General features: G+C 45.4%; 4 protein-coding genes and 1 long non-coding RNA gene across 13 annotated transcripts; 1 reads left to right on the forward strand and 4 right to left on the reverse strand.

The window, feature by feature from the left end:
- Positions 1-18,394: 18,394 nt before the first annotated feature.
- On the reverse strand, positions 18,395-68,930 carry scml4 (Scm polycomb group protein like 4). Of its 7 annotated transcripts, XM_064340419.1 has the most exons (11): positions 68,820-68,930; positions 68,219-68,715; positions 63,773-63,893; positions 59,533-59,773; positions 43,164-43,393; positions 40,313-40,442; positions 33,291-33,491; positions 31,697-31,879; positions 22,435-22,653; positions 21,868-22,013; positions 18,395-21,523 (listed from the first exon to the last, which is right to left on the reverse strand). In XM_064340419.1, exons 4-11 carry the CDS (start codon positions 59,735-59,737, stop codon positions 21,398-21,400), a joined length of 1,440 nt encoding a protein of 479 aa, XP_064196489.1. In that variant the 5' UTR covers positions 59,738-59,773; positions 63,773-63,893; positions 68,219-68,715; positions 68,820-68,930; the 3' UTR covers positions 18,395-21,397. The 7 variants fall into 7 exon arrangements, with proteins under 7 accessions (XP_064196489.1, XP_064196490.1, XP_064196491.1 ...); XM_064340420.1 differs by lacking the exon at positions 63,773-63,893; XM_064340421.1 differs by lacking the exon at positions 63,773-63,893 and having other exon boundaries at positions 68,167-68,715.
- On the forward strand, positions 67,713-69,025 carry LOC135257574 (uncharacterized). Its single transcript, XR_010330675.1, has 2 exons — positions 67,713-67,923; positions 68,841-69,025. It is a non-coding gene; the product is annotated as an uncharacterized LOC135257574 (long non-coding RNA).
- A 3,382-nt stretch (positions 69,026-72,407) lies between these two features.
- Positions 72,408-96,519, reverse strand: sec63 (SEC63 homolog, protein translocation regulator). Of its 2 annotated transcripts, none has more exons than XM_064340418.1 (21): positions 96,253-96,519; positions 91,691-91,790; positions 88,636-88,750; positions 88,188-88,300; positions 88,028-88,089; positions 87,558-87,616; positions 87,132-87,182; positions 86,150-86,258; positions 85,303-85,397; positions 85,058-85,190; positions 84,801-84,893; positions 84,121-84,266; positions 81,102-81,249; positions 80,295-80,377; positions 79,547-79,609; positions 78,308-78,490; positions 77,382-77,546; positions 76,846-76,947; positions 76,141-76,239; positions 74,781-74,885; positions 72,408-74,525 (listed from the first exon to the last, which is right to left on the reverse strand). In XM_064340418.1, the coding sequence occupies exons 1-21, from the start codon at positions 96,374-96,376 to the stop codon at positions 74,388-74,390; spliced, it is 2,286 nt and encodes a 761-aa protein (XP_064196488.1). In that variant the 5' UTR covers positions 96,377-96,519; the 3' UTR covers positions 72,408-74,387. The 2 variants fall into 2 exon arrangements, with proteins under 2 accessions (XP_064196488.1, XP_064196487.1); XM_064340417.1 differs by having other exon boundaries at positions 77,382-77,549; positions 96,253-96,518.
- A 1,477-nt stretch (positions 96,520-97,996) lies between these two features.
- si:ch73-257c13.2 (putative nuclease HARBI1) lies at positions 97,997-105,200 on the reverse strand. Of its 2 annotated transcripts, none has more exons than XM_064340429.1 (3): positions 105,072-105,200; positions 99,206-99,302; positions 97,997-98,992 (listed from the first exon to the last, which is right to left on the reverse strand). In XM_064340429.1, exons 1-3 carry the CDS (start codon positions 105,113-105,115, stop codon positions 98,060-98,062), a joined length of 1,074 nt encoding a protein of 357 aa, XP_064196499.1. In that variant the 5' UTR covers positions 105,116-105,200; the 3' UTR covers positions 97,997-98,059. The 2 variants fall into 2 exon arrangements, with proteins under 2 accessions (XP_064196499.1, XP_064196497.1); XM_064340427.1 differs by lacking the exon at positions 105,072-105,200 and adding an exon at positions 99,682-99,840.
- A 240-nt stretch (positions 105,201-105,440) lies between these two features.
- On the reverse strand, positions 105,441-111,602 carry ostm1 (osteoclastogenesis associated transmembrane protein 1). The gene is made up of 6 exons (XM_064340430.1): positions 111,137-111,602; positions 110,401-110,515; positions 109,959-110,056; positions 109,503-109,616; positions 108,173-108,338; positions 105,441-107,547 (listed from the first exon to the last, which is right to left on the reverse strand). Exons 1-6 carry the CDS (start codon positions 111,518-111,520, stop codon positions 107,492-107,494), a joined length of 933 nt encoding a protein of 310 aa, XP_064196500.1. The 5' UTR covers positions 111,521-111,602; the 3' UTR covers positions 105,441-107,491.
- Positions 111,603-132,838: the final 21,236 nt, after the last annotated feature.

The raw sequence follows: 132,838 nt of genomic DNA on the forward strand, positions 1-132,838 counted from the left end.
TCATTTTTACAAATCTATTGACAGTTGGCAGTTGGCAGTTGGCAGTTGACAGTTGACGGCAGAAATGCACGGAACCTTCCGGAATCAGAATGCAGACTCAGAGGGAATATGAAGTGTCTGTTCCTTGTGGGGCATGTTTTGTTGAAGAATCGGGGGCAGGCCAGTCCAGCTGGGACCAGCCAGGCCTTGCAGGCAGGGGGAAGGGGATTTGGGGAGGCCATGGCCCAGACCCAGCTGCCCCTGCTCCCCCCGCCATGGAGCAGGTGGGGAGGTGATCTTAGCGGGACAGGCCCGTTTGGCCCGAGAAGACCCGTCCCGCTGACCTTGTGTAAAAGCCTGAGGAGAATAAAAGATATGGGACCTGAACGAGCTCGGGACGTGCAGAGAGACTGAGCATGTGCGTAAACTGAGCGGGACGTGGCTGGTTTTCAATTAGGGCAGGGCCTTGTAAAACCTGCGATAATGCACTTTTCATTATTATTTGTGAACGTATGGATCGGTTTGTAGGCAGTTGTGTGGATTAAGCCTGTTTGTAAGACAACCGCTGCATATTAATTAGCCATGATTTAGAGCCTGCCTGTTGACAAGTAATTACCCCAGTGCAATTAAATCTTGTTAAGAGGTCCTGAGGATCAGGGCTATTCCCTCACGATAAGTAACATCAGTTTGCCAATTCATCACTGATTGATGAATATTCCCAGCCTTATCAACGTGCCCCAGAAAAACCTGTGGCGTTCTCGAACCGAACCACGTCCCCATAAACTCCACAAACGACCGGAAACCTCCGCAGTTTCCCATCTCAGATAAGCGCACGTTCATTTATCGCACACGCCGAGACTTTTATGATTCAGGCGTCTGAAAAGGCTTTAGAAACTTATCGCCGTGTGTAAATCCTTAAGGGCTCGAGTGGAGTTATCTGTCTGTGCAGTTTGTTTGGTTGCAGGACAAAGATGTGGGCCCGTTTAGACTGAAGACATTTTTTGTCAGTAGTTTTGGAGACTAGCCGCCCCCCTTCCCCCCCGTCCCATCCACACCCCCGCCCTCTGATGAATGGTACACCCCCCCTGAACCCCCACCCATCCACACCCCCCCCCCCCCAAAAAACATCCCCAGATGCTTATTTCTCTTTCCCATTCCCCCCAAAAGACCAGTGACCATCTGAAGGCCAGAGGGGGTGTACTGCGTGCCAATCTGCCACGGCCTGCTATATCCAAAGCCCTGGCAACCGATAAAACAGTAGCCTGAAGTGCAGTTCGCAACCAAATCAGCTGGATTAGTGCTTTGGCTTTCACAGACAGAAGGAAACATTCGCTCTCTTTTGATGAAGTTTAGAGAGCTTTCGTTTTTGTTTTTTTTTTTGGTGTGTTTTTATAATATGCACGATTCCCAGAACTTGAATAAATAACACACTTACCAAGGCAAAGTCATTGCAGGAAACACTGTCCGTGTGTGAGTCGAGAGCCTATCAGTGCACAGCACTCTGACTTAATGTCGTTTTTCCAAAAAAAACACATTTTTTAAAAATCCCTGTTATGTAAGGCAAGAAATGTAAACCAAACACAGCGCTCGAGCACCACAGCAATCATGTGGAGTGCCCTTGATAAAATACCATTCGCACTCTCTGAACAATCCAATCAACAGCCAGCTTGGGTTTTACAAAAAAATAACATTTTCATCAATACTGAAAATGCGCTCACACATATACACACACGCGCACACGCACGCACACACACACACACACACACACACGCACAAGCCTGGGGACATTTCTTTTTTAAATCTCTGTGTGTCCAGTGTTGATCCACACCGCAGCCCTCTCCCCTCTGCCCTAAATCCCCCACCCGCCATTTTGAGGCCTTGTGTTGGTAGTTTACTGATAGGGATTCTGCAGGTGATAAGAAGCAGCACAGACCTTTTAGTAATTCAGAGAGCCTCCCCCTACCCCAACCCAACCCAAACCAAACCACCCCAACTGTCTGACCATAGCGTTGCCACGGCAACCTCTTCGTGATTTATGTAGTTTTGTAAAAAGCTTCACATTAGGCTGCATGTGAATAAGAGATAAGAGACATACTTTTATTGAACCCCGTGGGGTAATTTGTCCTCTGCATTTGACCCATCCTTAGTTACCTAGGAGCACTGGGAAGCTGCCTCTCTTGTGCTGCGCCCGGGGACCAACTCCAGTTCTGTGGCCAGTGTCTTGGTCAAGGGCACCTGCAGGAGCACACCTAACATGCATGTCTTTGAGTGTGGGAGGAAACCGGAGTACCCGGAGGAAACCCACGTGAACACGGGGAGAACATGCAAGCTCCACGCAGAGAGGATCCGGTCGGACCCGGATTCGAACCCGGAACCTCCTTCTTGCGAGGCGACAGTGCTAACCACTATGCCACCGTGCCCGCCTGTGCCCAAGAAGGTTGGATTATGTGTAAATGCACCAAGGAAAACATATCTTCTTATAAATCTGATTAGGTATAACAAGCCCCGGAGGTGAAAGGAACAGTAGCAGAATATATTCACCTGGACTTGCTTTCATTGGAAGTGCAAGCACCACATTACTTTCAGAAGGCTTCTCATTTCATTTTCAAACTGGTTACACAATTTCTCAACTCGCTGTTTTTTGTCACTTCACTACACAAATTTTACATTTCAGTGATCGATGTGTGAAATGTGAATGTTTGCTGAGCCCTTGGGCAAGTTAAAGCATGGTTTTCTGAAAACTGATTAGTCGCGTAAGTCTGTCACATTGGATTTTGCATGAGTACTTGGCATTTGTCTCGTTCCAAACTTACCTTGTAAGTAAAGAAAAATTGGAATGGTGCCCCTCCCCCCATGTTTTATTTATTTATTTAATTATTTTTTGGTTTCTGCATATTAGATATAAATTTAATATGAGCTGGCAGGCATGTAAGATCACAATGTGCTTAAAGTTGCACCGAATTTGGTTGGTTTGAACTCAACAATGTGCAGCAACGGCAACAACTAAAGGGACCAGCACGAGCCAATCAAATGGTACACTCTTAGCTGGACTGCTTCATCCTCATCCAATAGAAAATGGTTATTATATCACAACGAAACGGTCCCAAAGCGCAGAATAAAGTGCCTCATCCTTGTCAGGCCTTCCTCCTGCAAGCATTTATTTACCGTTTCAGCAGGACTGGAAAACCAACGAGTCATTGCTCGCTTCATGACGACGATGCTGTCGTTGAATGCGATTCTGCACGATCAGCACTGACGGCTCTTCTCTGGAAGTTCACACACACACACACACACACACACAGACGGGGCTGTAGTTTTTTCCTTCGAGTCACCGGGGAACTGGAAAAGCGGCCCTTTTTCCCCCAAAGCAGGCCTTCTCCAGAGTACGAGGCACACCGCTTCCTCACGCTACTCATGCATAAGCAAATATTCTTAGTGTTTGCAGGGGGAAACAAGCTTCGACATTTTCGAAACAAGAGTCAGAGGGAATACAAATGCAAAATTAAAACAAAAAAAAAAACATCTTTGCGCGTTACGAACTCGTTCCCTGTGCGGTGGTGGTACACGTGTATTCATCGAAGGCGTGACCGGAGAGGAGAAAACACAATTTAGCGAAAAGGAACGAGAGGAGCATTCGAGCGTTTTCTGAGAGCTGAGAATTATTCCATTAGAGGAATCGACTTGAGCGGTGTTTATAAACACTGTGCGGCCGCAAAGTGGGAAATTGTTGGGAGTGGAGGTAGGGTGGGTGGCGGGTGGCGGGGGGTGGGGGAATGGGAAGGGGGAGGGGGGGTCGCTGCGTGATTTGGGGATTCACGCTGGCAGACGCGGGCGCAGCGGCGAAGGAACGAGGAAACGACACCTCGACGGTCTCCGAAATTCAATATCGCTCGCGAGAAAAAAAAAAGAAAAGATTTGAGATTCCATTATCATTTCACCCATGGCTGGGTTCCTGTGGGACAATCAAGGCTATCAGGGTTTAACACAAGGAGCGTAAACAGACAGGACAGGGGTATCCAGACCCACAATGCCGCGCGGGTGTAAAAGAACGCGCGGCGGAGTGAATCAGTAAATCGTTCGCACCCGGACGGAGGCGCGGGAGCGCTTTATTGACACGTTGAGAGAGAAATGAGACTGCTCCGCGCTCAGCCTAATGCATGTGTAATACACATCCCAGCATGCAACTGGAGACGCGCATAAGCGCACGGTATGAATCCGCAGTCCGTCCACGTGGACTGTGTGACAGGCACCTACGCAGGGAGAGGTGTGTTTATGGCTAATGTGATATTTGTGTTCACGTGGCTTTCAAATTATTTCTTGGAAAGAAGTCATCGCTCTGCGTAGATTTTCTAAATAATGCCAGTGTCATATGGCATTGGCTTGTGAGTGTGTGTGTGTGCGTATGTATGTGTGTGTGTGTGTGGCCAATAGCCAAGCGACATTAAATGGTTAAAACAGCGTTCTAATTTTCAGATTTAGCTCTGCTGTATTTACCCAGGGGCGAGGGCTCTCTGAGCTGGCCCGTTCATAACGATGTCATTTTCATTTTCATTTCCCGAAATCAGGCACTCCAGTCACGGAGGGGCGCGGACGTCGGGCAGCGAGCGCCGCGGTCTAACAATAGACGCCGTGGAATAAATGGCAAAAATTGTAGTCTTCTTTGCGCTCGATAATTAAAGGTCTGTGAGGGTGGGTATGTACCAATCTCCCGAAATGCAGGGGAGTCATTTTGACATTGGGGGGGGGTTTTGTAATTGGAGTCGGGGTGACGAGCCCCTTTTGTCAGTGTTTTTGTGGCCCGAGGGCCTCTGCGAATGTTAATTAAGACGCAGATATAGCGTGACGTTATTCTGTCGATAACCTTGGGTGCGCTGTCAATCTAATCACAGCAAGGCGGAGCTGGCCTCTGCACCCCCCTGTGTCAGTTTGGGGGGGCGGGGGGGCAAGGCAGGGGACTGAGGAAAGGTGGCATGGTGGGGGAGGGGAAGGGGCGGTGGACTGGGGATGGGGGGGGCGGTGTGGTGGACTGGGGATGGGGAGGAGGGGGGGGGGGGTGTGGTGGACTGGGGATGGGGGGGGGGGCGGTGTGGTGACTGTGGATGGGGGGGTGGGTGCGGTGCGGTGGACTGGGGATGGGGAGGGTGGGTGCGGTGGACTGGGGATGGGGGGGGGGCGTGTGGTGGACTGGGGATGGGGAGGAGGGGGGTGGGGGTGTGGTGGACTGGGGATGAGGGGGGGGTGTGGTGGACTGGGGATGGGGAGGAGGGGGGGGTGGGATCACTGTGACACAGGATCTGCAGTCTGGGGCGTCGTGGTGAAGCGGGATACAGGCCTGACTGAGAGATCACGGGGAAATCTGACGCGGAAACATTACAGCCTGACAAAAGTCGCACTTTTAAGCTGTCAAAGCACATTTCACGAGCCGTTAGGCGGGACTTCAGAAGGGCCGCGTATCGCTTTCAGGTAACCGCTCGCCGCTGAAATATTAAACACGGGGTTCTGCTCTTTGTAATCTGTGCGGTTCCCAGCCAGCAGTTATCTGTGGACTGTTGTGTGCTGAGTGGCACTGTGGATTCGCTAAAAAAAAAAAGCAGACACAATAGCGCGGGTATGCCATAAAGAGACTCTGCTTCACAAGTTTTTTTTTGTTTTTTTTTCCCCCCCAGAACTCACTAGAGGTACTTCACTTTGATGCTGGCAGTCACTGCATTTGCATTGTGATGTGAGGACACAGGGCTCTCCAGCCTGGGTCCTGGAAGACCACGGGGCATGTTGGTTTCCGTTGTTACTCAAACATTTAATTGTGCATTTGGGGACACAGCTGACTCACCTCACCCGGTTTCTTGGGTCTGGACCAGCTGGTGTGTGAACATAAAAACCAGCAGACCATGTGACCTCTGCAGGACCAGGGTTGCTTAGTGCTGATGCGGACCCTTTTCTTTATTGTGATGTCACAATATAATCAGTAATGACAGATGCATCTGTCACCTGCGGTGTTTCCCTACACCAATGAGGAAGAGTTTGCAGGGCAGTCTTGTGGCTGTCTGCTGTTTCACTGCAGTCAGTGTGCAAACAATGAAGCGAAAGACCAGTGAAAATCATATCTGAGCTGCTTCACCTTGTAAAACCCTCCGCAAAGTTTTGGAAAAGTAACAATGTTGTATCACTAGCAGCTTTCCAGCACAAAAAAACAATGTCCTTGAGAGGTTTCAGAAAGGTATTACTATAAACTATAACTATAATAAATATGGAGGCAAGAAGCCTTATTTGTCAATCATGCGATCACATTCACAAGGAAAGACCAATTTATTTTGGTTCCATTGTGACTGTGAACTTACCCAAGGATCATACATTTAAAATGTCTGCTGACCTTGAGCCCAGAAAAGCAGCTCCGTGTGAGATTTAGCATTTTGACAGTCAGTAGCAGAAGCAGACGAGAGAAGCTACAACAGATACGGCACGCTGTCTGCCCCCGAAAGCTGACACTGCTTACTTAGCCAGCGTCACGGAATTGTAAAGAAGAGACAGAAGTCATTAGGGACACATTTACATTAGCGTCACCGGCTGTGTCCTTAATGGAAAGATCCCTCAGATAATCAGAAAACTAGCAAAAAAAAAAAAAAACACATCCATAACGCTGCCATGAATTTCTAAGTGCATATATGAAACGAAGGAAATATTTTTTACGACGTGACACATAAAAGGCTGCTCTGCTGAGCAGGAATCGATGCGGCTAAATCTGAGATTGGCCCCAGCTGAGGGGGGGAAATGAAGCGTAAAAGCGGACGCTGTAATTGGACGGGCTGACGACCGTCTCCGTCGCCATCGGGGGCAAGACCAGACACTGACCGCTCCTGAAAAAAAAATAAAAACAAAAAACCATTCCATTCTGTCATTCAATGGCATACATCTGAAGTTCCTCTACCCACACAGTGACGTGTCCAGTGTTAATTCTACTCTAACAGGGTACAGCACAAGATACTAAGCAGAGACCAGATGTACTCCGTTAGAGTTGAATTAACACTGTTCATTTTACCGTGCACCTGCGCATTCGCGTCCTTTCTGTATAGGGACACCCACTTCATTTGGGAATTTATTTCCTTAACATTATGAGATGTGAGACCAGCCTATGTGCCTGGTTTCTGACAACAAACCTTTTCTGTGATAGTTTGATAAAAATGTGGCCCCAAATCATTACGCTGGAAGCCGTGCTCCTGGCCTGTGCGCTAAACCCGCTAACCTCTTCGCCCTCCGTTACGCCTGCCCTCTGTTTTCACTCCTCCCGTCTTCCTTCGATATTCCTCCGCTGCCACCATCCCTCGCTCATTATTCTCAAGCACAATTGGGAGTCGTAGTATTGGCCTCGGTAGTCATTCTACAGCCATCAATCAGCGAATAACAGTTCATTTGGGCCCCAGGACTCCAAGGGAGGGACAGCTGTCCCCAGTGGAGTTCACCTGCAGAAACTGGAGAAGAAGAAAACACAATTTTCGTCTCGTTTTGTACAGCCCCTGAGAAGGAGGCATTAGTGTGCGCTGCCTCTTTTTGCGTAACTAACGTCCCCTGTCTGCTGAGATCAGAGAGCAGGATCGCAGGTGTGACGGAGAAGCGTAGCGGCGTGCTGGGCGCGGAGAACGATCCGTACGGCGGCGTATTTTCCGACGTATTTTCAGACGTCTCCGGCCCGCAGTTCTGTTAGCAGCCGTAACATAAATTACGTCCACTGAAGGGAATGTTAATTAGTTCTGTTCAGCCGCCGAGGACGTTAAGCGGGAAGGCCTGGCAAGCCGCCATCTTGGCTCCTTTCGCGGCTCGTAAACGCTAACCTTTATACATTTATTAACGTTATCACCCGGTGATCAATATGTGGTCAGAGTTCTGCGGGCACCACGGTGGGGTGGGGTGGGGTGGGGTGGTTGGGGGGGGGGATCTCGCACCGTCCAGCGGCGACTCTGATCTAACATTCTCAAGACAAAAAAAAAGATAACGTCGGCGCAGGTTTTCGAGGGGGGGTCTGGGGGATCACGTGTGCGTCCGTGCGGGCAAACGAAACCCCTAACCTCAAGCTGTTCCTCTGCTCTTTTCCAAACACGAGCAAGCAACTCCACATTACTGCAGTCATGCAAAAAAACACAACACGCAGTAAATGCATCTAACACCTACACAGAGGTGATAGTGAGTTATATATGAGTCCAAGATAGATCAAACGTACTCAGACTGGAGGAAAATGCACCCTGAGAGCTGATGTTAGCACTTTACTGAGTATAGCACATACGGTACATGCACACCTCGTGGTGTACGCTCATGACACATCAGATCCCACATCAGCCGAGACGGAGGAACAACGCGAGATATATTAAGTATAGCCAAGTCAGGCACACACCTAGATTTATCACCAGCTTTGGAGAATCCCTTCAGGGCTAAGGAGGCTTTCAGACGTGCAGCGTGGTTATGTATTAACGGAGGGAGCGATCCCGCAGGGTTAAAAGGCACTGATAAATCGATCGGGCGTTGAGCCGTGCCAAAACCATTGATGGGGTTAGGTAAACAATCATATTTCATTTACACGTGAGACGGCCGGGGGGGGAGGAGGAGGAGGAGGAGGAGGCGACGAAGAGTAATTAGAGACGCCAGGGCTCCTCGGATACGACCCAACGCTGATGCTTGTTATTATTATTATTATTATTATTATTATTATTATTAATGGTATTATTATTATTATTATTATTATTATTAATGGTATTATTGTGATTATTATTATTGTTATTATTAATTATATTATTATTATTATTATTATTATTATTATTATTATAAATAATAATAATAATCATAATAATAATAGCAATGATAACATCATTAGTAATAATAATAATAATAATAATAATAATAATGATATTAGTATTGTTATTATTATTATTATTATTATTATTTTATATATTTACCCAAAAAAAACTGCTGAATCCTCAACCTTTTCATCTTCTTCTCTCTTCCTCCAGAATTCCCCCGAAGCAGTGGAAATAATTCCAGCCTCGTTAAAAATGCAAATGCACTGCAGCATGCAGCAATCCCTCTCACCGACCTCTTTAATATTCCGTCAGTATGTTCTGATGCCCGCCGGGACAGTGCACAGGATTTTGTCGGTTGGTATTTTTCATCTTCTTCTTCATCGTTACATATCCGTAAGGAAATTAAGACAAACAGTGCGGGGTTATGGCGACAAATACGATATTGTTTATTATAATGTTTTGTATTGTAAATGTAAAATCATGATATTTATTTATTATAATGGTGCATATTGCAATGTAAAATCGTTTGTGTTATGCCTGTGGTGTCAAATTTCATTTCACCGCATTTTACAGACTCCACACTCAGCCTTTTTGTTCAGATTGGAAAGAGTAAGCTTGACATACCGCCTTTTGCCCTCTCCTGTTAGCTGTCAAATCAAAGGGGTTTTTTCCCGATAAAATGAAAAGACTGGAACTCGCGACTACACCAACGCAAAGACAGAGAGGTGAAACTCTAGCAGGCCGGTAGAGCCAGCATGAGAGACCTCGAGTCTGAGCCGTAGCATTAGCCAGCTATGACAGCGCTTCCACGGCAACAGGACACGGCCGTTTTCACACCACGCGGTTGGGTGGCGCCGGCTATGTAAGGACGTGAGTATGGCCTTGTTCACCAGGTCGAGGTGCTTCTGCCGTCTGTCTGACTGCCGGAGTGAGAAGAGTGGAACTCAACGGCTCGTCTCTTCTGGTCAACGTAGCCAGCTGTAAGTGGAACTGGAAAATATGTTCCAGCTTCTTGCATTCGACTAAAGCAAAAAAAAAAAACCAATCATGTGCTATAGGAAGGTTATCCAGCTTATTACTCATCTTGGCTGAGCGAATTTAACTAAAACGATCTTCTCATTTTCAGCGGCTAATTATGAAGCCAATATCCACCGCGTTCCTTACTCTTGGCTTCATTTCCATATACGGTACTAAATGCTAATGTCTGCGTGCACCCGTTTAGAGATTCATTCTTGGGTTATTTTCAGGCAAATGTACAGCTTATTGCAGACATTCTGTTCTGGCCTCGTAGCGGGATAAAATTAGGATGTAATCGGCAGTCTATAATCCAAACCCTGCTTGTTAATTGTCGTACTAAGGCCATTTGCACAGCCCTCAGAATTGGCCTGGGCACTGTATTCAAATTTATATATTCCATTTTAACGTCCAGAGAGCCCAAACAGGAAGCATTAGCACCTAAGAAAGTGGGGAACAAAAATTGAAAAAAGAAAAGATATTGGCCATGTTTGAAAACACAGGCTGGCAGTTTTAGCATATAGTTAAAGGGGACTGGGCTCGTAACCAAAAAAGACCAGAGTTTGATTCCAAGATGGACACTCTGGTCGAGCCTTGGAGCTCTTAATATAATCTGCTTCAGTAAACATCCAGCAACACAAATGGCTAATTTGTGAAATGCAGGAAGTGCAAGCCACCAAGGACTGCGGTGTCTGCCAGGCAGAATGAACGATACATTATTAGCCTGGCTTTGCATCCGAGGAGCCAGACACCACGTGTCTGGGAGATTGCAGGTTTGAGCCCCCTGTGAGGCACAGCATTTATTCCTCAACAGTCTTAACAGCTCTGGAGCCTGCCTTGTTGTGTACAGCATAAAAGCTATGCCTGTAATTTTTTGGTATTATTCTGGCCACACTGAATTGTGATTTAACTATTTTCACAAAAATCTCAATAGTTCAAATACGATGCCATGAAATTAGCCATTTTTCTGAGGCACAAGAAAAAACTAATCGTTAACCACTAACCACTGCAGGTTTTTTTATTTTTAAGACATTTTTTATTTGCAGTAAATTCTTGTAAATCTACTCCTCAATGCTTCACATTTTCAAATATAGTGTAAAGTGATTCTACATTGTATCAACTTTATAGAAACATTTCCACAATATTTTATGCGTGTTTTCACATCGGCATGGTTTGTTTGTGCGGGGAACCTTGTAAATGCAGCTTGCAGCTATATTTTTATGCATTTTTAAGCATTGGCATGACAGTCTAGAAAAAAAAAACTGTGGACAATATATCCTTACAGTATAAAGCACAAGGCAGATTACCATTTTTTTCCGCACTGGTGCATGCTGGGAACTATGCTAATTTCAGTATGCAATTCCTCGAGTGTCCTCAAGGTGACTTCTCACTTGGAACATGCATAATGCAGATTGTCACAGGTCTTGCTGTGTGTATTTAATGAATGGCCAAGTCGTGCAGTGTGGGTTTGATTAGTATTCTGAAGTACAGCTGCAATTTTTTCTTTCGTAGCCCCGTGAAGGGTTGCTGGAGCGACTGTCAACAAGGGGCTTCAAACTCCGTTCTTAACACCTCAGGTTTAAACCTCATTAAGGCTCTGATCTAATCATGCAATAAATCTATTTTCTGTGAATGCCGTCCCATTAATTTGTGTGGATCTGCAGTATTATTTTTATTGCCTGCATTCGGGCACAAGGCTGAAATCGGGGACACCCCTGAACACCACGTCCTACGTAATACGTGCCAAACGGATAGAATTAGTTCCGACGTGCTGAAATTAGTCTTCAAAGACGGTGAGAATTTTCTCAAAATTGACACAGACAAAAACCCTTTTAAAAAAAAAAAAAAAGCTGATGCATTGTGGCATGAATCACGAACGAGGCCTGCCGCCAAAAACGTAATTCGTTTGTACGAGCCCTTCGACGGCTCCGGGTCAGAAAGCCAGGGAAGTGGAACCGGGCTCTGGGCCCCCAGCTCCGACTGCTCGTACGGGCAGTCGGAGAGAGAAAAAAAAAATCCCGAAAAGTGAAAGATGAAGATTTAATGGAGGGTGCTGGCGTGGAAGAGACAAGGCGATAAAGATATGCACGGCGCTGCTTCGCAAGGAGAGGGGAGGGTAAAAAAAAAAAAAAACCGCTCTGAGATAGTTCCGGTACTTTCCATCGCTGCGTACTGTGCTCTGACAGAAACCCCCCCGCCCCCCCCCCCCTCTCCTTCTCCCTTGACCTTCTGCTGAGGTACTTGCTCTAGCCTGGTAGCAGCTTTTCTGTAAACTGTAAACGCAGCCAACCGTTGAGAGAGCCGAGATTGCGAAATCACACTCTCCATCCCCGCATATGTAAAAACACAGCATTTCAATTAACTTCCAGATATTACTTCTCTCAGCAGACATCAGTGGATAGAGCCACCATCTTGCTGTGATATGTGGAACGGACCTTCAGAGTACAATTTTCTCTGGATTCTCACGGACCTCTACAGACCCCAGGCTTAAGCAGACCTATATATGATATGGATATTCTGAAAATGTATTCAGTGAAATTTAACCATTATCAAGTCATCGGCTCAAAAAGAGGAATCTGCCACAGCCAATCAACTTCAGAGACCTTACGTCTTTTTAATGAATAAACCACAATAAAAGGTTTCATAAAACAGAGAAAGACCGTGTACCACTCTGAATTTGATCATATCCTATATTTAAGTCCCATTTAACGACAAAGACGTGCCCCTTCTGATATCCTCTTTGGCCGACACCCCTTGAAGGGCATCTACAGTATGTGGAAATATCCATGGAGGTAATGACATCCAACATCCAACAGAAGTAAATTATTTTTATGAATGAAATTCCTTAATATACACATAGTTCTGCATGCCAGTCTATATTGACTCTCCAGCGACAGTAGTCGGGATACTCAGGATATGGGGGATCGGGCAATAGCAAACTTAAAACTGAATCGATTGATCAATTAATCAATTAACCCAAGGCAATTAGTTGTGAGCTAATTGATGTCAAAGATGAAAAAAATGACCCCATCCTTATAACCAGTAAAACAAATGTTTGACAAACTTGTGTTTTGCATTGGCTTTAAACCCACAGGCTAATTTATTTTCTTTGCCAGGGTCAGTGTGGGCGGCTGAAGGTGGGTGGTGGTGGAGTTTCACCTATACAGTATGTCCAGGGAGTTCACTGGAAATGTCAAGGCAAACTTTTTCTTCAAGAGGTGAACATATTTTAAAGTGGCTTTTTTTTCCCTCTGTTGAATTTGTTCTTAAAATTTTTTAAAAACCCAGTCACTCACAGGAGGTACAACTGTAATCACAAAGACCTAAATGTCAATCTAAACTTTAAACTTGTTCAAAGCCAATAAATACAAAAGGCACTTCATGTGACGTGGGTGAAAATGTAGTCTGACCAATCGAACTACTGAACCACGGCCATTTTAAGAACCAGGGTTTTTTTTTTCTCATTTTCTTTGTAGTTGCAGGGGCACTTCATAGTCTTAGAAAAAATTAAACGTTATGCATATGAAAAGCTATTTAAATGCAATTTTTCATGCTACTGGGCACATCTGAAAAATATCTTCCTAAAGGAAGAAAAACATTGCCCAAAGAGGGATTTAGGGATTCCTCGGGGAAGGTCGGACACATTTTCCCGTTTCGTGCGCTGCCTGTGGAGTTTGATAAGCTTCTCCTTGAGCTGTATCGGCAGTCTTTTGTTCCCCAGTAAATCAGTCCACATAACTCTCAAGTAAAATTAAACATCAGAGAAAACAAATGCAGCCGTGAATACCACAAGAAAAAAAGAAAAAAAACCTGTGAGTTGGATTTGTAAAGGCAAAATGAGGAGTCATTTCATTTTTACAGTCTTACTTTGTTTTCATGGCTTTTTTTTTTGCTGACTACCTTTTGCCTAAGTAACAGCACCAGGTCTGGCCCAGCAGTCTGTGTAGCACAACAAGCGGTTTTAGTTCTTTCACAAGGAACTGAACTAAACACTCTATCTGGGTATGGAGGTGATGTCATCTTACGTACCGGCTGCTCGTTTGGCTAGCTCGCGTTCCAGAGCTTTGCGACACATCTCACCTTGGGTGGGGGGGTGGGGGGGTAGCGGGGGACAATTAATAAAGCAGAGGACAGTTAATCTGCTTCTGTCATCGTTGCTTGGGATGGATAAGCAATGTCCGAAATGCTGTCCACTCACATCTCTCACTTGACCAGCTAGTTCATTCAAAAACTCCGGAAGCTTCTCTCTGAAACGCTGGTTACGGAGCTTCTGGCTGGCTCGTCCTGTTCGGGGACTGGGTTTCGGTGTAGTGCCCCGCCCCATGGCCTGCCACCAAATCCTGACCACAGCAGTGCCAACGGTAGCTCCACGGTACAGTGCCTGATTGGCCGTACTGTCACCCGGAGACTGAGGCCCCATTCCATGCCTCAAGAGCAATCTGATTGGTCGACCGGTTGGCTGGATTCTCCCTCTGAGAACTGGGCATAAATTGTCATTTTGCCTGCACTCTTATCCAGAGCAACTTACACAGATTACTATTCCATTCATATAGATGGATATTTGACTGAAGCCATTCAGATTAAGTGCCTTGCTAAAAGGTACAACTGCAGCAACCTGGCAGGGAATTGAACTCACAACCATTGAGTTAGCAGCCAAATCCCAGAACCCAGAAACTTTGTCCCTTACAAACAGCATTACTACACTTACCTACACCTGTTTAAGTCTTTCATCCCAGTATGCGTATGGTTGTGAGTCATGGGTATTGCAGTCCAAGCCATTTAAAAAAGGCCTTGGAGTCCTGCATAATGGATACTGTTCCACGATCAGCACTATCAACTCCAAACCAAACTATTCAGAACAAAATGAGGATTCTGATCTCAGATCGGCTTGTAATGGCATAATTCATATAAACCTTGGGCTAAAAACCTTTTTCGGATGACTGTCAAATTCGCTCTCAAAAGAAGAAAATTTAAATTACTTCAAAGCAGCTTACCTCCATGACATTTTTTCAAAGAACTTTTTAAGTCCTTGATTGTTAATTTATTTATTTTAAAATGGTTGATTTTTGACAGTTTCTTCAGGGTGGGAACCAAGCATACATTAGGCTTCCATAGCTGCCTCCCTCGGTCTAAGCACACTCATATCCAGCGGCGCAGCGTGACATCCGGGGCGGTTGGACCATCGGGGTTAGACACATTGTGGGCGGTGCGAGGAAATCTATAATGAGCGCTCAATCAAAAGGCGGCTTCGCTTATCTTTGTGTATCCAGGGCCGTTTCTCGGCGCTAGCCCCGGGACAGCTCCCGGTGAATTCGCTTTTCGTGCTCGAGATCTGTAATGTCCTCTTCCAGAGTTCTGTTACACCCAACGGTTTTTATTATTATTCCTTTCCATTGCCTGAAGACAAACATCTGCGCGGCACAGTTCTGCTTTTATGTTCTTTTAAGCCAACATCGTCGGTAACAAAGTGAACAACCATTTGTACAGCAGAGCTACCTGACCTGACGATCAAAATGCTAAATTTAGCCGAGGAAGAAGTCAGGGGCACCCATACCCCCTATTCTTTTGTACAAGCAGAGTATGTTGAGCGTGACACATAGTGAAGAAGTGGGATGTTTTTTTTTTGTGTGTGAAATTTCTATTAATATTGCAACCCCTGCCAGTTCCCTTTACTCCAAAGGAGACTGCTGACGTCTCGCAGACTTTTTAAATTTTATTATTTATTTACTGTACGTTATTTTGATTCGAGATGAAACCCTCCCTCTGTGCGCTTTCATTTTGCCTTTACAGCTATATATTGGCTTTACAGTTATACTCTACTGCTTAAAAGCGTGGAGGAAAAGTTAACAGTGCCTGATTTGCATTCAAAGAGTGTTTTGTTCTTTCTTTTACTTGCCGCGCCTGTCTCGAGATGTAATTACGCTTTTTATTTAAATGAATCACCTTGAGTGTGAAAACAAGCTGCGCTAAACTGCCACATAATTTCTCACAAAAACATAAGTAAGTACAGATATGAGAGATCATTCACTTTGTGAATTTGGGTGAGGCATTTAAAAAAAAAATGTATTTATTGGTATGAAAACTGTGAGCAGGACTGGAGATCCATGGTCCAGGGTTGAGTACAAATGAAAACACAGACAATTAATACCCTCGACTGCAAGCTTCCCTTTCTGTCATTCACAACAGGAAATGAATACATTCTGAAATATTGCGAAAGCATACCAGTGCAAAACGATTTGAATGTGAGCGTTGCATTCAAAATAGCAAAAATAAATAAATAAATTGCTGTGAAATGCAATGTTTTCAATCTCGAGTAAGGCCTCGATCACGAGCCTCTTTGGTTAAATTATACATGAATACGAGTCTGCACGGTGCCATTCTTCATGCGATGACGTACCCTGCAGTACTTCTCTGGTTTGTGAATATTGAATATTGTTGTTGTACGTATCATTCAGTACACGAGCACCATCTATTGGCGGATTATCCACATTGCATACAAAATTAACGGGCATGAGAAAAAAATGCGTATTTTTCTCAAATCACATTAAGGACACGTAAGTTAACCTTCATATGTACATTTTTCCAAGAAACCCTTTATGTAATGTTTATTTATTGTTATAGGGGTTTAACACTTAAAACATAATACCCACAGTGGTTACAATAATGAGCAGGTTCTTATTGTGTTTTAAAAAAAAAACACTTCAAAGTCGTTTTATTATGCCTTATTTACATAACATGTATTTGCTAATACACTGAATTGTTTAACTCCGAGGTATGTTTTGGAACATAGATTTTTTTCTTTATTTTCAGGGCTGACTTCTGTTTTTTATGTCAGAAATGAAAATGGCTTTTTATTTTCTTATTACAGTGAAGCCGTACTTATGGGTCCATGCAGGCTATAATAAATAAAGTTTATGCACTAGCAATTCTAGTATGTAGTAAAATCAACCATTTTTAAAAATATATTTTTTAATATTCATAGAGCGTTTCACAGACAAAAATGGTTGGCAACCGCAGTTACCTTTACTGTTGCTGAAGCAGTATCGCAAATTGTAAGCTTGCATTCTGTACGTGGGCATTATAACGTGTTTAAAATATGAAAGATTATGAAAGCTAAAGTGCATTTTCCCCTTAATAAGCTCTAGTAAGTCCAAAGCTAATAAATATGTCATGCCCTTCACTTTCATTGGTTTTGTTTCACAAACATAAGGTATATTGACTGTACCTACATTGAGTGAAGTCACCAGTAATAGTCAGCAAAGAACTATCTAGAATTCAGTAGGCCTCAATGGCAGGAAGAGGAGGAAAATGGTTGGATCAGACAACTGTATTTCATGTTTAGTCATTTTAGGGGTTGAAAATTAACAAGCATTCTCCCAAAGGTTATTACATAAAACATCTCCTTTCACCAATACCACCTACTATCCTCCAAAATTAATCACTGGAAAGCAAAATTCTATGATTTTTACGCATTGAATTAAGCATACAAATAGTTTAAATGACAAATAATTGTGTGCAGTCTTTCTGTCAAAAAATGCTAAATTACAGATATCAAACTATTTATGTTACTTGATTGATTTACAATAGACTTTGTAGGCATGATCAAACGCTGCACTTATCCCACCATATTAACTCCCTCCCTGCATTTCACTGCATTTATCTCTTTGTCGCCGTGAATCAAAAGAAAATTCATTCGCCGCCATGCATGTAGTAATGGCTGCTGGAGATGCATGCAAGTCACCGTTATGCCCAGCAGATGGCGCTATTTTTACTGCTTAAGCCTGTTCTGCGCGTCCCACGGACCCCACAAAAAGAGAAATGTAAAGAGACAGAATCCATATTTGTCTGTGAATAATGGCACGCGCGCTACGCCAAGCGTGCTGTCCTCTCCGATTAGGTGTGCTGTACAAGTGCAGCACCGATGGTCACATCACCGTTATTTACCAAGAACGATAATGTCAGCCCCGATTAAGTGAAAGCTATTATAATATAAAAATGGCCTTCATAGATTTAAAGGGTAATGGTTTGCCTCTTAATCAGCACTGGGTAGAAATAAGTCGACATAGTAACATTACTACACTCTGAATGACTGTCACGCACCATTATGATTGCTAGACATTTTACTCTACTGGAATGTAAACAGAAATGAATGAACGTGATCATAAATAATACATAATAACCAGCTCAGAAGGTTTTTTTTAATCAAATATAGCCACAAGAAACATACTATATATAAATTTCTATTCTGCTTATGAGAATGCGGTATTTTTTAACCAAGCAGGCACTGTATATACTGTAGCCTAGTCTACATGTTTAAAAAAATCCATTTATATTTTTGAACCACCTTATTACTACCATAAACAAGCATAACATGCATTCTCGAAACCGTTAATACTTCATTTGCTTTCTTTAGAATTGTGCTTCGTTAAAAAGTTTATCATTTGAAAACTTCATTGTCCACGGCAGAATTATTTGGAATGTTTAACCAAGCAGTCGGGGATTAAGACAGGTTGCCATAGTGACTATTAACCTGGAACAAGATATTAAAAACAGATAAAACTAAAAACCCTCACAAATAAAATATAGATAAGTGTGTAAAAAATAAGGCTGAAATGTCAGGGTAACGTGTAATGCTTTATTCGTATAGTACAACGCTCCGTTTATTACTCACATAAGATACGCAGGTTTGTTTTCCGTTGTAATCACACAAATTTTCACAACACTAAAGCAAACGAAATAAAATAAAATAAAAAAAATACACAGTCAAATATAGCACCAACATGAGTGATCCATGTAGCAGCCGTCCTGGTAGCCATATCCAAACTTCATAATCTAAGTAACATTTCTGCTTTAATTACTCTTCACGTGGCTTATATCTAATCATTTTAAAATGCAGCATTCAGATACACATATCGATAAAAAAATGCACAAAATGCAATACGTATTCACATACAAGCAAAGCTGAACGCTTTTATACTGACTAGCTTCATTTGGATTTAGAGGCAATTTTAGTCGAGTACTGTTAACGGTGGTATTTCTATTAAAATGGCAAACGCATTTTCGTGGACTCGGTTCTGAAGCACTAAGTGCCTCTGCTTTTAAAGCTAGTTGGAGGAAAAAATTACGCACGCGTCAGCTTTTAGCTGAAAAAGTTCAAACGAGACCGCTACATTATTGAAACGATAGTGTTGGAGACTTGAACTCAAGAATCAGGGCTACCTCTCTGATGCAGACGAAAAAATATTCAGAACATCAAAGCGCAAAATGTAGCCTGTATGGCTTAAGCGGGAAAAGTCTTATGATGGCAAAGCAATTTAACAGTTGCTTACAAACTTTTTCGTAGCGCCAACATTATATAGTTATGTTTAAATAGTTCGAGGATGTTCTAAAAAATAGCAAATTCCGGTTATGTTCGCCAAAACATACTACATGACTGTACCATGTTCTTTTGATTATACATTGTTACTTTGAAATGACATTATTTACAAGTGTACCGCGATACATATAAAACATCAAGCTCGTATATACTGCATATGTTTCAAAACCAAAGACCAACAAATTATGAAAAACATTCCCCCGCCCAAAAAAAAAAATCAAACAAAAAAAAACCTTTCCTGTGGCCATATATCTTTCCCCATCAAACCAGAACATGGTAAAGAAAAGGGAAAAAAATGTAATTTACCTGAATGTGTTAACCAACTGCTGATTCAGTCTTAACTTCTTTTGAAACATGTAAAAAAAAAAAAAAAAAAACACTCCACATGATAGAAAAATCAATTTTCAAAAAATGTAAATCTACTCCCAACATCCAAATGGAAAATCTAGCCTACTTCGGTACTGGGTACCGGTTGGTAAGGTGTTGTGCACATCGTGACTCTTATAATAAGCCCTGTTAAGACATCTAAAAATCAAAGGGTCACTGTGAGAAAGGCCAGAACGTAACGGTTATTGAAATATGTGCAAGAGTTGAGAACCCCGTCGGCGCACCCACGCCTAAAGCCCAGTTATTTAATAAAAGCCGCGTTGCGCGTAAAAGGTGATTATGCATGCCTAACTGTAATAAATTAATCAAAAGCACAACGTCAGAATTCGATCTGCGTTAAAGAAACAACAGAACTTCTGTGAATATTAAACAGTGTGTGTTCGGATGCGTTTTGTTTTCTGGCAGGAGTCCGGTGGGGTTATGCACCTACAGTAATAGTAATAGTGGAGGCTGTAATAATAATGAATCACCTGAATGAGCTGTTGCCTCGTGTCGTTCACAGTTGCGCCAACTGTAGCTGCGCTGTGACAGTGGTGTGTGCTGGTGACCCAACGAGTGGCAATTCAACCCGCTGAGATGTGGCTGGCATGTACTGCTATGCCTTACTCAACCAACAGGGGGCAGCAGAAGGTGAGCGTTTCAGGCAAGACCCGACTCTTCTGCGCCTGGCTGGGTCTTGCCGTTGCTTTTTTCCCTTTTTTTTCCCCCCTCCAGATTCTGTGCCAACAGAGAAGACTGCAAGACGGCGCTTACGTCACTGAAGCTCGTGTGGGAATTCCACTTAGTTAAAAACAGCCAAAGTTGACTGGGTCAGTTTACTACGTTATAAATACACACAGAAGGGCTATGAAGGAGGCAGTGAACCCTTCCTCCCCCAAGTGCATTCTCTGACATAATTGATCACCTTATGCACTTTTAATTTCATTTTTGCATTAACAGTAATGCTTAATTACCATGCTCCCCATTTCAGTCAAATTTACGATATTAATAAATATTGATAATCTATCACGCCCCCCCCCCCCCCCACTACCATACCACACACCGAGTCCATAATCCTGTCTCTTTGAATACCAAGGTCACCAAAGTCAGACATCCCAAATTAACGTCCAGAGAAGGTTCTGGAGAAGGGCGCACTGCTGAGATATCAGCAGGCTTCAGAGCCTCTATACCCAAACAGGAGAACAAAAAAAAAAAAAAACCCCAATGAATCAAAACTAATTACAGACATCAGGATCTGGCCTCAGCTACCCAATACCTTCAAACAGGAGGCATCTCAGCACCACAGTAATCATCACCATCGTCATCATTATCAAGGTCGCTATTTGCCTAGTTAAGTTTTTTTTTCCCCCAAAATTTTCCCCCAGTTGTCACAGCAGCTAAGGTGGAAGAGGGGCTGAATCACCCGGTGTGTGAAGTCCAGACAAAATAGACACATCCGACTCCCTCTTCATAAGAACCAATGGTATGCTCTCCACGCATCAATAAGGCAAATCTGACGGTAAGGGGTACAGGGGCGCACTTTGAGCAACTTGGGGTTGCTTCAACTAGATCATGAACTAGCACCAGTGTTCCTTTTTTTGTTTTCTCACCCGCAGTACAAAACTCAATCACCCGGAGATGCCAGTGCTGTCCACATAAAGCTCTGTCACCAAAACAGAGCCTTTCACCATTTCGACATTGGTAGCTGCCCTCCAACTTAAAACTGAACTTCATTCAGTAAATAAAAGGCAACAAAAATCCCCCCCCCCCCCCCCCCAAAAAAAACATAAATACTATTAACTTTGCATTCGCCCCGCCCCCTCATCATAACAATGCTATTAATTGGAAAAAAATTGATCTGTCGGGCCCTCAGAACTCAGAACTTGGCCTGTTTTAATTTGTCGATGTGGTAACATAACTTCAGGGCAGGCCCCAGCTTCAGTCCCAGGTACTTCATGATCATATCGCTCTTCAGAAGAAGCAACGCGTACCCATCAATCTCCTGCCGTAAAAAAAAAAAAAAAAAAAGATAGGAAGAAAATCGTTGGAAGATGAGAACATAAGAACACACAATGCCAAGATGAAGACATTCAGCCCATCCAGACACAGAATTTACCCCCCTCCCCCTGTTGTCTCTGTTACTTAGTCTGAAGAATCTCAAAGTCTTTACTTTTCATAACCTTTAACTGGAAAGTTGGACAATTCTAGCTGAAAGGGAACTGGGGAAAAACTGCTGACCGTGCAGTTTGCGATGTCCAGTGTTAGGGTGAGAGGGTGGGAGAATCCCCCCCAACCCCCCCCCCCCAAAAAAAAAACATAAATGAATAAATAGGCGAGGGGACGTACGTGCTTCCTGAAGACCTCCACGTGCGGTCCCAGGGCGTGGGGGTCGGCGTCCTTGACGAACCACACCACGTCCTCCACGGACCACGTGGACGGGTCCTTGCTGGGCGGCGGCTTGGACTCCTGTGACTCTGGAGACGGACTGTAGGCTGGACAGAGGCGAGAGGGACAGGCCAGGGTAAGACACACTGTCCTGGACTGATTCTGATTAGGCAAATGTGATTTCAGCGCTAGTTTGTACTTGGCAGGATTGTTTGTTTGTTTGCTGAACAGGTTACTCTACAGGGTTGGAGTCCTGATCTATGTGGTCACTTCTGGCACTACGATCTTCACTTCACTCTAGTGTGTTTCTTTTGCACCTCTGCACCTTGAACTGATGCACTTGTTGTAAGTCGCTCTGGATAAGAGCATCTGCTAAATGCCTGTAATGTAATGTAATGTAAAATGGACAAGGCCCTTAAATCCAGTGTACTCGACAACTATACGCAACAGCAGGGAAGTGCACTGTTTCGGACCTGGCCTGCGCCTTTCTGTGGTCTCACTTCCTGCTTCCTGCTTCCTGGCTCTTACCACTTCTGTTTCCTTCCTGGAAGGTGCTGGGGCTGGACGGCTGCCGGCACATGCCCATGGCGTTGGAGCCGGCGGGGAACTGCTGGCAGGCGCGGTAGCCGTAGGGCTTGGGCGGGTACGGCGAGCTCATGGCGTTGAAGGCGGAGTCGCTGGGGTCCACGGAGTAGCGCTTGGAGTCGATGGGGTCCACCAGGTAGTCCTCCGGCATCGACGTCTCGGCTGAGCGGGAAAAGCGCAGGAGAGAGAGGGACAGAGAAAAAAGGGCGGGCTGTGAGAAAGAGCAACAGCGAGGACAATGTATCTGTGTAAAAAAAAAAAAGGTGTGGGATCACCACAGAATTATTTCCAAAAGGCAACTGTATGGAACCCTTTTGTCCTCAGGACACAATAACTGACTGGACATGTCTTTATGCATTTAGGGACACTGCCTGCCTCTCTTTCTCTCTCTCTCTCTATCCGTCACACGTGCATGCTCACACACATGCACACACGCGCTGACACACACACACACACACACTCACAAAACCACACTCACAAGCACACACAAGCATGCACACACACACGCACGGACACTCACAAGCACACAGAAACATGCAATCACGCACACATGGACACTCATGGACACTCACGCACACGGACACAAGCACACAGAAACACACACACGCAGACACTGGCGGACACAAGCACACAGAAACACACACACGCGGACATTGGCGGACACAAGCACACAAACACACACACACGGACACTGGCGGACACAAGCGCACAGAAACACACCCACGCGGACACTGGCGGACACAAGCACACAGAAACACACACACGGACGGACACTGGCAGACACAAGCACACAGAAACACACACACGCGGACATTGGCGGACACAAGCACACAAACACACACACGGACGGACACTGGCGGACACAAGCGCACAGAAACACACACACGCGGACACTGGCGGACACAAGCGCACAGAAACACACACACGGACGGACACTGGCAGACACAAGCACACAGAAACACACACACGCGGACATTGGCGGACACAAGCACACAAACACACACACGGACGGACACTGGCGGACACAAGCGCACAGAACACACACACACCGTGACATGGCGGACACAAGCACACAGAAACACACACACGGACGGACACGGCGCACACAAGCACACAGAAACACACACACGGACAGACTACTCACAGCACACAGAAACCAACACCACGACGGACACTGCGGACACCAACACACAGAAACACACACACACGGACACTGGCGGACACAAGCACACAGAAACACACACACACGGACACTGGCGGACACAAGCACACAGAAACACACACACACGGACACTGGCGGACACAAGCACACAGAAACACACACACGGACGGACACTGGCGGACACAAGCACACAGAAACACACACACGGACACTGGTGGACACAAGCGCACAGAAACACACACACGCGGACACTGGTGGACACAAGCACACAGACACACCGAGCTTCTAGCCGCCACAGGCTGGTTAATGACCTGCACAGCTCCCATGCAATGTGCTGCAAAAATGATGCAATCCCATTCCACAGAGAAAACGTGTTCAGCTTTCATATTTTATTCATAAGATTTTTTTTCTTTTCTTATTGTTCTTTGCAATGGATGGGTAAACTTTGCCAAAATACGCTTAATAGGCTGCCGCTGTTGCATCTCGGCGAATCATTAAAGAACGCCAACGCGATTAGTCGCCGACAAACGGCTTCAAATGGCATTGGAGACCGCGGGCGCTCTCAAACCTACGTTCAGTAACGACGCACACTCAACATTTTTAGTTAAGACGAGGCTATTCCAGGATATTGCTTTCATGAACAATCTTCTATATCCAACTCTACAGTACTACAGGTGTACAGGGTAATTACAGAGCTTTCAGGTAGGTTGGAAACGGGTACTTGACTCATGGCAGCAAAAACGAAAAATAATATTCATACATTTAAACAGAACTGGATTTCACACTTATTAACTTCAGGTTTGCAGATCTATGGAATTAAGGAATATTTTGTTTGCGTTATTTCCATAATCTTCCTTAATTCCTATTACTGACGCACGTTGACATTAAGAAACTCAGTCACAAAATCCACACTGACCGGTGAGGACATTTCTCAACTGATCCATCCGCCAGAGCCAATTACCTACGAGAGAAGCTGTACGCTCGTCCAATAAGGCAGTGTTGCTAGGAGCAACACATGGGTGGGCGGGGTTATTGTGAATGATCGCTGAGTGATCGTTGTGTCACCAGCAACCCACGGCAACAGAGGAACTCTGCAGTGACAAACCTAGGGGTGTTCTGGTCAGCAGAACAAGTGCTTCCTCCACAAACGACCAAAGCTCCAGCCACATCAGCAGCTACACACAATACAACTGAGTATTCTTCCAACTGTTCTTTCGCTGAATTATTTCTGGTGTGAAAATGCCTCGTCCGACTCACACCTGCAAGGTTACACATAAAGCAGCCATTTTTTTATATAAGCCAGAGAAGTGCACTCAGTCCATTTTCGAACTACAGCAACATCTCTTTTCAGTCATATATCATATATATCGACCCACGTTAAAAATAAACCGGAACAAATATTATAGCTAAAACATAAATTATATTCACATTAATATTACGAAGAAAGACACGCGTAAGCCCCTCGCTGGAAACACAAGGCTCCACACAGTCTCCTCTCAGTCCTTTTTTTTTTTTTTTTTAGAGACAGAGAGACTGCATAAATTATTGCTGTGGTCACTCAAATATTTACAAAGTCTTCACTCGCCTGAAATCACGGAGCAGCCACGGAATCGTAAAAATATTTAACTCTCTCCTGCCCGTGTCATAAATAAAGGGACTGTGGAGAAGAAAGATGCATATTTCTCTGCAAGCTAGCTTTACCCCCATCTTCACAAAACACAGTTGCTCACAATAATCTTACGCCCATATCAGTGAACCGATGGGGAAAATCCAGTCTAGACCAGGGAACTCAAACCCCAGTCCCGGAGAGCCACTGACTGTATCTGCTGGTTTATGTTGTGTTCCTGCACTTTGGTTTTCATGGGACTACATTGGCTGCCGACTGGAAGGAAATCACAAAAACCAGCAAAGACTGCAGGCCTCCAGGATAAAAAAAACTACAAGTTTCTCAACTTTTCACTAAATTAAAATCACTAAATTTGGATGGACGTATCTTTGAATTACCCAAACTACTGTAAGCAATTACAGTGTCACTACTACAGTCAGTTGTCTTCAGGCACAGGCAGAACACAATGTGCAGCAGACAATTAATAATGCCCCCCCCTCCCCCCCCACAGGAGCATTTCCTTGCATCCAGACACCACCCCCCCTCCACTCCCCACTCTCCTGAACATCGATACTCCACACCACTGATCCCAGATCAGGGAGAGTGCACCGCGGAGACCACCGCTGATGCACTCGCCTGGCGGAGAACTGATCCGAGATCAGCTTTTGACAAGCCGGAGGTGGCGGAGGGCTGAAACGGGAACCCTTGGGGACGTAACCCAGTTTCCACCAGGACGCCAGAGAGTGCTGCACGGCACCCGTGAGCCTGAGGGCCGGGGAGGGAGGGAGGGAGGGAGGGAGGGCCTGGTGACCCAGAATCTGGCGGTTGGCACTGCCCAGCATGTGTGTGTGTGTGGGCAGTGGAGAGGAGGGGCAGCTGGGTGTGGGGATGCCCCAGGTATTCTGAGCCAGGGGAAATCACACCCCCCCCCCGAACACTGACTTGGTCATGACAGCATAACCACGGAAACCGCTGCCGGGGCAACGGAGTGTTGCCAGGCTGCGTCATAAACACTGTACTGCAGAGGCAGGCCCGAGTCTGAGTCTGTGCGCTCCACACAGAGAGGAGCATGGGAATCAGCATGAGCAGTGCACACACGTGCATATACACACACACACGCACATGCACACAGACACACACACACACACATACACGCACGCACGCACACAGCACACAGAAAAGCAGGCATCACACGACACACACAAGTGCAGAGCACATGCACACACACACACAAGCATACGCACACACACACAAAGGAAGGCACGCGCACACACAGAAAAGCACACACACGCACACCCGTGCGCACATAGACACATACACAGGCACACAGACACACAAACACACACATATACCCACCCACCCACACACACACACACACTCACGCACACACACACACAACACAAGATACCACCACCACACACACACATCACACGCACACACACACACACAACACAGCACACCACACGCACACGCACACGCACACGCACACGCACACACACACACACACGCACACACACACAGCGCAGACAGCCCGAAAGGAGAAAACGTACACCCTAATCCCCGTGCGGATACATTTACTGGATATTTAAGTGCACTCCGCCAAGTCTGTCCGCTCATTACATTTGCTTATGGGCCTCATGCATAATGCATGCGCACATAATGCAATTAAGGACAACCTGCATCGTGCACAAGATCGGGCTCTGCACAGAGACGCCGCAGCACAGAGACGCCGCAGCACTTAAAACCAGCAGCAGCAGCATGCAGGGAGCGGGGAGACGGCTCGCGTTCGGAGAGGACAGTTATCTCCCCCTCAACATCAATACGTCTGAGCAGAAGGCATCAGACAGCCCCCGTGTACACGGGGAGCTTCGGACTGAGCATGTGCAGACGCAAAAGATCCGTCTCCGCCCGACTGCAGATCCGCACCGGATCCTCTGCTCTGAAACTACATTTCCCCATCGACAAGACATTTGGGTTTCATCAGGAACCCTGCAACAGCAGCACGTACTGTAGGACAAACCAGCTCTATGGACGGAAATGCACCGTGAACATGAAATATTTCAGATACAGTGTACAGTATTGAGATGCTGTGTGTGGTGTGGGCGTGTACGAGTGTGCATACGTGTGTGCGCGCAGTCTTCTGTGATTTCAGTGTGACCCACAGAACATAGCAGTCAAATAACAGAATGGTTATTTGCTTTCTTCAAGCAAAATAAACTCTAGATGTAATTTTTCCAGAGAGACAGCGGCCAAGTGCATCTCGGCAGTACGCGACGCCCAAGGGCAAGTCTCGGCTGTTGCACGAGATTTCAGCAGAACAAAAACGATGTCTTTTGACACATCTAATCAATTTCACCGACCTCGAATCACAGCGCAGCGCTTCCACGCGCATCGTAAAAAAAAAAAAGAAATGGCGGACATGTTCCCACGTCTAACGCGAGAGATCCAGGGACCTGAGACCGACGCGCTGTCCCTCTGACCGCCCGGGGAACAGCCGTCCCCAGCCCCGCGACGAGACTCGTCGCCATGCCAACGGCTCGTGTTCCGGAGCTCCGCCGCTCCGTGACCTCCAGTGACCCGCCTGTCATGTGACCTACAGTGCCATCACACAACAAGCAGAACCAGCGCTGCCAGCAGCGGCCAATCAGAACCGGACACCCCTAAACACTCACATCCTTTAAACCAGAGAGGTTTGCCAGGGGGAAATGAAAAATGCTGCAACATACAGCAAATACAGTACGCAGACTTCTTTTGAAAATACAGGCCTAATGATAAACATATTTCACAGCAATGTACTATATATACTTTTTTTTTTTTTATATGCGCGATTGCCTTTATATTGAGAAGTGTTGCAGTATCTTTACTGATCACAACAATAAACGTTATTTCAACACACCGCAGGCCATCCACAGGGAGGGACCTGCGGCTGTGTCTCACAGAGCCTCTGATCATCAGTGCGCCTCAGAACGGAGCTCCGTAGCTGCGCTGCAGGTTCAGTTCCCCACTGCTGCTGTGCCCCAGAGCCGGGCACTTAACCTGCACTGCTGCAGTAATTATCCAGCTGGGCAAATGGACGGCATGCAAAAGAATGCAAGCTGTGCAGGTTGCTCTGGATAAGAGCGTCCGCTACACATCTGAAATGTCAACAACAAAAAAAATAAATGCTACAGTGCGACAGCCAGGATGGTATTTAAGACTGGATGTGCGTGCAATGAGGGTGACGCTCTCAGGCGAGCAGAGGCTGCGTGAGGCTGAGACAGAACAGTGGGGCTAAACTGCACTGAAGGAGCTATGGGGCAATGTGCAGCCCTTATGCTAACTTAAATCACCTTCAATCGCAGCGCGTAGCTGTACACTAACTTAAATCACCTCCAATCGCTGCCATAGCGACGCGTCTACGTCTCGGCCAATCGCGGGACCCGCCACAATGAAATATCAGCTCCCTCCGAGCCGAGTGTCAGCTTAATTCATTTTCCCCGGGGGGGAGGGGGGGGCAGACTCCATTTTAAGTGAATGTAAATGCAGCGATTTCGGTACGCGTGGCAGTTTAAAGAGTCTGACCGTGGAGTGCAGGTACCGTAGCCGTCCCCGAAACAACGTTATCAGACCGAGGGGTGGGGGGGGGGGGCTTCCTGCCTCCCAGGGGAAATTAAATTACTCCCCCACGGTGAAAATATCACCCTGGGAAACGGGGGCCATTCATATTTAAAATAACTGTTTTACCCTTTACCTCCTAATAAAAGGGATGAGGCCTGCACTTACAGGCAGAAGAGATTAATGACCCTAACGCCGTGATGGAGGTTCACCCTGCCACCCCGCCTGGAGTTAAAATAGGAGCATTTCACACAAACGTTAATTTCCCGCACGGCACCTGACTGTACGAAAGACATGCTGAGGTACGGTTAAAAACAGCTTTAAAATAAAAATTTTTAAAAAGGCGACAGACTGTACACTAAACACCTCAAATCGCAAACAAACACCCAAACTCTCTGAAGACTCAGAATCCCCATGTGACACGAGGAACCGTGATCTGACAAAAAGAGAAAATAAAAAACAAAACAAACGCCTTTTTTTTTCTGGCCCAGGAGAGATGAGTCTATCTTCCCAAGGCACCAGACAGACAGTTAAACGGGCCTCTAACACAGGGCTCATTGTTCCCTTGATCCGCACGAGCAGGCCGGTAGTTTTGGCTGCCCCCCCCCTCGTTTAGCGATGGATAGCCGGTCGGCACCAGGGCTATCATCCTGGTCGGGGGGGGGGGGGGCTGGCATGCGGCCCAGACGTCCAGGGGCCACTTCAAGCGCCCGCAGGTATGCCAGGTATGCGAGGCGAGGGGCAGGGGGCAGGCCTGGTATCTGCCAGCTGCGCACCGTGGCACAGGATCACCAGGTGGCATCTGACTCCCTACGAACCCCGTGGGCGCAAACTCTCACAGACCCTAACCGAATCAGGGCACGACTGAACGCCCTTCTCTCTGTCAGTCACCGTCCGACAGGCGCACACGTTGAGGTCCAATCACCACGTTTGGAAAATAAAATAAAAAACACCCCCTACAGATCAATCAATCTGTGTCCGGGGCAACCACAGTGCTGTTTCAATGAGAGGTCAAGCTAATGTGTACCGCACAGAAGAGATTCTCCAGGGTGAGTACTGCTAGTAGGACGAGGCGGCATAAATGGATAAGTTAGCCAACGGTAAATTCCGCACAGACGTTAGGAAATATTTTTTCACGCAGATGAGCAGTTGCTGTGTGGAATAGTTTGCCAGGTCATGAAGTGGAGGCAGAAACTCTCAATACCAGGCTTGATACAGTGCTAGACACCATCTAGCTTGCAGGTAAACAGAGCACTAGGCACACACTGCAGTGGTAGGAAAAATGGCGAGCACTGTTTGGCTGAAATGCCTGTTCTCATCATTACGTTATGCTATGCTATGCTTATGTTACGAGGGAAGTTATAAGTGACAGAGTGCAAACGCCCCTCCCTTTACCGCCCCAAACCCCTGCACCCCCCCCCATCCCTGGGGCCCTCTCTGTATGTTCAACACTCGCACATGATGGAGCACATGCTATCGCTGAAGGACTAAGTCCCTCATCCCTCGTCTGGCACTTCAAAGACGGCGGGGGCGCTCGAGACGAGCTCCCTCCATCCATCGCCGGCGACGGAGAGAGCCAGACGCAGTGCGGAGAGAGAGAGAGAGAGAGAGAGAGAGAGAGGAGGCCAGACGCAGTGCGGAGAGAGAGAGAGAGAGAGAGAGAGAGAGAGAGCAGAGAGAGCCAGAACAGGAAGCAGGTTTTCCCGTCCCCGTGGCAACAGGTGAATCACTATTCACCTTACGGTGCCCATGACGACCGTCCGCGGCCCGCCGCGCTCCGCTATTGCTCGATAAGCGAGAGGGCCTCGCACGGCCAATTACAGACACAGCTGGCGTTCCCCGCTGTCCTCCAACAGCTAGGAATTATCCTGATTTCCACAACGTCACAGTCTCTGGCTTCTCCTGCTTAGGTCAGTGACAGCTCAATTATCTCTTCCTTTTCTTATAATTGCGTATGTTTTATTTATTCAGGTGAATCCAACTGAGATAAAAAAAATTGAAAAAAATCTGTTTTTCAAGGGAGCTCCACTCAAGAGGTTTAATTACCAGTGCCAGTATCAGATAAAAAAATACTGCAGCTACAACACATTTACATGAGACTATTTACCATTTTTTGAAGAGACCAAACTTGGAAGAAAATAAAAAAAACTACAGCTCACATAACTATGTATTTATTTTACTTTATAAATGGTGTGTCACAGATGGGCATGTACCTCAGTTATTTAAATAAGTATTTTTTCGCCATGATGCAACTAGAGTTAAAAAAGGCTTTGTTCTGTTCAGACCTGGGTCAAATACCTATTTGTTTTGGATTCAAATACTTTTCTACGCTTTACTGATCTTGTCTGGTGTATTGCAACCAATGAAATAAAAGTGAGAGTGGTCATATTGGCAGGCTCAGTTGCACCAGGCAAGATCAATAGAGCACAGAAGAGTATTTGAGTCCAAAACAAATACGTATTTGACCCAAGTCTGGTTCTGTTGCTCCTTTTTGGTGTTCTGTGTGTGTAATTATTCAGGGGAAAAATGGTAAATGGTAAATGGACTGCATTTATATAGCGCTTTTATCCAAAGCGCTTTACAATTGATGCCTCTCATTCGCCAGAGCAGTTAGGGGTTAGGGGTTAGGCGTCTTGCTCAAGGACACTTCGACATGCCCAGGGCGGGGTTTGAACCGGCAACCCTCCGACTGCCAGACAATCGGTCTTACCTCCTGAGCTATATCGCCCCTTTAAAAATAAAAAATAAAAACTGGGAGAGAAAGGAGAGGATGTCGTGTGTCGCGTGTGTAGCGTGTGCCGCGTGTGTAGCGTGTGTAGCGTGTGCGACGCTCGCGTACGTACTGGAGTGCGCGTGTCCCTCATAGTGGAAGGAGGCGGAGGCGGCGTGGGCCTGCGCGAACGGCTGGTCGCTGAAGAGGTTCTCGCAGTGCAAGCTGCGGCACAGCTTCTTCAGGAAGCGCAGCACGTAGCCAACGCTGTTCACTACGGGCAGACTCAGAAGGTGCTGCTTCCCGTCAAACGTGGCTGCAAAAAAAAAAAAAAAAAAACGACACCATAAAAAAGTGAGTCGGAGCAGAGGGGGCAAAATCTGCACACAAAAAAAGGCTTAAATTTAGCTTTAAATTCTTTTTTTTTTTTTTTTTTTAAAGAAAAACGATGTATATCAATAAAGTTAGCGTAGCTAGCTTGTAAAGGTACTGTTAGGATGGAAAGATACATTTTGCGCACAAAAGGCCCTTTGGCTATTCTGAGGGCCATGGGCTTTTAAAGTTTAATTTTAAGGTTTAAATGGGGCTCGTTTTTAAGCAAACAGTGAATTAATTCATTTATTCATACACAGTGAGTATGTTTAAAAAATTATATATAAAACTCAACAGCTGAGGACCCAAACAGAATGGTATTCTGTGAAAAGACATTGGCACAGGTGCACAAGGTAAGACTAAATATGTCAGGGACTTTGTGATTAATAATGTCGGGCGACAGTAAAAATTGAGAGCGGGGGAGAGGGTGTAGGAATGCAGTTACATACTGCGCCCGTCTAGTGTCGTCTGTCCATCAAAAGCCGTCTATATGTAAATTCCCGCCTTATTACGAAACTGTTCTCCAGAGAGGTGTACGTATAAAAATAAAAATAATCCGCACTTGCTGTTCTCGCTCTCCGTTCATATGCCGATTGCTTTCCCGAGACGGAATTATTCTGCGTGAAACGTCGAACGGGAAATGTTAAAATTAAGATTCAATTCGAGCGGGGGGACACCACACCGCGAAGATCTGTTTTTGAGCGTGCGGGAAAAACATCATTTTCACCCCGAGACGTAACTGTCGCAGCGATAGCAGCAACTGCAATCGATTAAGGCAAAAACTAGGCGGAAAACTGTGGCGGAGAACTAATCCGTTTCTACTCCTTTTAGCCGCTGTGAAGAGAATACATTCGCATAAGGAGCGAAGATCAAAATCGAATCCCAGTTTCAGGGCCTGAAACTGTCTAAAACAGCGATCTGTACGATAAACCATGACCCAGGACCGGTAAGGTCATTAAACAACCAAATGGGTCTTTTGTTCTTTCTATTTTTTTTTCCCCAGAGCAAGACTACCTAAGAGTCTCACCGGGTCCGATTTACTTTGCCACGTTCGTATTAAAATGCGAACACCTCTGCCCTGTGGGAATGATTCGATTTTAAGGTAGAAGTCGAGTACTGTGACAAAAATGTACTTGCTTTCATTTTGTATAGGGATTGGGTGAGTGGGGGCTGGTTAGGGGAATGGGAGGGAGGAGGGGAAACTGTACAAACCAAAAGGGTTAAACGTGAGAGGGGGAGTTTGGGAGTTTTGCGTTGTACGTCGCTCTGGTGGATAAAAAGCGCCTGCCAAATAAATGTAATGCAATGGGGAGCCCTTCGGGGGGGAACACCGAAGCACTCTGTGGATGCCGTACCTGAGATTTTCTCCCCGCCGTACCCTTGCGTGAGCAGGGAGAAGACGGCTTTCTGCTGGAAAGCGCTGTCAATGCAGCCCTGCACCGCCTGCTGCAACACAACTGAGGGTCTGTCAGGCCCAAAATGATCAGGGAGCTGTTGCACTTTTTTCCTGTCAAGATTAGGACCCGTGTTGGCTTGCTTGTTTATGTAAATGCAGACTGCAGACACAGTAACAGGGAGGAAGAAAACGCAGAGATATTAGGGGTCAGACATCGGACAAAAGGGTCACATTTCCTGTCTTTCATTTCCTGTCCTTTATTTTTTCCATTTCTTGCTTTCTTTCCTTACTTCAGGCCTTCTTTCTTTCTTTCTGTCACTTTCTTTTCTTTATTCATTTCCTTCCTTCCTTCACTCCTTTCTTTCTCATTCTTTGTTTCGTTCCTTCCTTCCTTCTTTCATTCCTTCTTCCTTCCCTTCCATCTATCCTTCTTTATTAAGGATAATCATTTAATCATGTTTTCTGAAATATCTTTGCTCAATGTTAAAGACAGATGACATCAGTAACAATGATATGCAATATCTCTGGCAAAATATATGTTCAGGTCTAACAAAACACAGATCAATACACTGCACACAAAGCATTGTATTTAACATACTCAAATTCTGCAGAAGTTTCTACAACTGTAGTTAGAATGGCAGGATATCTCCCTCCACTCATTATGCAAACACACTACATAGTGTAAAAAGAAAAAAATTCCATATTAGCAACACATACATGTCATATCTGTGAAAATCTATTAATACTTCCCAGGGAAACTGGTGAACGATGCAGAAAAACCAGAGTGTTAAAATTCTTCCCCCCTTTCCAGACTTGAGAAAATGTGAGAAAACTCTAATTATTTTGGCTGAGACGCGTTCGCCAGTGAGAATCACATTTCCTGTATCGGGGGCTGAGGTGAATATGGAATGTCCTCTGCTGAGCATACCAACGGTCACCGCGGGAACGAAAGGTGGCGGGCGTTCCAAACGTCCCCCGTTTACCGCGCGGTGGCCTCTCTTTGACTCGGCCACCGCGGCCTTCACCCCCCCCCCACCCCACCCCCACGCGCCGTAGCGAGCGAGCTCATTACCGCGCGACAGGGCCACGGCGCGAGGCTATGCCCAGGAGCCACAGCGCGTAGCCTCGAGTGTGCAGTTTCCCCAGCGACTCTGCTACGCATGTAAATACAAACGCTGCTAAACCAAAAGAGAACAGGCTAGCGGACCACTGGTTACAGAGTAACAAAGCCCCCCCCCCGTGCACACACCTCCCTGGTAATGCATGCATCCTCACGTCTTCCACTGCCCCCCCCCCCCCCGCCCCCCTCCAGGGATGGAATGTCATGACCTTTGATCCATTAGCTGTCCAGGGGGCACGTGGGGGGGCTCTACAATATATTACCACAAACTCCGGACCGATTCACTGACCTGACCCCAAACAAGCCATCGTACGCTATGATATGTGGTAGCAGAGAAACTGTATCTATATTTAAAAGGTCAACTTCAAAGAGGGGGAGAGAGGCACAAGAAGTAAAAAAGCAGCCCTTCCTCCATACATCTCCCCCCCCCCCCCCCCCCCATGGAAACAGTGAAAGCCTTATCAGGATGGTCAGTGATCCAATCAGATCCGATGTTCCGCTTCCCAGCATCCAACACTGGCAGTTGAAAGTGTAGTTTATACAAGCGATCACCCGCATTTTTATGAGGTTTGAGCTCAAGGTTACCATCGCACATCTATGTATAGCCTCCTTAAAATTTTCTGTTTTCCCCAGAAAACATATTAAGGGTGTAAAGTAAATTTCTAAAAACACCAGGAAAAATAAGACGGACAAAAAAAATCACAAATCACAGAGAAAGCCGCCATTAAACACGCGTGTGATGTCGGAGACGTGGTTCCACCATTTTGTGGGAAACGCTTTACAATTCAGGCCAGACAGTTCCGAAAGAAACCAAATGGGAAATCTATTGCATTATTTCACAGACCGACAATTAATTTGCAAATACTGGCGGATTCCCTCGATATTTATCTGAAATTCATTTCCGGCTTCAAATATTTGTGAGAGACTTTCAAATATTTGTGAGTTCATTTTTTTCAGCATTTGGAAAAAACGCATTTTTCATTAACAAAAGCGTAAGATGAATACATTTTTCATGCACGGTTGGCCCCGAAGAAAAAGAAATTCCGTCAGATACAAAATGAAAATCATGATCAACAGCACTGGCTTAATGAATTCCCCACCGCAATGCAAGAGCATGAAGCTGAAAAGCACAATACAGGCTGCATAGAACAGCTTTATACAGCGTTTCAGCACATTTTTCCTCCACAGCCCAATGAACTGATAAAAGTCGACGCTCGAATAACCGATATAATTCAAAGCAAATTTCAACGTATTTTCCAAAAAGCAGTGCCACATATTCCATTATGCAGAAAATGGCATTATGCTACTCCGAGAACAACAAGAGAACGATGCCACTCAAAACGGGGGCGATCGACACCGCGCCCTTCGACGGCGAGGCACCGTATTAGCATTCATGCGGGACAGACACACACACAACACTTCTGTGAAGTTCCGGGGCCCTTCCGTTTAAACGAGCAACTGTGTCATTTCCCCATCGAGGCGAATCGCACCGAATCACAAACAACGCAATCTGAGAGCAGCAATCTCCCCGCGCATCCAGTACCCACAAGGCACCGCTCTCCTCACAAACCCATATCAAAGCGGTGCTTGGAAGAGAGGGAAGGGGGAGGGAGTTGGGGGAGGTGCGGGGGGGGGGGGGGGCTGGGGGAGGGGAGGGGAGGGGGGGAGCCAGCCAGCACCCATCCCCCCCTCCTGCCTGATCGTATTTTCCCCGCGCAGTCGCGCAACGGGCTAGCTGCTTTGTGAGACGGCGGTTTAGGGGAAAAAGGGGGTTTCTTCTTCCTGTTGGCCTGAATACAGAGCCTCGGCTGCTCTGTGCTCCCAGGGCACACGACACCCTCTCTGATGTCACAGCCCGTGCCTAATGCGCTGGCTAATTCCTCATCCGGGGGGGGGGGGGGGGCTGTATTAAAGCTCTGAGCACATGAGCATCGCGCATGGGAGAGGGTGAGGGGGTGAGAGGTGGCTGCACTGAATGCACGGTGCTGAGGCCGTGTATTGCATGGGAAGAGGCGAGGAGGGTTGTGTCAGGTAGCTGGGAGCGTGTGGGCTGCACTGAGTGGAGGTGGTTGAAGGGAGGGGGGTGGGGGAGGCTGAGGCAGCTGGTAGTGTGTTGCAGGACTGTGGGCGTGTGCGTGCTGGAGACGGTGGGTTGGAGGTGCGAGGGGGCCCCGGGGGGCGGGGCAGTTGTGGCTTTTTTGCTGTCACGGAGAGCTCGAGGCAATTGCCCACGGTGTTGTATACGGCACAGTTTTTTAATACTCCCGGTGCCAGAGAGACAAGCAGCGTGAAGATTGCGTAGACATGGAGCAGAGCGGGGGGCACGGTCTGGGGGGGGGGATCCCCCAAACTTCCCCTCCCCCGCTGCCTGCGCAGACCCGGCTAAGCCGGATCACCCCCTCCCCCCCCCCCCCCCACGGAACGACGCGATCCCCACCGCGCCTCCGCAGCTCAGGGAAACAAAGAGGGATCGAGGGTGAGCACCGGCCCGTGTAACAGAATCCAAACGAACGCCGCAGAAACCCAGAGAGGAGGGGCTCGCCCGCTACGCCGCCGCCGCCTCGCCCCAATTACCCCCCCCCCCCCCCCCCCCTCAAAACGGGGCGCGAGCGAGACCGTGCCGAAAACAGCCGAGGGGTCGCCTCTCCGCCCGCGCAAAAATGAGGAATCCTTCAGAGGGAGGGCAGAAGGACCAAACGCCTCCGTGCGAACGAGATTCCCAGACGGTCCTGTCTGGTGCAAAGTGCCCGTTTCACAAATAATCTAATTTACATCCATCCTTTCATCCCAGCCAAAAAAGAAAGAGAAAAAGACAAACGTCTTTATGTCTTTCCCAAGCGAATCCGCACAGGAAGTGCATTTACCAATGAGAGGACTGCATCAGTCAGGAGGAGCCCACCCCTAAAAACTGTGCTACTCTGGCGTGCTGACTGAAACGAATAAATAAAAACGAAAGCTATTATAAGCAAGCTCCCTGAGGTCAGCTGGAGTTGAACAGCCCTCCCCCTCCCCTCCCCTCCCCTCCCCCCAGGCTGGAGATTGATGGCTTCCACCGGAGCGAGGAGAGTGACCAGGTCTGACCTCGGGGTCAGGGCCCACGCCGCTATCTTTTCCCCGCTTGAATTAAACGGGCGTTTCGCGGGCCGGGGCAGAAAAAGGCGCTCAAAAGCAGTGCGGAAGAGAGAGAGAGAGAGCGCAAACGTGAAGGGCCTCAACGCGGCCCCCCCCTGACCCCCCCCCCCCCCGGACCACCGCGCGCGTAAATCAACCCCGCCCGTTTGTTCACAAGTAACCACGGCGACCTTTACACACTGCGAGGGCCCGAAGAGGAAGTCTCCTGCGGTTACGGTGGAGGGAGGGCGCGCCGAGACGCGGGGGGCGAAACGGGGCCCCTCGGAGGCCGCCGCAGACATCGCACGCGCACGCACTCCGGCAGACACGTCCGCTTGGTCACGCCAGTCCCGCCAAAACCGCCAGCTTCTTCAGGACACGCGCCGACGAAAAAAACCCAGACCCCAGAGGTTCAAAAAATCCTGTCCGAAGAAGAGAGGGACACCCCAGGTTCCAGCCAGCCCAGGCAAAACATGGGGGGGGGGGGTGTCACGGTATGTTACCACGGTGACAAACGTCTCTGAGCCCCCCCCCCTGTACGAAAAGAGCTACACCATGTGAGCGAAAGTATCTGGACACGCCTTGGTCCAGGGCTGTTTCTCATGGGCCCCTTAGTTCCGCTGAAGGAAAATCTTGTATGCTACAGCATACAATCAAACATTCTAGAAGGTTCTGTGCTTCCCCGACAGTTTGGGGAACTCCTTTTCTTGTTTCGGCATGACAATGCCCCCGGGCACATATAGAACACTACAGGTCCATATAGAAATAGTGGCAAACCCCACAGCAATGCACCAACATCTAGTATAAAGCCTTCCCAGAAGAGCAGAGGCAGTTACAGCAGAAAAGGGTGGACCAACTCCATATTAATGTCCATACTTTTGTATGAGATGTTGGATGTCAGGTGTCCACATACTTTTGGCCAAGTAGAACATATTATGGACACCTAATGCAAGTCCAGCCTTAAACAAATCCTGATGTAAGCCAAGAACCTTGGATGAGTGTGCTGCTTTATGTTTTACCTTTTCCAGTATTAGATCCTCTAACAACATCAACCTCATATTGTGTAGACAAAAACAATCTCACGTTCAGTTGGAGTAATGCTTCAGCATGCTGACTGCTTAGCACTCTGGTACAAAGGTATAATCAGCTGCAGTAACTCAACGTTACTTTGAGCTCAAGTAAGATTATATTCGTAAGCTACTTACTTTCAATCAGACCAATGACATAATTCACAGCTAATCACTAGAGTCTGCTTCAAAGATCCTACAATTATACGTTACATAAAAAAATGAACATCAACTTAATAGCTTATGAAATAAAATCAGCAGCTTTTACAATGTAATTTTTGCCCCACTGTTTGCCTTCTGTGGTGAAACATAATGAAAGGAGGGCAAAAAAAAGTAAAGTCAAATGAATAAATAATGAACATTTCAGAACTAAGAGCACTTCACACAAGGATTAAAAAAAACAGGATGCTACACACGCACTCAAAAGGACCTCTGTGCCACTGGAAGGTCTGCCCTCCAAACACTAAAACACTGGCCTTTAATTGAACAGACTTTGTAAATGTCACCCGCGGTAAACATAGAATTTAATGAGGCCCAGTGTCAGAGGTGACAACACACCGCCCCTTTAACACATCAAGAGGAGCTAATTTAAGCAACAGAAGCAAAAAAAAAAAAAAAAAAAAAAAACAGGCCTTTCAAGTAATTTCCTAGCCTTGCTTATAAATTTGCTCAATCTACTTACTGTATGGGCCAAGTTTTTGCAAGGCGATGGGGGTGTTTGGAAAAAAAAAGGGGGTGTTTATCTCCCTTTACAACTCCCTTTTGTAATGTCAGAAAGGTAATTGGACACATTCAAATTACTCAACAGTACTTCACGCGCAAAAAAAAAAAAGATTAAAGCTTGGCAATAAAGGCCTTTTTCAACAGCATTTCTCAACATTTCATTGGTACGGACTGAGCAGATTGACGGCACGCACTCCAGACGGGTACGGCCGTAAAACGGAATGATGAACAGAGGTGGAAAAATCCAGGTAGAGAAAGTAAAAGTCCTCCCCAGTATTTAATTCAAATCATCTGGATGTGCTAATTAGCACCATTCTTCAGCCAGGAGGTAGAACTAATTAGCCTAATGAAGTCAGCAGGCTGGAGTTCATGGGTGGAAGGAACATATGGACTTTTACTTTCTTTTTACCCCTGGATTTTCCATCTCTGATGATAAATGGGTTAGCTCCGCCCCTTCAGTAATGACACTGCAGCTTCCAGCCTCAGCAGGGAGCCAATCACAAGGCGGGATTCAGCATGGTTGGATGTCATGGCACAAACTTGCCCATGTGTACACTGTAACAAAAAAAAGCCTGTCTTAACAAACGTTTTAGTCGCGTGATGAAACCTAAAACCTTTTTTTTTTTCTCTTAAGTAGAAAATATCAACTTGTTTTAAATCCTGTTTTGCTTGACAAGTGAAATTGTCTTACCCCGTTGGCAAATCTTGAAATGAGTCAAATGCACTCGCCTGATTGGCAAAAGTTTTGTCTTATTTAGCAAAAAAGTAATAGAAAAAAGACTAAAAACGCTCGTTAAGACCAGTACATTTTTTGGTTTTTGCAGTGTACCCAACCGGACCCTTTAGCCGTTAGCATCTGCTTGCAGCCTGATCGGGACGAACGCCGAAGTGTGTAGGTGTGGAACGAGTGTGCTCCAGGAGGCGGAGTAGGGGGGGCGGGGGGGGCGGGGCCTGTCCTACCTGTGAGCACCTGGGGCGTGGCCGAGTGGGGGACGGTGGCGGCGTCCTGCGGGATGGAGCTCATGTCCGGCTCGGGGGTGCTGCTGGGCGGGGAGATGGCGAGGGGGGTCATCACCAGGCGGGGTTTGAGCTGTGGGGTGGAGGGGTGGGGGGGGGGGGGGGGGCCAAGAGACGCACAACAGAGGGCAAGTCAGCGGGCCGACCCGGCCGGGCCACACCCCTGTTTGATCCCAAAACCAGCCATCCCCGAGGGAGGGGCAGACCATCTCTCTCATTAGGAACCATTTAGACAGAAACCGCCTGCTCTCCCTGTCTGGAACCACAACAGACCCTGTCAAAAATGCTTGGGGGGGGTGGTTATCCTACCTTTGACAGAGTTTGAGGAATACTTAAGAAAACATCCAAGGACAAATAGCTTGAATTAAGCTTCAGTGGCTAGGAAGCGAAAGTTACGGCTAACCGCTAACGGCTAACAGAGGCTATGCTGTTAGGCGTCCCTATGTTCTCTCCCAGTTAAAACATGTTCACCTGCGCACACACACACACACAGTGCGCTAAGAGCAAAGAGGGAAATTTAATGCACCAGTTTAAAGTTCGCGGAGCGCGTCCCTGAGGTAGAGGGCGGGAGAGACGCTCTGGCGTTAGCGCTGTTCCATTTGCTGCGGTAGCCGGGAGACGCCACAGTCTGACGCGATCCCCGACAGAGGAGGCCGATGACTGACACCGTGGAGATGCTCGTCTGGGGGGGGGGGTTGGGGGGCAGGGGGTGGTTGGGGGATCAAGGCTTCTGTCAGGCAGCGCTGACCTTTGACTAGGAATAATGAGCTGGCATAATGACCTGGGGGGGGGGGGGGTGGGCGAGGGGGCTCGGGGGGGGTCACTGCTGTGTGGCTCTGCACCAATTAGCTCGGCGAAAGCCAGGAACGCTGGCGTGTTACTTAAACCAGTAGGACTCCCCGCCGTCACGGCAACCTTCTGTCCTCGGTTCTAAAAATACCCGTTCGGTCGCTGCTGAATCCTGCAGAGAGCCAGCTGAATGGCACAACCCTTCGCTGCGTTATTACATTTATTTTCTTTTTCCGTTTTTTCTTTTTCTTCCAGGAATGCCTGCACGTAAAACCCCAACGCGCTAGTCATCCAAAACGGCTCCAGTCTTCTGTTTTCTGTTTTCAAACGCGTTTTGAAATCCTGTCAGCTAGCTCACGTTATAAATGTATATAAGGATCCAGATACAATAGGCTAAGGGTCTGATTCACAGAGGCCTTTAGAATGTGCAAAACCTTTTTAGCGCACGCAAAACCAATAACATCAGCAATGATTGGTCACGGTATTTGTTTTGTACCAGTCATTGGTGGTGCTTTTAGTTTTGCGTGCGCTAAAACGTTTTGCAAATGCTAAAGGTCTTAGTAAATCAGGCCCTTAAAGGGAAAGGAGCAAAGCTTCTCAAAGAAACACACAAAGTGGGTTAGAGAATGCGGCTGGGGTGCAGGGGGGTGTGAATCTCATTTCCTGCAAAGCTGCCTCAGTCTTGTCGAGGCTGGCCTGGGGACATTCATCCAGCGATCCCCCCCCCCCCATCTTATTGGATTTTATGAACGATTCCATCAACAGCCAAGCCAGATGCCGGAAATAAGATTCCGCATCAGGCCCATCCACAGCCATTCATTCATGAGCAAAACACGAGGAGGTTACAATGTAAACTGAGCACTAGTGGCTGCAAGCTGTTTTTAATTCACACTGCACGATTTTTTAAAAACCAAATACTAATTTCACAGGGCATAATCAAATAAAGCGCAAGTGCACAAGCATTAATCTTTGTGAAGCCGAATTTAATTTGTACTCACAACCAATGAAGATGCAAAAGCATTGTCTTCTGTGCAATTGAATCTTTTATTACTAAATAAAAAAATACAATGAATAAAATAAAATAAAAACAGAAGGCGGGCCACATCCATTCATTTTGCAATTCCAAAACGACGCAAAACAACGCTCAAAATGCACACACTGACAAAGGCTAAGACAATAGCAATAGCAACGAGAGCGATCACAACAACAGCTATCACAACAACAGCCATAGCAACGACAGCTATCACAACAACAGCCATATCAACGACAGCGATCACAGCCACAGCTATCACAACAGCCATAGCAACGACAGCAATCACAACAGCAGCCATAGCAACGACAGCAATCACAACAACAGCCATAGCAACGACAGCAATCACAACGACAGCGATAGCAGCACTAGCGATCGTAACAGCAATCGCAACAGAGATCACAGCGACAGCAATAGGAACAACAGTGATCTCAACGATAGCAATCGCAAAAACAGCAATGGCAGCAACAGCGATCGCAACGACAACGATCACAAGGACAGAAATTGCATTGACAGCAATCGTAAGGACAACAATCGCAATGACAACAATCGCAACAACAGCAATTGTAACAACAGCGATCGCAATGATAGCAATAGCAATGACAACAATCGCAACAACAGCAATTGTAACAACAGGGATCGTAACAGTAATCGCAACAACAGCGATCGCAATGATAGCAATAGCAATGACAACAATCGCAACAACAGCAATTGTAACAACAGGGATCGTAACAGTAATCGCAACAACAGCGATCGCAATGATAGCAATAGCAACGTCAGCTATCACAAGGACAGCGGGGATAGCAGGATCGATAGCGGAGGGGTCGCGTGCAGTCTGACAGATCGCAGAGAGCCCCCCCCGTGGGAGAGGGACTCCGCTGCCTATTGTGAACAACCTCCACAGGCTCGCAGCCCAAAGAATAACACCCCCACCCCCGACCCCCCCCCACCCCCAGCCCCCGCCCCAACGCTGACCTTAAATCCAGGCTTCCTCCCCCTCTTCTTGGGAACTTTGAGGGGCGACAGGGACTCGGAGTAGCGGTTCTGAAAGTCCATTTTGGGGACGTTGCGGATGGGCGGCCTCCCCCTCTTCCTGCCCGGGATCTTCCCTCGCTGGCTGGATATGAAGGAGGGACTCATTGCGGGCGATTGCATGTCACTGTTGTCGGCTTTCTGCGCTGATGCTGCAGGAATACTCATTGGACCTGTGAACAGAGCGGAGCTCGGTTACACACTGCTACTGCAACTCTCTCACACACACACACACACACACACACACACCCTCTCACACACACACACACACACACCCTCTCTCTCACACACACACACACACACCCTCTCACACACACACACACACACACACACACACCCTCTCACACACACACACACACACACACACACACCCTCTCTCTCACACACACACACACACACAAACAACCCTCTCTCTCACACACACACACACACACACACACACTCAATCTCACACACACACACACACACACTCAATCTCACACACACACACACACCCTCTCTCTCACACACACACACACACACACACACACACACAATCTCACACACACACACACACACACCCCCTCTCTCTCACACACACACAAACCACTCTCACACACCCACACAGACACAATCTCACACACAGCAACTGCACGCACACCCTCTCACACAGACACACGCAAACCACTCTCACACGCACACACACAGACACATACACAATCTCACACACAGCAACTGCACGCACACCCTCTCACACAGACACACACAAACCACTCTCTCACACACCCACACACAGACACATACACAATCTCACACACAGCAACTGCACGCACACCCTTTCACACACACACGCGCACACCCCTTCTCAGGGCACACATACGCAGCTACAAGCTTGCACACACACACACACACAGGCAATTCCTTTTTAATTACACACACACACACACACAGACAGACATACACTCGCATATGCAGGCATGCACACACAAAAACACACACACACAATTCCATTTTAATTACACATACATGCACAGACATACATTCACATACACACACAGGCATGCACACACTCAGACTCACACACACACACACACACACACAGGCAATTCATTTTTAATTACAATCCCATCCTCCAGTTTTAAATACACCTACAGCAGGATGACAAAGGGATGGTAAAAACAGACAACACGCTGGAATATTCACCGAAAGGCTTAACAAAATAATCCCCACAGACAAACGGCCTTAGACCCAGATAGCTGTCAAATACCTCAGTCCATTTATGGAACAAAAACTCGCTTTCAAAAAATAATAATAATAATAATAATCACTCCAAGCGAACCATTTTGCACAAAATGCCTTAATGTAAACAGAAGCCACTAAAGCTCACAGAAGATGCTGTAAACACACAAACGCACCACAGGCACCGAGGAGAACGCACAGCCGCCGAACGCAACGTTGGGGAAGAAACAAACCCCCCTAAATACAGCGAGCAGCAGCTGAAATCTGACCACATAAAGCATTTTCACCGCGCTCAAACATCGATCCCCATCCCCCCTCCTCCAGTCGATACAGCTACCACACATCCCCCCGCCCCCCACCGCCCTCACCCCTCCCCGAGTCCCCCCCCCCCCCCCCCCCGTTCCAGCTCCAGTGTCCGGGTCGAGGAGCTCCCGTATTAGCTTACCTTTCAACGGCGCTAACAACCACAGCCTCCAGGCTCCCTGGCTCGGCTCTCCGGTTCCAGTCCTTACGCTACGGGCTCTGGGCTACAGGGGCTTTGCTCAGAGAGACCGAAAAGCCATCTTACCCCCCTGCCTACCGTTCCACCTCTGCTGTGCTGTGCTGTGCTGCCTCTCTCTCTCTCTCTGTCTCTCTCTCTCTCCCTCCCTCCCTCCTGCTCGCTCTCTCCCTCTCTCTCCCCCAATCCTGGAGCCGGTCGCACCAGCTGCAAACATCTCATTAGACTAATGCATTCAGCACAGAGGCAGAAAAACTCCATTTACCATGGCTACACAGCAATGAATTTCCATTACGATGACAGCTTCGAACCACATCGCGTCCGGGGAGGTGGCCAACAGCTGGCTTACCCCCGCCACCCCCCACCCCAAAAAAACAAAACACAGAACGCACGGTTACGCAAAGACAGAAAGAGGGCCTATGTGAAGCAAAAGGAAAAAAAATAAATGAATAAACTGTCTACGCGTGAACATGCCGATATTCATGTGCGACGTAGCGTAGCGCGATGCTACCCCTTTTCCCCTTCCTCTTCCCCTTTCATGATGCAGCAAAGACCAGAAGCGAAACCAGAAAATACAATACGAGCAGAAGAAGCAGTAGAGAACAAAAAGGATCGACCCAAAACACGTACCATTAAAAAAACAATATGAGTCAGAAGGGGGGGGGGAGAGAGAGGGGGGTTTTTTAAAAATAAAAAAAAACGGAATCCCGCTTTCAGTTCCGCGCTGTTCAGGGTAAAAATCCCCCGGATGACGGCTTTGAAGCCCGGCGCCGCGTTCCCCTCTCAGTCCTCCTCTGGCCTCGGCAGCCGCGTCGCACCGCGCTGGAGTCTCCGGCTTCCACCGTCACCGCCGCCAAGCGCCGAGCACTGTCCCCCTCTCTCCTGTTGTCATGGCAACAGGGCTCTAACATCCTAACCGCCGCTGCCGCCGCCGGCCGTCTCTCCCCCCCCTGTACAGTGTGGTGGCGGCGGCGGCAGCGGCGGCATACGCGATTCGCACGCAGTTCTGACGAGGGGGGAGGGGGGGGGGGATAATTAGGATACGAAACAGGTCGGCGGTAACCTCGTCCCCCAGCTGGAGGAGGACGGCGTCTGTCAGCAAAGGATACGAAAATGCCGGTTAAGTGTCTATTTTATTTATTTTTTTGTTTGTTTTGTTTTTTTCCAAATTGAGTTTCAGATGATAAACAGGAAGCCTGGTTTCCTACTGTGTGAAAACGGCGCTTGTTCCGCGCGGCTGGCACGGCCCTTGAAGCCACACTGGTTCGTCTGTTTACGTCTTGTAAGGCTTTCCAGAGGCTTCCGTCCCAAGCATAAAGGGAGCTTGGGCAAGCGGCCAACGTCTAAAACTGAACATCCATGTTCTGATTTTTCATTCTGCCATTTTGCGTACAGAGAGTGAAAGATACAACGGCACTATTGTCATTATAATGAAATGTAGCAGCGCCATCTCACATCATGTAGAGCTCTTCAAACACAGCGTAGGCTATTTTACATTCGGATAATTACAGGATTGATTTTTTTTTGTGATCAGCAAAAAATAAGACTTTGTTAAATGTAGAAATTTTTGATTCTACACCATAATAAAAAAAACACAAAGGATTTAAATCAGCCAATTAAAAAATATATATATTCCTCTATAGGAGCATATTTATTCTCGGGTTCATTAAAATTTCTCAGAAGCACAGCACATGAGTTATATTGAACTAAGAACAGCCTACGCAGTGGGTCACTATGTACCACAGAGTAAATTTATTAGTGTCTGTTGACCCTTCCGTTAAATTCTTCAAAAAGCCAAGACACCATCCATGTCCCTCTTCTCCTATGCACAGGCCTACAAGGGGTAACCAACCAATGGGCATTGTAGGAAGCCTCAAAACCAGCAGGGAATCTATGGCTGCTTTATTTTTGGGGTCTTGTTTTTTTCTTCTTTCTTTTGCACACAAAGAAAAAGCAGAATAAATAAATAATTGTGTGTGCGAGTGTGAGACACAGAGAGAGAGAGAGAGAGAGAGAGTGAGAGAGAGAGAGAGAGAGAGAGAGAGAGCAAGAGCGACTTAGTGAATATCAAAGAAATGCAACACATTTGATGCAGAGCGTTAAGCACTTCTGTGCTTTGAGCTTAAAAGGCGAAATGGCTCCTAAACGTAGTTTCAGGTAGGCTATTTGCCACGGAAGCAACAGCACCGGGCATGCAAATCACAGTCCTCACAGGGCCGGAAGGCCTTGCCCCCCCCCACCCACCCCCCGCTTCATGTACAAGAGACTGCTTACTTCAGCACAACACCCCACCCCCCCCCCCAATTTATCTGTCTAATTACTGGAGATGGGACCGGCCTAGTTTACTCAACTGTACGGTCATAATGGAAATGTCAGTCTCCTCATGCTAATTAAGGAATTCCGCATGGATGGGGCTCCCCTCGTCTCTCGAGGAGACGGTAAATAAAAATGATTCCCCCCCCCCCCCTTTCAACTCCCCGATTCCGTCTAATTTGTAGACAGCGGCACATCCAAAAATGTATTTCGCTTTGTTGATTAGACCACCGGATGAAAAGGATGCTGGTCTTTCTTCGCTGACAGTACTGGCAGTCTGCGCGGGTGACGAATGTCCGAGCTTAATTAAAACTGTCAATTTTCTTGAAGATGTGTAGATAATCCTATCCTACCAAACAAAAAAAAATACAATAAAATAAACACGACTTAGAAAAACACCAGAGTTTTGCAATACAAAGATATGACAATGAAATTGCCATCCATCCAGAATTCATCTGCCCCACCTTAAGGTTGTTTAAAAAAAACAAAAACAGTGCATGGATAGTTCAGGTTCTGCGCAATTTCCCCACGCTTTGGTCCTCAGACAGCATGTATTACCGGCCTAGTCCCATTGTGAGGTCACACAGTGTCCATCATCATCCTCATGTACCAACCGCTTCACTACACATCGCCCAAAGCTTCCCAGACTGAGATGGGTCAGCTCCCAGGAGGAGCTGGGCACCTTTCAGTTAGGCTGGTGTCGCCAAACGTTTAGGGAACTGGAACAGGAACTCAGGTTTGGTCACAGGTTTGAGTTTCAGCTGCGGCACTGCCATTGTACCCTTGAGTGAGGTACTTAACCGGAATTATATCAGCTGTGAAAGTTGCACCTTCATCTAGCACTTACACATCTTGATGTTGTAGCTCTTTGGCATGTCTCCAGTAATCATGCCTCACTTCCAGTTTGACTAGCCATAGCTTTATGGACCTAGCCAATGCCTACTCCGTGAACTAGACTTGGTGTTCACGGCTATGGATAGCTGAGACTTAATGAGAATTACATCTTATCGGACCCGTGTTCTGTAGTTGCTTTTGAGAATGTAAGTTGTACAAGTAGCTCCGGTTGAGAGTAGGTGCTAAATTCCTAAAATGCAATAAAAGTATGCCTCAGCACGTCAGAGAACTGGGGCGCGTTCAAAAAGGACCCGGAAGGAGCTGGTATCTGAGGTACGGTGCGCCAAGGTGAGCGCACGCGCCACAACCGCGGAACGCTTGAAGCCGGAGAGAACGGCTAACCCGCGCAGGCTGCCTGCGCGTCGGTCGCCACGGCGACCGCATGCGCCAAAAATTGCGCGAGCACTTCACCACGCAGGAGCGAGCGGCTGCACCGCGCCGGTTGGCTGCCGGGTCCCGTCTGGACTCCGGCCCCGACCCCGGGTTCAATAAATCGAGTGACCTGGTGACACACGGCACTGGGGGGGGGGGGGGGGGGGGGGGGGGGGGGAGAGAGGGGAGGAGGGGCTGCCCCCTCCCCCTTCCCCATCTCTCTCTGCAATGCAGCTGGGAAACAGCCAAAACACACACACACACACACACACACACACACACACACACACACAGAGACACACACACACACAGAGACACACACACACACACAGAGACACACACGTAGAGAGACACACACACACAGACACAGAGAGACACACACACACACACAGACACACACACACACACACACACACACACACAGAGACACAGAGAGACACACACACACACACACACACACACACAGGCGCACAGAGGGAGAAAGTTCACTCGCCGGAGAGCCTGACAGCAGGAAGCACTCTGTCAACATGACGAAGCAGCAGCCAGTAACCCGGCTATTCGTTAGCGGCACCAGCGCCGCAGCGCTACGGCGCAGAGGAGTTTGGCTCCTCACACGCTAGAGCGGCGTGCAGGTGTGCAGGTGGGCTGGGGTGCAGGTGTGCAGGTGGGCTGGGGTGCAGGTGTGCGGGTGAGGAGGCGTGCTGGTGTGTCGCAAAAAAAAAACATTAGCTACAAGCTACAACAAGGCATGTTAATCTGTCGAGGTTAACTAAAGTTACATTACATAAATAATACTTATAATAATCGCAGGGTGATAATCTGACTCAACCCTGGGTGCGATGGCCATGTGCATTGCATATGCAGGCAATGGCAGGAATTAATGAGTAATAGTTCAGGGTTTAATAATTAATAATTGCAGTTTATTGTGAGAAATTCTGGGGTAAATACGTTAAAAAATATATATTAATGCAAGTACAGCCAAATCAGTGATGTTGGTGCAGGACAGAAAAATACATTTAAAAAAATAAAGAATTTATTTTTAAATGCACCAGAATGGTTTCAACCTATGCTGGATCTTCGTTAGGATCGAAATGATCACGTTGTGATGCGTCTACAATTGAATTATTGGTTATTTTGGAGATGCCGCTGCAGTCTGTGTGGACGCTATTAACTTCCCACGGTTTGATCCAGTCCTGGTTTTACTGCGAGCTGGCTAGTGAACAGAGCGAGAGATGCTGGTGAGAGACTCGCAAGCAGCACGCTCCGAAGACTCGCTTGCTGGTCGTAAAACCCGGACTGGCTCACATGGAACGGGCTATTTCCACTGGGCAGAAATACACAGCCAGTTCTGGTTTAACCTACAGAAGCATTTGCTTTTATTAGCTTGAAATTAATAATCATACTCCATAACCTTTGCTTAATAGTCGCACGCAAAAAAAAGAGACTGTAGCATAGTCTTTAGTGCAGCTGACTGTCAGTCTCCTTTACAGATCCCCCCCCCCCTTGAGGTTTTGTGATGACACCTTTATCTGTAACACCCCCTGCTTTCCCCCTGTCTGTATAAAGGAAGGGGAACTGCCTGCTGCCCTGTTAAAAAAAATAAATTAAAAAAGAAATCCTCCGTAGCTTCCCCAGCAAGCATTAAAGCCATTTGTAACACTTACATTTCAGTCTATTAACTAATATGTTTGCAGGCATTAATTACCAGTAATTACCCCTTAGTTACTGGGAGAGTAATGGAATAACTCCAGCCCATCTCATTTTGAATCATTACATTTGGAAAATATCTTTATTGGAGACATTTTATTAATAAAAATGGTGTCTTCGTCAAAAAATGTCGTCGTCAAAATAACTAAGCTCAGTTCAACCTAGCCGATAACTAGACGAACACCAATCGTTCACAACCTACAATGTTAACAATATTAATGGTATTTAAAGCCGCAGTTTCGTGATAATTATTGCTTTGCCTAACGAAAGATCATTTTAATTATCCGTAACTCCGAAGAAAAATAGCGGTCATTAGCACCATCCGTGTCTCGCAGCGAGAAAATAAAAAATTTAATGTTCGATGCAATGAACCAGATTAAAAAAGTAATTAATAAAATACATAATTGCGCAGTGAGAGGTGTGCGGTCCATAAAATGCATAGTACACAAAAACTGGTGCGTGTAACAATGGACCAGTTGGGACTTTTAGATACTTCTTAGTGCAGGCAGCAAGTTTGTCATCTGATTTAGTGCAAACGAGGGCTGGCCCCAACCGTCCAAATATTTGATAGAGGTAGGCATTTGCATTTTAATTCAGGATTCAAATTATTAGTTTGGGGCTTTTCCATTTTTTTTTGTTGTCAAAGTTATCAATACAGATGAGCAGGCATCAGTATATTACAGTACTATACTTGTCATTTGTATTTGTACAGTTATAAATATAATATCTACCAACTATCTTTTTTTTTTTGAGAACGAATGCTTGAATATTGCTTTGCATTGACTACTGGACACACAGAAAAGCAGTCTGATTGGATGTTGAGGGGGTGGAGATCAACAGGAAAATATGGTGTACAACAGCAGCATTTCAACAGACCAAATAATCTGCCAGAAAAACACTGCTATTAGTACAGATGTAAAAGAAGGTTCACGTCTGAACATCTTCACATGTAGAGCGATTTAAATCCCACATCGCGCGTGGCTTCGCTAGTTTTCTGGGGGGTTGATTAACTCCTTCATCCGGGCTGAGGCTGACCCCTCTACAGCACTCATGAGCCATATCAGTCTTAATGGATGGTTGCTTGGATACACCATGACCCAGCAAAGGGGAGATATATTCTACCCACAATTCCAAGGGAGAAAACTTTCCATCATTAGCTTTTCAACAGCCCATTTCTATATTATCGACTAAGGTTTGAAATGCTTACTGTACACCTTTCAGATGGTTAACTAATCACGCTCTTCAATCAAGACCGTGATGAGTAGAATCAGGCGTCTTAGAGCTGGGCTAAAAATGAAACCTGCACCCACAGGTTGGACCTGGTTGGACACTTCTGCGATAAATGGCCAGACTATCCTTGCAAGAAACCCCACAGACACGGACAATCTTTTGTCTGAGGACCACCAGTGCAGTGCGGAGACAGGAACATAATATCTAACGGATTCCTGAAGTACCCGGGGAGCATTACGGGGCAATAAACCTCCCAGTGCTGAAGCCGATCGCACTCTACCATCAGTGAGGGGGGCTATTTCTGTCCCAGCATTCCACAGCAGACAGGAAGTTTAAAATAACCAGGAGGATCAATCTTTCCAGCTCTCAGGGAATTCTAAACAGATTATTCCAGAAGGTCCAGGTGTGGGAAGATGCACGGAACGCGCCGGGTGGGGGGCTCACAATGGATTTGTGTTGTCTCGAGCAGGAAAGAAAAAAAAAAAACGCCTCGGTTAACTGTTGATTCGACGAACAAGTAATGGATGACAGAGATTAATTCTCAGCTGGAGCCAAATCAGTGTCCCTCAAGTCCGTGTTCCCCACAGATCTGCACAGCACAGGTCATAAATATTAGCAACGCCCACCCTCCCACCCCACACCCCACACACACTCCCCTTCTTTCTCTCGCTCCCCCACCCCACTCCGCATTATTTCTGCTGTGTTCCTGATATCAAATCACATGTGCGGTGCATCCCGGTCTTGCTAGTGCTAACGGTTTTGATTTTTTACACACAAAAAATTTTTAAATTTTTTTTTTTTAAAGAGACGGTAAGCAGTCTGGAGCCCGGCATCGTCGGATCTGTTCGGCGTTACCAGCGTTACGCGCCGACAGGGTTCCCGCCAAAGTGAATTACGGCCTCGCTCACGAGAAATTATTTATCCGGTCACGGCGGCACATTAGTTCGCCTCCGACCCCAAAGGCGCGACGTCGACGCAAATGCGTTCAACGTGTCTGAGCGAACCCTGCCTTGTTGTAAGTGAATGACAGCTGTATCTGTGCATTTAGCCAATGCGTAATGATGCATAACACAGAAAAAACACCCAACACCAGCTCTTCTACCACCTACCAGTGCAGCGCCGAGGAAAATCGCCAGGCGTCCAGCGCAATTAGAATTTCCGCAACACAGACAGTCCAGTTCAGGGTTTTTTCCCGCCACTTTTTTTTTTTTTTTTTTTTTGAAGTTGATCTTTTTGAGGCTGTGAATCTTTTTGTGGCTGTGGCAACGTAGCACAGGCCCCCGGCTCTCAGTTAACGCGTACAGCACATCGCTGTGACCTGAGCGGCGGCGCTCGTGAACAACGCAGCGAGCTCGCAAGTTCAAAGCGTCGCCTCCTCCTCCTTTTAGCCGTGTGACCTTAACTCTGCCCAACCGAGGGGGGGCCGAGGGGGGCCTTCGTTTAACACCACAGCCCCCGTGTTTATTTTTAAAAAGCCAAACAAAACCACGCGGCTGCAGCGGACGCCCTTTTAACCAGGCGGAATAACCTGTCGGAGACGGCAACGTCCTCTGACAGCTAACGAGCGGGAGAAATCGCGCGAAGGTTCTCAGACGTACAGCCTTTTAAAAAAACAGTACCTCTGTGTAAAGTGAACCGAAATTTCAAAGGGGGCCAGAAGATTCCCGGTGATGATGAAAGTGTGGGGGAAAGCAAGTCTGTGTGGAAATGAAGCTCTGGTGTTTACGGTGTTACCTTCTGACTGACGGCACCATTTTATTATTCGCCGTCATGGAATACTGTCGTATCGTTTCACCGCTAATCTGACGACGTCATCCTAGTCGGCTAGAAAACTTTCTAACTTTGCTAACAAATGCAGCCAGGTTTTCACCTCAACACCTAGACGGTAACACCTAACCTGTGCTAACCTAGTCTGCTTGTCAAATCATTTCTCAACATATATTTCCACCCCTCTAGAGGACTAGATTCAGGCTATTGCTAACTGGGCGGGGGCTTTGTGATTTTAAATTGGAGGGGGGAAAGGGACGCTTGGGGGAGGGGGGGGGTGTAGGTAGGGAAAGCAAATTAATATCATTATTGTTAATTTTACGCCTGGCACTTTGGAGGATCAGAGACATCCAGCATTAATGGGACTGGCGTATGAGAACAGATGCAGAAAAGCACGGGTTCAGCAGGGACCCTCCTGTTCCAGGCGGGCTGGTGTGTCTGTGGTGCTTCTGTTCCATCTCAACTGCCTCGCTCAATTTGCCACACAGCTGCACACGCCAGCCCTGGTTCAGTGCTGTCAGACCCCAGTAAAACGTCTTCACCAAGAACCCGTGTAGCTCATGCTACTTTGAAAATAAAATTAAAAATCAAATAAAAAGGGGGGGGGGGGGAGATCAAGAAAATAATAGAGCCAACTGTCTAACTGAGAACTGAAATTTGGCACAAAGTTCTGAAACGGATCGGCCCTCGCTGGGCACCCGTGCTGTACAATCACAAATTCAGGGGCCCCATGGTCACATGGTCTCTCTCTCACTGTCTGTCACTGTCTCTCTCTCATCTGGGAAGGAGTTAGGGGTGTGGTTAGGGGTGGAGGTGGAGTTAGGGCCAGGATTAGGAAGCAGGGGTGGAGTTAGGGGCGGGGTTAGGGGTGGAGGTGGAGTTAGGGCCAGGGTTAGGAAGCAGGGTGGAGTTAGGGGCAGGGTTAGGGGTGGAGATAGGGGTGGGGTTAGGAAGCATGGGTGGAGTTGGGGGGCGTGGTTAGGGGTGAGGTGGAGTTAGGGGCGTGATTAGGAAGCAGGGGTGGAGTTAGGGCAGGGTTAGGAGGCAGGAGTGGGTTAGGGGTGGGGTTAGGAGGCAGGAGTGGGGTTGGGCAGGGTTAGGCAGCAGGGTGGAGTTAGGGGACGGGGTCAGGTTCTTGCGTTTCCTCATTGGGTTCCATTCCCGGCTCTTCTGAGCAGAAAGCAGACAGCAGGACGGTTGAGCCATCAATCCAGCTCTCACAGCCTGCGATCAGGCTGAAGAGCCGGGCTTAGCGAGGCTGATGGGCGGGGGGGGTCTGAAAGGGGGGGGGAGGAGGGGGGGCGGTTTCAACCAGCTGTTTCAGCTGGTACGCATCCACGGCAAATGCGCTCGAATTTTGTAGCGCCAGGAATTTCTGCCAAAACACACAGAGGCGAGACCTCCCGAGCCAGCGTGCTCATCAGCAGAAGAAAGGAAGAGTTTTTTGAAAAGAAAAGAAAAGAAGAAGAGTATGGCGGTCTGATGGGGCTGTAATAAGGCAAAGGTGAAACGTAAGAGGGTGTTCAATCAAACCGGTTCTCATAACGTTAAGAAAAAAAAATAAAGAGTGAAAAGGAAAAAAGAGCAGCCTCGACCTTGCGCTTTTGGTCAAAGTGTGGGAGAGCGACAGGATGATGGATGGACATGGTTTTTTTTGTCATCTTTTATTTCCGCGGATTTTTCCTCTTTCACACGCACGTCGGAAAGGCCAGTGGCGGAAACCTGACGGACACGCCACGTTAATGCTGGAGGAGGGAGACCGGCGTGTGCGCTACTCGGAAACATACATGCACGCGCACGCACACACACGCACGCACACACACACGCATACACACACGCACACACACACACGCACGCACACACACACGCACACACACACACACACATGTACACACGTACAACACGCACACACGCATACACACACGTACACACATACACACGCATGCACACCCACCCACCCACACACACACACGCACACACACACACATGTACACACGTACAACACGCACACACGCATACACACACGCACACACACACACGCACGCATACACACACGTACACACATACACACGCATGCACACCCACCCACCCACATATACACGCGCACGCACACACATGCACACACACATGCACACGCACGCACCCACATATACACACGAACACGCACACACACACGCGCATACCACACGTACACACATACACACGCATGCACACCCACCCACCCACATATACACACGAACACGCACACACGCACCCGCTTACACACACATGCACACGCACACTAACACAAGCACACACACAAACACACACACCTACACACGCACACACACACATGCGCACACACACACGCACACATACACACACACACGCACTAGCACTTCTTTCTAAGAATACCTCCTCTCACCCACTTGTACAGCGCAAACTGCCCAGGTGTGCAAATGCTCCCATCCTTAAAACTGTTCAAAGCTCAAAGTCGAAAATAGAACCATAATGGTTAGAATGCATTTTAACTCCACATAATTTGATGAATAAGCGCACCTAAATTTCTAAAAAAAAAAAAACCCAAGTTCCCAGGAATACATCCTGATATTTTGGAAACCCATTTACAGCGCTGTTATATGCTTTTACGACTGACCCTGTGCGGCGTGCAAAAAAGTGCATCACAACCATCTGCTCACGTGACCGGCTGCCTAAAGTTGAACCATTTTTCTTAAAGACGCACGCAGATACATCCAAATACAAGTCACACGGCAACCCTGATAGTTGAATTAAAAGGAAACACTGCATGTTTCTTTAGGAATGATTAAGAACATGCTTTAAAAAAAAACTGATTATCACATACAGCTTCATCATCAAACGAGCCTCTCGTTAAAACAACTTGAGAAAGCTGTATTACAAGCGTGCATTAAATAGTACATCCTTATGAAATAATGAAAGACTACAGACTCAGAGCCATCTGATACAGTCTGCAAAACAGGAGGTACAAACTGAAACCACAAAAAGGGGACACACGATTGCAGCAAGAAATCCCGACAAGAAAAGGGTTTAGCCATTATATTTTTAAAATAAAAAATTATCTTTTAATTTTCAGTACACCTATGTCAAACATGTTGAGCTAGAGAAATATGCCAATATTTTAAAGGCTTTCCAAATAACTATTAACTTCAAAACGTTTTACGTTTTAACTATACTGAGGCTAAACAACATAATTCAATTGCACACATCTCCATGGCAATTATCATGAATAATTATCTATAATGAATTCATTTTTTTTAGCACCAGTGAATGACATTGTGCTCATTTTGAAGTCTTGGATGACAAGCTATCCAATAATTAATTTGACGTAGTCCAGCCACTCCACATCCACTGATAACCACAATAGCGTTATTTGTTCAATCTTGCAAGGTGCTACTTTGAGGAGGAAGGAACATTATTAGCAGAGTGATATTCCAAACAATGGTCTATGTGGTTATTTACAGCAAAGGTAATGTCACCATGGCAACAGAAAGAGAACCTAACACAGCAACAAACCCCACACGACCAGGTGTAGAAATAAAATGTTTAAAAGCATAACAGTTATCCACCTTTACTTCCTCTTTCAGAGCAGTTTGAAATATAATAATATATATATATATATATATACATATATTATCGACTGCCTCGCACGTTTGATTTTCCAAGTTCTATATATATATATATATATATATATATATATATACACACATATATATACACCTAGACCTCTAATTCTCGTAAGCAGGTAGCGTGGTCCCACAATTTAACCTGCATAAATTCACAAGCTATTGCTCTAGTTTTTCAACCGCATGTGCACTTATCACCCTTTGAAGTATGTTTAAATCCACATGTAGCCTATTTTTACCTCTGATGTTTCATTGACTAGTCTATTTGTCTTTCTTATGGTCAGAGCTATAAAGAGAAAATGTTTGGGATTTCATGTGTGAGGAATGAAAGGCTTCTACCTATACTGGGTGTACATTTCTCTGACAAAATAAATATATATACCAAATAAATCAATCTTTAACAAACAAATGCAAATTAATACCTTTTTCTTATGAAACAGAATTCATGGCATTATTTATCATCGCTGAATTCACCAAACTGTGGAAGAATATGTGCTGAGTAAACACAGGTCTTTGTTTCATAAAAATTATGCATTTAATGCGGTGCATTACACTAATAAATGGATAAACGTGCATCTGCATACCCGGACCCATATAAAAATAAGATTCGCAATGCCACTGATTGAAGCACCCGAGTGTGAATATGGAATTGAGAACATACGATACTGAGCGGTGTTTTTGACGTTTAGCCAGAACACTGAAAAAAAAAAAAAAAAACACATTTTTATCTTTCAAAAATTAACACATTCACATCAACACTCGAAGCAGGGTAAAAATGGAGCACAATTATCAACCAATTTGAGCCATGCACACACAGCGTGTGCACACAGATTCACTCGCCCTCATTCAAGATATGGAAGAGAAAATCACATCTAGAGAAAATCAAGGGGGGGTGGGGGGGTAGGGGGGGTAGGATTATTACAGTCCTTCAGAGCAGATTACAGCTGCCTAATGGAGCGGTAATTAAAATCTTAATCAATCAATCACTGCTCAAATTTTACTGCAAAATGACTTTTTTTCCCCCAAAATCTCTCCCAATGATAGTTCCCAGATCAGTATAGTGTCTATGCGCTGAAGTTAAAATGGTCAAATTGGAAATGTCTTGGAAATGTGTTTTGAGAACGAGGCCTCCTTGGGTATCGAACCATATCCACCATGTTTAAAAAAAACATTTTAATAATTATTATTATGCATCTACAATACTCAAAAAGATGAGCAAAATACATAGGCCTACATTTTTGGCAGGAAAACATTTCAACACATCGTTGAAAGCTTCAACGAAATCCTTCAACATATACATTAAAGTACCCATAAAACGCAGGTTTTCACCTTTTTTTATCACCAGAACATATCAGCAATAAAGGTTATAAGCAGGGTAGAGAGCCCTCTCAATGGTGCTCCTGAGGGCTGTGCACAGTAAACTGATGATAAGGAGAAGGCTGGTCTGGAGATCTCAGCCAGAACACTTAACGGTCTCTCAGACACGAGGCTAACCAACTCCACGTTGTGCATTCATATGCCTGTAACTAAGGCTTTCCGTTCACAGACAGCTCCCTCCACCAGCAGGGGCTGTTTAGTCCTCTACCACAGAGCCACTTAATCCACACTCAAACACGACATGCCACTGTCTACATGAAATCTCTCCCTTAGTAACTAAAAACAACATGGCAAAATAGAGAAGGCAGTCATCACATAAGTAATTCTACAATCGGTTTTAATTCGTTTAAACTACTAACATAGGCTGCATCAAAAAGCAACATTATTTCATGTACCTCTGACCTTTCTGATTTCTCAACAACAAAAAAAAGTGGTGGGGAATCCTTGTTTATCATATTTCGTTCCGATGAACAGTGACATCACAAGGCCATGCTATCCTCACACAATGACAATACCTCGGTAGAATAGAGTCAACACAGAAAACTTCTGTTGCATTTTTGTGCAGCGTCAGCTTTTAATCAACCCGTTTACGACAGGAGGCAGTGAATCACTTAATATTCTCATTATTGACATAACCTGAAGAATATGAAATCAATAATAGCAATAACAGGCCCTCCTTCACAAGAAGGGACACTTTAACATGAATAATATTTGCTCAGCAAATCTGAGATTTTGTCATAGTGGTCCTCCCTTTAAGACCCTGTCAGAGGCAGGCACTCACTAACTCACACATTAGGCTGTTATTTAATCTCTGAAAATTGTAGAAAAAACATTTCGTATCAGGGACGACACAAGCCGCACAAAGTGGGAGGGGCTAATGGCAGAACAGACGAATCACCTAGCAAAGAAGCATCGGAACTTATCCAGTGCTACAACCAAAGCCTTGACGTCAGCAATGCTAGCTGGGTCGAGTGGTTACCACCTCATACAGCTTTACAGACAGGCCTCCTTACTTACAGTCCCTAACTGCCAAAACAATATTATTTCAACTGGCTTACTAACTGTATTAAAATACTGCACTTGTGATGTCCCAGCAGCCTAGCATGAACAATACCACCATACACTTTATAAACACACACACACACACGCAGGCCCATGCACACACACACACGCACAAACCACAGCCTGACTGCACACACACTCACTCTCACACACACACAAACGCATGTGCACGTGCGCGCACACACACACAGACACACAGCGCGCAGAGATGAGAAGGAGCCAGCCGTCTTACTGTGGGACAGAGCCGGCGGCGTCCTGTCCCGGAGTTTTCGGCAGGTCTGCTCGCTCCCGCTGCCCAGGTCAACCAGCTGCCAACAGCCTCTGCCCTTGTTGTCACGGCGATCCAGCCTCAGCCGCAGCCTGACGCTCTGCACTCCCAGAATGTTGGGTATCCAGGATACGGGAGAATCTTCAAGGTCCCTGCCTCTAAGTCTCATTCCCACAGCACGGCACGCCTGGAGCACAGCATTACACTGAAGGAGGCACGGGGACAGAGAGAGAGAGAGAGAGAGAGAGAGAGAGAAAGAGAGAGCCACAGTCAGAACGGCTGCCGCGGCGGGGGGGGCGCCAGCAACTTCTGAGTCATCTGCCCTTACACAAAAAACAATGTGTCACTTTGCATATGTATGGGATCCAGCTGAGAAAAAGCACATCATCTGTGATTAACTTAGCATTCCAAAAAAAAAAAAAAAAAAAAATCTAAATTCACCAATCAAAGGGAAGAACAGATGAAATTGACTCATTCTTTATATTCTTGGATCTGCTTTGATTAAAATTTGTTTGGTTTGGTTCTGAACCATGACTATTGTTGAATGTTCAGAATGTACATTTATCAGAACTAACTTAATAGTCAACTATCCTTTGGGTCTGACACACGGACCTCACAACACAGTTGGTCTTTGACTAAGAACTGAAGGAAATAGTTCTGATGGACGTATATTTCCAGTAAATGTACAGTATCTTAACTATATATATTTATATATATAGTTGTGTAAGTCACTCTGGATAAGAACGTCTGCTAAATGCTGGTAAAGTAATATATACATGTAGACACCTTCCCAAAGCTTCAAAATAAAGATTATTATTTTTCCTGATCATTTTTCAATCGCAGTTCTGACATACTTATCTGCAACTTCTAAAATGGTGACCATGTCTTACGATTTACACAACATTTCCAAAAACTCGTTTCGATTTGTTTGAAATCGGCCATTTTCCCTGGCCTTGCAGCTGTAATACATCAAGCCAGCCACAGTAAATACCAACTGGTCATGTAGCTACTGCACAGAGGCTTAATTTCTCACTCCGGGTCCATGATCGGCCTCGTTTCGATACTTATGATTAATATTAACTGGATCTCCTCACGCACTGAAGCCTTCTGGCCCGCAGGCACGACTTCCCGGCGAATCCATAATTAGAAATTATCGATTTGACCGGAGCGCCGCTTTAACCCAGCGAGCACGACTCCACGCTAGGCTACGCCGCAGAACGACGAAAACGCACAGCGCAAGGAACGAGAGCCCCCCGCCACCCCCCCCGTCACTCACGGGGAAACCCATTAGTGTCACAATCACCGGCGTCAAGGCCGCGCTCCATTTTGCATCTAAAATAAGATCTGATTTCTCTCTTTGGCTGAGGGGTTTGGACAGCAGCTGACACACGCACTCCATTATCAGCACATCAGACTCAAAAGTCATTTTCTTTTTTTCTTACATTCTAGTGCAAAGAGAAACAAAGAAAAAATTCTGTTATTATTATTATTTTTTTTTTTTAAGATACTGCTTCAGGAACTGAGAAGCCCAAATTAAAACCTGAATTTGGGAATAGAACAAATTCCAATGTCTGGTATATATTACAAAATCTAAAAAGTCATGCAAATTAAAAGAATACCCTACACAAAAGGACCAATGTCAGTTGAAGTCAAACTTGAGGTTGATTGAGGCACTTTCAACCAATTCTTATTGCCGGAGATGGGGAAGCACACAACGTTCTGTTCGTCCTGACATTTCACTCTGTCATTCAAGGCGTTTCATGAATCAGAAAAGCACTAATCTGCCAGTTTAAAGCATCATCTGACGGAACTCATTCAGGGGTACAATGGCAGTCATGGAATTTAATTTTTCACTTCATTCCATTATTACTGAGATGGAGAGCAGCCGCCCGTATCCATGGTGACACTTTTGTTTTACACATCACCAATTATGTTGCTGGATATTTACAATACGTAGTAAATATCCAGCTACGTACATAGGCAGAATAGTAATACAGTTATAGCACGTGTATTTATGTGCAACATATATACATGTAGATGCACACGCATGCACACAGTTACATTCCCTAGCACAGAATACAGATGTTACTTAATATTTTTGTCTGGGTGCTGGAGTAATCTACTGTTACTACCTGTCCTACTGTTACTACCAGTCCCAACAAACGATTCCTGGCTGTGGGTCTGGAGTTACTCTCAGCACCCCCGCCCCCACCACCACCACCACCTCCGCCACCTCTCCCACCCCCCTCCTCCTTCTTCTGGCCGCACTCCTGGCTGTCGTTCTCTTTAAAAGCCCAGGAACATCCCCGAGACCTGTGATTTTGTTTTTTTTGGAAGGCGGGCGGGTTTTGGTGGGACGGCCTCCAGCCCGGCGCGGGGATCGCGGTTACACATCCGTCGTCTCCCTTTGTGTCCGCCTGACAGGCCGCCTTTATTTATTTTCGACAGCCGACACCCCTCGTTCCCCAGGTAGGGGGAATTCACCCACTTCCTGTTTGGCCTGGTCGTCGCTGTGGCGACGACATGATTATATTCTGCTTTTTTTGGTTCACATCACGTTTGACCCAGTGATGACTTCCTTACAGTCCAGCCTCTTTTGTCTGCCCTCGTCTTCATTTGCTCGTAAGCCGTATTTAGAGTACAGTGTGGTCACAGGCGTAAACAAAGGGGCGGGGCACATGTCCTTTAACCTTCCCTCATTGGCTGTGGTTTCGCTCATGAACTGGCCCATATATGAGAGGAACCGTGACAGGAAACATTCTCTTTTATGCAAAAACTAAATGAGTTAAGCTTATATTATGATCAGTGATCCCTATGATTAAATATGTATCATTATAATCATATTTTTCATTATTAGTTAGGCCCAAAGGATAATATTATTAGTGTTGTAAAAAGTTTTTTTTTTTTTTAAACCTGTATTATGTACACCACAGAATAGCTATAATATCATAGACTATCATGATTAATACATTAAGATGTCAGAAACACCAATGAAGGAAGTCAAACAGCGAAAACGCGAATGACGCGACAATGATGAAAAACAGAAACGACAACCTGACCGGCCACAGAAAAACACAGCCGCAACAAAAGTAAAAACATAAACATAAGTGAAATATGTGAAATATAAACGACGAAGGACACAAAGAGCGATTAGCGAGCGCTAAGCGCTAAAACGCCAGGCCCTCCCGTTCGGCCGATCGACAAGAAATCTCGTCTTGCACAAAGACTGCAGTAAGCCGCAGGAACACGCGACCGTGTGTGTGCAACGCTTTTCCGATACGAAGAAACACCAGTGAGGCCAAACAGCAGTAGCCTCCAGGGCATTAAGAAAAAAAACACACATCATGAAAATCTCATTTACAATTTCAGTGCCCGGAAAATTAAATTCAGCGCGGCACAATAACCAGGAGAGCGCAATTTCATAAAACCGCGAAAAACATTTTCATGCTCCATACATAAAGCTTTTATTGTAATCATCAGCAGTAAATTGACACCAGGGTGTATCACGCCAGCACATACAGACAGACTCCAAATTATTACGACAGGGAAAAAAACACGGCGTCGTGCTATTTTAACGACAGGGCTGCAGTCTCCTGTTTTTTTTTTTTTTTTTTTTTTAAATGTTTTTTTTTTCCTTTACACCTTTTTTCGGAGAGAAATGAAACCGGGGAAGAAATTCCTCGAGGTTAAGCACCGTTAGCCTTCGGCTTCAGGCAGCCTGAGGCCTGGGGGGGGGGGCGGCGGGGGGGGTCATCATTTATCAAGATACTCTTTAAAACACTGTCACTTGGCATCTTGTCAGGAGTGGCGGTGGAGAAGGGGGAGGAGGAGGAGAAGGGAGAGGGAGAGGGAGAGGTGGAGGGGGTTGAAAGGGGGGCGGGGGTATTATTATTTTGGCTTCCCTTTCACCATAGGATGTCATTGTCAAAGCTCAAATGGGAAGTGGCCCCCCAAGGCTGATAGAATTAGACATGCGGGACAAGCTGGTGGGCCCTCCCAGTGCGTCTGCTCCCCCCGACCCCCCCGCCAGGGACTTAAGAGTCAGCACTGAGCGAGGGCCCGTCCCTCTAAAGCTACTAATCCAGCAGGGGGGGAAAAAAGACGACATTTGTTTTGGGGATTTTTTTTGTTTTTGTTTTTTTTTTTTGGGGGGGGGGGGGCGGTGAAGGGTCGTGTATTTGATAAGAGCCGAGAGGACAAATACCTTCTGCGTCTGTCACTTCTGGGGGCTGTCGCAGCAGAAAGTGTTTGTGAGAACCTGGTGGCGGCGCTGTCTTCATCGACGAGGCGACGAGGATCGTCGAGAAAGGGCTACTCCTTCATGTCTGGAGCGGAGAGACGCGCACGACGAGAGCGTCCGTTTGTGGGGGGAAAAAACGGGGAGGAAAACAAGGACAGCGGTGAACCAAGGCCCGAAACGAAGCCTGTTCAGGGGAAATGCAGCGAGGGTACTTAAAATGGGGCAGAACAGGGGGACAAACAAAAGTTGAATAGCAGCCCGCGAAATATCCTCTCAGCCACTTATCAAACATTTACCATGCATCCGCGGTTCCAAATTCGTATAATGATTAATAGAGATATTGGTTGTTTGCTATGCCCGAATCATATTTTGCCTTTTTCTCACTCAAGCCATAATACAACATTTTTTTTTTTTTGGTTTCGTGAAACTTTTCTGCAATCTTTATTTACGCACTCTAAACAAATATGATAGCTGAAACTCAATTTTTTTTTTTTTTTTTTACAAATTAAACAAAAATTTAACACCGCCGTGTGCCCAGATGAATACGAAAAACTGTATTTTTATGGATATTTAACCAGTCCAGCCAGCCCAAGAGCGGCTCAGCCTTGCCCCGAATAAATGTTGAAGCTCTGACTGGAGGGTAACGTGCAGCAGACTGGTTTAGAATTCCAATCCTGTACACTAATCACACCGGCGCACTCCAGGGGGCCAGGGGAAGCTACATTTCCAGACTTTGCGGCAGGAAAAGCCTGGTGGTGGAAAAACAACAGCCGTGAGGGTGAAGAAGAGTGTCAGCAAAACCGAGCGAGGAAGACTACCAGAGAGGAAGACGGCATGCCAACACAATTACAGAGAACACAGGTAGCTGGAGCGACATTCCAGGATCTTGAGAATTGCCTTTTTTTTCCTTTTTATTTATTTATTTATTTTTTTTTTTTTTTAATAGAAAGAAGATATCCTGTGATGTGCTGCTGCTGGCTAACAGGCCTGAGCCCTGAAAGAGCCTGTGCTGGCCTCTCCATCAACCGCAGCAAAGATACGCTTCAAGTGGTCTCATTTTTTATAGAAGGCTTCTGAAAAATGAATTAATTAGAACACATTGTCAACACAGCAGTACATACGGAACATTTCTATCCAACCCATAACTCAATTCACCAAAAAGATTCAGATCAAAATCAAATTCGGTACAATTATATTATGGGTAAAGACCAGCGCAGAAAATAGCAGTTTGACCAGGAAATGCAAGTAGAGCCAGAGAGCCTTGGACTGACAGTGAGGAATGGCCACAGACCAGCCGTCACCTGATGCCTATTAATAATAATCACTGACCACACCGTGTGGCCTTAGGAATATATCCTAACTCAAGGTCAACCAAAACATTTCCTAATCAATAACGATGATGGGTGTGGATCTACAATCATACGTCATTAACAGCCACTGTGCCAAGTGTGAGAAATACTCGGTGTTGTGGCACACTTTAAAATAAATTTAATAAATAGCCGCGACAGTTGACACTTGCTATCAAGGAAATCTCTTATTAGCCCTTCAAAGTCTTCCATTTAGACACTGGATGTGGTGGCTACAGTGGTGTTTAAAACAGCAGTTTGCAAACAGCGGTAAACATCAGTTATTTCACTGTGAATAAAAGCCTCTGTCAAGCCAAGTTGCCTTGTTAAAGTTCAGGAGGAAAAAACTGTTTGGGCAGCCACGGTATAAAACACAGCTAAACAGATGTCAGCCGTCAACTTCACCGAATGATTTTTCAAAGTGTTTCGTCGCTGGAATTTGCACATAACAGCAGGAAAGATCAAAGAACCTTTAATAAACCGATACCACACACACTGAGAGACAAAATCAAGTAAAGAACAGATTAGACCTCTCCTAATATACCCTGAAAACACACTACTACAAAAAAAGAGTGCATTATCCAACCTTTAAACGTGACAAGTACAACTAAGAACCAAGAGGCCACATCTTAAAATCACAAAGAGAAATATATGCAGTTCAAGACTTCAAAAATACATTTTAAGTTTAATGTCAAGGACAAATATGATTGAATATATTGTAGCTATGTCGATAAAATAATATAAAATGATCGTGAAAAAATACAATTATTAAACCCACTGCAGGTCTGGCCTGTAGGCTATACACATACCCCATCTATTTTGGCTGATTACCTCCTTTCAACTGTGTGGGGAAAACACTCTTCAATCCATTTAATTTCAGCAATGCAAGCAGATATGCTTCTTTCCCAGGTATTTAAAAAAAGAATACATCCCCCACCAGACATTAAACAGACCTTCATTGATGCTTTCATTTTGGACAAAGGTGGTTTATGAGATTTACCCAGCACAGACCCCGCTTGCTGGAGTGTTTCTTTATTAGTTTTTTTTTTTTTTTAAAGCTCCCTCGTAAGTATGAATGGGGGATTGGCTCCCCAACCCTTTCAGTGGAGGATCTAGTATCTCCAGCAATCTGTCAGACTAATAATAATTGTTACAAATATCCACGGATTAATCTTGGCACTTAGCCTCGGGGTGTACCCATAAATACCTTTGCGCTGTTCATTTACAAGATCAGAGCAGCCTTGCCATGGTGACGGCCTTCCATACAAATAGGTTAAACGTTTGGGAGTCGGAGTGGGGGTGGGGGGGTCTCGTTTTCAACACTCCGACCACCCTTCCCATCGCCAATTCTACCGCAAAACTGACCACTGCGAACAGAAAAATACAATTTCACCGTTATAATAATTCTTGAAACGCATTACAAATGTCCTATCTGGCGTTCAAAACAGGTCTAAAACACTTACGGTGCTCAGCTATTCTTTCTGAAAAAACGAAGGTATGCATGTCTAGAACAAGGTATCGAGAAATTAAAGCCATTTTTAAAAACACAAATATGACAAAAATCACAACCGTTGCAAGTCACAAAGGTTTCTCCGTTATCTTTTTTTAACTGCTAAAAATTTTTAAAGAAACTTCTTTAGTATAATAGCTACCTCCACGAAAACAATACAATGTTCCACTCATTTAGGCTATATTTAGCCTAAACAGACAGAGCAATACGTGAGGAAACTACTCCAAAAACCAAGCATTTGTTCACTGGTATTAATTATTATTCAATACCAGTTCATACACATTGGCTAATGAAAGAAGCGAACCAGCATTAAACTATAAACCATTTTTCTACAATACATTTCAGTAGCTGTGCCAATGTTTTAGACAGCTAATGGAAATGAACAGGCCTAAATCTATGTTGAAAGGCCTTTTTTAACACCAAGCCTAATGACAAGTGACCACAGGTCAAGTTAACATGACATTCATTTTGGTCCCCTCCTACTTTCACTAAATGGGAACTAAACCGTTATTTAAATTTACATGAGTTCATGAACCTAAATATGCAATGGCTTGGCTAAATATACAATGGCTTGGCTACCTGCTGTTCATAAGTCCACCCAGAAGAGTATTACTGTTAAGTCCATGTATTCATTAAATTCCGTTTAGCGATAACTTAAACATTTGGTGCAATAATGCTACCAAATATAACTTGTGTAAAAAACATTTTAATGCTTAAATAAATCAGCAATTAAACAAAAAATAAAAAACGACCAAAGATAAACGGATGTTTATTCCCCAGACGCAAATTAACCATATTGTGGGCTAAGGTGGGGCACCCAATCGTTAAAGATGCAAACATTTCTGGTGTTGCAAATCAAAATCCTTAGATTTGTCAACTGGTTTAGTAACGTCAGCTAGCCAGTTAACTTTATAGCTATACAGCAGACGTTAGAGCAATTATTCACAATTAAATGTAATTAGCAGAATAAAGTTTCGCAGACCGCACATTATGCAGACTATAGCTGAATAATCCCCAAAAAGCAAGTTTTTAATTACGTTGTTTTTTTATTTTTTCTAAATCGAACGTGTAGCCTACATGGTAAGATCTGATTTGGCTGAGCTGGCTACGTTTCAAAGAGCGAACTGCAGACATTTTAGAAAGCATGAAAGTACAAAGTTGTGCTGGTGTAAAATGAATGCAGTATTACAAGGTGTACAAATTCGGGCTTTCGAGCTGCTGCCACGAACAGGCTGCTGTTGGCTCGCTTGCTAGCTAATGTAAGTCAACTCGCATGCACGTTTCACGAACGATGCGACAGTCAAATAAAATTGATTTGGGAACACGGTGAAATGATCTATGCTAGCTAGCTAGCCAGCCTGCAAGTCGGTTCATTTCTTCAAGATAAACGACTCGTGCATGATTTGCAACACAGGCTGTTTTCGAGGTCCGCCCTTTTACTGCTAATAACGAAACCTAAAGTAATCATTAAAAAGCAGGAAACGCAACGAGAAAGTCTTTACCTGTGTGCTGTTATAGGTACAGTCCTTTATTTTCTGTCTGGCGGGTCATTACCTGCGCGGCGCGTCTCCCGACGAGCAGCTGGACTGCGGGCTCGATTTTGCGCGTATCCCAGATATGCAGATGCTTCGGCGAGCACGGTGGCCCGGCTACAGCAGCCGAGTTGAACTGCAATAAGAACCCGCTGCCAAGTTACCTCTCACTCCGGGGAGCTAATTAAGACCGCGTCGCTTTGATGGCTATAAAACACATTTTGATGTTGATAGATATGCAAATCGTTTGCAGGAGAACGACTCATGTAGGATTTCTGACTGTCTGTAAAACTATTTCCCAGCCACCTGCAGCGGCCAGCGAAACAAACTGCGAAAGCACACGACAGCTTTGGGTCAAATATTATCAACCCCTTTCAATAGTGCAACCCCCTTCTGCTTTCCTTGTGTGTGGGTGACGGCTCGCCGTTGCGCGCATTACAAGCCACCTAAGATAACTAACGTTACCGAGATATTGTTTAACATTTGAATGACGGAAGTAGAAATTGAGTTCTGCAGCACCTGGAACGTAATAAGGGGGGGGGGGGGGGAGAAGAAAAGTCAAAGCCCTTAACATATCACAATCTTGTGGTACAGGTTACGGAGCGCGCACAAAACAGACTGACCTTATTTATCTTCTTCCACAGTTGGGGAGATGCAGAACTCGTGTTTATCTCGCACAAACCCCGGGAGTGTGGAACGACCAATGTCTTCTGCAGCTATCGCCTTGCCCGAACATCTGGAAAACAGTCTTCCAAATAAAGCAACCGAGCCATCCTTCGATTAGGCGTAGCCTAACAGAAGACTTGATTAAAAACTTAATTAAACGCTATTCGTGCTTTTTTTTGTTCAGCCTATAGACAACATTCCCATAACAGTGTAGCCTAATTAGACATTCATATAGGCTAGCACATGAATATCAGCTGGATAACCTATGCGCAAACTGTTACTGCAGGGAAAAACGTCAACCCCCCAAAAAAATTCCCTATTGAAACAAACCTGGAATTTAATCAAATTCGATTGTTAAAATTGTAGCATTGTGATGCATTTCTTCCGTCCTCAGGTGTGTATTTATTTTAGTTTAATTTTGGCCACAGGGAGCCAATTATATGTCGGTTAGTTCTGTTACGACTGTAGGTTAGAGCTCAGCACGTAAAACTATCACCTTCCACACCGGAGAAATTGAGAATAAATTGATATGAATCGGTATACATAACACAATCGACGGAAATTGGTAGCTGTGTGTATCAGCTAGTCTTACCAATTGTCCTATTTATTAACATGATAGTACAAAAAAATGATTTTCGACTACAATTAGCCTATACTTCGGATTCCGTCTCCCATATAGCGTTATTTAGGCTATTTTTATGTATCCACATAAAGCCAATTAGGTTTTTAAGGCACTGATGATTTAGAAATAACCGTTGTGGGTTATGTTTCTGAAATCTAGGACAGACTTCAATATCTTTTTAGCAATTTAAAAATAAAAATACAGTAGGCTATAAACGATTTGCGACATCCATTGTTCACATTATTGTAAGCTACTTCAGTAACCCCTGCCACTCCAAAGTACACTACTATTTTGTCTGTGAATATGCATGGCAACCTGCTCAGTAGTATACACAAATTACCGGCAGTTTTTATCGCCCTTTAAGGATCTAGTGCCACGCCTGAAAATAAATAAATTGTGTGAACATTTAGTTCTGCAAGATTTTATAGATATACAGCTAGGATGTTATTTAGATGGTAACAAAAACATGAAATATGCTCGTTTGTCGTATAAATAATGGATTAAATTGTTTTGTGCGTCGGCCGGGGTGACCTGACATGCAAATCTTGAAATCCTTTGAAAATATAAACATGCGGGATTTGTACAGACGATGAACATTCCAATTTAGAATACATCTGGTTTATGATAAAAAGTTCAGAAAATTGTTAGCCGTCATGTTTGCGTGAAAACAAAAATGACACGTTAATGCATTTCTCCTTTACACGCGAGCCTCCTTTGAATCTGTCAAATGGATTTTTGATACGGGTTAGTTAAAAGCCTTATCCATAGACCTGTCAGTCATACCACACCGCAAGTCTGGCGGCTGTGACCCAGGTGTCAGCATTTCCGCCTGTAGTACGTCTTCAGTAATTGGCAATGAGATCATTATTTTTGTTTGCTCGATACAACAGGTTGACAGCATAATCTTGGGTGATCCAACACCACTTTTATCTCAGAGAAAGAGCTAAATAAACAAAAACACTCACTCTGTCTCTCACACAATACATCAATGACATATCACATTAAAATGTAAACTAGACTAAACATGTAAAGGTGCTATACTCGGGTAAGTGTAAGGGGGAAACGCTAAAACTGATAGAAAATCAAACCAGTAACTACAAGACTCCACTCATCAAAGAAAGCTCCGAAACTGCCAAGTGGAGGAACCAAACCCGACTAGAGCTATCGGTAAGGAGAACACATTATCGCGACCGTGCGAATCACGGTAAGTCAAACCTCAGAAATTTAAGTGGTCAGCTCAGAATTTACCAAATGATCAAATTTAAGCACGCGACTATTGTGAGGTCTATCCACGGTCATTCTAATGAACTAGCAATGCAAAGTTAATATTGCTATATAACCAAAACAGAATAAAACTACTCCACATAACAGTAAATGTAGGGCTATGCAATCTCCAAACCATACATGCATGCAATTATTTTTGGGTTAATAAAGAATGTAGTGTTGTATCACTGGATCTAGTAAATTGGTTGTCAATTTACCAAAGAAATATCCAGACATATTTGAAATTCAGTCACAGACCTGGCGTCACTCAGGCAAACTGGCCATTGCCACCACACAACACCATACTGCAAAACCAATCCACAAATCAATGTCCTGTCGGATCGATTTCATATCAGCACGCACAGGAACACAATCTTTTTCCTCCCAAACTCTCCTTCCCTTTAAAGCGCGAGATCACAAATATGTGATTATGACAATGTTCTTAACTTTGAACATTCTAATGCTGAGGTAACAATCACTACCGGTAGCTGAGAACAATGGAGTTCTAGAACACTGACTTAGAATTTTGTGGGAAAAAAACATTCCAAAAAAAACCTACTCTTCAGAGGGATTTTCCTTAAGAAAAAAAAAAATGAAACCAGTAAGCTTTGCTTTGTTATACCTTATGATAAGGGGGGAAAAAACAAACGTCTCATTTTTAAAAGGTCTTACCATTTTATTTGAAATGATTTAAATACAAATATTATATATTTTCCATTTACAATGACAGTTTTCTTGTAAACAAAAGTGGCAGATATTATTGGGTAATTATTCCTATTTGGCCTGTAAGGGTTTAGACTGTATCCATGTAAATTCAGTACTGTATGTTACTGCAGTTTTAAATACAGCATGTTAACTAATGCTACATTCTTGCAGATCAATAATACTTGAGTACAATAATCTTGTAGATATCCTGTTTGAAATTTGATTTTACAGTTTGGTGCTTGTGTTAACAGGGCATGCAGTCTTGCTGAAACCCTTTCCCTCAAACAGTACATTTACGCTAGGGGGGGGGGGGGATAGAAAAAAAAATCCTTATGAGTCACTACCAAGGTTTGGTTTGTTACCTAGTTTCCAGGAAAAAAAAACTATAACACATAGGTTCAGACTAGGTTCTGGGCCTAGTCCTATGATGATAAATTCAAATTGGTAAAAAAAAATTGAAAAAAAAAAAAAAGGATCTGAAAGTAGGCCCTGCTAGTTACATTTCATACAATTTCTACATTTTAGACAAATGTCCAATCAGTTGGAAGGCAGCTTCACACCAATTACCTGTGACTACTGGAGGCTGCCTGCAGCAATTCAAAGCTCACTTTATTTATTGATTTACTTTTCAGCATTAGAGAATTGGCAACATTCCCTAACCAGTAATGTCCCTCTACTGTTTTTTTTTGTTTGCGTCTGTGCTACTCCAGTGTCTCTGCTGTGCAGTGCCTGATGTCCTTCAATGCCATTCACTGAATGCATGGTCCCCATTCCTGTTCAGGTACTGCCCCCCCAAAGTATTTCTCGCTCTTCTTGCTGAAATATTCGATACAGTCAAGCTATGCCCGTGCATCAAGCTCCTACTCTTCGGGCAACAATTCATTAGAGAAAGAAAAGAAGCTCTTTTCATCACCACGAGCAAACCCAGACATGTGTTTTTTTTTTCCCTTCTTCCCCCCCAAACCACAATAGTGAACTCCTGGTGAAAGAAGCTCACACGATACGGACCAGTGGGGCTGGTCGTTATACTGGGGGCGAGACTGGTGAAGTGTTAGGTACTGTTTGCGTTCTCTGACTGCCGAAGTGCTGCCCGCAGTCTCACACTCTTCTGCTAGCCTGTGCCTTGAACTCAACCTAAAAAGCAGCTTGAGACCGATAAGGCAGTTTTCCTTACACGTCCCTTAAAGGCCCACTTCTCCAGTGTCCACTGCTCACCACGCAGTTACTAGGGCTCGTTTATGAATTATCTGACCACCGTTATGAAGAGCACGACACAGTTTGGATTATTAAAAACTGAAATGAAGGCAAAAAAATTCAGTGGGGGGGGGGGGAGGGGATGGAGGGGTTCAAATCTCCTAAACAGGTGGCTTTGTACATGTGACTTTCACACACTGGGGGGTGTGGTAATCTTGCGATTCTATAAGGCATTGCAGATGAAGGGTCTGGTTGGAACGCGCTCCCGCGGCGAACCACACCTGCCCGCGCGCGCTTCTCAGACATTTTAGGGACGGGACGGGACGTGCCGACGATAAACCGAAAGCAGTCACACCACACGGCACAGCCCCCACCCCCCCCACCTACCCCACAAAAAAAAACACTCCCCAAACTTTGAAAAGCCTGAAGGGAGACGGCAGAGACGTCGACGTCCGCTGGCTCTGCGAGCTTTTCGTTCGTTCGTTCGTTCGTTCGTTCGTTCGTTCGTTCGTTCGCCTATCGAGCTGAAGTCGAGCGGCGCCTAATTTTAGGAAAGCTTGAACAGAACTTTTTTTTTTTTGCTGACAGGTCTCAACCGTTAAGGGACTGTTAGTTCCGTTCAGCTTCCGACGATTCCAAACGATGCTGAATTAGTAACACGGCGTCAAAATAAAATAAAATAAAATAAAAAAGATTTCAAAAGATTTCCACATACAGAAGCACTGAAAACCGAAGATGAGCCTGTGAGGAGCCACAGCTATTACAGACTGGATCTTTACAGTCCTAAGGTGTGGGGGCGGGGGCGGGAGGGGGTGTGCTTGGGGATTCTGATCACAAGAAAATGGGGTCCATGGTGGAATGTCCACTTTAAAGTCTTAAAATAAGAATAGAAGAGTAAAGTAAAGTGCCAAGACCTGCTGATGGGGAATGAACTGTTCCTGGCTCTTTTCGTGAATCTCCAGAGAAAAGCATCGGACAGAAACGGAGCCTGGGGCGTCGGCACTCCCATGATTTAACGGAACGCAGTTTTAGTCATACGTGCTGTGAAAACACAACGATCTACAGTCAGAAAACCCTCTAGAAATCCAAACAGACAACATTTAACTTTTTTTTTTTTTTTTTTTAAAGCAACTGGCTCACATTATTTCCACTTTTAAACAGACCTGTCGAACACTAAAACTACAAAATAAAAATTCAACCTTCTTCCCCTCTCAAAAAAAAAAGAAAAAAATAAAAATAAATTTTTTTTTTTTTTTTTTACAGGCCAGTTCCTTTTTTATTTCTATAAAGGAGGCGGGGCCACAGGTAGCTCCACCTGCACCTCCAAAGATCACAGAGGAGGCAAGCTCGTGAGGGAGGGGCCTGGGCTGAATGTGTCTGTGGCCTCTTGGTGAGGGGGAGATATCCCACAATGCACTGCGCCTGCTCCACATCCGGACACATTCAACAACCAGCACTTCAGACTCACTGGGGTCTGGACTGGGGTTTTTCTTTCCTCTGTTTCAGTAATTTAAAGAAGAGGCAGAGTGTCAGAGATCCCCCCACGTGGAACTCTGCGGGGGGGGGGACTGGGTGGGTCGTTCTCGTCACAACCGTCAGGTGAGTCAGGTGCGTTGGGCGGGTGGCTGTGGGTCAGGTGGTGACTGGTGGGGGTAAGAGGTGAGCGAGGGGAAGGAATTTGGGGGGGTGTGGGGGAGGGAAGGGGAGTGGGGCAGGGGGGCAGTCCGTTGTTTTCACAGGGCTAGTCGTTGTCCTCGTCTTCGTCCTCGCTCTCTTCAATTCCGTCGCTGTCTTCCTGGTCCTCCTCTTCCTCCTCTGTCTCCGGGATGTCCCACTGCGGGTGGTTGTCCGGCATCTGCTTGGCCTCATGGACCTCCAGCTGTGGGAAAGGGGCGGGGTCACAGGAGCCAGCGTGAGCCAATAGGAATCACAGCACAGTTTTGACCACGCAATTCCTTTTAAGGGCTACATTTCTTTCCTTTTTTTGTGAACAAATTTTCATTGAGTTTCCTATAGCTACATGCATAAAAGATAAGAATTCTATTGTATACAACGGCTGCATTCTTAAATTTCATGACATAATTTCGTTAGTTTTTTTATTTATTTAATTTTTTAAATAATTTAATTCACCTACCTTTAATGGCTTAATCTGATCTAACCCCATAAAAGAATCCGATCTCAAAATCACAGAATACTGATAGTTTCCGGTTTTTGATGGAGCAGGGAATTTCAATTCCACCTGTTAAAAACAAGACAGCATTTTCTGAAATCTGTACCTGGTGCACCAATAGATAACATTTATACCAGGTTAAAAACCTATATTTATATAAACATTACAGTTTTCTCCCTTAATCTATAATGCAGTTCTATAGCTTAACTGCATCAACATAACATTATCATCTATGCAGTAACCCATTACTAATAACCACAGATTGTTTAATGTTAATTATAATCAATATAATTTACAAATTTCCAGAGAAACTCTCCACTTTGGACAATATTCACAACGCATTATTATTCTAACAGTAGCCATCAATCTTCCCAATGCAAGTTCCCTTCCAGCAGTAAATCTAACGCTAATGGACAGCACTGCCACGAAGGGCCATTATGGTTCAGGATGCTGCACTGTTGCTGTTCCTTTGAACATTACAGCCTCCTGTTCAGGGTCTCACAATTCTGCCGCGTGATTGATTATTTTCCCCCTTGACGCCGTCAGTTTGGTACCACGGCAACAGCCTTAGCGCTGAACGCGACTTGGGAAAGAGGGACAGGCTGCCGCCACCGCCGCGAACCGAGCCTTAGCGCCACCAGCACGCGCTAACGCTACTAACGGTTATGTATTGGGTAAAAAATAATAATAATCGCCATTCGCCATTAACCACGGAAAAATACTATATCGTGACTGCGCGTAACAGGTCGGCTAATGAATGCGAGCGAGAATCGCACGCGCCAGACGTGCACGCAGAGCCACGTCAAAGCTGGAGCCGCAGTCAAAACAAACTCCGCTCAGACCGGGCTCCTGGCGCTTTAAGAGTCTGACACTGCAACACAGGGGTTGCCTAGCAACTAATTATGGAACCAGGGAGAACGGTCTGTGGAAGCAGAGTCTTGTCGCCTTTTAAGGGGTTTAAAAAAAGAAACGTTAAAAAAAATTTTTCTCTCAAATTCTGAAATCCTTAATATGACAAACATGTCTTGTGTGCGGATTTGGCTAATTGCCGGAACAGCACACTCTCAGCGCCTTGGGAAGAGCCCTTTGCTGCAGCAGCAGCTCAGAGGGGGGGGGGGGGCGGTGGGGGGGGAACTTATCCGCTGAGGTGTGTTCATGCCCTCTCCTAGCAATAGCACGGAAAACACGTCCCTTTAGGGAGGAAACCTTCACAATAAACACACTACCCACCCCGCCCCCCCCCCTTCCGAACCAGTTAAAAATGGCTGTGGAGGAGGCAGCTCCTGTGCTGTGACCTTCGTTTTTAGAAAAGAGCAGCGCTCACCTCTTCTGTGTCTTTGAGAGTGCAGACATGATACGGCATCGACACCAGCGTCTGCTCTTTCCTGTCTGCAATATACAGCCACCACCATTCCTGCTTCTCCTGCAGCAGGCAAACATACACACACGCCTGTTAGCACACACACTGAGCTTCTGCTGCATCAAACACACACACACACACACACATCTATACACACAACCACATACACACAACTGTGAGCATACACACCCTGCTTCTACTGTATCACACACACACACACACACACACACACACACATCTATACACACAATCACATACACACAACTGTGAGCATACACACCCTGCTTCTACTGTATCACACACACACACCTATACAACCACACACACACACCCTACATCTTCTGCATCACACACACACACACACACACAACTGTAAGCACACACACCCCCACACTTCAAAAGCCAATTGCACATATTCATCAGATTTTAAGGAAAATTTACTATTTATACTGTACTGAAAAACCAAACACTGTGCGTGTGTATGTGTGTGCGTCCGCACATGCACAAACAGAGTCAATGCTGCACGTGTGTGTCACGGCGTATCAGCTGTATATTATAATTTGAGGTTATGTAGTATAGCAAGATTCAGACACAGAACTAAAACCTGCAACATTCTGGTTTGTAAGCACGCCCGCTCCTTCACACGGCGACCAGTGCCTCAGGACCCACCTCAGGAAAGTAAAGGCTGTACACGGGGTGTGTGATCTTCGATTTGGTCTCCAGAAGAGCCCTCTCCCTGCGCTGAATGCTCTGCTGCAGAGCCTCCCATTCCTGAGAGAGACGGACAGAGAGGGGGGGGTGAGAAAGAGAGATGGACAGAGAGGGGGGTAAGAGAGAGAGAGAGAGAGAGATAGAGAGAGCACAGTTCACACCCACAGCACATACACACTATGCACTCAGTAATAACACCACGGTTTATTACCGCTCGCAGGACACAACACAATGGCTGGAACAAGCCATTCAAGCCCATCTTGGCTCGTCATTGGCCTGTTATCTGGAGTGAACCTATTACCAAAGATACAGCCCAGGGCCACTCACCCAATTATCCCCCAACGCAGAATCATATCAATTTGAGAAACGGCTCAAACAACTAGAAAGACAGGGCACAGCACTGGGCTTTAGCCGAATATTCTTCCGCCCACAAACCCCCCCCCCCCCTAACTCCCCCCCCCCAACCGTCACCCTCCCCCCGCCACGCCGCTGACCTCCTCGTCGTCCCCGCCCATCTCGTCCACCTCCGTGTCGCTCTGCTTGTCGCTCTCCTCGTCCCGCTCGCTGGGGGAGTCCTTGGTGGCCTCGCCCTCGTCCGAGTCGCTGCCCTTGTCCGACGCGTCCTCGTCTTCCTCTTTGGCGGCGGCGGCGGGGGCCGCCTCCTGCGCGGCGGCGGGAAAAAAAAACGGGAGGCGTCACCACGGCGACCGCGGCGGGAGCTTAAACTCAGGCTTACGTCTTCACAAATATGCACAGTTTAACACTGGCTGAGGGCTGTGGGCTATTCACAGACACAGTTTTCCATTTGGCGGTAAGACTAATGAACGGAGCGGATAGGCCGGGGTGGGTGCAGAGTTAGCGGCGGGTTTTCGTTTGCGTAAGACTAATGAATGGCGGATAGGCCGGGTGGGTGTGGAGTTAGGGCGGGTTTCCGTTGGCGTAAGACTAATGAATGGAGCGATAGGCCGGGGTGGGTGTAGAGTTAGGGCGGGTTTTTCGTTTGGCGTAAGACTAATGAATGGAGCGGATAGGCCGGGTGGGTGTAGAGTTAGGGCGGGTTTCCGTTTGGCGGTAAGACTAATGAACGGAGCGGATAGGCCGGGGTGAGTGTAGAGTTAGGGGCGGGTTTTCCGTTTGGCGGTAAGACTAATGAATGGAGCGGATAGGCCGGGGTGGGTGTGGAGTTAGGGGCGGGTTTCCCGTTTGGCGGTAAGACTAATGAATGGAGCGGATAGGCCGGGGTGGGTGTAGAGTTAGGGGCGGGTTTTTCGTTTGGCGGTAAGACTAATGAATGGAGCGGATAGGCCGGGGTGGGTGTAGAGTTAGGGGCGGGTTTCCCGTTTGGCGGTAAGACTAATGAATGGAGCGGATAGGCCGGGGTGGGTGCAGAGTTAGCGGCAGGTTTTCCGCTCGGCCTTACGTTGCCCGCTACGTTCCCATTAGCCTGCTTCTGCTTGTCGGCCTTCTGCTGCTGCTGCTGCTGCTGCTGCTGCTGGCTCATGCCCTTCTTCTTCGTCAGCTTCTTCTTCTTCGACTTGGCCGCCTTCTTCGCGCCTTTGTTCTTGTTCTGCCAGACTTTGGTCTTGTTTTTGCTGGCATCGCCCTGCGGTGACACAAAAAAAAAAACATTTTTTTTTTTAAAAACAGTCAGAGAAGCTCTTTTTTTTCCGTTGGCAAAAACATCACCCGCCAACTCCCGCAGCTTTCCCAGTGACTCAAGGACTTGTCGAGGGCCTTCAGCGAATTCCACTAGTTTTCAAGGACCTTGTTAGTATGAATGACCTTATAACGGGCTTCAGTAAAGAGTACACACACTTTTTTCTCCCCTGACGGACAGTCCTGCCCTTGCAGAGTAGACAATTTATCAGGAAGACGGCATGCTTTGGAAAACAGGACACTGAGGTAATTTCATTCAAAATAGGTTTTTGCCATATTTATAATAAATCATATTTATAGCTATATATATATATATATATACATATAATCTAATGCTTTTCGGTAAAGATTCTTAACTCTACATTCAAAATCCATCATTTCTTAGGAGTTCGGAGCCATGAGACCAGGGTGGTGGGTGACCCCTAATTTTGATTTTAGGAGCTGTCCTAACTGAGGGGGGAAAAAAGAAAATATTACAAAAAAATGCCCCTCAACTCAACCTCCAGCTTGCCAGTGTCACCACTGCACACCTCTGTTCAGCAACTGGCTTCTGAGGAATGTCAGCACACAACATCACATAACCGGCTGCAAGAGGCCGAAACCACACACACCGTCTAAAATCTGAGGCACTCACCCCTAAAGACAACATCACATACAAAATGCATCACTGTTGGTCTACAGGCAGCAGTAGGATTTAAAATGAAGCCACTCCATCACTGTTGGTCTACAGGCAGAATAAGGATTTAAAATGGCGGCCACTCCATCACTGTTGGTCTACAGGCAGCAGTAGGACTTAAAATGGCGGCCACTCCATCACTGTTGGTCTACAGGCAGCATTGGGATTTAAAATGGAGGCCACTCCATCACTGTTGGTCTACAGGCAGCATAAGGATTTAAAATGGCGGCCACTCCATCAGTGTCGGTCTACAGGCAGCAGTAGGATTTAAAATGGCGGCCACTCCATTGGGGGGGAAAGTGAGCCGGCAGGGCGGCGCCTACTTACCGCCTCCTCTGAGGGGGCGTCCTCCCCGGGACACGGCAGGTCCTGCTCCTTCTCAAACACGTCCTGTAACCACAGAAACGCACGGTATCAGAAAACCCAAACACACACACACGGGCCCTTTCCGCCACAACGGAGTCTCGAACTGGCCCGTTCCCATTTCTACTGCCCTACTCGCTAAACGCACTCGCCTGTTCTGGATATAGTTTATAACAGACGCACTGTCCTCTTCCTTACCGTACCTGACATTAGACACATTTTCCAATCAAGGGTTACTGTGGGGTGACATTAATCCTGAATGCAAAGGCGTGAGATTAATGACAGCTCGGATGCATTGGAAACAAATGGGGGGGGGGGGGGGTGTATCTGCGCTACTGCTAATGAGCTTAGCAATTAGCGCCAGCGCGGCTGCAGTTTAACAAACAAAGAGAGCGCAGCGGGTTTCCTTCTGTTGTGCAGAAATAGCAAATATTCCTATTACTGACTACATCCACACACACACGCAGGCCTGGAAATGTGGAACAGAAGGCAAAAGGGCTTGGCTGCACCTGAAAGCCTGGCTCACAAACAGCAAACGCCACCTGGTGGCCATGTTCTGCGACTGCAAGCAGGGGAAAAAACCTACGTCTGCAGGGAATGGCATTTACTACAGCTGCTTGACTCTGAGCCAGCAGTGGGCACCTAGTTCAGTCTAATTATGTGGTTATTACACTGCAGAGGCACATTTAGTAAGATGTACAAACAAGCTTACCGCCATTGTTTTTCTTGTCAGGGTGACGGTCACTGTCACAATAGACCCTGCAGTGATGTTATTGCTGTCCTCGTCATCAAGCACTGGAGAAAAGGAAAAAAAGAAACTTCACAAAAGCCTTCCTGTCCACCTGTGTTCCTTTTCCCGTGACAACGTATTCTTGCTCACCTGCACACGCACAGTGTAGATAAGCAGCAGTGGTTATCACAAACCTGGAGAGCCACACGGTCCCACTGCTTTCAGTTCTCAGCTTAAATTCAGCAACCGAGTCAATCCCAACAGCAAGCAACTGAGGCGACTCAGCTCTGTGAACAACAGCTTGAGCGCTCGGTAGCCATGAAAATGAGCAGACCCCTGCGGCTCTCCAGGAACAGAGCCCCACCAACACACAATGAGAGAGAGGAATTTGTGTGGGAGCACCGAGCACAGTGCCCTGGTTCCCCAACAGCCTCCTTCATGCCCCCCAGCAATCATGTTTTTTTTTTTCCTCCCAGGGTTTATATCTACCCATATAAGGGCTGGCCATGTCGTAGAACAGTTATGGAAAAGGCGGTTTGATTCCCAGATGGGGCGCTGTTATTGTATCCCTGAGTGAGGTACTTCACCTGAATTGCTTCGGCGCATATTCCAGCTCTACAAATGGACTGCATGTGAAGAATGTAAGCTGTGCAAATGGCCTTGGATAAGAGCGCTAAATGGCTGGAAGTGAAACACGTGGAAAGTCGTCCATTTTGGAGGGGGGGGGGGGGGGGGGGCTCCCGTGATGGGGAAGGGACCCTTAGGGGCCGTGGGAGAGCCGGAACCCACCCTGCAGCTTGGTCTCCATGGTGATGTGCGGGAAGCTGCCCAGGACGCCCATGACCTCGTCGTACTTCTCCTCCCCCAGGAAGCGCAGCATGCTGCGGCGGTCCGACTCCTTCAGGCTCACCAGGTCCTGCAGGCTGCGCACCTTATACTGGAAGACAGAGATCAGGCCTGGGGGTTAGCACGTTAGCACGTTAGCCTTAGCAAGACCCTGCAGGCTGAGCACCTTATACTGGAAGAGAGAGATCAGGCCTGGGGGTTAGCACGTTAGCACCTTAGCCTTAGTAAGACCCTGCAGGCTGAGCACCTTATACTGGGAGAGAGAGATCAGGCCTGGGAGTTGGCATGTTAGCACGTTAGCCTTAGCAAGAGCCTGCAGTCTGCACACCTTATAGTAAGATAGAGTTCAGGCCCGGAGGTTAGCACGTTAGCCTTAATAAGACTCCGCAGGCTGCACACCTTACAATGGGAATGAGAGATCAAGCCTGGGGGATTAGCATGTCAGCACGTTAGCCTTAGTAAGACCCTGCAGGCTGTGCACCTTACACTGGGAGAGAGAGAGAAAGATCAGGCCTGGGGGTTAGCATGTTAGCCTTGATAAGAGACCGCAGGTTAACACCTTGTACTGACAGAGGAGGAACAGAAACTTGCCCAGCAGACTAACCCTTAAAGCCCTACTGTATTATCTTGATGGTACACACAAGCACTCATTTCCCGCTTATCAGTAATGTTTCTCATCTTTTTCACAACTTCGTTCCATTTCTTTCATTTCAAGTCTTCATATGAAATGTCAAAGCAAAAAAACCATTATTATTTATCCATTTACTTTTATCATTATTGTATGAACATGCACACTCCTGATAACATCTGAGGACTTGCAGTGGCTCATCAACGACACCCACGCAATACACCAGACTTTAAGTTTCAGTCGCCTGTAATTTAAGTGCGGAAGCCAGCCGGGCGTCTGGAATGGACGCCGTGTATTTATAGCCACTCCAACCGAACACACGCAATTAAGCGGAGAGCAAGGTGGTCGCCTCTGATAAAGCCACCGCTAATTAGAGACCAATCGCGGCCGGCCTGTCGAGTCGACCGAACGGAACCGTCAAGAGCGTTCTCACTGTCGGAAAGGAGCAAGGACGTGTAAAAGCTCCTTCAACAAACTCCAGCAGCAGCACCCCACCCTGGAAGCACTCAGAAGATGATTAATGTAATATATATTGCGGCAGAGTCAGTATTGTGCCGGCTCAAGGGGAGCCATGATGGGCTCTAGCACCACCCCAAGGACAGAAGGGTTTCAGTTGGCTGGGCTGACAGGACAGCTTTTTGTCGCTCACCAGCACCCCCTGCTGGTTGATTGAATGCACGCACACACGCGCACACACTCGTGCGGTGTGCCAAGAAGACGGTGCTCGCCATCGTGTGCACGTGCTCGTCCGCGCCCTCTCGAATCGATAGCAGCTGCCACAGCAATGAGCGCCTACATATATATACGATTGCCCATTCAAAATTAGGTAGGGAAGGTATTTTAAAAAATAACAGCCAAATCCTCAAACAAAACCATCAGTTCGCAAATTAAATTCTGTTGCGGCTAAAACTGGGAGTTCTCTGCCCGAATGGGACACATTTAATGACATCTCAACAGGGGGGGGACTCCAGAAGACGCTGAGTCAGCACCTTTCCACCAGACGACAGACTGACAAGCTGTATAAAAATCCGCAGGTGGCCGCGTACAAGGTCGCGAAGCCCTGAACGCAATTCAAGGACGCGCAAGGTCACGAGGCACTCGAGCTGCAGAGCAAGGCTTCCCCCCCCCCCTTACAGTGTTTTCACTGTCAGATGAAGTGGGTGCCTGTGGGTGGACGGATCTTATAATAAAGACTCGTGCTTTCAACACAGCTCAATAAACACCTCCTGTTCTGCATCAGCTCACGCAGTCTCTGACATGGGATTAGCGTTCTGCGTTAGCGCTCTTGCTAGCGTACTGCCATTTTACATCTCGCATTTACGTCTTGCCATTAAGCAAACACTCTTATCCAGAGTGCCCGGCTACATATTTCACAATCCACTCATACAGCTGGATATTTACTTGAGCAATTGAGGTTAAGTAGCTCCCTCAAGGGTACAACGGCAGCCCCCCCCCCCAGCTGGGAACTGGGAATCAAACCCGCAACCCGTGAGTTACGAGCCCAGCTTCCCAGCCTTTACGCTCCACTCTCGCCCTGCTTCCACGGGAAACGGCTCACAGCTGCTTGACATTTTACTGGCCGCCGGTAGTCCCTGACGACCCGAGATTCCCCAGCCTCGACGGAAACCCGCAGCATTCTCCAGCCTGCCTGCAGTTCACTGATTGCACACACTCTCGAGAGCAATTATCGTCTGGCGCGTAACATGACCTGACGTGTTAGAGCAACATATGCTTTCAGCATGCACATGCTTACTTTTATTATTATTAGTAATAATAATAATAATAACAATAATAATAATAGCAAGCTAAAAACAGCGGTGGCAGAAGCTAAATGGGAACGCGTTTCCGAAACGAGTTCTGGGCTTCAATGTAAATTTATGCGATAATAACGATGAAGGAATAAAAATATGAAGCGCAATAAAAATGAAGGAACAGAGTTTGGGCTGGTCATACGAAGGATTCATAAATTGGTCATTAACCTGGAGCCAGCCTGGGAAGAGCTCCCCTGCGGCTAATTTTCACGCAGAAACGCAAACCGATTTCATTTCTAGTGTGAATGCGGTTAATGATGAATTAGGAGCAGACTCTGGGGCCTGGAACGGGAGCAGCTCAGCGTACACACATGCACACCAATCGCATACACGCGCTCGCACGGCGCACAAACACACACACACACACACACAGGCACTCGCACATGGACACACACGCACTCACACACACACACAAACACAGACACACACGCACATGCGCGCGTGCACACACACAGGCACTCGCACATGCACATGCGTGCGTGCACACACACAAGCACACTCACACACACACACACAGCAGTACCTTCTTGGAGATGCAGTAACGCAGGTGCTCCTCCTCGAAGTGCGGCAGCTGGAGGAGGGGAGACTTGGACTCCTGCAGGCCCTGCACGATCATCTGGGTCAGCTTCATGCAGTTCTCTATGGAGACCAGGCGAGGGGCGTGGAACCCTGCAGAGAAACAGCCTTCAGCAGGACCGCACGGCCTCCACAGAGAGCAGCTAGCCTGCTACATCACACATGCTTTATAAGAGATTAGCCTGCTACATCACACATGCTATTATATGAGCCAAGCCAGCTACATCACACATGCTTTATATGAGCCAAGCCAGCTACATCACTCTCAATTACGAGCAATGATTGTGACATCAGCATTAGAATGTTCAGTTAAGAACACTCTAATCACGTATTTGTGACCTCACGCCTTAAAGGGCCAAGCACAAACAAGCATAACTGAGAGAGTAGACATGCTCATCCACATGCTCCACAAGTCTATTATTACTTATCCTAGTCATCACAGATTTAAATGCATTGTATTATCTATGTGTGAGGAGGAGGACAAAATTTATACTTGCAAGATTATTAATACCAAATGCCTGTTCTAATGAGAATAAGGTGCAGTGCTGGATAATGAAATCAGAGACAGGCACATTCAGAGTCTGGGCTGCAGAAGGCTTGTGAGCAGGCTGTCAGGCGCAGGCTTACCTCCTCTGCTATTGGCCATCATGGTCAGCTGACAGCCCACGTTCACCATCTCCTGCAGCAGGGCGGGGCTCTTCCTCACCACGAACCTCTGATCTGAGGGCCAGGGGGAACACAGGGAGGGAGTGAGAAAAGCTGCCCCTCCCCGAACAAAACCAGCACACAACCCAAATAAAAGCAGAAACGCGGGACCGACGTTCCCTCGCTTAACGCTGCGAGGGTGGGACCGTCCCGTGGGAGAGGGGGGCGCGCGGACGCACCTTCCTCGATGTCCTCGGACACATCCATGCGGGCCAGGTGGGAGAGGACCAGCACGCGGGCCTTCAGGCTGTACGGGTAGCAGAAGGGCGGCTCCTTCTTCTTCACGTTGATGTTGCCCAGCTCCCGGATCAGCTGAAAACGCCACAGGTGTACAGTTGGCGCCCCCTGCTGGCGGGCAGGAGGAACAGTGCGGCGACCCCCAACCCCGCCCCCCACCACCCCATGTGACGGACGGCTCGGTTACCTGCGGCACTTCGATGTTGTCGGTGGGACGGATCGTCGCCTCCTTGTTGCTCCGCGGGTCGAACTCGAACGCCGCCGTCAGCACCATCGTCAGCCCTGCGGGGGGGGGGGGGGTGGGGGGAGTGAGTGACGCGGGGGGGGGGACTCGTGTAGTCCCCCAAACTCACTACAGCGAACTTTCCACGTCACTGAGACACAGCCCTCAGAATGCAACAGCAATACTGGATAAGACTGCTTATGTACCAAAGGGCCTGGACCGGCCCGAAAACGACACCGGAACAAGACCCAACCCAGCCACCTCCAACACAAACCGAAAACGAGTCTAAACGCAATCATCTTCCATAACCGGCCAGATCGACCCACAAGCTCTATTAAAAAAAAACAGCACTTTAAAAACGATCTGTCATCGGAAATAACTACTTCAAAAACACATCAATATTTATATTTGTAAAGCACACTCACGAAAATACACAATCATTTTCTCTTGGAAAATAACAGATAACTGAATTTTTTTCTTTTTCCACAACTAGAAGACATTAGGCAGGTAAAAATAAAGCCGCACATCGGAAGTAAAACTCCCTGTTTTCGGTGCTGAACGGAGTGCATTTAATGGCCTGCTATAATTGAAACTTGAGGAGACGCGCGCGCATTAGCGTTCCTCAGTAATACTTCAGACGCTTCGGTGTGCTCTGGCTGGGGCCCAGCGCTGGGGCAGAGTGCCCTCCGGCAAAGCCGGCGTTCCCGGCGGTGCAGCGCGGGTGATGTCACGCTGCTGCCGCTCGCGTGCGGACGCATGAACTCCCTGTCGGGGGGGGGGGGGGGGGTCGGGTAGCCCCGCCTCTACTTACGCTTCATGTTCATGTTGGGGGTCTTGTACATGAAGTGCATGAAGAGCTGCGTGGTGTTGATGAGGATCTGGTCTCCGCTGTAGCGTATGGACCGGTACCACCATGTGCCCTGAACAAGTGACCAGAACAGCGTTAGGCACCAGCATCTCCAGAACAGCGTTAGGCACCAGCATCTCCAGAACAGCGTTAGGCACCAGCATCTCCAGAACAGCGTTAGGCACCAGCATCTCCAGAACAGCGTTAGGCACCAGCATCACCAGAAGAACATTAGGCATTAACATCACTGCACTGTACTTCAACAGCTGAGCCAATGAGCTTTGGACAGTTTGTTAAACCACTGGCCAACAGATACGTCACACGTAAAATATAACCATACGTCACACGTAAAAAAACAATCAATGCTACACGTAAAACACAACCATATGCCACACATAAAATATAACCTATAACCATACGCCACACATAAAACACAACCATGTGCCTTCTGCTGTTCATTTATAAATAATTAACTGTTTTTCTCCAATCTGAGGCGAGAGTGAGGGAGGCAAGAACTTGCGTCAGTGACATTCCAGGTGCTGCACCTGCTCTGAGCACGTGCGAGAGAAAACCGCTCAGACCCATCAGCGCTACGAAAACCCCGTTCTCGAAAAGGCCTTTTTGTAACGCACGGCCCCCTGGGAGAACAGCGGTCCGTCGAATCGATCAGCGCGAGCCGTGCGGCGGGTTCCTCTAGCGCCCCCGCGGTGGCGGGAATGTGAAATGACGCCCCCCAACGCGGGCTCGGCGACGACGCTGAATCTTAATGTTTCAGACGCGCACCGAAGCGGGGCGACAACTCGGAAAATTAAAAAACGTGTCACCAACACGTGCCCCCGCTGTTCCCCCGTTTGAAATGCCAGCACCTTTTAATTAACCAGTGGATTTTGCACGCCTGTGTCGGCTTCGGGTATGAATTTGAAAGCGAGGTAGATGGCAGACTTACCACCACCACAGGAAGGATGACCATGAAAGCGAGCCCGTAGACGAGGAGCACCTGGAGAAACACAGAGATATGATACATATGATACAGACCCTCTCCGCACATTTATGAAAAGTGTTATTTTTAACCCCCCCAAATGATCTCATTTAGAGTTACTTATTGAGGTTTCTTTCCCCAATGTTCCTTCCAAAAAAATATAACATTTAACCTGCTCTGGCTACTTAGGAAAGCATGTACGAAACGCAACACATGACGGATATACACTGCCATATACATTATGCACTGTCACTGGAATAATGTAAATAATCCATTCACCTGCACATCACCCAAAATAATAAATTCTAATATATTAGTGAGCTAATCCTGATCCCGTACCAACACACAGTGTTAGGGACTGTTACTCTGTGTGGTGCACACTATAACACGTACCACCATGGAGTTCTTCTGGTCCACAATCCAGGCCGGCAGGGCAATGCCAAAGCTTGTAGCTGAGAGAGAAGACCGGAACAGAACACGAGAACATATGACAAACTGGATAAACATGGATTGTCATCTTAATTTAGTTAACTTGTCAGTTGAAGGAACATGAAATTTGTGCTCCTGTTTGTACATACAGAAACAGGGAAAATTGGTTTACAAGATACAGAAGAACAAAGAAGCATAAACTGATACAAAGATATCCCTCCATGATAAATGGTCCAAGCATTCCAGAAAAGAAAATCTTAGTTCATAAAATCTACAACTTAATGTACTTTTTGCCCAAAGACGGTCACATCTTTCGACACACAAACGGAATCCCCATTTAACCTTTTTCAGAACCCACGGAGAATCCCTGTGACATCACAAAGGCAATGACATCACACAGGAAATGGCATCACGCAGGCAAGAGACAGGCCTACCCCTGGGTCCGTCTGGATTCCCGTACAGCTCCCAGTTCTGCCTGGACTCCTCGTTGGTTAACCTGCGGAGGGAGGATCAGACGCGGGTGAGACCCCGGGGGAGGAGCCGAAAGCCAATCGAAACGAAGGGGCGGAGCGAAAAGGCGCCGGGCGCTCTTACGCGGAGTAGGCCTTGGCGATCCTCATGAACATGGCCTCGTCCCCGCCCTTGTCGGGATGGTACTTGAGCGAGAGCACGCGGTACTGTTTCTTGATTTCGGCGATATTCGCGCCCTGTAGAACACACACACACACACACACACACACACGCACAAACACAGTTTAATCCAGCATCCACAGACAATTAAGTTTGTTTAGTTATTTGATCTTTTTTGGTGATGTTTCCTTGTTTGTGTGCTCGATGCCGTGTTAGATGCTCTTTCAGCTGGTTGCTTTTGGTGACGCTTCGCCCGCCTTAGCCTCTGTAGGATTTAATTGCATGCATGGTAAGTGCGAACGGTCTCTGCAGCCTTTAGCACTCTGTAGGATTTAATTGGCTGCTGGTGAAAATGCTCGTGAGAGAAGCGTGGGGGGGGGAGGGGGGTATTGTGACAGGGCCGGCGACTCACCGCGTGCAGATTTAGGACTTCATAAGGATTGTACTCCTGGTATTCCCTGTCTAATTTAGAAACTTTATAGGCGAGGAACAAAAAAACAGCCCATCCGAACAACAAGGCCACTTTTCTGCAAGACAAAAAAAAACCAGAGAACAAATCTATATTAACAGAGCACAAGGATGCAGGAAACAGAATTAGCATTCTTACATTACATTACAGGCATTTAGCGGACACTCTTATGCAGAGCAACTTACATCACTTTCTCTTCTTTTTTTTTTTTTTAACATAACATCCTTTTATACAGCAGGATATATTACTGAAGCTGTTCGGGTAAAGCACCAAGCTCAAAGGTGCAACAGCAATGTTCCACCTGGGAATCGAACCTGCAACCTTCACATCACCAAGCACAGTTCCCCAGTTCAGGGGCAGCTTGGCCAGTTCACCAGTTAGCACAGTGAGGTGCAGTAAAAAGCAAAGGCTGTTTAGCAGGTTACCGTGACAACACACTTTGGTGACGCAACCCTCAGATTCAAAATAATGACATTGCCCTCAGCAAGGGTGCGATTTGGCCTTTAGCTGACTGGTAGCAGGTTGGTCTTTGGGCGAATGAGATTTGGCCCACGCTCAAATCCCACCTTGGGTAAATCTCTGACTCATCGCAATTACAGCATACTGCCTCCTAGGTGTGCGCTCGGGAGTGGAACTGATGCAGTCTGGGAGGAAACGTGGCCTCCAGGTCCCTGAATTCCAACCACTGCCAGCCTCGATCCAGCCCAGCGTCTGAATTCAATCGATCGATCGGACTACATCCTCGGCCCGATCGATAAGGTTCGTGTGCCGCAGCACCTGGTCCAGGGGACCGATTCTGGACCTCAGAGCAAACGGCGACAGGGTCAGGTGGCCTCGGCAGACCCTGAGAAAGCCCCAGATGCATGCTGGGAAGTGTGTATGGCAACTACTGTGACAGGTGGCTAAAGGTATGAATGAAGATATCTAGGGTAACCTAATCGGGCCAATCCACAACCCTTCCTAAATAGCCCTCGGTGGGACTGCACGAAGTACGAGTCAATGGGACGGCAGCCTGCAAAGAAAGACCCAAAATAAAGCCCAAGTCGATCAGCCAAGCAGAGCCTAGCCTGTATTCTAAAAGCGAAGCTAGTCAAGGATCCTTTTTTATAAAAAGATATATGCATTTTGCTTGTTCCCGCACTGGCCCGTGTCTGCTGTTGGTCACGTCTGTGAAGGAGGATAAGATTTAAGAAACGCTGGGTGTTGCATAACGGCCCAGCCGTTACGGTAGACGGCAGAACCGCAGCGACGGGACGACCCGAATCACCAGAGGAGGGGCACGCCGACGGCCTACCGCAAGAGATCCTCACAGCCTTTATTATTCATTGGATAGGAATGTTGCCCTTCGAGCTGAAACGCACACCCCCCCCACACACACACACACACGCTACCCTTCTCTCTCTCTCTCTCTCTCTCATGCAGAGCACGTTTCCATGGTAACCAGCTAGCGCGCGGGCGCTTCTGAGCGCGCCCGCCCACCCGCGCGTGGCTCCAGGTGCGCTCGGCGGGACACGTTACCGCCATTTCTGCGAAAAGCGCGCTTTCTCTTCCACCTGGCTCAGGGGTGAGCTGCGACCGCTAGAGCGGCTCTCTTGGACACCGTTTCCACGGGGGAATAATCGCCTCCACCAATCACGGAGCATCTTGGAGACAGCCAATGGAAACAAAGTTCAGATGGCGAATGATGGATTCTCCCTGGCTAGAAGTAGCCGGGAGGTATCCACCGATCATTGACGATGTCGTTCGGTCGGTTGTTAACAACACGTTCAGACGTGACCGGTCAATCGGATGGTGCGTGTCAACTGAGCAGAACTCTGGCCCTGCAAAGCAGCAAGCTGTGTGACAAAAGTTTAACCGAGCATAAAACCAAAAGCATGAAATGCCTGCATTTCAGTAATTGCACCCTGGCCTACTTCTCCTTCTCTAAATGCACAGTTCCACATAAAAGTGAATATTTCCCATTTAGTGAGTAAGGGACAGGGACGGTCAGCTGGACTCCCTCTGATCTAAAAAATACTTTTTTTGTTGAGCTCTGTCAGTAGGGCAAAGGAGGAAATTAGGCAATTTTTACACACACGCACACGCTCTCCCACACTCTCAATCACAGAGGAAGTTTTTTTTTTTATGTTTTGCTTTGTTGGTTTTTAACACATAGAGTTGCAAACGCACGAAACAGCTCTGCCAGGTCACAGTCGAGGCCAAGACCCCCCCCAGGGGTCTAATTCAAGTCCAGGCTTGAAGCGCCGCCGCAAACCTCCCAGGCCTGCAGGTAAACAGCAGACCGAGACGAGCCAAAATGGCCTCCTTCCATCCTTCCTTCCTTCCTTCCTGGTCTTCTGTCCCTACCTCTCTAAAAGGACGAGGAGAGAAGCTGGTGCGCGGTGTCCCACGCGACTCAAGACAAAGCAGACACGCAAACCGCGGCTTCTCCACGCTACAAACACTGCCGAGCGACAGAAAGGCGCGGACAGGAAGTGAAATCACTCTGGGGCACCGCGGGGCGGTGACGCCGAATTAAAACGAAATTACATCGCTCTTCGTCGAACGGCGCATCCGGTGGATTCGTTCTGCGCGTTTGACCGGAGAGACAACTTAACGCCAGACAATTAGAGCGCGGAGCCTTCCGTCGCATTTAACCCGAGATTTAGCTTCACGCGAAACGGAACTACAAAGCCCAATCTCGCCACGGCGGTAGGCTGAGCGTGTGATCCAAATCAAGCAGCCCCATTTAACCCCGCCGGCGGAGGGGCGACGCGTTCCTCGTTTCGTTCAGAAGCGCAGCCGCCTCTCCTTATCGGAAAGCGTAAAAGGAGAGAGAGCGGCTCTCCCTCCCTTGTCTTACGCAACCTCACCAGCCGAGGCATTCGAGACGTCAGGGAAAAAATGAGGTGCACTTAAAGCAAAAAAACAAACTGCTCGCCTTTGACAGTTTTTTAAGCCCAAAGCAGATTACAGTGCCCTTAAAGCCCTTCAGGAAAGGGGGGGGGGGGACACTTACTTCAGAGTCGGGACGATGCTCTGCTGAGATTTCAGGAGGCGCAGACGGTACCACAGGCACCTCCCGTGCACCCGCCGCAGCGACTTCAGCCGAAGTTGCTCTGTGGAAACAGGACAGACAGACAGACGGACAAAGAGCAAATGGTCAAAAGATGAGCCGGGTTTGTGAGCCACAATGGCGCCCCGGTGCAAGGCTACCTGCACGTACACACACACACACAGACACACACACACACACGTGCGCACAGACGCACGCGCACACGCACTCACTCACACACTGAGGACAGAGTTGCGCTGAGTACTGAGCGACCCCACGCACGCGTTCATGCAAGCACATGTCTGCTTACAGACAGACACACAGACATGCCAGCGCACACACACACACACCGACCAAAACCCACACCCCCAAAACACACATTGGGAGTCCTGCCTCCCTGATCCCCCACCAGAAATAGACCGAACGAGAGGGCAGGGGCATTAGCTCAGAGCAGAGCCGCCTGGCTGAGCAGCCAGGTGCAGGCCTGCAGTCTCCAGACAGCTCTGGATTTCCTGTGCCCTTTCGGCAAAGCCCCCTTAAAATAAGAGCCCAGGCAGAGGCGCACCCCTGAGCTCAGGGAAGGTGAGGCATCAATACAAACAGACAGGCAAAGGAGCTTTATCTTCCCTCACTTTCCCTCCCCATTGACCATTTAAGGTGTGACATCACAATTATACGATTAGAATGTCCTTAAATGAACGTTCTAATGCGGATGTCACAATAAGTACTGGAGTTCTAGAACACCGACTTTGAAAAAACATTCCAAGAAACCCACTCTTCACAGCGTTAAGCAGTCTGGATGACAACTCTTTCAGACACTGACTAATACTGTAACTCACACACACGCACACACTTCTACACAACGGCTTCCGTGTGAACGCCCCCCCGCCCCCTTCCCCCGTCTAGCACAGCATTGGTGCTGCTTCCTAGGAGGAGTGCAGGTGACTGACTCATACCCAAATCCTAAAACAGTCCATTTGTTCAGATGAGCAAGAGACCAGCTTAACATGGAGCCATCAATTCCCTGACGAGAATACAGTATTCAAGTCTCTCAGGGTGCCTGTTTAGCAAATTAATAAAGTCACGTGAAGCAAAAGGGGAATTCTGCATCCCACAGAAAGCTCCATTCAACACCTTTCCAGCTGCATCACAGGCACGAGAGGTGTGTGAGTGTGTGTGTGTGTGTGTGTGTGTGTGTGTGTGTGTGTGTGCGCGCGCATGCACGTGCATCCCTGAGTGTTGTGTACTGTGAGTTTTGCGTTCTGTGTTTCCTTTCCACACGTGATTAGTCTCATTTTGGAGGCACCAATGGCAACCTCGGAGAAGATGCCACTGGCCCACCGAACAACAGACGGATCAGACAGGCAGAGTATAACCGATTTTACCACCGGATTGTTTGAATTAGGCCTTCTCCACCTTCCCAGACCTAAAATGCCTCGTGCGCCGGCACAAAAGCAGTTAGCCGACAGGCTTACGAAAGCGAAGAACCCAAGGTTCAGCTACCCAAGGCCCGGTTTACCCAGTACAAAGTAAGGGCTGAGGGATAGAAACACCTAGTACATGCAGTCCCACCTCCCTGCAATCCCACACAGACACACCATGACAAATATACCTCAACGGGCAAAACCTTCAGTCCACCCTAACCCCTGCTGCTACGGGAAGACATTCAATTACACATTCGCCAAGTATAAGCCGAGAACAAGCCCTTCGACGGCTTCAAGACCGGTGACAGGTATTAGAATGTGCTCTTTGACGAGCGAGCTAAGCTGCGCGAAAAGAATTTGTCTTTTTTTTTTTTTTTTTACACCCTGGCAAATGCTCCCTGAACAAATCACATTCTGCTGACACACTCCTACACTCCTCCATTTTCAAATGTGGAAATGGAATAACAGACAACTCCGAAAAAGATATAAGAAACGGAAATGAATTATGAAAAAAAAAACAGCAGAGCACTGAGCTGAGAACTCCAGAATTCTGTTGCGACTGGAAGAAAATACCGACTGTGAGGAATTGTGCAGCTGAAGAAGCTTGTTGCAGATTTAAAATTCTAACTTTACTCTCTAAAAAACCAAGACTGCCAGCCTCTGTTGGGGATTAGCAAAGACGCCATACATTGCACTTGTTTTACATCCTACAGTATTGATTATAAAATAAAGCAGCAGTAACTTACAATCCTGAGAACAATGGCACCAAGCCATCTCTAAAACAATGTTCCCCATTGAAGCCACTGCCAATGGTTACAATTCTCAGGGCTTGTTATCAAGAAGAAAAAAACCACTAAAGACAAAACCAAAATCAAATTAGTTCACTATAAATCACAATGATAAACACTGATCTCTGCCAAGTGAATCCCCCCCAGTTGACCCTTCCACAAATTATGCATTGCTCTGTGGCATTGGCACGGTCCAGATTCAGTAACAAACCATGGTCTCCATCCGCACACTGGAACAGTGGCTTAGAACAAGCCACAGAAAATCCAGAAGTTTTAACTTGCAACTTGCCACTTGCTTCTAGACCCCAGAAAGTTCTGGCCACTGCCATCGGCACACAATAAAATGGGGGGGGGGGTTGGTAGGGGGGAATTCCTACTACAAAGTGCAGCAAGATTAGGGAGACCACATGGCCCAAAAGACCTTGGTGGAGATGATGCCTTGCTACAATGTTTTTCCTTGTGATGTCACAAGAGCTCACAGACTCGATAGCAACAATGTGGCAGAACAGACCTTCCTTGCCAGATGGGGGAGTGGAACCTTTCATAATGCACCAGAAACACTACTTTTTAGCCTAATTAACCTATGGGAGATGGTGAATAAGACATCACATTCATACCACTCAATGAAACAGCTGACAATTGAGAATTCTGTAACACATATGACCAATTTGTTTCAAATAATAATAGAAATTACATATTTCATTTTTTTTATGTTTCACTCAATCTAAATTGTGGCCACAACGTCAGCGATTATGTGAAATGTTGCTGTGCGAATATTAAAATGTGCAGCATATGATGAGGCAGCTTGTCTGTTTCAGGTCAGCCTTTTGATATAGATAGGTAAAGGTTGAGCTTGCGCAAACTTCAGCTTTTCATTTGAGTCCCACCAACTCTAAATTCTTGAAAAGTAGACACAGGCCATTGGTATATTACCCCAGCAACTAATAACATCTCCAATCGCATAGTCTGGGCGGATTTACCTCTCACACTAACAGTTACAACAAAAAGACCTGTAGTCCTTCCTAACTAATGCCCAGATTAAATTAGATAGCACTTTATTATAGTGTTTAAACACTTTATTAAGCAGTTAGTCTAGTTGGCTTACTATCGAAATGTCACTTACTGTGGTGCAAATGTACCTGACGTAATTTAACTAGAATTATGTAAACTTAACCCAGCAAAAGAAAAACGACATTTGCTTTGCATTAGTGTTACAACACATTTCAATCAATGACGGCAGCAAAAACTCACAAGTTTGAGTCTGGTAAGGAAGTGTGTGTGTGTATGTGTGTGTGTCCGTGCGAAAGAAAAAAAAGAACACGTCACGCAGAGCGAGGTACCCAAAGGAAAGTACTGTAAATTAGCTAACAGCTAACTGACACTATGGTAACGTTATCCACAGCAATACTGAATCTACACCCACCGCTTTCTGTGTAGATTACCCCGCTAAGTGGCCACTGGCCCGTGTCACTCCATAGCACATTGTACTTTGTGAACAGTCGTATAGCTTAACCTATCAAACTAACTCCGCGCTAGGCAGTTACTAGCTAGCTAGTGTAATCGAACTAAGCTAACTAGCGAGCCAAAGATATTTCGTAGCTACACGACGAGCTGCCTACTAACCCGTTTAAGGCAGCATATATATCCAACAAGCGTTTGCGCGTTAGGGTAAGCGTTAGTGGAGTATTTTTGTAACGCGTTAGTTCATCCTTATCTAGTGTTAGGTAAAAGGTGGGCCGAGTAGCTAACTAGCTGCAGCTCTCGAAGTTTTTCTAAAGATGGGTTTTGAAATGTGTAGTCTAGCTAAGACTGTTCGTAGGCTACCCGGTTATCCGCCCCAGCATTGTGCGTGGCTAGCAAACATGCTTGCTAACACGCTAGCTTTTCAGCTAGCAAAAGGGATTCCTCCTTGGTTGGTTTGATAGCTAGCTACCAAACTCTCTCACAAACTAGCATTAGTCTAGCCAAGTTATGTCAGAGGCATGGTTTAGCCAGACTTTAGCTAAACCAGCTAGTAATCCCGACCCATGTTGCAGGCTTACACTTATTACTAGCAGGCATTAGTAACGTCTATGCAATTGGTCATTTTTTGACTATTAGCTAGATTGCAATCGTGATCGTAGCTAGTGTTATACCTATATGAATAACCATGGAGGCCTCCTGCTACAAAACGGCCGCTGCATGCACTTCATACCTGTAACACGGTGTCTTGTTTGTCTGGACTAGCTCACTAGCAACGTTAGCCAGCTAATGCTAGCGAGGTACTCAGTTTTTCCGCAGCCAGCAACTTGCAACCCCGGATTTCGGGCCTTACCCGCATTCTGATCCTTCGGCCACAGGTAGTAGGTGGCCGGGATGACAATGAGTCCAACGAAGGACGTTAGAAAGTAGAAAAACGTGTTGCCACTGTCATCATACTGGAACTGCTGCCCGGCCATTTCGGAGCGGCGCTGAAGTTCCCCCTTCCTCTCCGCCGCTTACCTTCCCCAGTCTATCCCCAGTAAGTGTGACTGGACACACTGGCTACAAACACGGTGAAACAGTGCGACGCTCCGAGGAATCGGGGTTACGTGGTCTACGCGTGCGCACTACGGACACGTACACAACAGCGCACGCACACACACACGCTCAAAGTCTGAAGTCGGTTTAATTAGCGGTCTTTGACACGCTATGAAGACATGATTAATAGATCAAGAGCATACGCACATTCAACGAAGTTTTGTTATTAGGGGTCCAACCAGTGCAGCTGATGGAATCCTATTGAGATTGTTCAGATAACTACTATTCTAAATTATTTGTCTGTCGTAAAAGTATCTGATCTCAGAAATCGTAAGTCGTAGAGATAGCCTACCACATTTGGTCGATCGCTTGCAAATGTGCCCCACTGCTGGTCACCTAAACCTGTCCTCATTGACCACATGCTGGCGCTATATCAATATGTTTTACGTTTTGGCCTGTATCACATAAACTGTAAGGTGTAAACACGGGGTCTTTCTCAATACCAAGAATGTCAAATTTGGACTTGAGTTCTCATGAAGAACATTCTTGTCAGGTTTCCTTGGGAGACCACACTTCCAAGAACATGAGGACAGAGAATGCCGCTCTGTGTGTTTGAGATGTTGTAATGCATGCTTGTGATATGCTGCCATTACAAAACATGCAACAGCAGCCTTTCCTGACCATCTCCCTGTGCCCAATATATTTAATTTCCCTGAAAGGCTGTTTCACAAGCCAACATTAAGTTGTACACTCATTTCAGTTATTACTCTTATACTGAAATATGACAAAAGTCAAAAGAAACTGTGTGTGTGTATATTTTCAACATCATATCACAGCCTTATATTTGTCAGCATGCAAGTTCATGAACCTAAAGGGCAGGCTCGGCTAACTCAGTGCAGCCAAGTCTGTGCCAAGTAAGCCGAGCCATTTATCAATTAAAGAGGCAGTTTACCCTCCCCACCCCCCCCCCCAAAAAAAGAAAAATGAATCAAGCGACTTACCTGGAGTGCAATCTATTAATTCAGTGTTAACTTTTTTTACACTTTATAGTGGGCCAATACTCTCAAAACACAGGACCGTGACCCTTTAGAGTATGAGGATGAAAATAATATTCCTTTAGGTCTCTTTATTGTAGCCACACGTGTACAGCACAATGAACATTAGGGGACCAGAGAGCTTTCGTTTCATTTAATTGAATCGACTGATGATAGCCATCACCAGTGATCTAAAACACTGCATAATTATATACTCTCTGTAGTATACAGAGAGAGTACAACCAGGAGACCTGTACATTTTCATTTCAACCTTAATTTGGCACACCTGATTCTTACTAATTAGCAGCTCAATGAGATCTCTAGCTGTTGAATGCAGTGTGTGCTTTGTTTGGGTTGGAGTGAAAACCTACAGGACGGATCCCCAGGAACAGGGTTGGTTACCACTGATATAGAACATACAAATGCTTTATGATCTAATGTACCGTCAATGGGTGTTGTCCGTGGTTTGACTCTGCATGTTGAAGGTTGGCCAATGTTTGGGAGCCTACAGAATTACACGCGAGACACGGGGAAAGGGCAATTTATTTAAAGGGAGATAAAACAAAACAAAAAACAAAATGGCCGAAATCACATTATGTCCTGGGGTCTCTTTTTCGAGAGCGAGGCGGCTATGTCCTGTCTTTTGGATATGCCGCCCAAGCTTCCGGAATGCCCGTTCGGCAGCGAGTGAAAGGGCTCCTGGGAGACGGTGTCGCAGTCCGTGTCGTCCAGCTGCACGGGGTTGTTGTTCTCCAGGCACACGTTGTGCAGGATGCAGCACGCCCGCACGGCGGCGCTGGTCTTGGCGATGGAGTGCATCTGGAGCGACTTCAGCCGGCGGAACCGGGAGTGGAGCACGCGGAAGGAGCTCTGGATCACCTTGAGCGCCGACAGCACCCGCCAGTTGTAGCGCCCCTTCCTCACGACGAGGTTGCCGTAGTCGGGGAAGGGCGTGAGCAGGTGCTCGGAGAGGGGGAAGGTGGCGTCGCCCACCAGGTGATGGCCCCGAAGAAGTGCGTGCGGGTCCTCCTCCAGCGCCTTGCCCACCTCCGTCGTCTCGAAGACCTGGGAGTTGTGCCACCCGCCCGGGTGCTCGGCGCTGACGTGGACGAACCGCCCGGCGTGGTCGCAGAAGCCCATGAGGTTGATGGAGTAGAACATCTTGCCGTTGAGGTAGGCCTCGGGCACCGGGACCCCCTGGGGTTTGTCGATGGGGATGTGGCAGGACCCCACCGCGCACAGCGTGCCCGGCAACCCCGCCAGCGAGAACCCGGCCGCGGACGCCTCGGCCTCCGGCCCCCTCGGCCAGCTGATCTTGTCGGAGAAGTGCTCCGCGATGAGCGCGCAGAACTCGTGCAGGTGGTCGCAGATGACGGACTTGCTCGTCTGGAACCTCTCCGCGACGTCTCGGTACGACTCCAGGGTGGTCAGGGTCCAGAGGCTGGACAGAACGATGTTCCTCAGCGGCCATTTTCTCCTCATGAAGTTCCAGTTCAACGGCTCCAGCGACATAATCAGCTCCTGCAGTCGCATTGAAACACATACTGCATGAGTTGGAATAGCAGCAACAGGTATTCCAGGTAACATACACACTGCACTCAAGTATCTGTGCTGTTATAATCCAACCAAACTATTTTTCAGAGGTGTACATATGTTTTGCTGTCCATATACCTGGGTTAAAATGCATTTCCCAGCCAAGTATAAATCCTAAAAGTCAGAGAGTTTGTTACGTACCTCCACCTGAGTTGGTGTTAACTGGAAGTGGGTCTGAAACTCGCTAATACTGTATTTAGGCACCACAGTATTTATGTAGTTCCTTTCGGCTTTATTCCTAAAACAAAAAGAATCAAGTTAAACTAAGAACGGCAGGGGAGTTGTTTAGCTTCCTGATGAATGAAGTATAATTCATTCATCAGCAAATGGGAAGCCATTTCAATGGCTTTCTTGGCAGTGTCTCCTGAAAGCTGGCGACCTAATTATTGATTTTAGCCACATATACAAGTTCTACAAAACAATGGAGGGACCTAGCTAGCCTGCATAACTACGGTGCATACGCATGGCTCGCACCAGTTGGTAGCGACAACAACACGGACGCAGCCGCTAGCCACATTAGCTAGGTACCAACATCAGCCTTGGGTAAGATGTAACTTTTGATAACTGGCATACTATTTCAGGGGTTTAAGTTTGGGCAAAAAAATAACCATGCACACCTCACTTCTTGAAGGTGTCGCAGCGCATCGGCTACGAAAGGAACATTATCATCTGCGTCCAATTCTTCTGCGAGCAGAAACGCAATACAGGTTTCCGCCGCCATGTTGCTTCATATACACTACGCATGCTCTTACTGTCACGCTGGCAACAAAGAAGTCAGCTGATGGTCTTATGTTTAAGCGAGGACAATTACGTCACTTCCGACATGTGTTTAATTTAAATATGTTATTAAACTGGGCCTGCTGGTATTGTCAGTCTATGTATATTGTGTATGATTAACCAGATAGTGAAAACATTTTAACTGCTTCTAAATTACAACCAAATCCTATGAAATTCAACCAAATAAATTGATCTTCCAATAGGAAAAAAGTCTGTTTTTTCGGTATGTGCTGGAATCAAATTTAGGTAAAATAACTGAACACTGAAAAAAGGTGGACACTTTATCGCATAATAATTCATACGATTATATATTGGTTTAATAATCCACGCAGAATCCATTCCTGGTTCTTTTGTAGCAGCAAACCATTTACTCCACATCAGATGTGTTCTCTACATCTGATCTGGCCTGAACGAAAATTACAATTTATTGGTCTTGCAGGAAAAATTAAGCTTATTCTATATGAAAATTAAAATAATTCATTTAAAATAAAATAAAAACGTTTAGGCAAATTGTTAATTACAAAATAAATGGCAATTACACGCTGCCACCTATAGATGGCAGCCAAAGATTATGTGGAAGTCACGTACATAATTCCAAAAATACTCCTTGCATTGCAGAGCTGTCGAGATTGAGGTTTCTTTTTAATCCTGTCAGGATTGCAAGAATATAGTTTAAATGAAGGAAGCGAAATGATATGTGTAACTATTTTTAAGAGAGCGCACAAACCGAATATCCAGCTTTAAATGTGAGTGCGTCAGAGTTTATTTGAAACCTACCTGACTTTTACGCAATAATTCACATTTTACCATCAGTACTGTCAATAAGATACCAGAAAGTAATACCAAATGTTGTACATTTACTCTTAAAACAGTTCTCTGAAATGACTGTGTTTACAGTTTACAGGCTGTTTTTTTTTGTTGTTGTTTTTTGTGGTTGAACTGAAATTAAAATGTCATCAGTTCATACAGACAGAAAAATATTGATTTTGATTACATTCCAGCATCTAGTGTTCTGTCATATGACATTATTTCCGATTGCAACTTAAATGCATGTGACTGACCTGCAGCTTTGTATTAATAAAAAGTGTGTGTGCTGCACATGCTGTGACCTACTGATGTGAAAAAATCTGCATTTCACATTTTTAACAGATTTTTGACAGATTCAGGCAAACCTAGCAGTCTTTCTACACCAAAATGACCATGGCTTCTCTAAAAAAAATAAAAATAATAATATTAAAGTTTTTATTCAATATTGAGGGACAGATTTTCAGCCTAGGAACCTATCTAGGCATCACAATACAACACAGAAGCGGTTAGCATGCGCATTCAAAGATGGGCCTGGCACAGTGCTCCCCACATGTGTCTCCCCCTGACTGTTTCTCCTGTCCCAACAGGAGGCTCTAAAAGTGTCTCCTCCAGCTGATGGGGGCCCTCGTCTGGAGCGAGCGGAGGGGCGTGGACGAAGAGTGGGGTCAGATGGACCCCCCGCGGGTCTCCAATTATCCGCGGAGGAACCGCGTCCCCGGGCCGCCCGGGGCCTGAGTGGCCCCGGAACAGAAATGGCAGAAGTCAGACGCGCAAAGGTTCTGACATATGATCCGACAGTTAGTGATGTCATCAACAGCTGACCCTGTCATGAGACCTTTGGAGGGAAGCCAATGGGAGCCTTGTTTTCAATGGCCTTCAAGGAGCTGCGCACAGCCCGAGCCTGATTATAAACTGAATGACTAACATAATAGAGTGATTCTGTAATCTATCATAATACCTTAAGCTAGAGATCTACAGACTTTGACCCCTTACAGGTATAATAAGCCCTTTTATTCAGCTGCACATGCTCTCTCTTTGGGGGGCTTTCTTCTAATTATATATCCCAGGCATATGTTTTCCCCCTTTAACAAAGCACCATATTCATTACGGCAATGTTCGGAGGTAGCTTAGCTGCCTTAGCCAGTTAACTAATTGACAGCTTAAGGGGGTTTGCATAACAACTTAAGCTTTAACTAACAGTTTCTTAATATTGGCGCAAAGAAGGAAACATCGGCTACTTCATAACGTATAATGACCAGAGCATTGCCAGCTAGGGGAGAATGGCTAATGACTGCAGGTTTAAATACTTAGAAGCTGAGTAGTGCATGTCCTCACAAAAGCAATAGTGCAATATATCATGACGGCAGAAGAGAAACACTTCAAAAAAAAAAAAGACATGCATTAGATCACCTATACAGCACTATGCATGCCCCTTTGTCCCCGACACCCCCGCCCCCCCACAAATGCACATCTAAAAATAAATGTACTCAAACAATATGTTCTGTACGTGTTCGCCGCGTGCCTTCTCGCTCAGGTAGGTCACCTGGGCAACCGAACAGTTCTAGAACATTAAGAGGAAGAGACAAAATGGACGTGAGCCTGCCATCAACTTTTTTCTTTTTTTTTTTTCTTTTTTTTCTCGGTGGTTATACATACATTTCTTTGTGCATTAATGACCTATATGAAAGAGCTCACAATGATGAAGGCCACTGAAAGCACCATGGAAACGTCCACTGAGCGCTAAGCTTTCCGAGGACTCTCTGCATAGGGGGATCTGATTCAGCAGGGGGGACTTACTGAGCCTTCTTCCACGCAGGTGACCAACCTGTCCTGACTTCACCCCGGGTTCCCAAAACCGCGATGCGTCACGTGCACTTTGGCAACTCAGCTAGCACCCCAGGGGCCCGAATACAGCCAGTCATAGATGTGTACGTTTGGCCCTTTGGTCACTGAGAAGGAAATAATTGCATCGTTCGGCTGCACAAAAACATAACATGACGTTGCCTTTCGAGCACGAGGTTCTCTGTTCGAGTCCCGACCGGCGGGACGTCCTCACTGAGCTCGGACGAGTTTCCTGTGGTTATTCTGGTTTCCTCCTGCACCGAAAGACATGCCTGTCAGGTTCAGCATGCTCCTGCCATTGCCCTTGACCAAGGCACTGGCCTCAGAACTGGAGTCGGTCCCCGGGCGCTGCACTGCGGCTGCCCACTGCTCCTAAGTAGCGAGGATGGGTTAAATTCAGTAGACAAATGATCGCATGGGATTCTATAAAGATTTATCTTAATCTATCTTAAGTAATAGTTACTGCATATTTAGGAAGCCATCTACCTTTTGTACACACAGGAATTACAAGTAATCCATATTTTTTTGGAAAAATAATTAGTTAATAGAAAAGGGCTAGCTAGCCCTTATCGCAGTTCCAGTCAATTTAATTTCAACTCGGTCGGTTCAGGAAATGAACTGACATTTTTTTAAAGAATAGAAAAATCCTCATTCAACATCATAGGCTTTTTCATTTAACGAATTCAATTACGATTAATTAACTGCATTGAAATGGAATCGACCCAAACCATGGACATTATGACTATAAAAGAATGTCCCCCCCCGCCTCTGCAGTTGATAAAGCCTGAGCCTACACCAAGCATCCAGTTTTTGAGTACACCAGAGTATGATATGATTTGGAGAATAACCGTTCATAAATTTGTTCAATATGTAGCCTAATATGTAGTCAATAGGAACTTCGGGATTAAAAATCAGTTCAACTTCTGTTTTTCCTCAGATCATTCTGCAAGTTCCTATATGATACACATCTAATGGACCTTCCAGCAATAAAAATACCCATATACCCAAGTCACTTAAATCTAGACAGCCAAATGGATGACAGTTCAAGGTAGGTAACTGATGTGTCAACTCGAGTACGATGTCAAAGCCGCAATATGAGATGAGTCCACTCACACATTGTCTCCGCACACAAACACCTCAACAACTAACACAAGTCTGAAAATTACTGGTATAAGGACATACTGTATTATGTAGAGCTGTGACAAACATTGACACATCACAGCATTATTCTACAGTAAAAGCTCTTTTGGTACAGATTTGTGGAACAGAGCCGTTGTCCAGCGAGGGCTTTATGAATAACTTAGCGCTCAGTGCTGATTTAGATTGCATCACCCTTTTATTTGTGAGCCTAGCAACTACTGCTGCAGCTAACAGTCCCAAACAACAAGCAATTAGCATTCAAATGTCAGGGACTGTTGTCATTAAACTTCAGTTCTGTTCTAAAAATTTTTTTTTTTTTTAAGGGGCAATTTGATTCTAAAAAGTGAAAAGGGAGGAAAGTGTGGACTGCTTTTGCCTGGAGTTTTATGTTTTATTTACTGTACATCCCCATCTTGGGGGGTGGGGGGGGGGGTGGTTGTATACTAATATGACTATCGTGCTCAGAGAGGTTAAAAGAGGGAATTCATATATGTCAGTGGAAACGGGATTACTCTTGTATTAATGTTGTTTAACTGTGTGCTATCCATCACTTTTTAGACTTTTCCCACAAGTAGAGTGACCCTTTGGAAAGGTTAAAATTCTAAAATTCATCTCCAGTGAAAAGCTAAACTAAAGTTGGTTTACACTGCCTACCAACTTACGTAAAGTGACCCATTGCAACAAACGCGCAGAGGCTAACTATGTGTCCTTACGCGCAGAAGTGTCCCCAATGTTTCCTCGCGACTTGCAGGTCATCCTTAAGGATAACTGGCTAAAAAATCCGCAGGTTTAAAAAAAAAAAAAAAAAAGTGATTTAAACTTAAATCTCTACTAGCGTTTCTGCAGATGGGGAAGAGCCCATGATCGCGCGTACCGAAGCCATTTCAGTTTCTACATCGGTTTCGCCCTCACGTGTAACGCGCGCGACCACCAGGTCGGTGTAATGACTTTCAGCCCCGATTACCTCCAGTGTGCCCAGAAAGCCACAGATTACAGAATCAAAGCTGTCATTCTTGAGCTCCGCTAAGCAGGCAGGTCGTGTCAGCATGAATGAAAGATTGTTTTCAAAAGCTCGCGTTCGCAATCATATGATTCAGCATATCAGGGGCTAATGCTATTACACGCAGTGTAATAGGCAATGGCTGCAACTCCGGAGACCAAAAAGCCAAGGGAGTTTAAACCGATGTGTTATTATGATTAGTCAGCCGAGTAACTTTATCCCACATTTAGATTAACTGCTAATGAAGGAGAAACCGGTTTTGTTGCAATCCAGCAAAAAGCCAAAGAACCTTAACTGGAAAACATCCCCCACTTCCAAACAGAAGTGCACAAAACAGCAAACAAGGTTAAAAAAGGAGTTTAAAGGGATTTACATTTTAGAACGTCTTTTTTTGTAAATGAAATATAAAAAATCCATACTGTGCAGAAGCACGGTACTTACCATGTCCTCAGATTTGCATTCACATTCATGAATGCTGTTAACATATCAGCTGAAAAAAAAGGAACACAAACACAAAAATACTTTGCACTAAAGTTGCATTAAAAGAGTCGCACTGCAGGTTCAAACAACCTCAATAACCAACGAAATATACACGTATGAAGTGCGCGTGTGCGAGCCTGGTGGGACTGACACCGAAAGTCAAACACCATGTGGGCACCAGTCACCAAAGCCTAGGAGAGAGAGAACCAAACTGTGGCATAGAAGACACCGAAATGGAGGTCATTGCAGTTCAAAATAACAGACACAGCTCTCCTTGACTGGAAAATAACAGGAAAATTGTCCATTGTAAAATGAAGGAAAAACACAAGCTGCAACGCAACACATTTATTAATTGTTTTTGATCACCATTGACACCTTCTTCAAATCAATCTGTTCCAGCATCAGGGTGGTACCCATGTGTCAGCATTTCATTCAAGTCTTAGTTAAAGCCATGTCAAATACATTACACAATTATGAACACATTATAGTATTAATCCTCCAATAAAATTCACACAATATCCAACAGCAATAACAGGAAACTGGCAATCGTTCCTTGTGGGAAAAAACTCATGCTTTATACACCAAATTAAAAACCAGTGTCTGTGAACACAAATATTGGCTCCATCATTCAAGCTCATCCTCCTTTTTTAAACAGCTTGCATTCATAGATTTCTGTTCAATGGCAAATAATTTCAAGATACAGAAAGTGCTGGAACAGTAAATATCAGGTGAAAAGTAATTGTCAAAACAAAAGTATATTGAAATTTTTTTTTTAAATCACAACACTTTTTTTTTTTTCTCCAGGACTCAATTTTGATTGGTTGCGACAGGCACTGAAGACTTCTCTCCACAACTGAGCAATTCCACACCGCATCTCGTAAGCCTTGAACCGGACCCACTGCGAGACAGTGACGCAGGCTTCCCTCACTCTTACCAGCCAGAGCCTTTCAACAGAGTAAATGGAGGAACACAATGCCCTGTCGAAAAGCTGCTTTTTTTCCCAGCCGATAGCTCGGATTACCTCAACACACTCAGAAATCACAGAGAAAAATGAACCGAGCAGAAAAATTGGTGGTTTGTATGTGGTGGGGACATCTTGGCTTTCATCTGTAGTTTTTGACATAGCCCCCCCACCCCCCCGCCCCAAAGGAACCTCCTCCTTTCGGTTCGGTTTCACTCAACAGGTCACTAATTACGCACAGGACCTGACAAATCTATGCTCGGTGTCAAGAAAAAAATATGCTACAATAAAGATTTTCAAAAGGGACTTTTCCATTGCTTGCCATGTAGTGGGGAGGAAAACGTTAGTAACTCTGGTTCATGTATTATTAATGGTTAACTGGTTAAACGAAACGTGCGCCGCAAGCCAAAAGCACATTCTGTGGGGATGTTACGTTTCTCTCTAAATAAAAAAAAAAGTGTGCAGTGGAAAAGATGTTCAAGAAGGCTTTTATAATGGAGTTCGCGCACACGCGATTCGGTGCTTTTATCCCACATGGTTAATATATCGCTCCGGAAACAGCAAGGGGGAGGAAAAGAAGAAGAAAAAAAAAAGCCACGATGCACGCCATTTCTGCACAGTCCAAATGGTCAGCCGGCTCTCCTGGCAGAGAGTGGGAGCTGCATGTCCTCCCGTTAATGGACAGCAAAGTGCTCGCTCCGCCGCAGCGTCGCCGGCGTCCATTTTCCCCCGGGGGGCCCTCAAACACCCGGCCGCCGCTTTGAAACCGCGGCGGAAAATGTTTCAGGAAAACAAAAGGGAGAGGACAGGCCCTCGGTTGCAGGTAATTAGCCGCTGAACAGGACCGGCGGCAAAACCACCGCGGGCAGACGACAGTGTTAACTTCAGCAAACAAAAAAAAAAAAAAAAAAAAAACCAGCAACAAACAAACAGACAAAAAACAAACCAAAAAAAAAAAAAACTACAGTGATCTCATAATAAACATTTTGTAAAGATTAAGAAACTGTGATTTCCCATTTGCTCATTTCAAACGTGCTCTGCCTTTTTGTAAATTTATCTTTTGTATTTTATTTTACAATGAAACCTGACAAAATAACACCATTTGGCAACTCAACTCCTGATGGCCAGCATCACACTGTATAGTCCAATCAGAGTAAAAGCTTTGATTTCTTGGGCCCTGGGGGAAGTCATTGTGAAACTATAACATTGCAACCAATGCCCTGATCATAGTCCACCCCCCCCCCCCCCCCCCCGCCATGGCAAAATGAAAGCTGTCTTTCCCAGCATTTGAGGACCTTCGCAAACACACTGTGATTCAGGGGCGGGATTCAGGGGCGGGATTCGGGGGAGGGTTCAGGGGCGGATTCAGGGGCGGGGCGCCGCCTTGCCTCCACGTCCTCCACCGCCAGCATCCCGTCACTCAGCTGTACTTCTCCTGGATGTTCGCCATGCTGTTGCTCGATTTAGCCCGCTTGGCTAGGGTATTTAAAAAAGAAAGGGAAGAAGAAAAAAAAAAGGAGGTCTTTCAAAATGTTTTGCAATTCCTCTTTCATTCTTGCTAAGGTTTGCACATGGACAAGCTCATGCGTTAACTCTGGTCGATCTTCCCTCTCAAGCAATGTTAACGTGTTTGACTGGAAGTGTATTCAGATTTCTTTCCCCTGAAAATATCTCATTTGTACAGAGCCTTCACTTAACCTCCTCGTTGTTTTCCTGTTATAATTCCCCCCCGCCCCCCCCTTCGCAGTTCAATGGCCGATGTTGGCCCGCAATAAGAGAAGTATTGCTTGGGAAATCCTCCATTGCGTGCAAAATGACTCATAAGAATGACAGGACGGATGTTAGGGTTCATCACACCCACACACACACACACACACACACACACACACACACACACACACACCCACAAGTTATTAAGTTTTCCAGGATCTGGCACATGACTAATGACAGTCTCCAGCCACAGAAAATCCCCATTAACTGACAAGAGAACTTAGAGCACCCCCCCCAATAAACAACCTGTGGCATCCCAGCCAAAACTTGCCAGTTAAAAAAAAAAAAAGAATGCCGGGGGACAATGGGGCGCATTAAGCCAGTTACTCACGGTGAATGAGCTTGCGTTTCTTTTGTTCCGAGTGAAGGAAGCTGCTCAAGTAGAAGATGATGGGCAGGAAGAGCATGAAGCTGGACACGGCGATGACAGGGACCGTCTCTTCCCGGGTTGAGGAACAATTGAAATTCTTGCTCCACAATCTGCGGGTCATGTTCATCTGAAAGAGTCCCCCAAACACACAAGAGCTAATGAAAGAACAAAAAAAAAGGTGGGGGGGGGGGGGGGGCGGGGGCTTCTCCACCCGGGAAGCTACGTCTGCGGTACCCACCGAACGGGCAGGAGGAGCCCCCCCCATGCCCAACCCCCCACCACCACCACATTCGCCATTCTCTCCCCATCATAACCCCGACCCTTAAAAGCAAACCCCCCACCCACCCCCGCTTAAAATACAAAACGCCGGCAGCTGATGGTCAGAGAGCATTCTGGGAAAACTGAAACAATAAGGCGCTATATCACTGGCAGGCCCAGACGGCTCGCATCCGAAAGGCTACGTCAATACGGAGGGGGTGATAAGTTTACGACCAGGCCCAGTTCCAATGGACATTTCCCATTGCCACTGAGTAGTCACGCGGGTGGGTGCGTGTTGACAAGTTGCCATTAGAACCATCATCTGAACCCTTTCCACATGGAAGTCTAACAGGTGAAGGTGTTTATGTACAAAGACTACAATAGAATAATAACACCCTTTAGCCTAAATGCAGGCAACTGTCCTCTTGGAGGCCCTGAATGATTTTAACTGTTTCAGGACATTATAAACCTTTATAAAAAGTATGAAATACACCTAAACCAAGAGCCGCAGGTGATTTCACTGCTCATCCAATTAATGTAATTAATTTAGCAATCCGCAACAGAGTGGAAGAAAAGAAAAAACTGTAATTGTGGTTTCCACTGTTGACATCCTGAGCTTCCTGAAAGCGGACAGTGAAAAGATAGCACATGACTACGGGATGACTTGCAGTGGCCCCTAGGGGGTGCTGTTTTCATGCGTTCAAATCGCTGGCCACTGCTGCTGTGTTTATATTTTCATCATAATAACAAGAAGCTCCTGCTCAAATATTTTTGAGTAATTTAGCATTCTGGGGTTTGGAAAGAAGGGGGGGGGAATCAATTGTCTTGCCAACAGGGCATTTAAAAAAGTTATAATTTCAGAATTTGAACAATCCTGCAAAACATTTCTTGCACGTGATTTAATGTTGTCACGGTGACACTTGCAGGATATTGCTGAGAAGATAAAACCATGTCAGGGTCTGCGTGTCTGAACACACACACACACACACACACACACACACACACACACTAGTGAGAAGGCGTGAATACTCACTGCATCCTCAATATCAATGCACAGGGTATTGTTCGAGTCCATCGCGCTGTAAAGGTCGTTTAAGCGCTTGTAGATCGTTTTGCACTCCTTGCAAAGCTCAGAATGATTGCCTTGCTAAAAGGAAAAGAGAGAGAGAGGGTAGGAAACATGAATAAACACACACACACACACCAAACATACACACACAGTGTACGATACACACAAGTTCATCATCTCATAGTGCAGAACTAAAGCAGTATCACCCAGAGAACAGTAACTATTCTTTTTATTTGCATTATTCATGACGAGGCTTTTAAAAAGATGCTAATGAATTAACTCAAAGGTCCATTTGAATGTGATTTTTTTTTTTTTTTTAAAAAGCAAAGAAAGCCGGTTTGGTTTCAGTGCATCGACATGGACTTCACTTTGACGCCACTCAAAGACTGACAACAGACGTCGGGCTCCAGGGTTACTGACCTGCTGGTGTTTCTCAAAGCAGCTGAGCGACTGGTTCAGCACTGCCATGTAGTACAGGGTGTCATTGGTTAAGCTGTGGAGGTCAGGGGCAAGGCAGTCTACAGAGCAGGGAAAGAGGAACTGGTGTTACACAAGTTGTACAACTGTACCACATACCAGCAAGGGACAACTAAGTAAGGAAACCTCAGGAGAAATACCCTATTTACTTTTGAAGGGCAGTAAACGATCATGTGGTCTTCATTCTTTTTCATTGTTTGCGGCACAATGATTGGTTTTTACACCAGAGGACTCGGATCATTTTTGGAAACGCACGTAAATCTGATTTTCAGATTTTCAGTTTCTCGCGTTCCGAGCTGCATTAAGGACAACAGCAAGCTGGCCTCTCTTGGGCGTTCGCCTTCGCCAGATTTGCACTCGCGCTGTTCTTTTAATAGTTACTCACGGTTGCAGTCCGACTGCTTCCATATCTCCTGTAGGTTGTCGAAAAGCACGAACACCAGCATCAGCCTGTCGGAGCGCAGAAGGCTATCTCTGCAGCTGACGTTTGAAGGACCCACCTAAAAACAGCAGTTATTTTCAGGACAATATAAACACGTTCATATCCGTATCGTTATCTGCTACTTGGACCGAGCAGGGACACAGCTTGTAATGACAAATGTAAATTGTTTATGTATGTAAATTATAAATGTTTGTCTTTTAAATATGCTTTCAACATCCTTGTTTTTTTATTTTATTTTTTTAATAAGCCCAGAGGTTAATTCGCTATATTAAAATCCACAATGAATAAACTATTTGCTGCGTAAGCAGACAAACGCGCAGTAAAAAAATAATAATAATAAAATAAAAAAAAACACATGATAAAAAACACATGATCAAAAAATACCATGGAGTGTTATGAATTTAATTAGATACTTAAATTAATTTGATGCGTTACAGATAAGTGGCCTGCGATCCTGAAACTGATCAAGATTTACAAGTTCTGTTTTCCATAACTCGTTTACGTGTCAGTCACAGGACACGACTGACGACGCCAAGCAGCAGTGACAAGTCAAATGTAGCCCAAGAGATCTAATGCAATGGCTAGCTAGCCAAGGCTCTACCATCTCTACCAAAAAAAATTATTCAACCACCCAAAGGAGCTCACTAATTGGACATCAGTTGAACTTAAAATGCTTTACCTGGTCTGATGATATGTTCTTGTATATTTCCTGCAGGTCACTATACTCGAGGTAACAGTTCTGGCAAATCTTGACAGGGCGGGCGGAAGAAACGAGACAATTCACATACCATACATATCGCAGAGCAAAGATCTTAAGGAGTTCACGGCAATAGTCGCTGACTTCAAGATCCTCTGGAAACGCGGACAGCAAATTGAGAGAGAAATGAGAACTCCAGGGGAGCGAAGGCGACATAGACAACACAGGGCTTAAAGATGAATTTCTAATAGAGACATCGCCTTCGCTCGACTCGGAAACTGCGGCGTTGATCGGTAAATCAGATGCCCGAATCTTGTTATAAAGCAGCAAAGTAATGAAACAAGTCAGAATGCCGTTGGAAATCATGTTTCCTGAAGAATAGCGGCTACTCCGCAGCCCCTTTGTCAGTCCGCACAGCAACACTTCCTGTTTTTCCTCCTGTCACATGACATGTGAGATCTCGAGAGATGTGTATTTTCAGTTTTTTTTTTTTGCCAGTCGCTGACACCAGCGAAGATACAAGCTGAAACAGTATTACCTTCTAACTCAGATAATATTTAAAGACAAGTATACAATATTTAGTAAAGGTATATCAATTTCAAACATAGCTAAAACATGAAATGGATGGATTATTTTAGCTGGGCAATTGTAGCATGCTTGTTGTATCGGCAAGTTAGCAATAAAACAAAACTACGCGCGAGCACATTAGTTTTTATATAATAACTTCACATAACTTTTTTTGCCAAGACGTATTGTAATATGTACTTTATTCAAATTGAGATATGAATAATCTTTGTTTTAGTAACCAATTTTTCTTGATGCTACAAACGATGCAAGCTTACCGCAAACAAGGGAACCTAACTGCAGCTGTATCATCAGACACTTGAGCTGTTTATACTTGCTTCTACTGTATACTTCGCATTATCACTGTTTTTAAAAACAAAAATGCATATTATAATAAAATGGGATGATAAAACAGGAATACATTATTTTGTGAAGTTCTGTAATGGGTCAAATTTTGCTGCAATGGTGACAACACCTTTTATAACAACCTGCAAACATAAACTGCAAAGTCTAATTACACAACAGTGGGGAGTATTTATTTATTTATTTATTTATTTATTTAAAGTTCATTTTTCAGTATCTGGCTTTTTTTACGTTACTGTTACACGAAAATGGGATTATATACAATTTGGTTAAATAAATCCCAGCTCTGGAAGTCAATACATTAGTGTCACAGAATCCCCCTTATCCCCATCCTCTGGCGATGAAGAGTTGAACAGTCTATTCACGCGCACTGATGCAAAGCTTTTTACACAGAAGCCTCTCTGGTCGTCACTGGGCACATCTCAGCTGTCCTGGATCTGCCGCCATTATTGCATTGTCTCCGGCTATATCAACGTTCGAGGTCAACACGGAGCAGGGTGTTACGCCTCTGAATGAGTCCTTTCAGCGCTCGCGGTTGTAACATTCAAAGTGACTTGCTCTCGGCCGCCACAGTTCCCATGGCTCAGAGCCTGCTCGGTGATATTGGGTACAGTTCCTATGGTGTCATCAGGTTGTACGAAGGTTTTTTTTGTTTTTGTTTTTGTTTATTTTTTCAACAGCACTCAATGTTATTCAAGACCATAACAGGAACAAAAATTCAGTCCAAAAGCTATGTTGTATCTGAAATTGTATCATTTTTTGTTTACTTCTTTAGATGATGGATGTTTTCATGTTTATTTAGATCGGTGCTCATATGTGGGTCTGGCGACTGCACTGAAACTCATCTTTGTTGAATGTACCTTAAAGATAACATATCATTTCGTATTCAGTTGTGGATTTGGTCTTTAGACCAAGCCATTGTATACATCTCACGGTGTGCTCTCAGTTGAGCCATTCTCTGAGCAGAGCACCTTAGTTTTTCCAGTATTTCATCACATTCTTTCAAATGCAACAGGAAAAATTTTTATTCCTATGATGTTTAAATCCAAAGTGTGCTTTCAAAACAGCAATTGACATTTTGAACCTAAATTATTCGTTAGTCAACTATTTTTGCATAGACAGCCAAAAGGCTTTTAAAAATGTAATATTAATATAAAAACAGAGGTAGACATTTAACAGTTGACTAACAGAAAGGAGTCTGCTGTTGAAGTTAACAGCTAAATGCCAAAAAAAAAAAACACTTCTGTTGCACTATGTGGTCTGGCTTAGCCTTATATCTGAAGATATGACTTGTGACATTTTCTAGTCTGGTTGAAAACATCTGAAGAGAAGAAATTACAGCATATGGTCAGGCGCTGCACTCTGTATGAAGCACTCAATAATTATTGTGCCGAAATGGTGAAGAATGCGTTTTTTAAGTGCGATAGACGGTGGTCTCTGGACTATTCCGTGTCAGTTCCCTCTCATATTTACTGCTGGTTGACACCATGCAATTTTCAAATGTGTGCGTGAGTAAAATAATTACAGAGTCAAGGTAAATGATCTGGGCTCAAATTCTGATTGTGCTAATTGTCAAAAACCCTTGAATCAACCCGTTGCAGTCAATGGTCTTTAATGCGAAATTAGTGGCTCTTGATAACTTACAGTCCGCAGCAATTCCGTAGTCATCAAGCTTAATGAAAGGGAGAGGGACACAAATGCATTACTTTAGGGCTATTCTGATGCATGCTCACTGGCTCGCGTACACAAGTAGGCTTGGATATTCTGGCCTCCACCTGCCTCTTCTGTGATCACTCCATACTCAAAGCCCGTTTTTCTGCTCTTTCTTTTTCCACAATATCCACTTTTTAAAAAATCTCACAGGCCCCTGGACTTATGAGTTCATGGGAGTATTAAAACATATGTCACATATGTTTGAAAATATGTCAATGGGATTGTGCCGATATATATATATATTTTTTATATAGTGATATTTAATAAATCAACAAAACGATAGCTACATGTAGAAAAATGTATGATCACAATTTAAATCCACAAATTCAATCATATTTCTGAATATAGAAAATGTATTTTCACATGTTATGGAACAGTACTTATAATAAAACCAATATGCAGTCAATATAAATATAATGTGCATTTCTTTCATTATAATTCCTTGTGCATTAAAGAGCTTGCTTTAGCTTGAAATGAATATCGATCTGATATATATATATATTTATATATATATATATATATATATATATATAAATGGTCATAATCATCTGGATAAAACTTTGGCCCTTGCACAGTAGAATGGATGTTGGTGATGAGTGTGGCTACAGTGGTTTATTGATTGGTGTAATCAAGATGGAATATGGCTAGGTTAAGAGAAGATCAGCATATCATTAAAGATAACTGTCATTTAATTTTGTGGCAAATGGTAATGGTGGAAGCGGCGAAGAGCTCATTTGCATGAGATGCCGTGCCCAGTAACAAGAGGACAAAAATCACTAATTAGGACGGCAGAGTGTCTCCATCGTTTCAAGTACCCTTTAGCAAGGTGATGAAGCAAAGACTCTCCCGCTATAATATCATTCCGGGGCCGGGCATAATAATTCAAAAATGTTCGAAAGGAGTGATTATATTAATAAAATGACAGCCGAGAAATATATGCTTACCTAATTCCCTTAAAGGCAGACCTTGATTCTCAAATTGATTAACTTAGATGATTGAAAGAAGAAGGTCTTTGACCGAGAGCTATATACTCTATTGGTGAAAGGCTAAAAGGCTTTGACTACGCATACATTATTTTTATTTAAAATATGTTTTACATGACAGTATGTAAAATTTAGAAGAAGTAAAAACGATATGACTAAAATAGCCACAGATCCTCGTTATGTTGCTGTTTTCCTTCAGACGCTGTGGTCAAAAAGAACCTGACCACAAACACATTTGTGTGGTTTCCATTTGTTAAAAAAGAAAAAACAAATGAATTAACTTTTTCCTCTCTGTACAAATAATGTGTTCACAAATGTCACTCCAACGTGTGTCCACAGCTTTTAAAAGCAATATGCAGTGTACAATGATAAAAAATGCACTATTAACAGGAATCAGAAAAACAACAACATGTGATTTCTTAGTTATTTCATCATTTCTACTCTATACATTTATATTATTCAATTACTAGTGACACTTGAGTGCATTACAAATAAGAAATACAACTCATACCTTTGTTGGTGACATATTTATTTGACATATTTATTAAGCCAGGTCCTAGTGGAGGGTCTATCATTTGAATTTAAACAGACAGTAAAACAAACAACAATTATTTTTTTAATCCCTTTAAATTTGTGATAAAACTACTTTTTATTATGTTCTTAAAACCCTTTTGAGCGTTCAAAAAGTCCTTCTGAAACCCCAGTGCATTTCTCGCAAGTGTTGGACTGAATAGGGGGCTATCTAAAAGGCTTCCCCTCTTCAGGACGATCCTCAAGGGGTTAACTTAAACCTTTCTGGTTTAGCATAGCGTAGACTTGGCTCATAGACGGAGGGGAGAAAAATAGCTGTAAAGTTATGCAGAAAGTTATTCTTCGTCTATCGGGCCAGCCCTAATCCCCCAAAACCTCATTCTTTTATGGGAGAACTGTGCCTCTTTTCTTGTTTTTCGCTTTCTATACAAACTAAAGTCAGTCTGTATTTAATGGTTATGTCGGGATGTGAGAAGGGATTTCGCAAATGCGGGGCCTTTTCACCGAAATATTGCTCTCTACGTCGTGTGAGTCTACCAACCCAGCGCGACCCCATATTCTTCTCCGCGCGTCTGACTCGAATGACAAACTAGCCGATTTTCGGTACATCGCTGGGAAATGTAGTGAGCTATAATAGAGATTTCTCTTTCATTTTTTTACGCTTGACTTGGTTATTGTTGCCTTTCTTTGCCCGTGATTCCTTCTGGGGATTAGCCCTGACTTCCCCCTTAACTGGCGGTCAAAGTGGCCCAAACTCCCGATGACAATTGATGAGGATCAAGGGAGCTGCTATTCTGCATCTAAGAACTGATTTGTGCAAGAGAAACTCATCAAGCAAGGGGGGCGGAGGGGGGGCGGATAATAAAGGCGTATTTGAAAGAAGAAACGAAGACGCATTCATTTAAAGTGGATGCTCCCGCATACTTTTTTTTTCTTTAACCAACTAACTGCGTACAAATTAATGGCTTTTAGCTGATTGCTTGTATTTTTGTTCTTTGAAAAAAATTTTAAACTTAAAATTTTCCAAATAAGTAAAAAAACAAACAAACAAAAAAAAAAAAACAAACAAAAAAAAACGGTGGAAGCAAGTGGTGGAAAATAAACTGTCACTTTTTCTGCGAATGAGTGTGTATGTCTATGTGTGTGTGTGTGTGTGTGTGTGTGTCTGTGTGTGTGTGCGTGTGTGTGGATGGTTGGGTGGTGGGTGCTTTGTTATGCACTCAATGTATATTTAAAATAACTTACCAACACACATTAATAGGCTAGATCTCACTTAAAAATATCACACTTTTCTTTGTTGTTTGTGATTGCAAACAATTATGTTTATAAGCAAAAACAAAAAAGTACCTCAAATCTCTGAATTATTCACTTCACTAATTACTGAGGTATGTGAACCAATACATGAGACTTCTGTGTCCCATCAGTGTATGGTGCATGGATATCACCCTGTTTGGTTGGAGAGCAAAGTCAAGAATTCCGTTAATCCCAAAAACAATAATAATGATGGCAATAATAAACAAATAAATCACAAATGTATGGTGCTTGGATATAACCCTATTTGGTTGGAGAGTAAAGTCAAGAATTCCGTTAATGCCAAAAACAATAATAATAATGATGGCAATAATAAACAAATAAATCACAAATTAGTTCTTACAAATTACTGTGTCCAAATAACAGTCACACATTTCAGCGCTTGGGTAAGAAGTCACCCTTGGTTGGTGGGATGCTGTGGGTTGCCGCACGCTGCGGGGCTGCGGGGAGCTGGGTCTACGAACACAGACGGGATAATTACCAAACGGGCAGCTCGCGGAAAACAACACAAAGGAGTCTTTGACTTCATCACGGCCGGCCGCCGCCGGGGACGACATGGCGGGGATACGGGGGAGCTTGTCAGGGGTGTCCCGTCCGTCGGCCCCTCCGGAATACAGGGCCAGAGACGTCTTGTTTCATAACAGGACACGAAGCTGACTTCTTTCAGCTCTACTGAACTGAACATAAACCTTCGCTGACAGGCCCCCGGCGCCCGAACGGGACAGGGGTGAGAGAGCGTGCGGGACAGGGCTGGGGTGTTTCGCTGGGAAATAAAGTTGTTGTCCCCCACCCCCCCCAAATCCCCCCGCCCCCCACCACCTCCCCCTCCCTGCAATATTGTGACACAGAGCCACGCAATTGAAGAGCTCTCCCTTTAGTTCAGGACAAATAAAAATATTTGAGATGTTCGGAGAGGGGTGGGGGGTGGAGGCGGTGGACAGAGTTTGGGGTGCTCATCCCTCTCTTAGTGCTATCCGGTCAGAGGCATGTCGTTTCAGCAGAAACCATTCATCCGCCACCTCAAAAGGAGGGGGGGGGGGCTACTTCAGATTATGAAAGCTGCTTCTTTCCATTGTGGAAGAGGGAGCAGGGGTGCAAATGAAAGTTAAATTAATGCACAGGTATTTTAGCCATTTCTGAACTCGGGGATGTTTTTGCAGTTATACTCTTTCTCTCTCCGCCACCCTCTCTTCTTCTTCCCCTCTCTCTCTCTGTCTCCCTCTTTCCCTCCCTCCCTCTCTCTCTCTCTCTGTCTCTCTCTCTCTCTCTCTCTCTCTCTGTCTCCCTCTCGCTCTCTGTTCCTCTCTCTCTCTCTCTCTCTTCTCCCCCCCGTCTCTCTCTCTCTCTGCTCTCTCTCTCTGTCTCCCTCTCTCTCTTTCTCTCTCTCTTCCTACTCCCCACTCTCTCTCTCTCTGTCTCTCTCTTTCCCTCCCTCCCTCTCTCTCTCTCTGTCTCTCTCTTTCTCTCTCTCTCTCTCTCGCTCTCTCTCTCTCTGTCTCCCTCTCTCTCTTTCTCTCTCTCTTCCTACTCCCCCCTCTCTCTCTCTCTTCCTCTCCCTCTCTCTCTCTCTCTCCGCGCCCAGTTGTTTCCGAGTTTGTTTGCGAAGGGCCGAAACCCTGATACAACACTCACGCCCCAAAACACTGAGTTTTAGTTTTTTTTTTTTTTTTTTAGCTTTGTTGGCCACGCCAAAGTCTGCCTTTAGCGTAGCGTCCCCCTTTTTTTTTTTTTTTTAAAGAGAGCCCCCCGTACCTCCTTGTTAGTGGGGCAGCTCTGAACTTTTTGAAGAGCAGTTTTGTGTGAGTCGGGGCTCATTCACCCGGCCCCCTTTGTGGGACGCTCCCCCTTTCATTTCTCAGTGTGTTACACCAATTAAAGTAGGACGTGAGGTAAATGTAATGGCCAGAGGGAGTGATTGTTTTTGACAAGCAACAAAACACATAGATCCACCCCTCAGATTAGGCCGCTGAAGAGGAGGTTTAGGTCGGCCCCAGTCGCCCGAATGTTCCGTGAACTGCGATGCATGGGGGGGGGGGGGGAGCGTGAAAGCAAAAGGTCTGCCGCTTGAATGTGTGAGGGGAGGGGGGAGGGGGGGACGGGCAGCTTCTAACCGGCCGCTGGGACAGGGGGAGACTCTCCGTGTCAAGGAGAAAAATAGACACAGGCCTGCGGCCCTACATGATGCAGAACCCCTATGCGATGATGAACGTGGTACGGTCCGGAAGAAGTAATACAGTAGTTAATTAATTTAGAAGATGGCTCTCGTAACATTTTGACATTTGGGAATTTATAAAAAAAGAATGAAAGAAATAAAGAAAGAAAAGAAGCTTGCAAATTCATCCTCCATCCTGATCTGAAATGTATCCTGAACTACGTATTTAGTCGCAAACTGTTTTAAACACTTTTTTAAAAAACTTTTTAGTTATTTTTTTATTTTTTTTTAGTTTCTGAAGCTTGTACACCAGCAGTTAGAGAGGTTAGTGCTGACCTTGGACTGGCTTGACGTTGGGAACAAAGCTAATATATCCGTTTTACAAAACATTTGAGCTGGGGGTATGGCAGTTATTTGATTCAGTCCTGTTTGGAATTTGGTATCAAGCACAATGGAGAAACTTTATCTTGGTCAACTTTTGCTGATGAAAGAAGTATCAAGAAAAATATATCAATAGAAGTAACTAAAGTAGCAGAAGACTATCCCCACTCTTCAGTTCAGTGCCAGGTGTTAAATACCCAACAATAAAATCGAATGCAAAATGAATATGTGATTATTATCGGTCGTTTAGCTTCGGCAAGGCAGAATTGAGTGCGAGAAGAATCAAAATGCAACAAACAACAATTAAAGAATGCGTTTTACAGGACTTTATAAACAGATGCAGACATAATATGTTTTCCAGGGGAAATCACTTCCAACCAGAGTTAAAATGAGGGGAAGAAAATCTGCAGTTTTATGAGCACAAAGCACTTTCATGTGATGTGATGCAGTGGCATAACTTTGGATGGTCGTTAATTTCACGCGGAAAGCTGGTATTAGTGATAATTACACCTGTGGCCATTAATTATGCGCAGTGTCTTGGTGTCTTGGCTCTGATTCAGCTTTTCGGTGACGCAGTTTGTACTTGACTTTATTACTGCACGCTAAACATCCAGAGTCTGCAGAGGGGGTTTTCTGAGGGGGGGGGGGAGGGGTGTCACAGAAGTGAATTAAAAAATATGTTTGTTATGAACGGCAGCAGTTGCTGACACGCGGTGCAATTATTACAAGCCAAACACACCCTACACTGTGGGAGGATACAGTGGGCCTTAAAACGTGTTGGGCACAGAGAGAGAGGGGAAATTCTTGTGGCACTGCAGGTACTGGGAAAAAAAAAAGAAAGCAAAACTGTTTTCAATCAACAGAAACCTGGAGGGTAGATGTTGCGTGTCGTCGCGGCAACCAGACATTAGACAATCAGAACATCATTCTGCGGAAGGTTAGCCATTGCTCAAACGCCCGAGCACGTGATCAACTGTTTTTTTTTTTTTTTTTCGTGACGGACAGACCTGAAGGGGAAGCGAGTTTGGCGCTCAATTAATAATCATATCGCATGATTTGCACCTTCGCCTTTCCGAGTCTTTTGTACTTATGAAGAATGAATCAAGCATATTTAACCCAAAAAAAGAGGGGAAAGAAGTACAAATCTTATGGCAAAACAAGCGTACGTGCCGTCTTGAAAGTGATTAGCTTGGCGTACAGGAGGCCTGTCATCTGTACACCTGAATAATACCACACTCGTGCTATCCTGTTGCCCCCCTCTACCCACTCTTTGATTAAATTCAAATTTCTGTCTTCATGGTGGCAGAATGAACGAAACTTTCGCATCAGCAAATTATTTTCACCAAGACACTCTGGAACGAAAAAAAACCAACAACATTCAAAACAACGTCAACATTTGAGAAAGAAAGAAAGAAAGAAAGAAAGAAAGATAAACAAAAACGACAAAAAAATGCAAATAACTTCTAGAAACCTCCATCTTAAGAAAGGCACAGAAAAAAAATGTTTTTTTTTTTCCACCAATCCCAACCCTTTTTCCCTTAAGCAGAGGCGAGCTCTGAGGGTGGGGAGGGCACAAAGGCAAAGTTACAGTTTTTGAAGGAGGTCTGGTTTGTAAACGGGGGCCTGCGTTTTTTTTTTTTTTTGGAAAGGCTCTCCTCCGCAGAAGAAAGGAACAGGGGGGGGGGGGGGGCTTGGTAGGGTAGGATTTGGGCCCAGATGGAGAGATGTTAACTTTGAATGGCTCCTGTAGTTTTTAGCCCGGTGTGCCTCAGCCCCCCCCCGCCCCGCCACCCCCTCCCCAGGTCGCCTTGGCACATGACATCATGGGGAAGGTATGCCCCTATACCCTGAGAATCCCGTCCTGTCACAATCGGCCGGGGGGGGGGGGGGGACTCCATTAGACTGTACGGAGCTCCCAAAACCCATACGTCCCTCCTCCGATCCCCGCCTCTTAGCAGGGGCCATTGTCGGGGGGAAGGCCTGATCAAAACCTGTCGCCCGCCAACCGCGGGCTTTTCTGTAAATTCAATAAGGCCACCTTAAAGATTTTCCTAATTAATGGATGACATCTTTGGCTGGAGGAGAGGCGAGGTATTTTGCTCCAACTTGTTCTTTGTTAACCTCCTAATTAACTTTCGTAGGTCACGCGGGTCTCTGCTGCCTTAAAGTGAAGAGGACCATTGTGCCAGGAGTTGTAAACTTACTTTTTTGGCTCGGCACTTAAAAGGGAAAAGCAACTATAGGGACAGAAAATATCCTATTTAAAGCTTTTGTGGCTGAACTGCCTGCACATGTTCCAATAAAGGAATTCTTATAAATAAGCATGTATGTCCCTTTACTTGCAGCAACACAGAATAGCTTTTGAATAGAAGTATTTGAAAGATAAAGAATTAAGCGATCGTCTGGGCTTTCTTTTCTTTTTTTTTCATATTTAAAATTCTGGACGTTTCAATATGAGAAAAAAAGATGTTTAAAACCTTTTTTTTTTCATTGTTGTTGTTTATTTTAATTTTTTTTTTAATGAATTAACCTCATATGTTCCAGATTCCAGACTGCACAGTTATTTTTTCGGGTGAATCGAAACCCCAGAGAGACTACAGACACTGGAGAGAAGTGATGCACAAATTAAATTAATCAACGAGTTTTGAGCGTAATGACATGATGCCCGAGAGAGAGGACCCAAACACAACAGGAATTGTTTTAGAAACAATGGCCGACTCCCCCTTGCTTAAAATGAAGCTTTCCTGCATAATGACCTGGCCAGATCTTCCCACCAGAGAGAGAGAGAGAGAGACAGCGCACATCTGAGGACGACCACCAGACTTTTTTTTTTTTAAATAAACAATTAAAAGAAACTCTGGGGATTTTCAAGACCAGGCTTGATTCAGTACCGAAGGGTACAATCGCTTGTCACTGTGGCAGTACCCCTTGCAGGTACAGAACTGTACCTTTACCAGAAAAAAGGTACCATTCATTACCTAGAAAGGTACACTCGCTCGTCAGTGGTACCTTTAGAGGTACAGTTTTGTACTTGTACAGAATTTGTACTACTGTGTGCCTTTATTTCTGAGAGTGGATGCCACATTGGCCAGTGCAAATATTGAAGCTGGCAACCTGTACTTAAACCACATTTTTGTCTTCATCAAGAAACAACAGTGAATCCTCTCAGTAAAGGCCATACAAACAAATGGAAAGATAATTTATTTCATTTTTTTAATGCTTCAAATAGACATTTAGTCTTTTTTTGGTTTTGTTTTGTTTTGACTTCTTGTGATTTTTTTCAGTTGGTATATACTTTAAAAATTCAAAGTGCAAGACAACATTGGGGCATGATTCCAAGGGCCCTGACTGACAAGGGCCCTCAAAATATTTTAGGACACAGGATTTTCTGTGATGGTGGGGCCCAATGTGAGATCATTTCACTTTGCCCAGAATCTGTAGTGGTGCCCTTGGACAACATGGTAACAAGAAATAGAGAAATCAGCATTACGGATAAGAGCCAAGTAAAACTTATGGACACAAACAGGGAGGACCTTCTGAGTGTTTGGGAACTGCTGATGACAGCTCCAGCCAGGCTGGACGGCACGTCTGGTGAACACCTGGCTACATTTGATAGAGGAGTGAAAGTTTTCCAGCCGACTACGACGTAGCCAGGCTATATCTGGGTAAAACCTGAGCTAAATTGAAACCGACCTGAGCTAACCTAGTCCCTACACCTCTCGACTTAGACGTCCACTCATCTAGACATCTAGATTCGGGCTTGTTCTCACTAATGACAAAAAAAAAACAAACAAAAAAATGGTCCATCTCCTGGTTCTGGGCTCAGTCTCAGATTGATAATTGTGTTGAGGAGACTGGAGGCCAGACTGACCTGCTCTAAACCCCAGAGCCACCATTGGGGGGTTGTCTACACCACAGCAGAGCCACCATTGGGGGGTTGTCTACACCACAGCAGAGTCCCATTGGGGGGTTGTCTACGCTGACCGCTCCAGACCAGACCAGCGGTCGACAGGCAGACATCCACCATTGTCCCCTTATGTGGCGAGGCGACTGGGGGGCCGGGGGCAAGGGGGGGGGGGGGTTGTGGGGGGGGAGGTGATAGGGGCGTGGAGGGGGGTAGGTGGTGGCATGTAGAGAAGACCCTAATTTTGAGATGTGACTGACAGGAGACATGATTGCATGAACTCTTATGAATACTGACATTGTGACCAGTGATTTCACATGATGTGATTTGTATGTTAGACACATTCGACAGCTCATTATGCTTAAGTTAAAAAAAAGTGTTTTAGACATGGTATGTGTGTATTATTTATTTACGCGGGGACAATGTAAACTCTCGCCACTGAGGTACTGTATGGTACTTTCAAATATCAAAAATAAATATGAAGCTGCATTATTATTTTATTTATTTGTTTTGTTTTACAAGAATGCTTATGCAGAGTAAGAAAAGAAAATGAGACAGTAGATGTAACTGAATATTAAAACAAACTGTTACTTTTGTTAATTTTCTGTTGTTTTGTGGTGTTACTGTTTTGTGGTATTAATTTTATATGCATATAGAAAAGGCAATAATTATATGCTGTTGAATTATATCGATATTAAATACTTAACAGCATCTGCAACCATCAACCAAATTCATAATTTTGTTGGTGTAACTCATGGGAAATCCAAGAAGATGTGAATAAAGCAACTAGCTGCTAGCTGTTTAGTCATAATTCGGCATTTTGAAAAGCTATTCAACCTAGTTGAACTGAAACTTCAAGTCAAGTTAGCAATAGCTTGACGAATTATCTTTGACGTGAGACTAAAACCTGATTGCATAATTGCTCATTTAAAATGACTGTAAACATAAAAAATAAGAAATATACTGTATTTACAAACTCCTTTACATACACAGTCAGAAATTCGAAGTCAGATACAGCCAGAATTGTTTTATTTTCACAGTTGTGTATACACGGTTTTACATGGAGTCTGAAGTTTCATGTGAAGATAAATGTTCCACGGATGGATTTTATTTGCATGACTTAAGGATGCAAAGCCATGCCTTTTAAGTCATGCAAATAAATCAAGCGCACGTTGTGCGTCGCTAAATTAAAAATCTGTCATTTGCTTTCAATTGCTCGCTGTCTCGGGCGAGAACGGGACAAGCTTTTCTTATCAGCTGTCATAATTTGTTAACGAGCCTTTTCGAGAAACCCCCTTCACCGGTGGCTGAAAGCAGCGGTCCGTCCCGGGGGGGGGCGGACTGGTGGTCACATCAGACCGATTTCAGAGTACTGGATGATGGCATTCCTGTATATTTTAATATTAATGGGGGACGTCAATAAAGCTGGCCTGAGCTTTCAACAGGTGCTGTGCCATCACCCAGGCCTTGAAAAGACTTTTCTTTAAAAAAAAAAAAATTACTATTCACTAACACCCATTAAGGACTAAAAAAAAAAAAAAAAGAAATCCTACAGGAGAGAGAGTTTAGTCGTCCTTAAAGTTTTGAGTCACTTTCCCGAGCTAAAACACGGGTCGATATTTTTCCCCTTAAAAAAGAAATTGACTTTTGTTTGGAGTTTGTGAAAAGTGGGAATCAGGGCCGGGACAATGGGACTCCCCACCGCGCTGGCTGAGTGGAGCCATCTCAAATCAGTCAGCCAAGGCACCAATTAATCCGCTCTTTGTCTGTCCGAACCCACCAGCAGCACATCAACACATTTGGCCATTGTTCGGGGCTTCATGCAACAGGATTTGCTCTTTGCAACAGCCAGTTTTGTCCGAAATAGTTCGAGCGGAAGTTTCTCACTGACAATTTGCCCCAAATAGATTTGTCAGCGTCGACCCGCAGGTTTAAGCCCCTCTTTTTTTTTTTTTTGGGGAAGGACACGGTCGCAGGTAACGGCCCCCGGGGGTATCGCTGACAGGACCGCGGTGCGGAGTACCTGCTCTCTGCGGCGGGGGTGTTCCTCGTGTGTTTGTCCTTATCTTTACCGTCCAAAAAACAACAACCACAGAAGAAGAAGTGGGCTGGGGGGTGCTGTGAACAGGCTGAGTAGTGTTCTCTAGCTGGTGAAGAGCACAGCCAGAACCTTCAGAAACTTTCTCTCTCTCTCTCTCTCTCTCTCTCGCTCTCTCTCTCCTCACTCACTCGCATGCACACACATGCACGCACACACACACGCATGCACACAAACATGCACACACATACACACACATGCATGCACACAAACACACACACACACACACACACACACACACACACACACTTCAGGGCCCAGATGCACTCACAACAGGTGCACAAACGACAGTGTGGGGAAACTGGAGCAGGAGCGCAGTCACAGATACAGCAGGAGCGCAGTCACAGATACAGCACTGCGCAGTCACAGATACAGCAGGAGCGCAGTCACAGATACAGCAGGCGCGCAGTCACAGATACAGCAGGAGCGCAGTCACAGATACAGCAGGAGCGCAGTCACAGACACAGCAGGAGCGCAGTCACAGATACAGCAGGAGCGCAGTCACAGACACAGCACTGCGCAAAACCCCCCTGTCCTTCAGGCCACACAGGCGGCAGCACGTTTGACATGTGACAGAGATCGCCCCGTCCTCCTCCATTCAGCTCAAGGGACAGTCTTGGGGCGCAGCACAGGAGGGCCACAGTCCATTAGTCCCGTAGCCCCTCCAGTTTAATTACAATTCCTAGAATATATATTTTTAAAGAAATTTAAAAAAGCAAATTGCTGATAAGCATAATATGCAAGCAGAACCTATTATTATTATTATTATTATTATTATTATTATTATTATTATTATACCAGAATCACATTACCAGAATCATTTTCACAACACAGTAGAATTCACATACATTTTCAAAATGTGCCCATGAATCTGGACCTTGGCATTTTTACATTGAAATTTTTTTCTCATAGAAAAGACCTGTTTAATTGGTGAATAAACACAGCAGGGAATTTTCTTTACAATTGTGTCCATACCTCATGCCTTTAAGATAAGATCCTTTCCCTGCTGCTCTTAGTACCTGTAATGCCATTAAGTCATGTGACTTCTTGCATATTAAAATGAGGTCACAGCCATGTTCATCTTCTCCTTCGGTGTATGGTTTTAACCATAGAGTCAATGGCAAATAAACACATTTCTGTTGCAATAAACCCCTCTCCACCCAGGGGGCTCAACCAGTGTACCTGGGGTCTGAGCCAACAGTCGCTCACACCTCATGATACACTGGGCGACAACCGCCATCCCAAAGATTATTTACCCTTTCTCAAGGAAGTGTCATAAACACAACTAATTTAAGTTGAGAACTGCTAGGATAATAATCTTTGATGGGAGACCAAGATCTAATTGCATAATTGCTTATTCATACGAGATGCAAAACACATAAGCTCATTTACTACAGACTGCATTTACAAGTGTTTATTTTATTTTATATTTAACACAACAAATGCAGGACAGAAATGATTTGTTTTATTTCCACGATATGCTTGGAAAGCCTTTCTTATCTGGAAGCCCAAAGCCTGCTTTGTATTTAGTCTGTGAACATTTAATTTTCAGAATAAAAAAACATTCATCATCTAATGACATTAAAGGGAATTGGATTGGCATTAATTGCCATAGTTGATTTCTCCATGGTGAAATATCCACCTGTTTTACCACAACCTCTGATTGAGGAAGATCCTACCATCCCTCCACCATTTTCCGACGTACGTTTTATTTAAACGGGACAGATGTTACGGGAGCAATTTCCTTAATTTGAGTCTTTCAAGATCACTTCAAGGTACTTCACCCCTGTTGGCGACCATGGCGACATATTGAGCATACGCGGCGGCCGCCTGATAGGCTGCCAAAATCCATTTTAATTGAAGTGCGTCGTTTTTTGAGGGTTCCTGAACTGCTAACATGTAATCTGCATATGTGCTAATCCTGATCGTGGCCCCGTGTAGCGGGGTGTCCGCGCCCAAACTGGCTCTTACGAGTCACGCCAGTAACTCCATAAGCCCTCACAGAAAAGGCCCGGGACTAAGAGCTGCACTTTGCAGTCCTCCTTCGGAAGTGCAGTGTAATGAATCGGATTGAGGCCTACAAAAAAACAGCAAAAAAACCTAGGCCTGGTCAACCGTTCAAGATTTGCCCATCAGTCAATCAAACACAAATAGAAATATTTCGTCCTTTCCTCGTGAGCAAAGCTGGCAGGGTTCACCAAAAATGGACTGCAAGAAAGAGTGGACACTGGAAACATCACTGGAATAAGTGCAGTGTTATCAGCTCAACCCTTTTAGGCATTAGAAGTATGTGATTAAAATGTTCTTAACTGAACAATGATGGAATGCAGACGTAAGAATCACTACTGGTAAGAGAAAGCAATGGAGTTCTAGAAAACTGACTTAGAAAAACTTAAAAACAGTATTCCAAAAAAACTACTTTTCAACAGAAGTGGGAGAAATACCATGTTGTCAGTACAAGGTAGAACCTCTCACAACAGCTCACACACATCTCACAACATTTCACACACATTTCACTAACATCGCACACACATCTCACACTTGGTGTATTGTTATGGTAGAATGTTAGTAAAACTTTACAGGATTTCACTGCTTTTGCAAAGCACTGTCAAAGTCACACAGGGGAACAGCAACAACTTGTTATTTAACGGCCATCGCCATCCCATAAAATAACAGGATTTATACAGTTAAATAACAGAATCTGTACTGTTTTTACCTTCAGTAAACGGTTTTTCACCAGCAACACTGCTGCTCTTTTTAATGCTACATTCTTTTCAGTGCCACATAGTACATACACAGGTGGCAACATTGCAATTTCAAGTGGACACCAGCAGAGGAGGAAGAGGTGCAAAGAGAAGACCTCTTTTTTTTTATATGTGCTTTATGACCGAGTCACCTCATATCCACGGATCCCATTCCCCATACAGAAAATTCCCATTTAAAAAAATTGATGGAATGCCTGACATAACGATCGGAGAGACGATGATCAAAATGCTTGTTATCGGTTCAGTTCAACCTAATCAACCCTCTTTATAATGTCTGATGGGAACAAAACGTTATTCTGGGGCGGGGGGGGAATCCAAGGGTGACTTTACAATGAAAGCATTTTAATAGTAAAAAGCTGTTTAACTAACTGTGGACATTCTTTTTTTCTTTTCACAGTGAATAACTTGCAATGAAGGAGCTATTCTGCCTCTGTCTGAGAAACCCAGGAAATCAAGAGAGCGGCAAGTTTGCGATGCGATAATCATAAAGAATACAGTCATCCCAGGGGTCACAGCCGGCAAAATCTTATTCCGAAACGTTTACCAGATGTACCACCAAAAAAAAAAAGAAAAAAAAAAAAGTGTGTTATTTCAGGGTAAAATGAAGGCCTTATCCAGGACTTATTCAGAATTTTTTTTTACTGTCAGAGTGTCTTTTAGCAGAACTGAAAGGACAGCCTGCTTCCTGACTTAGTCCCTGATTAGTCAGCCAAGATAATATTTTTAACATTGCTTATTTAGATCAGCATAAAAGAATTGGCAATTGCTTCCAAAAAAAAAAAAAAAACCCCAGCTCACTCTCAAGACCCAAAACCACTCTCATAGGTAGAGCTCCTGATGGATAAAACAGCCAGTATTTAATAGATCTGAATCGTGAATTTCAAACTGATTGCTGCTCTCAAACTTGTTTGCCTTGCCTTTTTTTTTTTTTTTTTTGGGGGGGGGGGGGCAGGGGCAGGAGAAATTCTGCTGTATTCAGTCGAACATGTTTCAGATCCTTTCAGTTTCTCCTTTTGTGTTGCCAAGAGACCGCTAGTCATTCATAACTCTTCACACTCAATCAGCTCAAGTTTGGTGCATCACACAGGCGCACCTTATCTGCTTCTGATATGGGTCAATAATATGCATGTTTTGAAAATACGTGATCTATTGACACTCTTATAGCGCACATTGTTCAGCACACATTACAGGTTATGCAACATTGCGCTACAGAGGCATAAATTATATTTCTGGAAATCGGCAGAATTTGCATATTTCTCCTTATAGGTGCCGCATATTTTTTTAAAGACCATGGATTAAATTATGACTTTGCAATGTATGCTTTTTTTCAATATTTATCATACTCCTGCAAGTGAATTGTCTACCAAGGCAAAGTTAGAGTGGCATATCACTTTCACTGATATAAATACATAGTAAAAGCCAAAAAAATTAGCTTTAAATCTTTAATGAGTGATCTGAGTTAAAAAGGGATCAAATGAACACTCTCAGAGGTAAAATGTACTCTGGCATTGTTGCATCATCGGTTCAAAGATCTACATGTTTTGGTTTCGGTTTTTGCCCCCCCCCCCCCCCCCAAACTATTCACACTGCACTCTTCTAGCATCTAATTTCCTTTCCCTGCCGTGTCCGTACTCTCCCATGCATCAGCGAGGCCTACTCAGAGATCTCGCCTAATGTGCCTGCCACTTCTTCTACCGTCGTCTTTACGGTTGTCTCCGTCATTTACATTGTGCGGGGAAACCACTCCGGGGATCCACCTGCCATTGGACACCACTCCTGAATTATCTGACTGGCGGCCGCCAGCGAAATGTAGCCCTCGTTCTGTGTGCAGCCTCCTCGTCTGACAACACTCGACTCTCTGGGCCACGGTGCAGTGTTTCATCAAGGTTTCCTTTACCGTGACACATTAGAGAGGCCATTTTGTTTTTTTCTTATCATTACTTGTTTAGAATTTCATTTTTGAAAATTCCGCCAGCTTTTTTTTACTGGGGTGACTATGGCAATATCTGAAGTTCTGCATTGTGCACCCTGTGTAAAAACCCTGATGGTTGACTGAAGCATTCAATGTGCTTTGCTCTGGATATTAAATTGATGTCGCACCAAAAAATAAAAATAAAAAATAATAAATAAAATATAAATATAATATAAATAAAAAATTTTGCCTTGGGTACAGACTCCATTTTAGCCAAGCTCCTATTCAGATCCACTCCAATTTTACTCTCACCAATATGTACACATACTCTTTAACACTGTTTTGTTTTTAAAAGTAAAAACTAATGCACGAGTATTGCATACTGGAATTATACATTTAAAAACGAAATTGAAGTGATGATGTAATCCTTGATGTTCCATGTATTACCTTAGCATTTTCATTACCCCCCACCCCCCCGACTTGTTGATAGGTCTCCCAGAATCCCTCACTTTCCACGGGCCTAAGGAGAGCACATTAATCCTTTCACGTGCGGCACGCATGTGTGATGAAACCATTAGAGTCAGGCCATCCAGTTAGCTCGGCCATCGTTTGCAACACTACTTGAGTGACTGTCACATGAGGAGGCTTTGAGTAAATGCAAAAGATGCTACAGACAGCTGGCTCGAGACTGAGAGACAATGACTCGTTCGCATTGTTCCCCTCGTGCCGGTCAGTTGAAGAAACCCGGTCTTTGGAAAAGGAACCCGGTCCTTCATCTGGGGATTACCTGGATTCATTTTATTAGGCCACACTTGAGTGGATCTTGTCCTGATTTCTGTCCCTCGGTAACTCGTATTTTGTGAAGTAGCCAATCAAATGGTTCGTAATATCGCCAGCATAGTCTGCCATGATTAGATGATTGCATTAACCATTCACTCGCGTACTGAAAAGCAACGGACTGTCAACGTTTACAAGGAGTTGGATCTCCCAGATTTAAATGTGTCATAATTAACGTAGGTCTAATTTAAAACTTTTTTTTTTACATTTTGATATGAAGAGCTGTCCACGGTTCTGAATTATTTCTAACGATAATTTATAATGAACTCTTTATTAAGACTGCTGAAGACTATTGGCACAAACTACCATGGCGGAAGTTTGCGCTATTTTTAAAATCAACAACGTTGTGCATTGTATTGTACAGTATAGTATTATTATTATTATTATTATTATTATTATTAATATTATTATTAAATATTTATCCCGAAGGACGCCGTATGCAAATTACGTTCGACACTTGAAATTAGCATATATTATGATTTTTTCCCCCCAAACTTGCTCTCCTCAACAGGTGACCGTGCACGCGGCTGTATCGGCTGGGTCAAATTTAATGATTAAAGGCCAGTACACAACTGAATAATTGCCGTGCAAATTGTTTAGAACTTAGGACCAATTAATAATATTTGGTACCCGATTAATATAAACATTCATTAAGTACCAATTGGCTTTGATAGTAAAATATATATTTCTGGGGATCCAAGTGAGTCGCTCATAGAAAGCACATTTATTTTTTATTTTTTTAAATCTATGGTCATAATAGTCTTCGATAATTCCAAAAGATGATTTGGTTAATTATGTGTGAAGCCTATGACTGAATGACAGGGATTATATAGTTAAGCAGATTAAAAGTTTGTGTATACACGAACACACACACACATACACACACGTGTCAAAACATTGAAAATGATGAGAAATAAATATTATTACTTCCATTGCAAATTTCCATCACTAATCAAAATTCATACTTTTTTGTAGCTTTTGATGGTTCTTTCCTCATTTCCAAAAAACAAAACAAAGCCATCATACAATGGGTAGTATTCTCCCATTGTAAAAGAGGAAGAAAAACATTTTTAAAAAACAATACACACACACACACACACATATATATATGTATATATTACGTATTATCAAATATATACGTATTATCAAACTTAACAGAAATTAACAAAAAAGCCAAGGCAACAGGACAGTGAGTCAGGGCAATTAACCAGGCATCCACTGCGCTCTTGCTTAAAATTTAGACTTTGAACACACACGCATGGCCCAGGGTTCCGTGGGAATGCACATAATTAAATACGAAATATGGATTTCTGGTGTTACCAGCGAAAATGCGGCAAGCTGTCAAGGTCAGAATGTCAGTGAGCAGGCTTCGGGTGCGGTCCCTCCGCGACTGTTTTCCACACCAGTGAGCATCGGGGCGAGGAGAAGAAGTTTAGTGCACTGATCCAAATTATTGTCTGGGTCTCAACCTGCCAACACGGAGGGCAGATCAGCACTGCCATACAAATACTTCTGGCTTGGGAAAAAAAAATCCCCAAATGTTTCATATGAACTTGTCAGTCTAACCTGTTAAATTACCACGATGGACCTTGTTGACCATTGGAAGTTCCTATTTATAGACTGGTCTATACGTAAGGCTTGTTTTTATAGAGCCTTCCAAAGTTTGCTTTAAAAATAAAATTAATGAATGCTCATATAATAGTGAATAAGTCGAGTGATATTAAAAAGGATATTGGAACAAATGAGGTTGCCGCTATATTTTCCAAAATTTTTAAATTTTAAGTGATGGGGGATGGGAGTGTCGTGTCGTTTCTGAGAAAACAAATACCGGACGTCTGCAAATGCGTAAACTACAGGGTGCACAAGTTACAAAAACTTCCACTGGATTCGAGTGCAGATCACGAACACATATGGACTGATAACAAACTCGCCGACTCCATGTCGAAGGTGGATTGATTTTAAACGGGGGGTGCGATTTATACTGCACGTGCTACGTCGTTAGAAGTATAATATTTGGCTGTATAGGCCCATAACCACTCTGATACCATGCCTAAAATCAGGACACCCGTAAAAATAGGCAAGACCTGTGGTCAAAACGCGAACGCCTGAAACATTAAGCGGCATTCAAAAGATTTGCACCGAACTAAAAACCAAGCACAATCCATGTTTG

This window comes from Anguilla rostrata, chromosome 6, assembly GCF_018555375.3.
Source record: "Anguilla rostrata isolate EN2019 chromosome 6, ASM1855537v3, whole genome shotgun sequence".
NCBI lineage: Eukaryota > Metazoa > Chordata > Actinopteri > Anguilliformes > Anguillidae > Anguilla > Anguilla rostrata.

Bases quoted from the DNA above. Each gene is read 5' to 3' on its own strand.
- scml4 (XM_064340423.1), bottom strand. From the start codon at position 59,737: ATGAGACTTAGAGGCAGGGACCTTGAAGATTCTCCCGTATCCTGGATA. The intron at 22,654-31,696 runs GTACGTACGCGA...TTTCCCGCTCAG, and splicing joins TGAGGGACACGCGCACTCCA to CCGAGACGTCGATGCCGGAG. The intron at 21,524-21,867 runs GTACGTCCCCTC...TTTTTACGGCAG, and splicing joins TGGAGGTCTTCAGGAAGCAC to GAGATTGATGGGTACGCGTT.
- sec63 (XM_064340417.1), bottom strand. From the start codon at position 96,376: ATGGCCGGGCAGCAGTTCCAGTATGATGACAGTGGCAACACGTTTTTC. The intron at 80,378-81,101 runs GTGGGTTCCGGC...CCTTTTCTCCAG, and splicing joins CATGGAGACCAAGCTGCAGG to TGCTTGATGACGAGGACAGC. The intron at 77,550-78,307 runs GTAAGGCCGAGC...GCCGCCGCGCAG, and splicing joins ATGGGAACGTAGCGGGCAAC to GAGGCGGCCCCCGCCGCCGC.
- si:ch73-257c13.2 (XM_064340427.1), bottom strand. From the start codon at position 99,785: ATGGCGGCGGAAACCTGTATTGCGTTTCTGCTCGCAGAAGAATTGGAC. The intron at 99,303-99,681 runs GTGTGCATGGTT...TTTTTGTTTTAG, and splicing joins CGACACCTTCAAGAAGTGAG to GAATAAAGCCGAAAGGAACT. The intron at 98,993-99,205 runs GTACGTAACAAA...ATGCGACTGCAG, and splicing joins TAACACCAACTCAGGTGGAG to GAGCTGATTATGTCGCTGGA.
- ostm1 (XM_064340430.1), bottom strand. From the start codon at position 111,520: ATGATTTCCAACGGCATTCTGACTTGTTTCATTACTTTGCTGCTTTAT. The intron at 110,516-111,136 runs GTAAAGCATTTT...TGCTGTTTTTAG, and splicing joins AGAACATATCATCAGACCAG to GTGGGTCCTTCAAACGTCAG. The intron at 110,057-110,400 runs GTGAGTAACTAT...CCTGCTCTGTAG, and splicing joins GAAGCAGTCGGACTGCAACC to ACTGCCTTGCCCCTGACCTC.